We start from the raw sequence: 124,226 nt of genomic DNA, 5'->3' as shown, positions 1-124,226 counted from the left end.
CTGCATACAAGGTATCATTTGGCAAATTTCTGACCAAGAGCTGCATTTCCTTTCTAATCATATTAGTATCAACTGTTATACAAATCTGATAATAGTCATATTCATTTTTTGAACCATTTGTCACATTTTTTTCTTTTACATACCACTTGTTGTGTTTGTAAGAAAGAAATTGCCTCAGTATTAGTAGTGCATATTAACAAGGAAAATAGTTGTGATTATAATTTAAGACAAAACTACAGAAATAATGTGAAAGGGCTGCTTTTATGAATATTTTTGTACTTATATAAGTGGTAATAATTGTGTTTCTTCTAACTATATAAAAGTCTTGTTGCTATGTTCAGAGAATTTTTATTTCAAATTTGTGTTTTGAAAATGTCTTTATAGTTTTACAGGTCTGTGCTTAAAGACAAGACCCATATGATGTCTTTCTTACATTTTTTGTTTTTATATTCAATTGTCCTGTGTTTATTATCATTTTGGCTGTAGACTACCAGCTTTTAATATGTGTTATTAAGTATTTACTTGATCTCTGTAAAAATTCTCCTTTGAGATACCAGTATAAAAAGTCACAATTTCAGGGTGGGAAATTTCGTCACATCTTTCTTTGTAGTTTATATTAATGGTGTATTAAAAAAATGTAGCATTATAAACACCCACTTTTATATCCAGACTGTTGTTTTTATGCTGTGTTCTTTAAATTTCTAATTTATGGATGTTAAAAGATTGTCTTAACAGCAAAAATTTAGCATTTATACTTTTTGTTGCACATCACTGGTTCTGACTTAATCAAGTTCTCCTCAAACCATAATGATGATTGAAGTAGGAAATAGTTACATAAAACAAAAATTGACGTCTTCAATGAGAATATGTAATTTATAACAACACATTTATCAAATGTGTACATTAATATATTACTCATAGTGACCCATTTATCAGATGCATTACATTCAGAGGCCAGCTTGCTTCCTCTCAGAAATATTCTGTGTGACAACTTCTGGTTACACAGTCATCCAAGTAACATAATGTCATAAAAAATTGCCCCGTACAACTGCAAAATAGTAAGTTATGAAAGTAATAACTTTCATGGTTGTAAGTTAACTACAAAAGTACCATATATGTATCTGCCATAACTAAGCAAGGATAAAAATATGGCTTAACAAGCTTAAATCTTTTTTGCAGCTTAATTTATCTTGTTATTAATATCTTTATGTCTTCACTGACATCCACTTCCAGCTCTCTAAGGTGCATTTTTCACAATATGGTTACCAACAAGTAGCAATATCAGCAATGAAGCTATGGTGTACCATTTCATGTTGAGTACATAGGTCAACATAGCAAATGCATTTTCTGTGATGAAGCATATCTTTAAAAAAGTACAGCACTTACTTCCCAACAACAATTAGTATCACAGTTATGCTGCAAACATTGTCTGTTAATAACATAAATGATTGATACTGCCATAGTTCTTAATCAAATATTGACATAACTATGTCTAGTCCTAGACTCCACACCAACCCTGTTCATATAATCTCAAAAAGGTGTGGTTTATTCTGAAGATGTTTGTTCTCCTACCCATTTAAATAACCTGTACAAATCCTGTTGTGTGACTGTCTGGGTGGATTTGCTAAGTGTATGCATGAATGTGCACGCAAGTGTGGAGGGGTGGGAAGGAAGGTGGGGTGGCAGCACACAATGTGAGTCTTAACAGAAAAACAGAATGTTGATGACAATAATGTGCTTGAACATTCACTAAAAATTAACTGCCTGTCAGACCTTGGCCTGAGCCAAGATCCTATTCTTTTGCTTGCAATGAACTAACAATCACACCATTCAAGCTTGCCTCATGGACTGACTCTTAAGTTTCAAACTAATACCAGTTCTTCTCTGCACATTCCAAACTCTACAGCGACCTTCCTTGGAGAGAACTTGCAGCAAGTTGAGGCTTTGAGTAAGTCTGCAAGATGTTTCTCAGAGGGTGCAGCTAGTAGTAAACTGCTCTTGAAAAGCAGGAATCCTGGTTAGAGCCCCTATTTGCACACCCTTATAATCTCACAAAAGTACTGTGTACTTGCTACAGAATAAAAAGATTTCATCTCAATTATGAAATGCTATTCATCCATTGAGCACTTGTCTGCTACAGAACACACAAATTACACTTCATTTAATACTTTTACTGAGAGAAAAAGTAATAGAGACTGTATTTATGTCTGTTAAATTCCTAAGTAAACTACTCTAACCTGAAAATAATTCGAAATAGGAAGCAATTGCAAGTAAAGAGAGAATATTCTTCTTCAAGTATGTTAAGTGCCAACAGTATTTTTACGCCTGTATTGAAGTTCAGTAAATAATACTGTACACGATTTTGTTCTTTTACAGGTAGGGAGGGGAAAAATAATTTTGCAGTGATACTGTTGTTTTCCATAATTTAATGTAAGCCATTGAGTAGCAGCTTATGTATACATTGTTGCTTGTAAATAATATTTAACTTAAGAATATGGGCTTTGTTGTTATGTGAACACACACATAATAATAGGAACAAACACAATCAATATCAGAAATTAGTTCCAAAAATGAATTTATTTTCAGGTTATTAAAAGATCAGTAATATAACTTGGGAAATACAAAGAATAATTAAATACGAATGAAAATAATCAGTATATGCTCAATATCAGACCAAAAATACAATAAATTGAGTTCATAATATGTAAAATATGTATCACAAGTAACCCAAAGTGACTGCATGATGGCATACTTTGTATGAAGTTTCACACTACCTAAAAGTAATTTAAATGGTTGTACTTAATCAAAATGTAAGTTGTTATATGACTAATCACAATATGAGGAAATTAACTTTCCTGTTTGAAATTTCATAATTTTTCTGAACAGTTATGGATAAATACGAAGCACAGAAATATGCAGTTTCATCACATACACTATTGGCTCAAAAAAGAATTACCTGAGGCATAACATAGGATCAAACTTAGTTACAAAAGTAAATATGTAACACATTATCAATTCAGAGACGCAAAGAGCTGGTTTGCAACAGATGAACGATGTAGATAATATCCAGAGGATGAGCATTGTAGGAGAGCAATTAATTGACAAGTGCAAGATAAATGCATGAAAGAGATGATCATTTGAACAATACATAAGTAAAGTATGGATCTGTAAGGAAACATTCTGAATACAGATCTGAAAATGACAACTCGGGTGTGATTGTGACTGTGTATTTTTGCAAGTTTTTTGTTCTTTTCCTCAATATTTGCTCATTTCTCCATGTCCCTTGCATGTGTATTTCATTTTGAGGATTGTACTCATTTTTATTTGTTCTTCACTTATTTTAGAAAACATGTTCAGGTTTAATTATAATCACTGTGACTACTTGGTGGCTTCTTTCCAGCAGTGTGGTGTTACCTTCACAGAACATTGAATTTAATCTGTTTTACAGCACTGTTTGAATTCTCAAGAATATCTTCTGTATTCTCTTTCATTATGTAAGCTACATTAAATTATTTTCTTCTTACCATTCATATGCTTATAGTCTCAATAATAAACCACCTCTTTTGAAAACATTTGTGACAAGAGATGAATATCTACTTACCATGAACAACTGGTCCAGGGTCGAAGGGTACAATACTGAAAAAAGTTGTTAGAACTATGGTTACTTTACAAAATAAAGAAAGCAAGAGATTTGCTGTATTTTTGAATTACTGTGCTTCCCAGTCCTGAGAACATATATTGGCAGTTGGCAAGTAAATGCTCCACTTCTGTTTGCAAAATCATTAACATTTATTTTTAGCTTCTCTTCTTGAGATCTGACATCAGTTTTGTTACTTTTTCATTGTTTTTATTGATCTCAGCCCTACAAAAAACTTCAGTAGTCAGTTGTAACTTTCACTGTTGAGTGTATTTTAAGTTTTAGTCATTATTTTATTAGATAGTCTTCCTAATACTCTTTTCATAAATTGTTGATATATGTTAAAGGAATGTGTAAATGACATGGTTGTTTATAAAGAAAACTTTTTAAGATGTGCATGTTGTTCTTAACTATGTGCATTTCTGATGGATTCCTTCTGCAATTGAAAATTTGCTTCACAGAGTTCTTGACACATCAGAGGTGTATTCAGTCTCAAATGTCTTGCAGTTTCCTCCTCCTCCTCCTTCTCCTCATCATCATCATCAGGAGATTTTGTTAGTCCATTAAGTAATTTATTTAATTTGTCAAATTATGTCATGGAGAGGTCATGAAATTTCCATAAGCTATTAGAGATTATGTTGATGCCTATGACTGAAGAATACTGGTAGTTATGATGATTTCATTTGATGATAGACGACTCAACATATTTCTCTGCTGCCTTTCAGTAGCAGTTACACTGATCAGTCAGTACAAATGATTTCAGTGTACTGTCCAGAGCACTGATGCCACATTTCGACAAATCTGCTGTGGCCAAATACATCCTCATGAACATACATATGAATATGATTGATAAAATGGGAATATTATTCCATGCATCTACCTACCGGGATTCTATTATTAAAGAAGCAATTGAGATCAGAATGTGCAACAAAAACTTTAACCAGGACAGTGGCTACAGCATTAGTACTGCTTGGGAATAGATGCTTAATACTGAAAGCCAACAGAAAAATAAACAGAGTCATCCACTATCTAGCAAAATCAGCATTGGTAACAATGTTCTTCAGTCACAAATACAGACATAATCTCTTGTAGCATATGAAAGTTCTGTGACTTCATAATGCCTCCTGCACATAATCTGGTCAACTATATAAAGTACCTAGCACACTACTGAAATCTCCTCATGATCATGATGATGGAGGAAGTTGCTGAAAGATTGAGACTGAATACAAATCTGATGTGACAAGAGCACTGTAAAGCTTTTATTTAAGAATGTTGTAATGAAAAACTACACTGTTGTATTCTTTCTCCAGTGCTTAACCTAAAGTGTTTGTGTGTTTCTCTTCACTTTCAAGTGACTGGTACTCACATACAATTAATCGTGTCTTCATTCTTCACTAATGATAGAAGAGAGGACACAGGCCAACACAAGTCATAATAATGTTTTAGACATTATTTCTGCTTATATGGCTATATGTTTAATACATTCCAAATCCAATAAACTGGATGAATGAACAGTGCTGTATATTAAGAGAGAAAAATTAAAAACTAAGAACTGATGTAAATGTGAATGATCTCTTTTAAATGTCCAATAATGGAAAAATAACTAAATTTTCATGTTAAGTTACACAAGTACTTAAGTTTCATTTGTGGAGAGTATTATATGTCTGCAAACCTGAAAATAAAAATATTTTTTATTCAAATGTTAGTCTTAAGAGCCATAATTTCTGTTTTATTCCAAAATATAGTTTTTAAGACATCCTTTGTTTACAAAAATCAAGAAAATGAAGAGAATAAAATATTATACTATATTGTATGAAACAGCTAAAATATGTTTTGTTTGACATTACATAATTTTAAATAAGAAACTCTTCTATTTATGTGTGATGTTATATAAATAGTGTGCCATATTTCACGTATCCTGCACCTGAAAGTGTATCATACTACTATTATATACAACTATTTCAATATATGGATGTTGACCTAAAACCTTTGTTTTTACTCAAATAACAAGTACATTTGAAACATCATGTTATGAAACTGCAACAACACTTATTACATAACTGATGAGTCTTTATATATTGTTTCATCTACGGTACACATGGATCCAAACAGTAATGAGCTCACTCTGTATATATGACATCTCAAGATAATGGCTGCAAACATCTAGTTGCACATCTAATTTAAACAAAACCAAGCACACAACAAATATCAATAGAACTCTACTGTACAAAGCTCTTTCTAAAAGTAAAGAACCTTTTTTCCACTTACTTTGATTCAAGATAATGACAGAAAACTTATTTTACAACATATTTTGGTATCTTAGCTGTTTTTCTACATAGGCATCATTCAAACTTAAAAATTTATCATAAAGCTCTGTAAGGAAAAAAAATCTTCAGTTTGGCAGAAAGATCATAATTACTTGGAACGAAGTTCAGAAGCTTCCCACTCAAAATGAAAAAGAAAATATTTTGTCTATGCTGCACAATGTGGTTGTGCATTATTCTGAAGAAGGGCAACACTGGTAGACAACAATCCCCACCATTTGTTTTGAATAGAATAATGTAGTCAGTGAAAGTTCTGATAGTAGGCCACTGCATTTATGGTGACTCTTCTAGGCGTGAACTCAAGGAGTAGGATCACAGAACACTAAAATATAAGCAGTGCACTGTCTATGTTACAGTATGGAAGCAGAGAATGGCAGCAGCTCTCCTAATGGCCTGGCAGTGACATTTGAATAAGAGAAAATATGGTACAAAAATCTGAATTTTTAATTTGAAACACTCAATTTAGATCACAATATTTTTCATTTATACATTAGGCATGGAGTCTAGTATCAAAGTGTGTGTCCAGAAACCAAAAAGTTTTTGTGACCTTGCAAAATCAAAAATTAAGATCAACTTCTTGTTGCCTGTGTTCGCAGCCATGTAAAATTTTTTCAGTGACATCATGATCATATTTTGACTGTAAAATTATTTATTTTTAAAATCCAATATCACAATTTCAACCACGTGGTCATTATCAACTGGAAATTTTTGTACTTTTGCACATGTCTAAACCTAAAAACCATCTAACATGACATGACACAGAATCTGGTTTCATCACATTGTGTATCTGATTGACTTCTTGTTTGTATTGCACTCTTTGAACAGAATTGTGAACATGTTGCTTGTGTTCTGCTTTATTTTTGCATGCATCCGTAAATGATTCCATATTTGTTTTTGTTTCACATAAAACAAAAACTTGGTTCACTGCATCGTTGTGTGTGAACTGCTCAGTTTAAATGCACTGATATATATAATTTGTACTCTTTTTGTATTTAACGGACAACTCCATGTCAGCAGCTTTACACAGAATTGGTATTCAACTTGACTACGTCTTGTCATGGAATGAGTATATACTTCTGCTTTGAGTGGTGTCCCATCTTGCCAATGAGTATGCTTGGTAGTCTTAGTGATTAAGGCATTCTTCTTTGCAAATGCTAAAACTGCAATAGTAGTTGTGCAAATGTGTTCATATTTTATTAATCTTGTTGTTGTGGTCTTCAGTCCTGAGACTGGTTAGATGCAGCTCTCCATGCTACTCTATCCTGTGCAAGCTTCATCATCTCCCAGTACCTACTGCACCCTACATCCTTCTGAATCTGCTTAGTGTATTCATCTCTTCGTCTCCCTCTACGATTTTTCTCCACGCTGCCCTCCAATACTAAATTGGTGATACCTCGATGTCTCAGAACACGTCCTACCAACCGATCCCTTCTTCTAGTCAAGTTGTGCCACAAGCTCCTCTTCTCCCCAATTCTATTCAAAACCTCCTCATTAGTTATGTGATCTACCCATCTAATCTTCAGCATTCTTCTGTAGCACCACATTTCGAAAGCTATTCTCTTCTTGTGTATGCTATTTATCGTCCACGTTTTACTTCCATACATGACTACACTCCATACAAATACTTTCAGAAACGACTTCCTGATATTTAAATCTATACTCAATGTTAACAAATTTTTCTTCTTCACAAATGCTTTCCTTGCCATTTCCAGTCTACATTTTATATCCTCTCTACTTCGACCATCATCAGTTATTTTGCTTCCCAAATAGCAAAACTCATTTACTACTTAAAGCGTCTCATTTCCTAATCTAATACCCTCAGCATCACCTGATTTAATTCGACTACATTCCATTATCCTTGTTTTGCTTTTGTTGATGTTCATCTTATATCCTCCTTTCAAGACACTGTCCGTTCCGTTCAACTGCTCTTCCAAGCCCTTTGCTGTCTCTGACAGAATTACAATGTCATTGGCGAACCTCAAAGTTTTTATTTGTTCTCCATTGATTTTAATTCCTACTCGGAATTTTTCTTTCTTTCCTTTACTGCTTGCTCAATATAAAGATTGGATAACATCGGGGATAGGCTACAACCCTGTCTCACTCCCTTCCCAACCACTGCTTCCCTTTCATGCCCCTTGACTCTTATAACTGCCATCTGCTTTCTGTACAAATTGTAAATAGCCTTTTGCTCTCTGTATTTTACCCCTGCCACCTTCAGAATTTGAAAGAGAGTATTCCAATCAACATTGTCAAAAGCTTTCTCTAAGTCTACAAATGCCAGAAACATAGGTTTTCCTTTCCTTAATCTATTTTCTAAGATAAGTCGTAGGGTCAGTATTGCCTCACGTATTCCAACATTTCTATGGAATCCAAACTGATCTTCCCCGAGGAAAGCTTCTATCAGTTTTTCCATTCGTCTGTAAAGAATTCGCATTAATATTTTGCAGCTGTGACTTATTAAACTGATAGTTTGGTAATTTTCACATCTGTTAACACCTGCTTTCTTTGGGATTGTGATTATTATATTATTCTTGAAGTCTGAGGGTATTTTGCTTGTCTCATACATCTTGCTCACCAGATGGTAGAGTTTTGTCAGGACTGGCTCTCCCAAGGCTGTCAGTAGTTCTAATGGAATGTTGTCTACTCCGGGGCCTTGTTTCGACTCAGGTGTTTCAGTGCTCTGTCAAACTCTTCACGCAATATCATATCTCCCATTTCATCTTATTCTACATCCTCTTCCATTTCCATAACATTGTCCTCAAGTACATCGCCCTTGTATAGACCCTCTATATACTCCTTCCACCTTTCTGCTTTCCCTTCTTTGCTTAGAACTGTGTTTCCATCAAAGCTCTTGGTATTCATGCAAGTGATTCTCCTTTCTCCAAAGGTCTCTTTAATTTTCCTGTAGGCAGTATCTATCTTACCCCTAGTGAGATAGGCCTCTACATCCTTACATCTGTCCTATAATTTGTCCTATAGCCATCCCTGCTTAGCCATTTTGCACTTCCTGTCAATATCATTTTTGAGACGTTTTTATTCCTTTTTGCTTGCTTCATTTACTGCATTTTTATATTTTCTCCTTTCACCAATTAAATTCAATATTTCTTCTGCTACCCAAGGGTTTCTACTAGACCTCGTCTTTTTACCTATTTGATCCTCTGCTGCCTTCACTATTTCATCCCTCAAAGCTACCCTTTCTTCTTCTACTGTATTTCTTTCCCCCACTCCTTTCAATTGTTCCCTTATGCTCTTCCTGAAACTCTGTACAACCTCTGGTTCTTTCAGTTTATCCAGGTCCCATCTACTTAAATTCCCACCTTTTTGCAGTTTCTTCAGTTTTAATCTACAGTTCATAACCAATAGATTGTGGTCAGAGTCCACATCTGCCCCCTGGAAATGTCTTACAATTTAAAACCTGGTTCCTACATCTCTGTCTTACCATTATATAATCTATCTGATACCTTTTAGTATCTCCAGGCCTCTTCCATGTATACAACCTTCTTTCATGATTCTTGAACCAAGTGTTAGCTATGATTAAGTTATGCTCTGTGCAAAATTCTACCAGGCGGCTTCCTCTTTTATTTCTTATCCCCAATCCATATTCACCTACTATGTTTTCTTCTCTCCCTTTTCCTACTCTTGAGTTCCAGTCACCCATGACTATAAAATTTTCGTATCCCTTCACTATCTGAATAATTTCTTTTATCTCATCATACATTTCATCAATTTCTTCGTCATCTGCAGAGCTAGTTGGCATATAAACTTGTACTACTGTGGTAGGCGTGGGCTTCGTGTCTATCTTGGCCACAATAATGCATTCACTATGCTGTTAGTAGTAGCTTACCCATACACCTATTTTTTATTCATTATTAAACCTACTCCTGTATTACCCCTATTTGATTTTGTATTTATAACCCTGTACCATATTTACTCGAATCTAAGCCGCACTCGAATCTAAGCCGCACCTGAAAAATGAGACTCGAGATCAAGGAGGGGGGGGGGGGGGGGATCCCCGAATCTAAGCTGCACCTGAAATTTGAGACTCTAAATTCAAGGGGAGAGAAAAATTATAGGCCGCATCTCCAAATCGAAACAAAGTAGGTCCATTGTAATATGAGACAATTTGGATCGAATGAATGACGATACAGCTACAGGAGTTTGGTTCGAGTCGTAAGCTTAGCAGTTAAGCTTTACCAGGTAGCCATTGCTATGCGTCAGGCGCTCCGTCCGTATTTATATGGGTACCCTTCCTTTTCCACGTGCTTCGTCTGCTTTGAATTGATTGCTTATTTTTCTTTGATCTGATATGCGCAGTTTTCTTTGTTATAGGTTTTTAAGTCACCTTAAGCTGTAAATGCATTACTGTACTGTGTCGTGCATTGTTTGTCGCATTCTGATAGTGCGTGTTTACGGCCTGTTGCCGCTCGTGGCATGGCTTGCTTTTGTGCGCGCTACCGCCGCTTACAATTTAAAAAAAAAAAAAAAAAAAGGGAGAGGAATCGTCTCATTAGCGAAACAATGGTAAGAAACTGCTATTTGTTGTTACTTACACTGCTGCTTTCTTTGATAATGATCAACAAGAACCAAATAATAGACTGCGTATGATAGAAGATGTTCTGAAAGAGAGTTTAGCGAAAATTTTTCTCCGTTTGAAAATCTTTGCAGGCGCCTCTTTAGTACATTACATTCTATCCAGAAATTAGAGTCATCTTAGATTTAAAAATCTAGTCAATTGCCATGCTTCATTTCTGACTGTATCACTATTAAGCATAAGAATAATACAAATATAAACATATAAATATGTATATTCTTTCGCGTTTGCTGCTGTCTCACTCTAGTTTTGTAATTCATTAGGCAGACAGGATTTAAATGAGATAGCAGCAAACATGAAACAATACATGGCAAAATAGAATATGCCTATTATTCTTATGGTGACGGGAATATTGCATGTGATTCACAATTTATAAAAGTTCCTATTAGCAACCATCTCTTCTCACAGATAGGAAAAAATTCAGAATGTAGAGTTGGCCATAATGACAAACATCCCAAACAGTCTTGCCAGTCGGATTTTCGTAGTACATTGAAATGCTACTACATTCGAAGATGAACAATACGGAATTTGTATTTACTTCATTGGATAATGTATGAAAATGCAGTGGTCGAAACTCAGGGTGGAGAAAACAGCTCGTCTTCCACCTTTTTTTGTTTTTAATTTATTTACTGACGCAGAGGTTTTGGCGCCAGTATTTATCTTTGTGCCTACAAAGCATGCCTGTGTAGCGCTACATATATTCGATGGCAGAAGTAAGTTGTGGCGGCACCCACCAACTTTTTTCAGAATTTCCGCTTGCTTTGCACTCGATTCTAAGCCGCAGGCGATTTTTTGGATTACATAAACCAGAAAAAAAGTGCGGCTTAGATTTGAGTAAATACGGTATTCACCTGACTAAAAGTCTTGTTCCTCCTGCCACCGAACGTCACTAATTCCCACTATATCTAACTTTAACCTATCCATTTCCCTTTGTAAATTTTCTAACCTACCTGCCCGATTAAGGGATCTGACATTCCACGCTCCAATCCATAGAACACCAGTTTTCTTTCTCCTGATAACGACGTCCTCTTGAGTAGTCCCCGCCCGGAGATCCGAATGGGGGACTATTTTACCTCTGGAATCTTTTACCCAAGAGGACACCATCATCATTTAATCATACAGTAAAGCTGCATGCCCTCGGGAAAAATTACGGCTGTAGTTTCCCCTTGCTTTCAGCCGTTCGCAGTACCAGAACAGCAAGGCCATTTTGGTTAGTGTTACAAGGCCAGATCAGTTAATCATCCAGACTGTTGCCCCTGCAACTACTGAAAAGGCTGCTGCCCCTCTTCAGGAACCACATGTTTGTCTGGCCTCTCAACAAATACCCCTCCATTGTGGTTGCACCTACGGTACGGCTATCTGTATCATTGAGGCACGCAAGCCTCCCCACCAACGGCAAGGTCCATGGTTCATGGGGGGGATTTTATTAATAGGTATTACAAATAATACACTTTTACAGAAATCAGTGTGCTACAATCACCCTCTGACTCCAATGAAAATTTAAAATCAAATGATATAGACTCTTATGCTTCCATCATTGGGTCTAGCATTGAATTCTGTATAACTAAATTAGAGTTCACTAAATGCAGTAGGTCTGCCACTCGTGGTCTCGAGGTAGCATTCTCGCTTCTCGAGCACAGGTTCACAGGTTTGATTCCCGGCAGGGTCAGGGATTTTCACCTGCCGCGAGATGACTGAGTGTTGTGTTGTCTTCATCATCATTATTCTACGGCAAACCATCTCCACTAGGACCTTGCCTAGTACAGCGGTGCGGGTCTCCTGTGTCATTCGCCTGTGCTCTGTCAAGAAGCATGGGACTTCATTTCCATTTTCCACATGTTGTAGCATTCAGTATGGTGAAAGTACATCCAACTATACCATACAGACCCATGTACAAAAATGCAGTTTAAGGCAGAATATTTATACAGCATAATAGTACTTGGCACAATAACTATGTACTCCGCCACTAATACTACATGCATACTCTGTGAAAAGAAGCATAAGTATGTACTCATTCCATGACAAGATATAATAAAGCTGAATATCAATTCTGTCAAAAGCTGCTAGCACAGAAATCTCCATTAAAGATGAGAAAATATGGAAAATGGATATGAAAAAATATAAAGTGGCATACACGCATTATACTTACAATCCATTTAAATCAAACAGTTTGCATGTGAATTAGTGCGCAGGAAGAAATGTCTACAGAATGATATGTGATGAAACCAGCTTTTGTTTTATATGAAACAAAACAAATATGGAACCATTTACTCCACCAAATAATAAGGATGTGAATGAATGTCGAGCAGAATGTGAGCAACATATTCACAATGCAATTCAAAGATGACAATACATGCATGAAAGCGTAAACAGGAACACAGTGCTATAAACCAGCTTCTGTTTTGAATGAAACCAAAACAAATATGGAATCACCCAATAAGAAACAGAGATGATGGATTTATAAACTTGCAGTGCACTGAGTGGCCTGGCAGCAAACCCAGGTCATGTTACTGGATGTTCTATATTAGTTTCACCCCACTGAGTAGGATGCCATTTCAACTCCAAAACAAAGTGACCATAACCTTTTTGGCACTCAAAATTTGGCTTTTTTTGGTTTTGACACGGATTATGAATGACACCATACCACTTACTAGCACTCTGTTTCTGGACTTTTATGCAAAACCCAGGTTTGGTCACCACTAACAATGTAGTTAAGAATCTCCTTGATGTGCTCATTGTACCGAATGAGAGAAGTGGGTGCAGCTCTCACTCGACGCATTTTGTATTCATCATCAAAAATCGAGAAACCCTCCTACCACACACTTTTCTGTAGCCCAAATCACCATTAACAATTGCATTAAGAACTAATTATAAGTTTCAGAAAAGCAAAAGCTCAGACCATCAACAGTAAAATATCTAACCTGCTGAATTTTTTCCTCAGTCCTCGATTTAAGTTTGCCAGACACAACTAAAAATTGACCTGATTGATCCTCATCATGCATCATCTGCCATTAAACATGATGCATCATTTTCAAAGTGAAACTTCATATATCGCATTTACATAAACTTTGGCTATCTGCCTGTAAATTTCGATAGGGCAGACTTTCTTTGCATTCAGAAACTGTATTACACTACAAACCAGATGCATGGTGTGATCATTTATTTTGTAATAGAGTTTAAAATTGCACAAACTAACAGTATACACTATTGGCATAGCATCAAACTGGCACAATGATTACGAAGTTTATTTGGACAGAGGCAGGGGTGGGAGGTAGAAAATTCTGCAGCTAAAACATTCTTTACTTTTAGAATGATCCTTGTATCGTGTCAAATGAAATAATAATAAATTATTATTATATTCTTTTATAATAGTTGGAATATTAACTAGAGATCAACAGACCGAATATAAGTGGTACTGCTGGGCTGCTACCACCAATACCATACAGACAGAATGATTAAATGGTAATAAATTGTATGAATATAACATTTTAAAATTGTGGGTGTGTTTAAGGTATTAATTGCATTCACAAACTCACCAATGGGCAGAAATACAAAACCCATAAAAACTGACATAATATCTTTTAAAAAGTATTCCTGCTTCTTAAACAAGTAATATGTGTCAGCATTATTGCTGACTCAAGAACTTACACACATATTAAGACAAAACAGAAAATAAAATCAGATTTCTGATAAATGTCATTTGAGGTATCAAATATGCTAATAAAAGACTGAAAGCGGGATGCTATGTCAGCTCATTGTTAACTAACAAGTCACACTGATGTAGCTGTAATTGGAAACTCTCTATTATCAATGTAGTACACTTACCACATTCCTAAAATCAAATTTTAAACTTTTATGTAAACTATTGGTTGCTATTTACAATATCCTGAAGACACATCAGGAAGTAAGGGTCTTACATCAACAGCTTCCGTTTCCTCCTCCCCCCCCCCCCCCCCCCTCTCAGTTAGTCAGGATTACTTTTCCTTTACTTAATTTTGTAATCAAATTCTGAGTCAGTGTGAAAAAAAAGGTCAACATTCAGTGGTTGCGCCCATAAGAACACCATTGCTTTTGCATGCAGCTGTACTTTTAAATCTTGGAATGTACAAATAAGTTTTCTGTTTCCACTTCATTGTAATGTTTACACTAAATGACTAAAGCAAAAATTACTATCACTACTATACCTTTAAAATATGGAAATTATGCAGAAATCTTAACCTCAGGAAGTCAACACTCAAAATCGCATTATTTTTTGGAATACTTAGCATTATTACTAATGTTACTGTGCTACTTTCATACTAATAAGTGATTAAAAGAAATTTCTGTAGACTAGAATGAAATACCTATCACAATGTTTAAGAACATTTTGCCACTTCATAAAGTATTTATTTAGTTATTTGAATAAGGAGTCCATTTCTTTGCTGTAGCTCTAACTGTTCACATACGGAAAAAAATGATTCAAGGCCTGTGCTGTTAAATGGACATAAGTAGAATAAGAGCAGTTACACTTAACAGTAGTTATTGAAGCTCTTGTGTAGTGGTGGGGGAAGCATTTGAGCCCAATATAAAAACACCTTTCAACTTTCATGACTGTTATATCATCTGCTATGACAAGAGTGTCAGTAGGGTGTTTCCAAGGGCAAATTGGTTGTTGTGAGTGACCATGGGGGTATTATGCATCTGCACATTTTCAAGGCCTGTGGAAAACAGATTTACATTCATAGATGGTACAGATTTTTGTAACACAGCACATGAGGTGAAAGTATGTGCTGGTTTTGAGAAGATGTGGTATGTACGAGGGGCGTTCAGAAAGTAAGCTCCGATCGGTCGCGAAATGGAAACGACTATGAAAATCCGATAAAGCTTTGCACAGATGTGTTGGGTAGTGTCTCTAGTATAACCCCAGTTAGCATCACGTCGCTCTTCTCATTTCTGAGCTTGCAGTGAGTGCGTAAAGATGTCTAGAAAATAGTGTCTGCCGCCAAGTACGAGGGCCTGAAGCTATGCAGCTAACATTACATAACTGTCGTGCTGTTTCGTCTTCAAGACAATTCTCAGCCGCATTCTGCAGGGGCAATGAAGATGCTCCTGCATCGTTTTCAAATGGAAATGTGAGATTACCCACAATACAGTCCGCAATTGTCTCCCCCTGAGTTTCATCTCTGGTCACATGAACCGCTGTCTTTGAAGACAACATTTTGACACAGACAACGAGGTGTAGGCCAGCGTGGAGAATTGGCGGAAAGCACTGGCGGCTGCCTTCTATGATGAGGCTATTGAAAAGTTGGTACAACGCTATGACAAAAGTCTAAGTCAGAACGGCGACTACGTAGAGAAGTAGCTGAAAGGTGTAGCTAATTGTTACAAGTAAAACATTTCTGATGTTCACTGTGGTTTCAATTTGGCAATCAATCGGAGCTGACTTTCTGAACAGGCCTCGTAGTAACAACTGCCTGTGTAGTATAGATATTGCGTATTAACAAAAAATTGGCTGTGAAACATTGTAGAATTGCTTTTTATCACTTCAAAACTAAATGAATAAGGACAATTTAATACTAGAGTTGGGTAAAAAGAAACATTGCCATACCATGAAGGATGTGCATCCAGTGGCATGCATGCCATCTGTATCCGATAGCAGGAGGTCAGTTGAAGTAATGCAATGAGTTACAATGGCTGTGTCTGCAATGTGTACTGTCTGGAAGTGGGGGAGGCTAGTTGAAGTGCCCTTACAGTATCTTTAGAAAACACTAACAACATGCATGGATCAAGATTGAGGTGGTTGGTGGTCAGTATGCACAACTATGTTTCTAGGGAGTGTTAGAGGCATGTAGTGATGCAACATTGCTGTACTATATGGTGCCGTGATAGGTGAAAGTGTTTTGACATGGCAAGGATACCATTCAAGATTGTACCTGTTCGGGATGTCCCCCCTCCCCCCAGTTCCCCATGGACAACAGGACAATTGAGCTCCTTGCCTCCCTGTTATATGTGGATTGCAAATGGACTCCATGCCATAATCTTTCATGACAATGCCAAATGCCACAGAGCTAACCCCATGCAGGAGTTCCTGTGTATGTGGGGATGGGAGATAGTGGAACATCCACCATATTCAACTGATATGAGTCCGTGCAGTTACAATCTATTCACCAAAATGAAGGAAACTCTTTGCAGCATGAGCTACAATGCAAGAGACGGCTTCATCCAAGCCATAGTCCTTGTGAGACGCTGATAGAGAAGAATGCCCTGACAGTGTACAACACCTTCCATCTGTATGGTGGTAGGTGATAGACATGTGGGGCGATTATATTGAGGGCATGTAGTACAGTGAACGTCTGTCAGTAAAGTCTGGTAGAATAATAACAATGTTGCCACCACTTTTTATCCAACACCTGTATCAAATAGATGTACCATTCTAATGCAATTTTAACTAACTACAAAAATATAACAACAAGGAAAATTCCAGGATGGAGCAATATGTAAAATAAGAGAAAGGCAACCACTCACCTACAGTGGATTGATGCATGGAACACAGAAACGCGTAACAGAATGCCGCATTCACACTACCTTTCAAGCACTAACTATTTTTCTAATTAAAGTACATACATTCACACACACAACCACACAATATACCCAAATGTACACTTCTGTACCCATGGGAGTATACGTTTCGGTGTCTGTATGGTTGTGTGTGTGAATGTGTTTAGTTCTGCTAGAGAAAAAGTTAGTGTTCGAAAGCTAGTGTGATAACACTTTCCTGTTGTGTGTTTCTGTGCTCCATGCATCAATCCACCATAGGTGAGTGGCTGCCTCTCCCTCATTTTACGTACAACTACAAAAATATGTTCTCCTGCAGCTGGTGACTTTATTCAGTTTGGAACTATTTCATTATACAGTAACAATCTGTGAAATTATTTGCATGATCAAACAGAAAACTATGTCAGAAATGCATGAATGATAATACTGTTTGTTGTTATTGCAAAGGGCAAAAATGTAATCAGGACAGTTTAGCTCACAAAGACAAATTTAATACAATTTCAAACAAGTTGGTGCCAGTGCCCATGAGGCAGCTGTAACAACAATGGTTACCAAAGTAAAAAGGACAACTAAATCAAGTAGGAAGATTTGTACATTCAGTAACTAGATAAAGAGGCAGTAACGTCATATCTCAATGAGGAACTTGAACTAATCAGATCTGGGTAGTAGCATGTAGAGGAACTGTGGCTCAGGTTTAAAAGAATAATTGACCAGGTACTGGAGAAATGAGAATTTAGTCATATGTAATGGCTGTCAGTGGTGCCAACATCAGTATTCAGACACTTATAGATGACAAGGGAAATTAAACTGAGAATAGCAAAGGAAAGGCAGCTCTTCTTAACTCCGTATTTAAGTATATCTTTGGAAAGGAGCACCTATAAGTACTACCTTAGTTTAATTTTAGCACTCCTTGTGAGGTTCTCTTTTTGTTTTCTCACTTCACTGATAATTACTCGTTTCCTAACAAATGATGGATTTTTTCACTTTTATTGCTATTTGATGATTGCTTGGTTGGAGTTAATTAAGAACAGTGAATTGAGGTACAACTATTAGTTTATTACATCCTTTGTCAAAAGATATTATTGAATTATAGTAACAATATTATGCCACGAGATTTGAATGAAACTTCAACTATTAAGTATGCATCAACCTCGGAAAACATAAATTACTTGCAAATTACTGATCAATGTTTTTTCGACAAGTGATCATAAAACTCAGTACACTACACACACTGGCAGTGAAAACTCTGCACATGTTCGAAAATTCAAACAAAGTGCACTGTCAAACGACCATAAGGCACAGAAATCAGTGTACTCACCTCGCCAAAACATATCAGAAAACATTACAACATCTGACAAGTTGTAGATTGTGTAGCAGACTACCTACCAACATAAGTACCCAATAGCTTCATGTAAGCAAGAAAATAAAATAACCCACTGATGATAGCACAAAAAGTGCTGAAACATGACTGGGTAAAACTAAACTGGAAAGGTTTCTTACGTAAGGTGGAATTCCTCATCCTATTTTCATAGCAAGCACAGACATAAGAAGAACTGCAAAACCACAAGATGATTCCTGCTTGGATTTGTTTTGAATACTTCCTCTGACCAAGTGTTGCTGGTGCTTGCTTAAAAGCAGGCCCACCACAGAACTCATTGTTGAACCAACCAAATATACATTAACAATGTCTTTGTATCTTGCGATTGCTAATCTCTCATGAACAGAAAATGTTAACTGCTGTACAAGAATCTCTATGAATTCTGTGTCTTTGACAGGCTTATCCAAATTATGTTACAATCATAATATCTCACCAAAGATTCATGAATGGTACAATTACTGTAGCTGTACAGCGATGGCGTCAAATTTATTTACTCGACTGATCACTGTTTGTTCGACAGACCAAAATTTATTCAAAAAGCAGCATAAAAATCACTGAAATTATGGTAGCTATAAGGCTCTCACATGACTGACATGCGTACACAATCTTACAAACTGCCCATGCAGAGATCTATTTTTTCGTTCCTCAGAGTGCAGTGTTAAGAAAGCATGTTCGAACTGATGCATGAAAGCAATGGGATGCAACCCTTGAGCCAGTTTGCACTCTCAAAATTTTTGTGTACCAATACTAATATAAAAAATCATGTTTGGCATTGCAAGGAGGATATCACAATATTTATCTTGTACTAAACAATGGAAAGTCCGGGATGGATTTTGTTGTTATACAATACTGATTTTTTCTTCTGGCATAAGATTGTCTAAAGTGAGTTGCTGCATGTGTTCAAATTTAGCAGCCAGACCATGCATTGTTCTTGTAAGATAGTCACCATTTTAATGAGTAACTTTTTACACTCAGAACAATCACTCTTTACCACTATGCTCTCTGCACTGTGATCATTGAATTCATCTTCCTCTTGATCAAGTGTGATTTTGTGGTGCATACAATCTTTGTCTTGCTTAGATTTTAATACTTAAACTTCTGATTTGAGATTAAACTGTAACTTTGTTATGTAATTCATCCTGTCTTCCCATGAACATACTGATGAGCTACTTACAGAAATGTCCTAATGCTTCCAAAATTCTAGTGCATTCTTTTTCACTTGACCCCCACTTGATGTAATTCTCATTTGAAATCATCAGTTTGCTGTTGAAGATCCTTACTTATTGCTTTGAAACACTCAAGCAACTGGCTTAGTCCAAACATTACTGGTCATAACTAACCGTTGGTGTGCTAGTCCATAGCTGAAGTGAATTCCAGTTTGCAAAACCTTTTACTATCACAATTTAAATTACTGTTTTAACAAAATTCCCTAATCATTTTCAGAATCAATATTCTCAGTTATACTGTCCTGGTTACTAATACCTATTGCACTCACAGCAATGTCTTCATTGTTAGCCTTCGTTGTTATGCATATGGCCTATTGTTTCTAAAAGTCACATCTATTCACAGTTTATAGGTGACTAATCATCACTCCTTTCCAGCACAGTGTTTAGGAAATCAACGCACCACTATGCTGGAATACTGTGCACTTACCATTTACTGTAGTTCTGCTGTACCGGCGATCTCCGAAGTTGTCAGCTGACACACGTATCGTCAGTTTTGCAGTCCTATTTTCATTGTCTCTCTTCATTAATAATTACTCATTTTGTTGTCAATGATGGAGTGTTTCATAATTAGTATGACTTGGTGACCAGCTTGGTGTAGTTCATATGACACAATGGATTGATGATGATGATGATGATCATGAAATGATAAGGACAACATGAACACCCAGTCACTGGGCAGAGAAAATCCCCAACCCGGCTGGGAATTAAACCCAGGACCCTGTGATCCAGAGACAACAGTGCTAGCCACTAGACCATGAGCCACACACAACGGGTTGAGAGGATACTATTAGCACCTTACAGCCTTTGTCAAATGGTATTATTGAATTACAAATGAAATTATGCCACAAGATAAGAATAAAACTTCAGCTTTCAGGATTGCTTCAATCTTGGATGATGTTCCCTATCTGCTAACTACTGTTCTATATCCTTCCTATCCATAACCATAAAATTCAGTAAACTACTTAGATTTCTTTCAAATAACTCCTCCGAATGACTGTTCATGACTGACCTCATCTATGGACTCTCATGGCTGCAGTGCTGGTGTACACTGAAAAACATGCCACCATAAAATTAATTGTTGTGCCCAGAGACGCTAAACAGTTGACTGTTGCACATCACAGAAGTTATTTGTTCTCCTATCAATCGAGATGCAGCAGTGGTGACATCACACACTGTAAAGATGAGTTACAGAGATGTCAATGGCACTGAGAAACAGTTAAAATTTATAAAATTGAACAGGGGACCAGGTTCTAATGGAATCTCCATCATCTTCTATACAGAAACGTAGGCTGAGTTAGGACCTCTTTTAATCATAATATTACCATGAGCTGTACTGCATGAAGTGTGGCATAGCAGTTAGCACCAATTGCTGGTGTGCTGTGTGTTGCCATTTGAAACCTGACCACCAGCAGTTAGTTATTTAGTATTTATCATTCTGGAAGGTTCTCGAGAGTTTTTATGTATTAAACGTTTATATATTTGGGAATATTTTGTATTTATATTTAGAAATAGCAGCACTCTCTGTCCAGGAATTCAGTTCTGTTCTGCTCTGCTGGCTGTATATTGGTGTTTGTAATATACATATTTTCAGTATTTGTTTCACTGATGATCCTACTTTTGGATTTGGACTCTATTCTGGTTATGGGATGGCAATAAACCACAGATACATGACCTAAAACTGTGTACACTGTAGTTGAAAGAAGGCACCAGCCATATTTGTCAACAAGACTGATAGCAGGAGTCCAGAAAAATTACCATCCAATATAACTGACATCCACATGTTGTGGATATATTATGAACTAAAATGTAATGAGGCATCTCAAATAGAATATTCTCCCTGCAGAAAGTTGCACTGATTCCAAGAACACTGGTCATGCCACACCCAATTAATGCTTTTCTCACGCAACATCCTTAAGGCTACAGATTATGGCAATCAGGTACATGGAGTATTTATTGAGTTCAAAAAGCATTTGACTCACTGCCAAAACAACACTAATTAATGAAAGTACAGCTGTACGGAAGGAAGATAGCATGTTATCCAGGGTAGTGTCATTGACAAAAGAAGAAGAAGAAGAAGAAGAAGAAGAAGTAGTAGTAGTAGTAGCTGTTGTTTCAGACATGCCCCAGGGCCGTGTACTGGGACTCTCACATGTTGTGTATTAATGACCTGATGAGTGATATTCACAGTAATCTCAGACATTTTGCAGATGATGTAGTTATCTGTAATTAAAGTACTTCCCCATAAAAGTTGCATAAATAAGATACAAAATGGTGAAAGCTTGACTACTTGCTTTAAGTATTTAAAAATGTACTTCAAAAATCTCTGAAGCATAGTATCCTATGATTACAATTTTCATGGTCCACAACTGAAATCAGTCAACTCGTAAAAATATCTGGCTGTAACAATTTGTGAGGATGTGAAATAGAATGACCACATAGACTCACTCACGAGTAAAGCAGGTGGCAGACTTCAGTTCACTGGCCAGATACTGGGAAAATTAAATCAGTCTACACAGGAGATTCATTAAGAAACTCCCTTATGGCCAATTCTAGAATACTGTACTATTCCAGTGTGAGACACACAACCAAACAGGACTGACAGAGAATATTGAACATATACAAAGAATTGCTGCATAAACGGACAAAGGTTTGTTCCACTTAGATTTGAGCTCCCAGAAATGTTAAAAAATCTGAATTGGTTGACACCTGAAGAGAACTGCCAGTTACCTCATGAAAGCCTACTTAAAGTTTCAAGAAGCAGTATTCAGTGAGGAACCTAGATATATTCTTCATCTCCTTATGTATCACCGCAGTACGGGCAAGACAAGACTAATTACAGTACAGACAAAGGTATTTAAGCAATCATTTTTCCTGCACTTCACAAGTGATTGGAAATGGAAATAACTGAAACATTTAGTACTATGCTGGAAACATTCCCCCACATCATACACTTAACAGTGGTTTGCAGAGTACGTATGTACATACAAGTGGCGTTTGAAAAGTCCATGCAAAATCCGAGAGATGGCACCAATGGCACTTATTGAGGTCATGTTCAGTTAGTAACATCTTTGGAAAGAACGTGCACCAAGTTTCAGTCATATTAGTCTATTTCTTTGTGTTTGTCATTCGTGTGAATCAAGGAAGTCGAGTGATTGTCAAAAAACGGACTAAGAAGAATTTCGTGTGATGATTAAACATTACTTTATGAAAGGCAAAACACCTCGGGAGACTAAAGAGAAGCTTGATAAACATTACGGTGACTCTGCACCTTCGATTAGAATAGTTTATATGTGGTTTCAAAATGTTTGGAGTGGCCATATGGGTGCAAGTGATGCTCAACGTTCTGGACACCCTGTAGAGATTACAACTCCAGAAATCATTGATAAAATCCGTGCTATGGTGATGGATGACAGAAGAGTTAAGGTGCGCGAGATTGCTAGTGCTGTGGGCATCTCGAATGAATGTGTCCATAATATTTTACATAAACATTTGGACATGAGAAAGCTATCTGCAAGAAGGGTTCCGCGATTGCTCAAGCTTGACCAAAAACAGGATCGTGTGAAGCGTTGCAAGGATGGTTTGCAGCTGTTCAGGAAGAATTCACAGGACTTTAAGCATCATTTCGTCACTGTGGATGAAACATGGACACATCACTATACTCCTGAGACCAAACAACAATCTAAACAATGGGTTACCAAAGGAGAACCAGCACTAAAAAAGGCGAAGACCAATTCTTCGGCCAGAAAAGTTATGGCAACTGTCTTTTGGGATTCGCAAGGGATAATCCTCATTGACTATCTGGAAAAGGGTAAAACTATTACAGGTGCATATTATACATCATTATTGGACTGTTTGAAAAACCAAGCTGCAAGAAAAACACTGGTGATTGGACCACAAAAAAATGCTTTTCCATCACAACAGGGCACAAACACACACCTCAGCAGTTGTGGTCGCAAAATTAATGGAAATAGGATTCCATCTCTTTTCACATCCTCCTATTCTCCAGACTTGGCTCCCTCAGACTACTATTTGTTACCAAATTTGAAGAACTGGCTGGTGGGACAAAGATCTTATTCAAACGTGGAGGTGATTGCAGCAACTAAAAGCTATTTTGCAGACTTGGACAATTCCTATTATTTGGAAGGGATCAACAAATTAGAACAGCATTGGATGAAGTGTATAAGTCTAAAAGGAGACTATGTCGAAAAATAAAAAAGGTTTACTCTAAATACGTAAGTAGTTTTTATTTTTGCATGGACTTTTCAAACGCCCCTCGTATGATTAGACGGCTGTATGATACAGAAATTTTATATGTAGTGTTTCCTCTAGTTATGATAGTTAACGTCTATTTCTGGGACACAGATCATTTTTAATTGCTTGAAATAATTTGGGTCTCTGTTGGAGCAAAACAAACATATTGCTGAAAACAATCTGTAGGTCTATTCAGCTATCCTGTGGTGAAGTTTGTTGAGGAGGCCCGATACTTTCCATTATGAATATAGAACATCATCTCTTCAAAAGGAATATCTTTACAGTCATAATATTTTACTTTCTCTCCCAGACTTTTATAGTCCTCTGTATCAATAGGTTCAACAAGGTCACAAAATATACCAAGATAATTTTCTTGATCAGCTCTGACAGGACTTCTTTGTTAGGTTGAATTATGCTTCCGGTATTGTGATGCCTTTACGAAAAGCAAATTGAGAGGCAGTTAACAAACTCTGCACTGAAAATTTAGTATTCAATTATTAATTAGTAATTTTCCATGGAATACTTTCACAATATATTGCAACAGTATGGAACGAGTCCATATACAGTAATTCAATCACTATATGGCTGTATGCTGACATTCACAGATGATTTCATGCAACAGGATATAATGTACCAGCTATGCTCCAAAAATTCTGGAACTTCGTCCACAAAGTTTTTCTATGCTTACCTTTTACTTACTGCTCATGTTCTGCTTCAAAATACTCTGCTCCACTATTGATACACCACTCCGTTTCCATTTCCGGAAGCACTCTTGGTATGGCTCTTGCTGAACCACGCAAAGTGCAATCTGCAAATTTTCTTTTATTTCACCTGTTGTTCCAAATCTTCAACATTTTGACAGGGTTTTCAACTTTAGAAATAAAAAAAAAGTCTGCCGGGGCCAGGTCCGGAGAGTACAGAGGATGAGGCAGCACAGAGATTTAATTTTTTTGTGCAATAATCACCCACCAACAGGGATGAAAGTGTGGGTGCATTATTGTGCTGCAAGAGCCAAGAATTGTCTTACCGCATTTCAGGTCATTTCCTTCTCACATTTCTTGCATGCACTGCAACATACCTTGATAGTACCATCGATTAATGATTTGTCCCTGTGGTATGAATTAATGATGAACAAATCTTTCAAAGTCAAAGAAAATTATCAGTATCGCTTTGATATTTGACCTGACCCGATGAGCTTTTTTTGGTCTGTGAAGACTGAACCTTGTTCTCAGCATCTTAACCATAGACTCAAGTCTCATCACCAGTTATGATTGTCTTAAGGAACATCTCATTCTCATTTGCATGATCCTAAAGCTCTTCACAGACTGTTAGGTGAAGGTCTTTGTGGTCTTGACTCATGAGCTGTGGGACGAACTTGGCAGCAACACGATGCATTTCAAGATGCTGTCTCAGCATTTTTTGACCTGATCCAACTGAAATTTTACATTCTTTTGCTATCTCTTGGACAGTCAGTCTTCCATTGGCGTGCAGAATTTCATTATGTTCCTGACATGAGCGTCATTGGCAGACATTTAAGGAGGTCCTGAATGAGGGCCATTTTTAACTTCAGTCTGATAACCGTGTGAACCATTCTTAACCAAGTAAGGCTTAAGTACTCATCACCATAGGCTTCCTGCATCATTTGGTGTGCATCTGTATACGTTTTCTTGAATTTCGTGCAAAATTTAATAAAGACACGTTGCTCCTCTAACTCTGCCATCTTGAAATTCACAAACTGTGCAACAGAACATTCTACGCAATACAGCACTGAACAGTAACTAACAGACATATGACAATCAAGCTTACAGCAGTTACATGTTAAATACAGGCATGCGCAGGGATGCCAACCGAATTTCACTCCAATGCACCACTGGCACAAAATTATGAATGTTCCAGAATTTTTTGAGCAGACCTCTTATAGCCTAATAACGCAGGTAGCTACATAATACCTTTGCCCTAAATAAGTTTGAACATAAAAATTCTCTTATGGGTAGAAGTTGTCATCCAGAATGAACATTATTTGCTTAATTTGAAATATAGTTTTGCTATCTGTCAGGCATTTAATGTCATTGGGGAAGTGATCAAAGACTTTGATAGCAGCATTACTCACTCCTTCCTGAATTAGTCAATTTTAACCCACTAGTCCCCAGCATTACATTAATGGTAAATATGACAGGACTGGCCTTTTACTGATTATATGGCAACAATGAACTCCTCTCATATTGCAATGGAACATCCAGGATGGAATAACAATTATATTATGAAAAGGATAGAGTACTACTCACCACATATATGGGATACTGAATCATAGACAGGTACAATGAAAAGACTGCTGTACATTTTAGCTTTCTGTGAAAAGGACTTCTTCTTAAGTAGAAAGTGCACACACATTTATTCAAGTACAACTCACATACATATGACCACCATCTCTGGCCGCTGTGACCAGAGATGGTGGTCACGTGTGTGAGTTGTGCTTTCATGAATGTGTGTGTGCTTCCTACTTCCAAAGAAGGCCTTTTGGCTGAAAGCTAAAATGTACAGCAGAGTTTTTCTTGTGGCTATTTGCGACACGTCATCTCTTATATATGATGAGTAGCAATCTATCCTTCTATACTCTCATTATTCTTATTTAAGAGTTGTTTGACATCTGTTCCTTCATTCCTGTATTGGGGTTCTGAGAAGAATTTCACTACTGGGAGCATTTAGTAACTGAATTTAAAAGTATCTTTTTACAGCCTGAATCTCATCACATCATGGGTTTAGAGTTAGTACAACAAATAAAATAATTTTTTCATTCCAGATCAAAAAATGCAAAAAGTTCATTAATAAACCAAAAATCACATCATTTATATAAATTTATGCAACAATAGTTTTATCACAGACACACATGCTAATTTTACAGTGTTACATAAAAGTAATGCTAGGCACTAACAACATCACTTTCATAATTTTTGTGTGTTACTCTATTATGACTAGTGCTACTGTAATTTTTCTTAGACAGCAAGGTTTTGAGGGCAAAGGGACTATGAAGGAAAATTGTACACCCAAAACTGTCCTCTTCCAAAGAAGGACATAGAGAAAAATGAAAGAGGCACTTTTCATTCCGCCATACACAAAGAAAATTGGCTATTTCTGTGTAAATGGGATTACAACTTCGTTTTTTCCGCAGAATTAAATACAACTTGTGTAAGCCCAGTATCTAATGTTAAAGACAATTCATTGACTGTCTATCCTTTTTGCTTTCAACCGTACGGCTAGGGGCCCCCGTCGGGCACACCGTTCACCAGGTGCCGGTCTTTCAATTTGACACCACTTCGGCGACCTGCAGTCGATGAGGATGATGATGATGACAGCACAACACCCAGTCCCTGGGCAGAGAAAATTCCCCGACCCAGCTGGGAATCCCATCTGGGCCCAGAGGACTGACAATCCGTCATGCTGACTTTCAGCTACCGGGGTCGGACTCCCTCTATCCTGACAAATTACAACAATCACATATGCGGAACTGACCGAATGGATCAAAATGTGAATCAACACAGGATAAATATCCATAACAGGAAATAGTACTGGGCTATTTTCCGTTGTATATTGAATGTCAACGGTATACAGTGCCTGGATACTATACTGTAAAAATTGAAATGCAAAAACTCATGTAGATTTTTGAAGAGTAATTGTGCAGGTAACTTGAGGCGGCAAGTGCTGCCACCGAAAGGACCTGAACAAATCCAGCACTTTGGTACTGTGGCAAATTAGCTCTACTTTGATGGAATGAAGTATCTGATCTTGAAAATGCAGCAGCTCACAATAAGATAACGTGTTGGAATGAACTGTACAACATTAGCATGTGTAGAGTGCAAGAAATGTGATGTGGGACTGTGTGTTGAGTGTTTTTCTGATTTCATACAAAGTAATGTGTTGTGGATATAGTTGTTGTTGTTGTTGTTGTTCTTCTTCTTCTTCTTCTTTTGTAATTTTTCTTATGTTCGATTTGTTTCTTCCCTCAACAAAAATGCATAACCTTTTATTTTATCCATTCTGGTTGGAGAGCACTGAAGCAGTTTTTGCAAATTTGTCTGTAGGAAATACTGCATACAGCCACAAATTTTCTTGAAATGATTTTATTATACCATTACTAGTTTCGGGCCTGAGCCCATCAACAGATGGTTGTGCCGACTTCTTGAAAGTTTTCCATTTGTGTCTTCCTGAATAGCCCTCCTTTACATATTGTAAGACATAGGCTTGGTTTTCTTTTACAATCCATACTGATCCATGAAATGAACTAAAAACAAGTATTAGTTCAGTTCTTGGCTCAATACAGATTGTAAAAGAAAACCAAGCTCTGGTACTGAGTGCCGTGAGTTTCGAATCGCGACAGACGGCATTGAACTCGATGACCACTAGAGGTCTCTGCAGCAGTTGCACCGTTAACCATTGCTGCACGCGCTCCTGGCCCCAAGTCTAACGTGAGGGCACCACTGTGGAGCACGTGGTCCCAGCAGCCAATAGCAACATATCCTGTCATGTATTCAGGTGGCTGCCTCTCACTCAGCGAGGAAGTCTGGTATTCGCATTGAGTCAGCTGATATCTCGCTTACAGAACTGCTAAGGTCATCAGTCCCTAAGCTTACACACTACTTAACCTAAATTATCCTGAGGACAAAGACACACATTTCATGGCCGGGGGAGGACTCGAACCTCTCGTTTACAAGTGGACGTTGTTTTGATTTTGTAAGGTTATCTCTTGTGACCCTATTGCTTAATACTTTGTTGTTGCTCTTGGTATCTTGCTCGCTTGTCTGACATTGTGCTTGTCCTTCCATTCCTGTTCGTCTGTCTTGTTTGTTCATGGGCTGCTCCTGTTCAATCCCGCCGCGTTTTTGTTAGCGGCAACCCCGCAACCGTTCTTGTTGCGGTTACAACATAAACCTGTCTTACAATATGTAAAGCAGGGCATTTCACAAAGACATAAATGTAAAACTTGTGAGAAGACAACACTACCATCTGACAATGATATCAGGACCGAAACTATGGTATAACAAAATTATTTCAAGAAAACATGTGGCTGGTTACAGTATTTCATATAGTCATCAGTGTTCTGCCAAAAGGCAGGTTTTCACATGGTAGTTCTCCAGGCTGTCCGGTCTTCTGCCATCCTCTTCAGGTCTGCATAATTTCCTCTTCCCTTTATGTCGTCTATCATCTTGTATCTCCTTCTTCCTCTCAGTCTCCTCCCACAAACCAATCTTTCCAAAGTATCTGCTAGTAAGCACTCCCTTCTCAATGCCCCAACCAGTTCCTTTTCCTTTCTCTTACAACCTTCAGCAGACATCATCTCTCACCAACCCTTTCCAATACTCTTTCATTACTCACTCTTTCCATCCAGCTTATTCTCTCCATTCTCCTCCACATCCACATTGCAAATGGTTTTCATCCTCTCGTCTCAGTGTCCATGTTTTTGGCCCATATAGTGCCACACTCCAGATAAAACATTTGCCAAGCCTTTTCCTTAGACTTTTATCTAATTTGCCACATAAGAGTATTCTCTTTCTGTTGAATGCCTCCTTCGCTATGGCAATTCGAGTTTTCACCTCCTGATGTCATCTCAAGTCTTCAGTTATTGTGCTTCCAAGATATTTAAATGCACTTACTTGGCTAATGGTAGATTGTCCTATTTTAATAGTGGACAGTTGGTGTCTTGTACTGATGACCGTTTGTTTTTGCTGTGTTTATTTGTATCCCATATTCCACACAAGCTTCATTCAGATCTTTCAGCATGTTATTCACTGTCCACTCACTTTCTGCCACTAATACCATGTCATCAGCAAATCTCATACATTCTATTCTCTTTCCACCAATACATGTTCCTCTTTTCCCATCTAAGCCTCTCGTAATAATCTCTTCAAGGAATGCATTAAACAACAGTGGGGAAAGGCAACAACCTCGTCTAACACCTTGTCCAATGCTGCTTCCTTCTGACATTTTATTTCCAATCCTTATCCTTACTTTCTGGTGTAAATATAGATTCTGTATTACGGTAGTTGTCTCTCTTTCCAATCTACTCCTTTCCTCTTCAAAATATCCATCAGCTTGTTCCACGGAACTCTGTCAAAAGCCTTTTCTAAATCTATAAAAACAGCAAAGATTTCTCTACCTTTTTCCATGTATCTTTCCCCTATAGTTCTTAACAGTCCAATAGCATCTCTTGTTCCCTTTCCTCTTCTAAATCCGAACTGCTCCTCTGCAATCCCTCTATCCAGCTTGGCATATAGCCTTCTATTCAACGCTCTCAGCAAGACTACCTGCATGAGAAATTAAGACTGATAGTCCTATGCTCTTCACATTTTTTAGTGTTTCTCTTTTTCTCTATTGGTATCATAACTGCTGCAAGGAAGTCCTCAGGACACTCTCCTTTGTCATAAATCTCATTACAGAGGTAGACTGTATCTTTTCTAGCCTTGTTTCCCAGTCTCTTCAACAGTTCTGCTGGCAAATCATGAATTCCACATGCCTTCCTATTCTTCATCTCCTTCAGCACCTTTTCTACTTCTGCTTCCAAGATGGTGAATCCCTTTCCATCTTCTGGCACATATTGCTCCTCTTCAACCTTAATTGCACTTTGTGTTTCATCCCCCTTATACACACATTCAATATCTTGAAACTTCCTGGCAGATTAAAACTGTGTGCCCGACCGAGACTCGAACTCGGGACCTTTGCCTTTCGCGGGCAAGTGCTCTACCATCTGAGCTACCGAAGCACGACTCACGCCCGGTCCTCACAGCTTTACTTCTGCCAGTATCTCGTCTCCTACCTTCCAAACTTTACAGAAGCTCTCCTGCGAACCATGCAGAACTAGCACTCCTGAAAGAAAGGATATTGTGGAGACATGGCTTAGCCACAGCCTGGGGGATGTTTCCAGAATGAGATTTTCACTCTGCAGCGGAGTGTGCGCTGATATGAAACTTCCTGGCAGATTAAAACTGTGTGCCCGACCGAGACTCGAACTCGGGACCTTTGCCTTTTGCGGGCAAGTGCTCTACCATCTGAGCTACCGAAGCACGACTCACGCCCGGTACTCACAGCTTTACTTCTGCCAGTATCTCGTCTCCTACCTTCCAAACTTTACAGAAGCTCTCCTGCGAACCATGCAGAACTAGCACTCCTGAAAGAAAGGATATTGTGGAGACATGGCTTAGCCACAGCCTGGGGGATGTTTCCAGAATGAGATTTTCACTCTGCAGCGGAGTGTGCGCTGATATGAAACTTCCTGGCAGATTAAAACTGTGTGCCCGACCGAGACTCGAACTCGGGACCTTTGCCTTTCGCGGGCAAGTGCTCTACCATCTGAGCTACCGAAGCACGACTCACGCCCGGTCCTCACAGCTTTACTTCTGCCAGGTAGGAGACGAGATACTGGTAGAAGTAAAGCTGTGAGGACCGGGCGTGAGTCGTGCTTTGGTAGCTCAGATGGTAGAGCACTTGCCCGCGAAAGGCAAAGGTCCCGAGTTCGAGTCTCGGTCGGGCACACAGTTTTAATCTGCCAGGAAGTTTCATATCAGCGCACACTCCGCTGCAGAGTGAAAATCTCATTCTGGATTCAATATCTTATTGCCATCTGTTAAAAACCTCCTGTGGTTTTGCTAGAGTACCATCCACTCTTTCTATTTCCATGTTATTCCTCTTTCTTTTATGTTCAAAAACTAGCCAGTCTATACATAATTTCATACTTTCCCTCTTTCCCCATTTCCTCTATTTCGTCGCATTTCTGTTTCATTCATTTTTCCCTTGATTCCTCAGTTTCCTGTACCTCTATTTGCCTCTTTCAGTTTCTACATTTATCCACTTTCTCCACTCTTCCATCTTTTTCAACATGTTTTCTGTTATCCATTCTTTCCTGGTACTTTGGGATACTCTAATTCCTAGAACTTCTTTGGCAGAGTCCATGAATCCTTCCCTCATTTTTATTAACACTTTCATCAACACTACCTCTTTCCCATTTTTCCATAAATCTGTTTTCCAAATCTGATGCCTTCCTACCTTTGAGTCTTTCTGTGTTTAGTCTTTCTTTTGCTTTACCTCTCCAGACTTTTTTCACCTTCACTAGTATTTCTACCACTACTAGGTTGTGGTCTGAATTTATATCCGCTCCTGGATAAGCTTTGGCATTCTTCAATCAGTTCCTAAACCTTTTTTGTATCAGGATGTAGTCCAACTGATTCTATCGCTTGAGCCTTGTCCCGCAGGGTCAGCCATCGATAATCAGATTTGGCATGTTAATGTTTAAGGGGCGCCCTTCCTGCCGCCACTCTGTAGCCCCAACTGTCTGCGTCGAGTGTTATCCATGGAATAGTGCGAATGTGTCCAAACGTCTGCGAGCCGTGTAACTGAGGCGGAACATGGGGACCAGCCCGGTATTCACCTAGCAGGACGTGGAAAACCGCCTAGAAACCACATCCAGGCTGGCCGGCACATCGGCCAATATCGTTAATTCTCCGGGCGGATTCGAGTCCAGGAAGCAGCATGTTAGCGCTCTCTGATACCCTGGCAGGTGATATAGTCCAACTGAAATATTTCCCTATTCAAATCTGATATCCATGTGTAACATCTCCTTTTGTGGTGTTCAAATAATATGTTACCCACTGCTAATGAATTTTCTTTAGAGAAACTAATTAGTCATTCACCTCTCTCATTTCTTATTCCTAATCCAAATTTTCTTACTGTATCTTCATCTCTTCCTTCACCCACCACTGCATTCCAGACCCCATGATGATAATGCAGGCATTCCTATTTTCTTTCTCGATGAGTTCTTGTGTTTTCTCATAATATTCTTCCAATTCCTCATCTCTATGCTGGCTGGCTGGCATATATACCTGTACTATCACCAAATCATTTGAACTGCCTTTCAGTTATATCATCATCAGTCTTCCATCAATATATTGTACCTTCATTACCTTATTTTTCAGCTTTTACCCTATCGATATTCCTACTACGTTTTCACCACTCGATTTCCCCTGAGTAAAAGAGCTTATAATCTCCACTTCCTATCTCCCCATCTCATTGCACACAAACCGAGGGCATCTAATTTGTTCCTTTTCATGTCCTGTTTTGCATTCTCTACCTTTCCTGCTTGCAGTAGTGTCCTCACATTCCATTTTCCAATCCTTATCTTTCCTTCCTTCACTGTCCCTTTCTTCCTTTCATATATGTCTACTCTGAGTGTGTTTCCCTTCCAGAGATCCGAATGAGGGGAAGTTTTAACTCCAGAATCTTTCACATGGAGAGACATACCATGTACTGCTTGGGAATGTAATGTGGTAGTTTCCCGTTACTTTCCACATAGGCAGTAGGTTGCCCATCCTAAAATCAGCTGCTCACTATGAGTCAGACGCTGTCTGTAGCCAATACTCTGGGATACAGTTGCTACTTGTACTCTTTTGTACCCAAAGAGAAATTTTTGTACCCATAGAGAATCATATGAAGATTAGTTTTGTTCTCAACAGTGATGGGCATTACATGTATGGCATGAGAGAATACATTAGAACTGGAAACAAAAATCACATTTTCACTTTAAATGCATCTTTTTCAATGTAACAAAACGAGGTCAAAATAATAAATGCAAAAATAAATAAATAAAAATAGAAAATAAAAATAAAGAAAATAAAATAAAAAAAATTAACAAAGAATAACTCATGCACTTAATTTTTTTTCTTACACTTGGCGTTATTATTTCTTCAGAACTTTAAGAGGTTACTTTAAAGAAAGCTATGAGTGAAAAATGTATTGTGTTGCTGCAGTTAAAATACTGACTTATTTAAACAACTTCCTGCAAGATGATATTGGTGAGCGATAATCATTCTTGTGGTGCACTTATGAGCAATGAAAATTTACTTTCCTCACAATTAGATACGTTGTCTGCAGAATGAGGTATCATGCAGAAGCCGGTACCTCAAGACTGCACCACAAATAAAGACACTTACTGCCAAATGCAGCAATGGATCAGACACATCAAGTAGAGGTGCCCCCTAGGGCTTCCTTATGCTGCCACAGCCAGATGTCTGGTCGCAGTGCCACTCAACCCAATGATCAATTGTAATTATTATTTACGACAAAATTACCATTATAGTGCAAATCTGTCTCTGTGTGGATAGAACATTTATTCTGAACTTTAAATCCAGTTAAAGACTATTGTTCTCTGTTGTGAAACTATCATTCTGTAATGAAGTGCTAAATGTAATAAGTGTCAATGACAGCATCAGTTTCATGTCGCGTGTTTCCAAAGCTAAGTATTTACCATGTTCAAGTTTTAATAAACAACTAATAATTTGTGAACTAGATTTGCTACAAGACACCACATTAGATACTCCAGAACACTGTTCTACAGGAAATTGTCAAATGAAATTAAGTAAATGTTATGTGACTGATCAGTTTCTCTTCAAGACTTTAATGACATGAAATGCATAAATGGATAAACTGAACTGTTTAAGTTTGAAAATGCCCCCCCCCCCCCCCCCCAATTTAAATTCTCATCAATATGTACACACAGAAATTTTGAACCTTTTGCTTGATCACTATTCCTGCATCTACAATTTTACTCTACAAGCCATCTTATGGTGTGTGGCGAAAGGTTGTCTGATACCGCTATCTTTTTTCCCCCCTTTCTTGCTCCATTCGCAAATGATATGTAGGAATAATGATTGTTGGTAAACTTCTGAATGAGCTCTAGTCTCTCTGATTTTCTTATCGTAATCATTTTGCAACACACATGTGGGTGGGGGTGGGGGGGGGGGGGGGGGGTAATACCTTACCTGACTCTCGGAATTTCAGCAGTAATCTTCTCTCTGTTTCATAATGTCTCTATTGCAGGGTCTGCCTCTGGTGTTTATTGAGCATCTCCACAACATTCTCATGCCTACTAAATAAACTTGTTCTTAGTTGGTTCTTTTCAATTTATCCAGCTTGGTAAGAGTTCCAGACAAACCCACAATACTCAAGAGTCAGACAAATCAGTGTTTTGTAACCATTTCCTTCATAGATGAATTACATGTCCTAAAGATTCTCCTGAAGAATCTCAGTATGACATCTGCTTTTCCTACAACTTCTTTGGTCATTCCACTACAGATCACTCCAGATGGTTACATTTGTGTATTTTATGGTAGTTACTTTTACCTTTAACTCTGTCAATTTTGTTCCATTGAGGATGACGTGCTGAGTTCTATCTGCAATGAAGCCTGAACCCAATACAAATCTAGTTCAATACTCGATGTGTTTGTATTTTGTCCACTAAATGATAGCAGAAAACAGTATTGAAAGTCAAGGCATATGCCATTAACCTAGATGCTACAGAGTATGGCACTCTGTATCTCATGGACAAATGGAGCTGAGTTTCACAAGATTTCTGTCTGCAAACTCCATTTGGTTTTTATAGAGGAGATTTTTTATTTTCAAAAACTTTATGCATTAGCATAAAACATGTTTTGTAATTCTACAACAAACTGATATCAGGGATATAGGCCTACAATTGTGCGCATCTGTCTGATGACTCTTCTTGAAAATGGGTATGAGCTACACTTTTTTTCAAATTGCTGGATTCCCTCATTAGCTCTAGTGACCCACGATAAACTGTTGCTAGAAGTGGAGTAAGTTCTTTTGCATAATCTCACAGGTATCCCACCTGGCCAGATGCCATTCCAATGTTAACTGATTAGTCAATTTTCTATTCTGCTATCACATACCTCAATATCTCCCATTTAGGCATTCAAGCAACAACTGAAAGGAGCAATCTCATTATGATCTTCTGCAGTGAAACAGTTTTGAAAAATCAAATTCAGTATTTCGGCCTTCTCTTAGTCATCTTCCTTTTTAGTGCAAGTATGGCCACTGAGTGACTGTGCAGATGATTTTGATACACTTACTGACTTTTTATAACACAAAAACTACTACGACTTTTCAATCAAATCTATTGCCAAAATTTTACTTTGAATTCAGAGAATTCTTCTTGCATTAATCTCCTGCTCATTTTGCCTTTGTTCCGCTTTTCTCTGTCAACTAGGCTTTGACTTTGTTTATGTCCATGATGAAGTGTTCTTTGTTATCATAACAACTCTCTAAGAGTATTATAGAATTGTTGCGGGCCTTTTCCATCCCTCACAAAAGCGGCCAGATGTATTGCAGAATGCTGCTGAATTTTATCCATGTGTGTTCCACAACTTCGTCCTCAGATCTGAGTATTTGCTGTTGACTACTCTTATACTGTGTAGTCTGTATCCTGTCACTTTTGCTAATTAAAATATTTTCATGTCTTTCTTAATACTCCTTATGGCATCTGTAATTACTGATGATATCACAATTTGTCTGATACCATCTTCTACAGTACTGATTCAAAATGTTTTGTATTGTTAGTTACTGGGACGTTTAAGGCACTGGGCCCTCTGGTCAGTTTCTTAATTATCTACACGAAGTGCAGAGTTGAATGTACTGTATTTTTTCCCATTTAAGAGACTATTTGCATGACCAGTCAATAAATACAGCATAGTATTTACAATTTCCCTAGTGCTATATGTGTTTAGGGATTGATTAAAATACTTGTGTCACCTGCAAAACAAACCGGTGTCACTATATATGTATTAAATTAAATTGATAAACAAGAGAAACACATTCAATAATGAATATTGTGGAACTCTATTAATGGTTACCCCACGCCCACCCCCACCCTGACTGCAATCGTTGCATTATGCGGCAAAACTCCCTGCATTATTTTTGTTAAGTGCGATGCAAGACATTCATTAGCAACATGATTAAATCCAAAAAGAAACCTTCATTTTTTTAACGTTTTGCAATTTAGACAGTTTAGGGTACAGAAAATACAGTGATCTTACTGCTGAGCTCTTTGACTCTATGTATCTACAACATTTTAAGATATGATTATTAAAAATACATGCTATCTCTGAATGATCATTTACACTCCCGGAAATGGAAAAAAGAACACATTGACACCGGTGTGTCAGACCCACCATACTTGCTCCGGACACTGCGAGAGGGCTGTACAAGCAATGATCACACGCACGGCACAGCGGACACACCAGGAACCGCGGTGTTGGCCGTCGAATGGCGCTAGCTGCGCAGCATTTGTGCACCGCCGCCGTCAGTGTCAGCCAGTTTGCCGTGGCATACGGAGCTCCATTGCAGTCTTTAACACTGGTAGCATGCCGCGACAGCGTGGACGTGAACCGTATGTGCAGTTGACGGACTTGAGCGAGGGCGTATAGTGTGCATGCGGGAGGCCGGGTGGACGTACCGCCGAATTGCTCAACACGTGGGGCGTGAGGTCTCCACAGTACATCGATGTTGTCGCCAGTGGTCGGCGGAAGGTGCACGTGCCCGTCGACCTGGGACCGGACCGCAGCGACGCACGGATGCACGCCAAGACCGTAGGATCCTACGCAGTGCCGTAGGGGACCGCACCGCCACTTCCCAGCAAATTAGGGACACTGTTGCTCCTGGGGTATCGGCGAGGACCATTCGCAACCGTCTCCATGAAGCTGGGCTATGGTCCCGCTCACCGTTAGGCCGTCTTCCGCTCACGCCCCAACATCGTGCAGCCCGCCTCCAGTGGTGTCGCGACAGGCGTGAATGGAGGGACGAATGGAGACGTGTCGTCTTCAGCGATGAGAGTCGCTTCTGCCTTGGTGCCAATGATGGTCGTATGCGTGTTTGGCGCCGTGCAGGTGAGCGCCACAATCAGGACTGCATACGACCGAGGCACACAGGGCCAACACCCGGCATCATGGTGTGGGGAGCGATCTCCTACACTGGCCGTACACCACTGGTGATCGTCGAGGGGACACTGAATAGTGCACGGTACATCCAAACTGTCATCGAACCCATCGTTCTACCATTCCTAGACCGGCAAGGGAACTTGCTGTTCCAACAGGACAATGCACGTCCGCATGTATCCCGTGCCACCCAACGTGCTCTAGAAGGTGTAAGTCAACTACCCTGGCCAGCAAGATCTCCGGATCTGTCCCCCATTGAGCATGTTTGGGACTGGATGAAGCGTCGTCTCACGCGGTCTGCACGTCCAGCACGAACGCTGGTCCAACTGAGGCGCTAGGTGGAAATGGCATGCAAGCCGTTCCACACGACTACATCCAGCATCTCTACGATCGTCTCCATGGGAGAATAGCAGCCTGCATTGCTGCGAAAGGTGGATATACACTGTACTAGTGCCGACATTGTGCATGCTCTGTTGCCTGTGTCTATGTGCCTGTGGTTCTGTCAGTGTGATCATGTGATGTATCTGACCCCAGGAGTGTGTCAATAAAGTTTCCCCTTCCTGGGACAATGAATTCACGGTGTTCTTATTTCAATTTCCAGGAGTGTATAATCCTTTGATTCAAATCACAAAGTTACCTTCTTCTGTCATATATTTTTCTGTCTTTTGCTTCACTATGACTGTCATTTTGAAACATTTAATGAACTTGTGGCAAGTGGTTCACCTTCTGGAGCTATTACTCAGTCTCCTGTTATTACATTATCAACATACTCTTACATATGTCGTGGAACCACCAACATTATCAGTGCAGATCAAGCAATAGTGTATGCCTTCAGTTGACAACCAGACTTATCGGTAATAAGTTCCTTACATACACTCACAGTGGGCAATAACCTGCACTTCTTTCTTCATTCACATCTGCTATACAATGATGTTCTCTGTGCTTGTCAGGAACTCACTGTTAGTGTATCTACAACAAAGAACTGTATTTGTGTCAGTTTCAGCATAAGGTAGAGGTGATAAAAAATTCTGCTAAACTGGCAAAGCTGCCTGCCCATCAGGTGCTAAGACCGTGTCTCCGGAGATACACACAATACTGTCTCCTTTCAAAGAAAATGACCATACAAATGACAGCAATATTTTGCCAATAAATAAACATTTATACTCAAGACGGGTAATATAAAATCTTTAATCTACTTCATCCACAGACATTAAGTCTGAATAATTGTACATGGAATGCGGCACTCTCACACAAGGGTCATAAGTCCATTTTGGAAACACACGTTTATACAAATTCATGAGAACAGTGTCCTGTGATTTAAGCTGGCCATCGAAGACACACTTCATATGTCCGTGAGTACCTGGAAATAACAAAAAGCTCGATTATCAAATAATATCTATTGTTTATAATATTTATGAAGACAAAAAACACTTTAAATTTAATATTCTTCATCAGATACTAAATGGAGGTGGTACGCATGGAGGATATAGAAAAATTTAAGTATTTACTCTTTGCTTGTGGGCTCTAATTGACATTTTCCAGCTGAAGTATTGGGTGCATCAAACAATTTTATAAGCAAATAGGTTAAACAACATAATTTCTACATTATAATTTATCATTTTATAATACTGAGGCCCAGTTACAATAATTATCACTAAAATGTGTGGCTTTGGTCATCTAAAAGCAGCTGTGCACACAGCTCATGTCTCTTGTCATGGGATTTTGGGGTCTACCCTGCGAGAGGACGACCACATGTCCTCAACATTGTAATCATCAAGGGAATCAGACACAATATTGTGGTCAGCATGCATGCAGCACTCTCCCCGGCCCATGTGCCAGTCATCTTGACCACAAACACTTACATCCTGCCAGCAAATCACTGTGGCCTAGATCTCTGAGGAAATGGACATGTTCATGGCCAATTTCACACCAGTGGACGATCCCACTGACAATGACCATGTGAGGCTTGTGGCAGAATGTCTCACTGCTTTCCTCAGCCATCGCACAGAAGACAACGCAATAAAGCCCAATACCATTGAGGAAGTGCAGCTTCAACATCGCTGCTGTAATAGCAAGAAAGCATATGGACCAGCCATCACCACTAACCAACTGCTGAAACAACTAACAGCCGACCATCTGACTGCAGTCTTAAATCAGGTGCTGCTTCCCAGTGAATTTCCAACATGCTGGAAACACGCTGAGATAGTTGCACTTCCAAAGCCAGGCAAAGACACCAGCCTGGCAAGGAATTACTACACCATCAGCCTACTACCAACACTGTCGAAAATCTGTGAGCAGCTATACCTGATGCACCTGCTGGCTCACCTAGAAGCAGAAGCCGTACTCCCTGACGAGGAGTTTCGTTTTCATCGGCAATACTCATCGACAGACCAGCTGCTGTGCCTAACAGAGTAAGTGTTCACAGCAGTTGACCGACATGAGTATTTGATGATCTTCTGCTCAATGTTTCACGTGCCTTTGATTGATTGTGGCCTGAAGGTCTCCTGTACAAGCTACTCGTGCCGGGAATACCTGTCACACACATGAGTCTCCTCCAGAGTTATCTTGAAGGAAAGTCATTTCACGCACAAGCGGGCAGGGAATTTTCCATGGAGTGGTGAATACTTACAGGAGTATCTCAAGGGTTGGTCATCGGCTCAGCACTTTACTCCCTGTACACAAGCCGTGACTCTCTTACAACTTGGGCCGTGAAGTGGAGGCTGGCTTATGACGACGAGAAGAGTCAGGTGCTGATCACTGCTCGTTGGCACATCAGTCCAAACATGCCCACAGATTGGGTGAAGGGTGACCCCTGTACCATGAGGTGCTACAGCAAAGTAATTTGGCGTCACATTAGACAGGAAGCTAAAGTGGCGACAACATGTTGAGAACATCACAGGAAAAACACTGGGCAGAATGAGGTTGCTCTACCCAGTGCAAGCCCCACCACCATGCTGCCAGAACATGTCGGTCTCATGCTGTACAAAGTCACCATACGACCACTACTAGAATATGTGGCAGTTGTATGGAGCAATACAAGTGACAGCAACCACAAGAGACTTCGAACTTTCCAGAATAGAGCACTCCAGATGGCACTCTATCTTCCAAGGGACTTCCCCACTGAGAAGCTGCATCACATCACTGATATCAAGATGTTGAGAGACAGGAGCTACGATGTGGCAACCACCTCCTACAAAAGCACTGAGACATATGGGAGCTCAACGGCAAACCACACTGGCACACATCACCTTGACGGCCAGACATGCTGTGCAGATGATTCACCACAGCACAGCCGAATAAGTAACAGTTCCATGAAGCAGGAACAGTAAACACAATCAGTAGCTTCCACACTAACAAATAGCAACAACCAATAGGAACAAAAGCAAAAGGCTTTTATAAACCACAACGATTGCAAGAGGAAACAGCCTGACAGTTTCTTCCAACATAGTGAGAGAGAGAGAGAGAGAGAGAGAGAGAGATATGGTAATGTGTCATGCACATAATGAATTGTGCATGACTTAAGAGATCCGACTCTTCTTTCCCTCTTCCTCTTTTCTCTCCTCTGCACCCCTACATTTTTCCTATTCTGTTATCAGCTACAATGAAGAAAATTATATCCAGACATTATTTTACAAAGCTTGACACATTACCCGTAACGACTGTTTCACTAATTGGGAACCAACAGCTTTCAATGTCTGTTGACATTTCATATTTCTGAAAGATGCTGATCAACAAATATGATACTGACGTTTCTTGTTTTGGAAGAACAGAATGACAAAAGATTAAGGTTCAATGTCACGGGCAAAATATGATAATTAGTAACAGAACGCAAATGTGGATCACACTGATGGGCAGAAATGTGACCAGACTTTTTCAAAATGTAACATCCTGTCATTTCGCTTAAGCAATCTACGGATATCAATGAATCTTTGATGGTCAGATAGGTGGCGGGATTTTAACTTTGCTTCTCAAATACAAGTGCTGTGAGAAACAATGAACCCCTACCTCAGTGCTGAATTGAATTTTTATAAGGGAAAGGAATATTATACTAATGAATTTTTCAGAATGGAGACAAATAAGGAATGTGGTAACTATCTGGAAATGAACCCCCCCCCCCCCCCCCCTTTCCACATACACACAACAGTCACTGAAAGGATATGAAGAAAGAAAAGTTCTAAAGATGAAGCTTGAACAGCATTGAAATTCTGTAACTTTCTTATTTCACAGGTAGGTGTGACAGAATACAAGCATTTCAGTCCTAGTATATGTTTAATGTGCCACACTCACCTTAGACTAATATGTCATTTACAAATTATTTTTCGTTTTCAGACTTACCTAGAGGCTCTTTGATATGTCCTCGCCGTCCATATTTTGTATGAAGCTCAACAGGCTTAAACCAGTTTATATCTTCTCTGTTAAAAAACATATACCTCACAACTGCAGACCGCTTGTTCACCTTGATTGGATGTCCACTAAGGACAATTCTTTTCACAACAATCCTATCGGGATTTATGGACAACACACTACCAATTCCAACAAGCATCTGAAAAATAGAATTACACATACACTGAAACAAATAATCAGATACAAGTTTACTGTGTTTTCATATCCATATTTGTTAATGTGAGGGTGTACTTTTGCATAAGTATCTATGGAGCTAACTAACACTTGGTTCAGGAATCATAAAAGGAGGTTGTATACATAGAAGCAGCCTAGAGATACTGGAAAGTGTCAGATATATTATATAATGGTAAGACAGAGATTTAGGAACCAGGTTTTAAATTGTAAGACATTTCCAGGGGGCAGATGTGGACTCTGACCACAATCTATTGGTTATGAACTGTTGATTAAAACTGAAAAAAACTGCAAAAACGTGGGACTTTAAGGAGATGGGACCTGGATAAACTGAAAGTACCAGAGGTTGTAGAGAGTTTCAAGGAGAGCATTAGGGAACGATTGACAAGAATGGGGGAAAGAAATACAGTAGAAGAAGAATGGGTAGCTTCGAGAGATTAAATAGTGAAAGCAGCAGAGGATGAAGTATTTAAAAAGACGAGGGCTAATAGAAATCCTTGGGTAACCGAAGACATATTGAATTTAACTGATGAAAGGAGAAAATATAAAAATGCAGTAAATGAAGCAAGCAAAAAGGAATACAAATGTCTCAAAAATGAGATCAACAGGAAGTGCAAAATGGCTAAGCAGGGTTGTCTAGAGGACAAACGTAAGGATGTAGAAGCATATATCACTAGAGGTAAGATAGATACTGCCTACAGGAAAATTAAAGAGACCTTTGGAGAAAAAAGAACCACTTGAATGAATATCAAGAGCTCAGATGGAAACCCAGTCCTAAGCAAAGAAGGGAAAGCAGAAAGGTGGAAGGAGTATATAGAGGGTCTATACAAGGGCGATGTTCTTGAGGACAATATTATGGAAATGGAAGAGGAGGTAGAATAAGATGATATGGGAGGTATGATACTGCATGAAGAGTTTGACAGAGCACTGAAAGACCTGAGTCGAAACAAGGCCACGGGAGTAGACAACATTCCATTAGAACTACTGATAGCCTTGAGAGAGCTAGCCGTGACAAAACTCTACCATCTCGTGAGCAAGATGTACGAGACAGGCCAAATAACCTCAGATTTCAAGAAGAATATAATTCCAATCCCAAAGAAAGCAGGTGCTGACAGATATGAAAATTACCCAACTATCAGTTTAATAAGCCACGGCAGCAAAATACTAACATGAATTCTTTACAGACGAATAGAAAAACTGGTAGAAGCTGACCGCAGTGAAAATCAGTTTGGATTTCGTAGAAATGTTCGAACATGTGAGGCAATACTGACCCTACGACTTACCTTAGAGAATAGATTAAGGAAAGGCAAGCCTATGTTTCTAGCATTTGTAAACTTAGAGCAAGCTTTTGACAATGTTGATTGGAATACTCTCTTTCATATTCTTAAGGTGGCAGGGGTAAGAACAGGGAGCAAAAGGCTACTTACAATTTGTACAGAAACCAGATGGCAGTTATAAGAGTCGAGGGACATGAAAGGGAAGCAGTGGTTGGGAAGGGAGTGAGACAGGATTGTAGCCTATCCTCGATGTTATTCTATCTGTATACTGAGCAAGCAGTAAAGGAAACAAAAGAAATATTCCGAGTAGGTATTAAAATCCATGGAGAAGAAATAAAAACTTTGAGATTCGCCGATGACATTGTAATTCTGTCAGAGACAGCAAAGAACCTGGAAGAGCAGTAGAACGGAATGGACAGTGTCTTGAAAGGATGAAATAAGATGAACATCAACAAAAGCAAAACGAGGATAATGGAATGTAGTCAAATTAAGTCGGGCGATTCTGAGGGAATTAGATTAGGAAATGAGACACTTATAGTAGTAAATGAGTTTTGCTATTTGGGGAGCAAAATAATAACTGATGATGGTCGAAGTAGAGAGGATATAAAATGTAGACTGGCAATGAAAAGGAAAGCGTTTCTAAAGAAGAGAAATTTGTTAATATCGAGTATAGATTTAAGTGTCAGGAAGTCATTTCTGAAAGTACTTGTATGGAGTGTAGCCACGTATGGAAGTGAAACGTGGACGATAAATAGTTTAGACAAGAGAATAGAAGCTTTTGAAATGTGGTGCTACAGAAGAATGCTGAAGATTAGATGGGTAGATCACATAACTAATGAGGAGGTATTGAACAAAATTGGGGAGAAGAGAAATTTGTGGCACAACTTGACTAGAAGAAGGGATCGTTGGTACGACATATTCTGAGGCATCAAGGGATCACCAATTTAGTACTGGAGGGCAGAGTGGAGGGTAAAAATCGTAGAGGGAGACCAAGAGATGAATACACTGAACAGATTCTGAAGGATGTAGGTTTCAGTAGGTACTGGGAGATGAAGAAGCTCGCACAGGATAGAGTAGCATGGGGAGCTGCATCAAACCAGTCTCTGGACTGAAGACCACAACAACAACAACCTATGGAGACCGATTTTAATTTATTACACATTATACTCAAATTTCAAGTATAAAGCAATGGAAACAAAAGAAACTTATTTTCAATAGTATAACACACATTTAAATAAAACAATGAAAAGAACAATGCTATTCATATCAGTACAAGTACATAATATTAACATCCCATCTAAGAAAAGAAACAAGAACAATAAAACACCGCATCTAAGAATAGAAACAAGAACAATCTCCATGGATTGAGCATTGTAAGTAGACTTCATTTTAGGACATCGCTTCAGAAACTGGCCGATATGTATATAAGGCTAGGAAGCATTGAATGGGAAAGAAATACTTTAAAAATTAGTGATATTGAGGCCAGTTGATACGAACTGCTTTGAGGATGGCTGTGTGTTCACGGAATAAATCAGCATTTGTAAATATGTTCGCCACATACCACAAAACTGGATGAGGAGAGGGGAAGGTGAAATGCTGGAAGTTGGAATCTGATCCACTTGTTATGTTTTCGGCACTCAAGAATAACTAACATTTTCACTCTTTCATTCTATATCTAATGCAGATGCATTCGTAATAGGTAATGTGTACACGAGCGTAAAATTGATATTTGCATTAAGTATCATTTAAACTTATAGTTATTTGTTTATATTTGTCTACCTGATTACAATGATGCACTTGATTTTACTAGCAGCCTGAGTTATTAAAAATTACAGCTAACCGAAGTTACGACAATGTCATACAACGGCAAAATACTGTGAGCAAAAAAACCATACAGGACGTATTGTTACCAATCATTCAAAAGCCAACATTCCTGGCTTTCCAAGAACATATTTGGATTTATCTGAAATCAATTAACTTATGCAATAATTGACATAAAGAAATCAGGATCCTCAAAATTTTAAACACCTATTTTGCTTAAATAAGTGTAGTATTGGCACTATAACTTTGCTGATGCATTTTTTTCTGAATCAGACAATACCTCTTACTAATTAATTCAGTAATTAAGATTTGAAATAATTTAGGCTCATACAATACTTATTTAGAAATGGATGCCAACTAAACAGGGGATTTCAGATGACACGAAATAATAATGTTCCATGTGGTTTTGTGAATTACTTACCTGAAACATTTTTCATAAACCAAATGTGCAATATAGTAAAATCTAAACTAGCCAAATTTCAAAGCATTAAGTATTTTCACAAATCACATGTTCTTACACTTGTCTTTACATAGCCACCCTTCGCCAAAATTGGCAGTCTGCACCTGGAGGTCATACCAATAATACATTATGTCAGTTCATGAAAAAGTCGGCGAATGGCCAGCACACTGATAACATCATTATGTCGTTCCATGTAAAACTCTGCTGCCACTATTTTTATGTGCAACAGATATGTTGTCTAATGTAATGTGTCTGCAATTGTGAAGTATCTTTGCTCTGTAACACCTTGTGTGAAACAGTGAATGCAATTTCAGAGTGCATATATCACATCACTATTAACTGGACAGTATTATTAATGCTAATGATCTTACTACAAATTATTTGTGTGCACTGTTACTTTCAAGTGCCCATCTCTGTACATTATGCCATTGTGAACTTTAACCAATACTGTGATACTGTTTAATGATTGCGTGATTCCTCTTCTGCATGTATATGCAAAGGAAGAGATATGTGTCCCTTTACCTGTATAAATTGTGTATTGTAAAGCTGGAACTGGCCATCAACTATGGCATAGTGGCAAATAAAATACAATGAACCACCTTTAAAAGTTATTTTTGGCCAATTTACATTTCTTGGCGTTCTCCCTAAAAACATCCATTTCCAGGATTTTTTTAATTTTTTTTTTTTTTTTTTTTTGTTCAGTACAGGATGATATGAAAATTCAAGTTTCATCAAAGTTGGGCACAACATCAAACAATAGGTAAGCATTCTGTCAGAGAGATGCCACAGCATGTGTCACAGTAATGTTAACACTCCCAGATTCTTTCACTCTGTTGTAATCTGTCCACAGTTATGACACGTCAGAACTCAAACCTGGTCACTGTTATGTAGTTATCTATTAGTGAACCAATTATCAACTTAGAGAAATGTGGCATAAATTTTACTTATAAAAATGAATTCCTAAGTCATGGATCTAGATGAGGAAAACAGATCATGAAGCCAGAACAGATGAAGTGCTGAATGTTCATTTACTCCAGCATATGTACTCTAAGTGAACCAATGGAAAATGTTGGCGGTACAGGTTACACCCCCAATCTCCTTGCATGTCTGCCTCTCCATGATGAAAGGCACTGCTGACTGAAATGAGAATAGATGTTTATTTTGCCCTCAGATGACTGATCAAGTATTCAGCAGCAAACAAACCAGATACGTGGAGAATGTTGTTGAAGAGAGAAAAAAATGGTTCAAATGGCTCTGAGCACTATGGGACTTAACATCTGTGGTCATCAGTCCCCTAGAACTTAGAACTACTTAAACCTAACTAACCTAAGGACATCACACACATCCATGCCCGAGGCAGGATTCGAACCTGCGACCGTAGCAGTTGCGCGGCTCCGGACTGAGCGCCTAGAACCGTGAGACCACCGCGGCCGGCGTTGAAGAGAGAGATGGTGTCAATGGTGACTAGCAAGCCATGTGCTGGGCTTCAGACAGGACAAGGACTAAATGAGCCACAAAATGGTTTGTGTACCTCACACACAGATGAAACTTTTGAGCAACTGGATGCAGATAATAATCAAGCAAAATAGAGAATATTCAGTGGGTGCTTAGAAGAAACCAACAACTGCATACTTACGATTGTTAAGGTTATGGATACTTAAACTATGATAACAATCTGGAGTATTTTGTCTACTTTTATTGTGATAGTTATGCTCTATGTACATTACCAGAAACATTGCAGTCATTATCAGTGCAGCAATTGTAACACATGAGTGTGAAAAATGGCAATTATTTTAGAAACAGCTTCTCTTGGTCTTTTAGAATATTATAAGTTGACTTTGGTTCCTAGAGTACTGAAATCTGAAACCTAACACTACATAATGAAGGAATTATCCGAATGGGATGGGAGCTGGTAGACGTGAAATGATTACAACTCCACAAAAACTGGATGATTTATTCAAGAGAAAGAGCTCACAAATTCGGCAAGTCAATAACACACTGGTCAACGTCTGGCCCTTATGCAAGCAGTTATTCATCTTAGCATCAGTTGATAAAGTTTTTGGGTATCCTCCTGATGGATACCATGCCAAATTCTGTCCAATTGGCACATCTGGGCATCAAAATCCCGAGCTTGTTGGAGGGCCCTGCCCATAATGTTCCAAATGTTCTCAGTTGTGGAGCACTCTGGTGACCTTGGTGGTCAAACTAGGCTTTGGCAACCATTAAGACAAGCAGCACAAACTCTCATTGTGTGCAGACAGGCATTACCTTGCTGAAATGTAAGCTCAGAACGGCTTGTCATGACAATCAATAAAATGGGGAGTGGAATATTGTTGATGCAATGCTGTGCTGTAAACGAGTCGCAGATGACAACCAACGGGATCCCACTATGAAAAGAAATGCCACCCCAGACTTCTCATTGTCAGGTCATATGGTGGGCAGCTGTCAGGTTTGTACCCCAAAGCTATCTTTAGTGTCTCCAGACACATCTTTGCTGGTCACTGGGGACCAATTTGAAGCAGAACTCATCACTGAAGACAATTCCTCTCCAGCCAATGATATTCCCAGCTGAAGATATGCCTGGAGATGCCCCAGACAGTGGTGGGGCATGTATCTGACTGCTGCTCACTGTACAACCTGACAACCAGGAGTGATGGTCTAGGATGCCATTTCATTCCATTTCACAGCATCACCCCTTTTGCTGTCATTCATACCACCCTTGCAGCACAGCAGTATATCGACAATATTCTATTCCCCATTTTGTTGTCTTTTTATATTTCAGCAAGACAATGCCCACCTGAACATAACGAGTTTCTACTGTTTGTCTTCATGCCAAACCCTACCTTGGCCATAATGGTCATCAGATCTCTTCCCAATTGAGAACATTTGGAGTGTTATGGGCAGCAAACTCCAACTATCTCAGGATTTTTATGATCTAATGCACTAGTTGGACAGAATTTGGCATGGTATCTCTCAGGAGAACACCCAACAAATCTATCAATTAATGCCCAGTCAAATAACTGCTTACATAAGGACCAGAGGTGGACCAACACATTATGGACTTCATCAATTTTTGAAGCTCTTTCTCTTGAATAAATCATCCCATTTTTCGGAAAGTGTACTCGTTTGTCTGTCTGTTACATATACATCATATCTCCCAATTTCCATCCAACTTGGATAACTCCTTCGTAGTGCATCATTTTTATATCTTCGGGTGTACATTTCTATAATAAAAAAAATTATTAAAATAAAAGTGTGAAATTTCAAGGTCTAAAATTATTAAACTGGTATTCAACATAAAAATCAAGATTAAGAACATTGTGTCCAGAGCTTTGGTACCTTCATGTGAAATGCAAGACGTATGGAATCATCTATCATAAAAAAGATCAACATTTTTCACTATACAATAGTTAATGAGTCTGTAACTGTGGGTGATACAATTCCTAACATCATACGTGGCATATTACCACAGGAAGTTTCAGTTATCAACAAATGGGCTCCAAAAATCTAAAGCATGATATAGTTCACTGAAGTTCAGTAACCCCCAACAAAACAATTATGATTAATGATACAATACTTAATTTCAAGTTGAAAAAATATGTTCATACAGTGCGAACCTGAACTCCATCAACAGAACCTGAACTCCATCAACCAAATTTCGGAGGTTGTTGAGGGATATTTTCTGACTCTTTTAGTATAACGGAGCTGTGGCCTCCAGGTATTGCTCAGAAAACATCTGCCCAACAGGCCAAATGTCAACAGTATATGGTGTGTTTCTTATCTAGAAACAAACTTCTACCTTTTACTCACAGCATTTGCTATTGATGTATTTGGAGCCTATACCAAAAAATACATATGAGTTACTCAAACCATTGTTTCCCATTCGTGATAGATGGCACTATAATCGACAAATATCAAGTGTGCTTGTTTTTGTAATTACAAACCGAACATTTGATTCTACATTTCATTTATGTTGTAAATGTAAACCTTTGTGTTCTAATAGTTGATTTTTATGTTTGAAATTTACTTTAGTGTTGCAAATTTGACTGTACAATCCAGTATGGTGAGTCATTTTAATGTCTGTTTCGAAACACAGTTTAGTGTGATCCAGGAAAAATGACGTGGATATAATAGTTTTCTGTTCCCATAATGATGCATGATACTGATGATTCCCCTTGTCTTTCACCATATGGATGTTTGATTTTGTTGAGTCAATTTACATTGCTGTTCCTGGTCACACTAAATGTAATTTCTAACCAATCTCTGAAACAGCTAACCGTACTGTATAATCAAATTTGCAGCACTGAAGTAAATTTCAAACATAAACATTAACCATTAGAACACAAAGTTTATGTCTGCATTGTAAATGAAATGTAGAATAAAATGTGTCTGTTTGTAATAGTAAAAATTGGCACACTCGATATTTGTTGATTACTATGTGATCTACCACGAATGGGAAACAATGTTTTGAGTAAACTGTATATATTTTCTGATGTAGAATTCGAATATGCTATAAAAATAGGCAACACACCTGGCCCTGCCCACGAAGGAGGGGTATTAGGAGGTGGACAGTTGTAGCACATACAGATGTCCTCTTTACTAACACTGTTGTTGTTGTTGTTGTGGTCTTCAGTCCTGAGACTGGTTTGATGCAGCTCTCCATGCTACTCTATCCTGTGCAAGCTTCTTCATCTCCCAGTACCTACTGCAACCTACATCCTTCTGAATCTGCTTAGTGTATGCATCTCTTGGTCTCCCTCTACGATTTTTACCCTCCACGCTGCCCTCCAATACTAAATTGGTGATCCCTTGATGCCTCAGAACATGTCCTACCAACTGATCCCTTCTTCTGGTCAAGTTGTGCCACAAACTCCTCTTCTCCCCAATCCTGTTCAGTACCTCCTCATTAGTTATGTGATCTACCCATCTAATCTTCAGCATTCTTCTGTAGCACCACATTTCGAAAGCTTCTATTCTCTTCTTGTCCAAACTATTTATCGTCCATGTTTCACTTCCATACATGGCTACACTCCATACAAATACTTTCAGAAAAGACTTCCTGACACTTAAATCTATACTCGATGTTAACAAATCTCTCCTCTTCAGAAACGCCTTCCTTGCCATTGCCAGTCTACATTTTATATCCTCTCTACTTCGACCATCATCAGTTATTTTGCTCCCCAAATAGCAAAACTCCTTTACTACTTTAAGTGTCTCATTTCCTAATCTAATACCCTCAACATCACCCGACTTAATTTGACTACATTCCATTATCCTCGTTTTGCTTTTGTTGATGTTCATCTTATATCCTCCCTTCAAGACACCATCCATTCCATTCAACTGCTCTTCCAAGTCCTTTGCTGTCTCTGACAGAATTACAATGTCATCGGCGAACCTCAAAGTTTTTATTTCTTCTCCATGGATTTTAATACCTACTCCGAATTTTTCTTTTGTTTCCTTTACTGCTTGCTCAATATACAGATTGAATAACATCGGGGAGAGGCTACAACCCTGTCTTACTCCCTTTCCAACCACTGCTTCCCTTTCATGTCCCTCGACTCTTATAACTGCCATCTGGTTTCTGTACAAATTGTAAATAGCCTTTCGCTCCCTGTATTTTACCCCTGCCACCTTTAGAATTTGAAAGAGAGTATTCCAGTCAACATTGTCAAAAGCTTTCTCTAAGTCTACAAATGCTAGAAACGTAGGTTTGCCTTTCCTTAATCTTTCTTCTAAGATAAGTCGTAAGGTCAGTATTGCCTCACGTGTCCCAGTATTTCTACGGAATCCAAACTGATCTTCCCCGAGGTCGGCTTCTACTAGTTTTTCCATTCGTCTGTAAAGAATTCGTGTTAGTATTTTGCAGCTGTGACTTATTAAACTGATAGTTCGGTAATTCTCACATCTGTCAACACCTGCTTTCTTTGGGATTGGAATTATTATATTCTTCTTGAAGTCTGAGGGTATTTCGCCTGTTTCATACATCTTGCTCACCAGATGGTAGAGTTTTGTCAGGACTGGCTCTCCCAAGGCCGTCAGTAGTTCCAATGGAATGTTGTCTACTCCGGGGGCCTTGTTTCGACTCAGGTCTTTCAGTGCTCTGTCAAACTCTTCATGCAGTATCGTATCTCCCATTTCATCTTCATCTACATCCTCTTCCATTTCCATAATATTGTCCTAACACTAACTTTTCATTTATAAATTTTTTTGTATGATGCATCGTTTTTGAGATATTTAGTTGTCTCAAGTTAAAACAAACACTAAAGTGTTACACTGTTGTTTCTTTCTTATAATTTCAATGTTGTTCTTTGTTACAAGGCATGAAAATTCAAAACTGTTGAGAGACCAATGTTGTTGTTATGCTCTTTAGTACGAAGAATGGTTTGATGCAGCTCTCCATGCTACTCTATCCTGTGGAGGCCTCATCATCTCTGAGTAATTTACTGCAACTTACAACCTTCTGAATCTGCTTACCGTATTCATCTCTCGGTCTCCCTCTATGATTTTTACCCTCCATACTTTCCTCCAGTACTAAATTGGTGATCCCTCCATGTCTCAGAAGGTGTCCTACCTAGCAATCCCTTCTTCTAGTCAGGCTGTGTAACAAAGTTCTTTTCTCCCAATTCTATTCAGTAGCTTCTCATCAGATGGGTAGATCAGGTAACTAATCTCCGGTATTATTCTGTAGCACCACGTTTCAAAAGCTTCTAATCTCTTCTTTCCTAAATTGTTTATCATCCATGTTTCACTTCCATACATGGCTACCTTCAGAAAAGACTTCCTGACACCTAAATCTATACTTGATGTTAATAAATTTCTCTTCTTAGAAATGCTTTTCTTGAAATTGCCATATCCTCTCTACTTCATCCACCATCAATCACTTTGCTCCCCAAATAGCAAAACTCATTTCCTAATATAACTCCCTGAGCATCACCTGATTAATTCAACTTCATTCCATTATCCTCATTTTTGCTTTTGTTGATGTTCATCTCATATCCTCCTTTCAAGACACTGTGCATTCCGTTCAACTGCTCTTCCAAGTCCTTTGCTGTCTCTGACAGAATTACAATGTCACTGGCAGACCTTGATGTTTTTACTTCTTCTCCCTGGATTTTAATTCCTACTCCTAATTTTTCTTTTGTTTCTTTTACTGCTTGCTCAGTATACAGATTGAATAACATCCAGGACAACCTACAAGCGTATTTCACTCCCTTCTCAACCACTGCTTCCCTTACATGCCTCTCGGCTCTTACGACTGCCAACTGGTTTCTGCATGAACTGTAAACAGCCTTTCATTCCCTGTATTTTACCCCTGCCACCTGCAGAATTTGAATGAAAGTATCCCAGTCAACATTGTCAAAAGCTTTCTCCAAGTCTACAAATGCTCTAAAAGTAAGTTTGCCTTTCCTTAATGTATCTTCTAAGATAAGTTATAGGTCAGTATTGCCTCTCATGTTCCTACTTTTCTCCAGAATGCAAACTGATCTTCACCAATGCCTGCTTCCACCAGTTTTTCCATTCTTCTGTAAATAATTCATGTCAGTATTTTGCAACTGTCCCTTATTTAATTGAAAGTTTGGTAATTTTCACATCTGTCAGCACCAGCTTTCTTTGGTATTGGAATTATTATACTCTTCTTGAACTCTGAGGGTATTTCACCATCTCATACATCTTTCTCACCAGATGGAAGACTTTTGTCATGGCTAGCTCTCCTAAGGCGATCAGTAGTTCTAACGAATGTTGTCTACTCCTGGGGCCTTGTTTCAACTTAGATCTTCCAGTGCTTTGTCAAACTCCTCACACAGTATCATACCTCCCCATCTCCATCGACGTCCTCTTCCATTTCCATAAAGTTGCCCCCAAGTACATCTCTCTTGTATAGACCCTCTATATACTCCTTCAACATTTTTGCTTTCCCTTCTTTGTTTAGGACTGTAATTTTCTTTTTTTCCAAATGTCTCTTTAATTTTCCCGTAGGCAGTGTCTATCTTACCACTAGTTATATATGCTTCTAAATCCTTATATTTGTTCTCTAGCCATTCCTGCTTAGCCATTTTGCACTTCCTGTCAATCTCATTTTTTAGACATTTGTATTTCCTTTCGCCTGCATTATTTGCTGCATTTTTATATTTTCTCCTTTTATCAATTAAATTCGATATCTCCTGTGTTACCCAAGGATTTCTACTAGCTCTTGTCTGCTTACCTGGTGATCCTCTGCTGACTTCACTATTTCATCTGTCAAAGCTACCCATTCTTCTTCTACTGTATTCCTTTCCCCTGTCCTTGTCAATTGTCCCCTAACACTTCCTCTGAAACACTCTACAACCTTTGGTTCGTTCAGTTTCTAGAGGTCCCACCTACTTAATTCCCACCTTTTTGCAGTTTCTTCAGTTTTAATTTACAGTTCATAAACAATTAATTGTGGTCACAGTCCACATCCGCTCCTGGAAATGTAGTACAATTTCCGCCAATATCCGAACAAAATTTAATAAGTAGTTTAATTCAAAGTAAAATGTGACACATTTTCTTAAACTTTATGATAGCATGCAAGGTACCTTCCACAGTTACTTATATACTTACTTGAGTTCCCTGTTTTGTTTCCTTAAAAGCAAGTACAGGACATGGCGGAAATATGATGGGTGCGTACATACTCGCAACCACAGTTGTATCTGGTTGGAAGAAGCGCTCATACTGGAACACGACAGAATATTACAAATATATGTGAATTTTAATGTATTTATTTTATGTGTAATGATGAGAGCCATAATGTCTTCTCTTGCATTTAATCAGACATCTTTCATAATAATCTCTATGCTTAAAAGTACTACACAGCACACAAGACTATAAACTATCTGATAAGTGAGCAGTAAATGTTCAGCTCTGGGGAAGAGAACATGAGGGATATCCAGTACAAATTCAGATGTATTGTACGGCATGTGTTGGAGGGACTGGTGCCACAGAAGACACTGACTGGGAAGAACCCATCAAGGTTCAATAACAATATTAGGATGCTACTGCGCTACGAAAGCAGAGAGAGAGCTGGCAAATAAAAGTTGAACAGAGTAAACACAAATGTAAGGACAATTATGTGAGATTTCTGCAATGATTGCAACAACAAGATCTTACTTGCTCAGTTGTCAAAAACCCCTGAAAAGATTTGGTTCTACGAAAACACAGCAAAGGGAACAATATCACTTATCAAAATGCTTACTGATGGTGCTGAAATGGAAGATGATAAAATGAAGAGTGGAATATTAAATTCTGTCTTCTAAAACTATTTTAATAATTAACTGCACACTGCATTTCTTACATTCGACTATTGAAAAAAGGCAAAAATTACAGTACAGAAACAAGTGAGGAGGTTGTGGCTTCTATTGTGTCTCTCTCCTAAGAGTAATCAACTGTCCTCCAGTGTTTTGGTGGACACTGATAATTTCAGTTTTGCAATGAGTACATGGAGCCAGCCCAAACAAATACAGTTTATTACACATTTCATGCAACTCCCAGTGCCAAGGAAAAATGTCAATTTGTTTCTCACTACAAACACAATGTTTTCTGAAGTAGCATCTCATTGGCCCATTCAACAGAACGACTCCAAAATAGTCTAGTTGAGCAGAATCTGTTTAGGGTGACTCCACCTACAAAATACAAAAACAAAACAGTAAAACACTGACATAAATTTCTTATAATATTATGGAACATCCATTGTGCTTGTATACAATGACTATAGTGGTGGCAGAACAACTCATATGTAGGAATTAACATGGTCTAGAATATATCTTTCACTAGGCAGCAAAATATTTGCTGGTTTGAATCTTTCTGGTAGATTAAAACTCTTTGAGAAGCCAGGACACAAATCCAGAACTTTGGCTTCCGGGGGAAATGCTCCTACAAACTGGTCACTACTCATGATCCACCCTCACAGCTTCAATTCCACGACTACCTCTCTCCTACATTCCAAGCTTCAAAACTGTGCACACTCCACTGCTGAGTGGAAGAGTCATTTACGAAGCCTATGCTATCCTGTCTTCTGGGAGTGCTGGTCCAGCAAAGTATGCAGAAGTGTTTCTGTTAAGTTCTGAAAATACAAGAGAGGTACTGGCAGAATTGAACCTATGACAATGGGTGTTGGATTTTCGCTAGGTAGCCCAGATGCCAAGAGCATTCACTGTATAAGGCTAGGTCCCAGGTTAGTATACCTGGACCAGCACACCATTTTAACTTGCCAGAAAGCTTCAATCAGCACGAAATCATTTTAAGCACATTCTGCGCATTTGTGCTGCCACATTTGTTGATACTTTAAGGTGTATGTAAATTATTATCTCATCTGCTGTTTTAAAGCATGCTTTATTTTTCACGACCAATAGCGTTAACTGAATATCATTGAGTGCAAGTGCCTTGGAACATGTTGCATTAAACTGGAGAGAGGAGATTAGTGTCTAACATCCTGTTGACACTGACGTTGTTAGAGATGGAACAAAAGCTCGGATTGGGGAAGGGTGAAGAAGGAACGCAGCCATACCTTTTCAAAGGAACCATTCCTGTATTTGCTTTTAGCGATTTAGAGAAATAACATAAAACCTAAATCAGGATGGCCAGATACGGGTTTGAACCATTGTCCTCCTCAATGCCAGTGTGCTAACCACTGAGCTGTTTTGATGTGTGTCAAAACACTTCACGAGGTCCCAGGCATTCGTCACTAGTGATATTCAAATGAACACAACCAGCAGTCAAAATTAGAGCATTTCTTAAAGCAGTGGCTGAGGTGGTGTAACGTAAAAACTCAGGCAACATCATTTCTGTAAGTACCTAACAATTTAATCTGTTCATTCATGAGATCCAGAAGGCAGCAGGTAGCAAAACTCAAATTGAAGACATGTTCCTTGATTGTCAGAAAGCCTCAGATACTGTTCCATACCACTGCCTCATAAACAAAATACAGTGAAACCCCACTTTTAATCTTTTCAGGGGACTTTAAAAAAATGGTGTGAAATGCGGGAAAATGTAAAATGTGGGAAATAACATTTTAAGCTGTAAAAGCTACGTATAGGATACCCACCTTGCACTTTATGTATGTGTGAGTAATAGGCATCTAAATACTGTTGTCAGGCACTTGTTTACTAATACAGGCTTATGATCTAATAAAAACTGCTGATATAATGGGAACTGATAAGTGGGAAGCAGAAACGTTTAATTCAATATCATACGTCACAACCGATGTTTTTGGAATGCCTGCAGCTGTCATTCAGTATTGAAATAATGAAACACTGCAACACTTGCATATTTTTTCATGCTTAGCACAGTGTGTTTCGAGAATTTTTTCTCGATATCAAGTCCAAATATTTACATAAGTATTTTTTGTGGTGTTTTCATGTGTGTTGTCCTGTGTCTCTTGAACTGTAGTTGTCTTTCTGAGATTGCCCGGTACTGTGCCGCCTCAGTTATGTAGAAAACCACACACATCAAACTATCACTCACATTGTTTTTCTGTGTAACATCACAAAAAACACATTCGTAAATATTGCCCTTAACAATGGGAATAAATTCTTGAAACATGTTTTGCTCAGCATGAAAATATATGTAATTCGTGCTGTGTTTAAACCGAAAACATTTGAGCAATGCAAGCTGAATGAAGGTGTCAACATGAGCTACAAGGGGCCAAAAGATGAAGCTTGCTAAATATGGTTTGACAGAGGTGTGATGATGATTGCAACAAGCACAAAACTGTGCATGCACTGTAGAGAGAGTTTGGAAATGGTTGTGATTGGTCATGATATCTTTATTCGAACAAACAATTACTCCTATCAGCCACCACACAGAGTAGAGTTTGGAAGCAGTGCCAGTTTAAATCCGCTGAGTAGAGCAACCTGGTGTCAAGAAACTTGGCCATATAATGTTTGTAAACACTAGTTGATGTCCAACATCACGCCAACGACATTTTATGTCAATTTTTTCTCCACAAACATTTTTTCATAAACTGTAAATCATGGGAAAATTATGTATTTGTTGATACAAAATTGGGTGCGAATTAACACTGTGGACACATGAAATTTGATGGGAGCAATAAAAATGTCATTAACGGCATCATCATCATCAGTTATCTGCTATATTAGCAGGTCCTTTGCCTTTCCATTTTCTGCAATCCATTGCTTCCTTCTTAAGGCTGCTGTATGTTGTACTGTCCATCTTGTCATCCAGTATCTGGAATCACTTCCTTCCTCGCTTGCTTTTCCCTCCTAAAATTGTTTTTATCAGTCCGTCATTCTTTCTTAATATATGCCCAATCCAATTTTTTTCCTTCTCTTTATTACATCTAGTAACTGTCTTTTCTCTCCCACTCTTCTCAGTACCTTTTCATTTTTTACTCTGTCCATCCAAATTATTCTTTCCATCCTCCGCCATGTCCGGATCTCAAAAGCCTCTAGCCTTTCTTCCTCATAGTCCATGTTTCAGCGCCATATAGAAGAACCCTCCATACAAGACATTTTAGGAGCCTCTTCCTGAGTTCTCTGTCCAGACCGCTGCAGAAAATTCTCCTTTTTTTATAAAACGCCTCTTTTACCATTGCTATCCTTGTTTTAATTTCTGTGGTGCACTACCAGTCGATGTCTATCCTGCTTCCAAGACACTTAAAATTTTGCATCTGTTCTAGTACTTCTCCATTCAGCATAAGTTTTATTTCCTCCTAGTGCCAGTACTTTTGTTTTATTTGTGTTAATTTTCATTCCATATTTTTTTCCATTAGTTTCAATGGTGTCCACCAAATCCTGTAATTCTTTTTCCCCTGTGGCTAGAAGGACCATGTCATCAGCAAACCTCAAACACCCTACTCTTCTTCCTCCAATTTCTACGTCTTTGTCATCTAATGAGCATTGGTCAATCATATTTTCCAAGTAGAGGTTGAAAAGAGTAGGTGATAGACAGCATCTTTGTCTTACTCTTTTTCCTAGTCCGATCCAGTTTGTACTTTCTCCTTTCACTTTAATTGAAACGTTTTGATTAAGATATAATGAGTTTACAAGTCTTCTGGTTTTCCAGTTCACTCTCTCTTCCCTCATTATAGTCGCCAGCCTGTCCCAAAGCATATTATCAAATGCCTTTTCTAGATCAATGAAGCACATATATAGGTCTCTTCCTTTTTCAATAAACCTTTCTACCAAGATTCGTAGGAGCCCTATTGCATCTCCGGTGCCCGTATTCCATCTAAAGCCAAACTGCTCCTCACCAAGATTCTCCTCCATTACTTTTTCAAGTCTTTTATTAATTATTCATAACATCACTTTGGCTGCATGTGAAATGAGGCTGATTGTCCTGTGCTCACTGCATTTCTTGGTTCCTTGTTTTTTCGGTAATGGGATCATTACTGTTGTCAGAAAGTCCTCAGGCCTTTCACCACTCTCATATATTTTATTACATAATCTCAATATTTCTCTTATTCTATCTTGGTTCAAGCATTTTAATATTTCTCCCGGTATCATATCTGTACCTACCGCTTCGCCATTTTTCAATGCAGCTATGGCAGACTTTACTTCTTCCATTACGATGGTTGGTCCTTTCTCGTCATCACTTACACTATTGTGTGATTCAAGTTCTAGAGTTTCTGGTTTGCTATTTGTGTCATATAGCTCTTTTAGATATTCTTCCCATCTCTGGAGGACATCGTCACGATCTTTGTACACTACCTCTTCGTCTTTACTCAAAATTTCCATAGTAGCACTTCCTGCTCTGTTTTGTTCCCATGTCATAGTCTTTACTCTGTTGTATAGTAAGTCGTATCTTCCCTTCCTGTTCAGTTCTTCAATTTCATCACATTCCTCATTTAGCCATTTTTTCCTAGACTGCTGTTTCTCTTTGCAGTTCATTATTTATCCTTGGGTAAATCTTTCTTGCATCTTCAGTGCTCTTGTTTTTCAATTTTCTTCTCTCCTCCATCTTGGAAATTATTTCTTGTGTGACCCATGGTTTTTTTGACCTTTTTCCTTTTACATATCTTATATTTTGCTGTCCTGCTTTAATGATTCCTTCTTTCAGCATATTCCAGTACTCGTTGGCATTATCAGGTGGTTCTTTGTCTCGTAACGTTTTTAGAAACTCCCGAGACAGCAATTCTGTAATTTGTCCTTTGTTGAATCTTATCTTCTCTAGATCCCACTTCTTCACCATGGTCACCTTCTACAGTTTTTCATTCTTATTTCTATTTCTGCCATAAGTAAGTTGTAGCCACTATTAATATATGCACCTGGTAATGTGTGCACCTTCTTGATTCCATTCCTGTATCTTTCTTCTACCAGTATAAAATCGATTTGGTTTCTGTATTTATCCCCTGGTGATTTCCAAGTGTAGAGCCTCCTCTTGTGGTTCTTGAACCATATGTTTGCCACTATCAGCTGCCTTTCCCTGCAGAAGTCAATTAGCCATTCACCTCTATCATTTCTCTTTCCAAGACCATGACTGCCTACTATGTTTCCCTCTTTCCCTTTTCCCACAATGGCATTCCAGTCTCCCATTACTATTTTGCAACATTTTTTTTTTATTTTTGTCCATTATTCTCTCTATTACATTGTACATTTCATCTACAATTTGGTCATCATGTTCTGAAGTTGGCATATACACCTGGACAATCAGTAAATCTTTTTGTGCTCCTTTCAGCCTTACACCAATAACCCGGTCATTTGCATAGTCTACACATTCCACACATTTAGCCAATTCCTTTGTCATAATCATTCCTACTCCATTCATTCCTTTTACTTCTCCTCCTGAGTAGTACAGCACACATTCATCTGACTGCAACTCTCCATGTCCATTCCATCTTACCTCAGCAACTCCTAAGAGGTCCATATGATTCTTTTCCATCTCTTTTTTAAGGTTTTCTAGTTTTCCTGCTGCAGCAGAGTTCTAACTTTCCAGGTAACATTTCTCATTTTGATTTTTTGCCTCCTTTCAAGTTCCCCCCCCCCCCCCCCCCCCCTCCGGAGATCAGAATGGGGGACTATTTTACCTCCGGACACTGATTTAACATGAGAGAAGCCATTTTTGTGCATAAAATGGAGACTGCATTGTGCAGGGAAGATAATCTGTGTTGGTATTCTGTTGCTTTCGCAGTTCTGGAGGCCGCCCCTAACATGAGATTCAGACGCCTTTTGCAGGTGCCTGCTCCGGGTCAGACACTGCATGAGAAGTATAGGTTGGAAAATGAAAGACCCCCTAGCCCTCGAAACCTAATAGTGTCAAGGTCGGAAAAGAACAAGAGCTGGCCGAGGGTGGCCAGATAGGAAAGATAAAAATGAGGAGCCTGGCATAAGTAAGTGGAAGCAATGCCAGGACTCAGTTCAGGGTCCCGTGGTCGCCAGCCACGTAATCACTAGGTGTGACTCCCTGAGGCAGCAAAACATTAATTCCGAGAACGTAAAAGTGGAGTTATACTGTATGTACACATGTTATCTCAACGGATACGTGACTGCGATGATGATCTCACAGCAAACAGAATTCAATTTGAGATAACCAAGAGACTGGTTCTGTATTGGATTTATGATATGATGAAGAGAAAATTGTTTAATGCCAGAGTGTGTAAGTACCAAACTGCAACTGCCAGAGCCAAAGTGTCACATCCAGTCCGTCCTAGGATTTTTCTGGAGTTAATATGAGAGCCAACTCTTCTAAAGTATGTGACAGAAATGATACAGTAAAGAGTTTGGCAGCCACGATGAGGTCTTAGGTAACATTTCTCTGCTCTGTAGCAGAGTACACTCTGTAATCTAGTGTGTGTTTTCCTAAAACTAAGTGCAATACAGAGACTCAGATCCAGACATCCGCCTTTTGCAAGAAGAGCACTATAAACTGAGATATTAGTACACTCTTGGAATTTCAACTTGTCGCTTGTTACCGTACAAACCATACAATGTGTAGCTTGGCAGGTATGGAGGGAAACAAAGCATGGACAGCATAATTCATGGTATACAAGTAGTGAGAGCTAGAGACCAAGTTTCAAGTCCCATTCCAGCACACAATATTAATGTGCCACAAATATTCAGGAATGAACCTTTTTTTCGTTCAACTGAAGAAGATCAAGCACGATAAAGCCTGACGATGAAGTTCAGTGTTGAGCAGGGTGCTGAATATTTACTACTCATTCCCCATTGCCAGATGCACCTACACAACATTAAATCAAATCCAGCAACTGTGAAGACTATTACATTCTTTTCTGCAATTTAAAATTTCTTTATATGTGTAATTTTAGTCATCCTAAAATGAACAAAACTGACACAAAACATAACAGCACTTACTTTTACAGCTGTTCGGAGCAAATTATTTCATGCATGAAATAACACAACTTATTACTCCAAAAATCTCACCTTGTGCTTGGAACCATTAGTGTGTTGGCTGAATATCGGACATGCTTTGAAACGGCGATAGCCACAATGGATTATGAGTTGCTCCTTTGATTTTATAGGTAACTGGCCACCCAGAGTATTTGGTCGTTTTAACACTACATTTAACAACGACATTTTTTGTTCATGTGGCAACAATCCAAAAATAGTCAATGGGTCAGATGATTTATGGGATTCAACGAAATGCCGTGGAACATTCTTCACATGTACAGTTATGTACCATCCAACCTTCAACAGAAAGGAAATATGTTTAAATATTTCTCAATATGATCCTTTTTGCAAAAATACAAGAGAATATATATGACAGAATTCTTGCACTGGTACGTTTTCATTTGCTGAATGGCTATAGAACCATTTCTGAAATAGGATTTATTTGCAAATATAAATATCTAAGACAGAAGCTATAATTGTGCATAAGGAGGGCTACATCATAATATATTTTAAATTATTTGAATTATGTGAAATTGATTAGAAAATTTGAATCAATGAAGAACTTACCATTGATATAATACTTCATGTAGCTGGAGAGATTTTACAATTTTGTGCTGGTTTGGATTAACAACTGTAGATGAGCAAATTACAGTAAACCTTACGAATAGTGCAGCAAGATTCATACTGAATTATTTTACACAGAAATGTTATCATCATCTCTCCCTACTTCACACTTTATTGCCCATGGAAACTAGATTACATTATTGTATGGACAAGTTCACTTCCTGAATTTTCCAAAATCAAGCAAATTCTGGAAGTAGTTAATTCCAGTTCAGTTTAAAAAAAGTAAATAATTACGATTAATGCCAACAATATGATTGTGTTATCAATGCCTGGAATTGTTTATAATAATATTTAGTTTAGTTAGTCAGTTGTGTATTCCGTAGATTATATTCACAATAAATGTTGTGATGTGGAACATATTAACTGAACATAGACTTTTAAAAGAAAGAAAAATATTTACATGGCTATATGCTTTCTGTATAAATGAATTATTATGAATATTAATGAATTAATATATTGCATAAAAGTAGCACTTTGACAGATTGTCTAAGAGTTTTAAAACTCCATATTTCATCTTATTCAGTGATAAAGTTCCATTCCCTAAATGGTAAGCACACGATTTTTCTTTTTAGTGTTGTTCTCCAAAAAATCTTTATTACTTTCAAACTCAGATGTATTGTTGACAATTTCCCATAAGACATAATGAAAATATGCAAAATATGTTAGCTTATCAATTTCCATATCCACAAAGTTGGTGCTTATTTTACGGCAAAAGTAACCAAACCTTAGGATTCAGTATGTTTACTATATGCTTTTTCCAGTTTAAGTTATCATCACTATGCACACTTAAGAATTTAGAACTTTGCAGCCTTTTAATATTTCTTGTTGGTATACTCCATTAATAGTAGGTGGGATATTTTAAAAAATACAAAAGCTGATATATTCAACTATAATTACTATTAAAAACAGTCTTGATCACGATTTATTTAACAAGGTGACCGGTTTCGACCACTACTGTGGTCATCTTCAGACCATTGAGTAGGAACCTCTTTCTGTTGGAGATTCTCCAACAGAAAGAAACCTCTTTCTGTTGGAGATTCTCCAACAGAAAGAGGTTCCTACTCAATGGTCTGAAGATGACCACAGTAGTGGTCAAAAGCGGTCACCTTGTTAAATAAATCGTGATCAAGACTGTTTTTAATAGTAATTATTTATAAGACATTGATCACTGCTGTTCCCATAATGTATTCAAAAGTTATTCAACTATAATTTAAAATTGTGTGCCTAGTAACATATTACAGAACCATCTCATCATTTTAGTTTGTGTAATATGACAGTCTGCAAAATTTCATACAAATGCTATCATCGTTTTATGCACTTGCAACAGCATGATCAAATGCTGAAACAATAAATACGCCTTACAGCAAAGCACCATATTTTTAATGTCAGTGAACTAATCATTTTGAGTTTCTAGACGAAATTATATAATTATACTAAATGTATCTTCCTCATTTTCATTCACCTTCTGTTTTAAAAAAATGCAACAAGTGAAGTAACCTTCTTATTAATCTTTTGTCTTGTGACTGTCTTCATGTAACAGGGTATATATGTGGACATGAAAAAGAATTTCCAGATTTTCCTGTTTAAAAATACACTTTTTCCCAGGTGTAAATACATCATACCCCTGGTGAAAGTACATTTTTTCCATGTTAGTTAACAGTACACGGACCCTGGAAGCTGTAAAACTTATCAGTCCTTTGAAAGGTGAAGGTTCTATACCCAGCACTTTAGGAAATGAAACCCAGAAAAAAAAAAACAATGTATTTTGGAAAGAGCTTTGAAGCATGGCAAAACTTAAACTGCACATTTTTATATTACGGAAGTATAAACTGAAGTTTCATCAAATGATATCGCAGGCTAATGACAGCAGATATTCAGAGCACAGTGTACTGAATGATTTTTTTTTTCATTCTTTTCTTTTCTTATATTTAAGCTACATGTACAGTGAACGAGTTATATACGTCGCCAAAGGTAAATTAACGAGTTGTTTTATGGTAAGGATAATGTTTTGATGCATTATTAAATACCTGTATGACACAAAGTAAGAAAGACACTCTTCAGATTATTAATTCCTGTATCTTCACTCCTTTTGTTTCGGGAAGTGGTAGAGTATGGACGTATGCTTGGATCCATCGTCCCATCATTGTTAAAAACGTGAATTTCAACCGTTCATTAAAAGTATTATAAAAAGAAATTGTAAAAGCAATATTTATTCGCATGGTTAAGAGTTCAACTCCTATCTGTTCATCTTTTCACTCACCACCAAGATCCTGCATCAAGAGGTTCGGTGCAGACAAGAAGAATTTGTGCAGCATCCGGAGGAGCGTTCCTTGACCTTGACTATATTGATATTAATTACATTTCCCAAATTTCCTAATTTACTTATGCATCTGTCACATCTTGCAATGTAAGAAAGATCATTTTCTGCATGAAAGAAGGTCCCAGCAGACAAATGCACAAGCCAAAGCCGGAAGTCCCCAAAGAGAAGCTTGGTTTGCCTTCAGTGCAGCTCTTTTCATATAAGCAGAATTGCTGATCTTTAAGGGAAATGAAATCTGTTATGAGAGAAAGGCTTCGGCCTATAGCACCAGCCTGACCCTGGCACTTCACCCTAAATTGAGAAGCAGCCCGCTGAGAAAACTCTTTTACAAATGAACAAACTATAGAATGTGCTGTCATCACATACCTCTTCCGCTCTCCACAAATCCCTCCCCATCCTTCTGTATTGGAATTGGTTTTCACAACTGAGTTACCACCTGTGATCAGATTGGATGATATTTTGCAATATAAATGCAACCATGGCCATTTGGGTGATACTTTGTCGCCCAATGCGATTTTTGGGTAACGCAGACAAATCCAAGAGTACTTTTATACACTAATTTTAATTTAATGTTATCTGTAATTTTATTGCTCTGCTGCTAGTGAAATACTGAAACATTGCAGCCCCAAAGTCCTACCAGCCTCCAATTAATGACTCCAGTGCTCACATTGTTGTTGTTGTGGTCTATGTTTGATGCAGCTCTCCATGCTACTCTATCCTGTGCAAGCTTCTTCATCTCCCAATACGTACTGCAGCCTACATCCTTCTGAATCTGTTTAGTGTACTCATCCCTCGGTCTCCCTCTATGATTTTTACCCTCCACGCTGCCCTCCAATACTAAATTAGTGATCTCTTGATGCCTCAGAACATGTCCTACCAACCGATCCCTTCTTCTTGTCAAGTTGTGCCACAAACTCCTCTTCTCCCCAATCCTATTCAATACTTCCTCATTAGTCACGTGATCTACCCATCTAATCTTCAGCATTCTTTTGTAGCACCACATTTCAAAGGCTTCTATTCTCTTCTTGTCCAAACTATTTATCGTCCATGTTTCACTTCCATACATGGCTACACTCCATACAAATACTTTCAGAAACGACTTCCTGACATTTAAATCTATACTCGATGTTAACAAAATTTTTCTTCTTCAGAAACGCTTTCCTTGCCATTGCCAGTTTACATTTTATATCCTCTCTACTTCGACCATCATCAGTTACTTTGCTCCGCAAATAGCAAAACTCCTTTACTGCTTTAAGTGTCTCATTTCCTAATCTAATTCCCTCAGCATCACCCGACTTAATTCGCCTACATTCCATTGTCCTTGTTTTGCTTTTGTTGATGTTCATCTTATATCCTCCTTTCAAGACACTGTCCATTCAGTTCAACTGCCCCTCCAAGTCCTTTGCTGTCTCTGACAGAATTACAATGTCATCGGCGAACCTTAAAGTTTTTATTTCTTCTCCAAGGATTTTAATACCTACTCCAAAATTTTCTTTTGTTTCCTTTACCGCTTGCTCAATATACATATTGAATAGCATCGGGGAGAGGCTACGACCATGTCTCACTCCCTTCCCAACCATTGCTTCCCTTTCATGTCCCTCGACTCTTATAACTGCCATCTGGTTTCTGTACAAATTGTAAATAGCCTTTCGCTCCCTGTATTTTACCCCTGCCACCTTCAGAATTTGAAAGAGATTATTCCAGTCAACATTGTCAAAAGCTTTCTCCAAGTCTACAAATGCTAGAAATGTAGGTTTGCCTTTCCTTAATCTAGCTTCTAAGATAAGTCGTAGGGTCAGTATTGCTTCACGTGTTCCCATATTTCTACGGAATCCAAACTGATCTTCCCCGAGGTCAGCTTCTACCAGTTTTTCCATTTGTCTGTACAGAATTCGCGTTAGTGTTTTGTAGCCGTGACTAATTACACTGATAGTTCGGTAATTTTCACGTCTGTCAACGCCTGCTTTCTTTAGGTTCGGAATTATTATATTCTTCTTGAAGTCTGAGGGTATTTCGCCTGTCTCATACATTTTGCTCACCAGATGGTAGAGTATTGTCAGGACTGGCTCTCCCAAGGCTGTCAGTAGTTCTAATGAAATGTTGTCTACTCCCGGGGCCTTGTTTCGACTTAGGTCTTTCAGTGCTCTATCAAATTCTTCACGCAGTATCATATCTCCAATTGCATCGTCATCTACATACTCTTCCATTTCCATAATATTGTCCTCAAGAACATCGCCCTCATATAGTCCCTCTATATACTCCTTCCACCTTTCTGCTTTCCCTTCTTTGCTTAGAACTGGGTTTCCATCTGAGCCCTTGATGCTCACATTAAACTGCTATAACTAGGTAATTAGGCTATTACAGTAGTGCATACATATTTTTAACTTGCCAAAGTCAGTCTCTCTCTTCTTTCTTGGTAAAAACTTATGCATAAATTATCGCTTAAATCTCTAGCTGGCCTTGCTGACTAATGGTAGCGTGTATCCCATTTCCATTGTATGATTGAAAATCAAAATATCCATCTATGTCACTACAAGCAACCAGCTCATGTGTAATTTCATTTAGGTTTTTTTGGGGGTGGGGTGGGGGTCTAAACCCACTGAAAGCCCCCCCCCCCCCCCCCCCCATCCTTGTCTTGTTACACTTCTGCCTTTGTCTTCATGGAATTAAAATTACACTTTTTCCTGGATGACAATAAACCATACCCCTTGCGAAAGTACATTTATCCATGTGACAATACACTTTCCATCGGAGCTGTAAAATTTACCAATCCTCTGAATGTTTAAGGTTTTGACACCAGCACAGAATTTTCTAGCACTTTAGGAAACGAAATCCATAAAGAAACAATACACTTTGGAAAGATCTTTGCTGTGGTGCAACATTTACAGTGAATATTTTCATGTTACGAAAGTATACAGGAGTCACACCAAATACAGCAATAGGAACTCCTTCCAATACAGCACGGTAAAAGCACCATGTATCCACATTCTGCTAAGCAATTCGGCTTTCAGAGTGTAGACGTGAACAAATTCCCGGATATTTCCCAGATTTCTTCGTTAAAAGCACACTTTTTCTCAGATGAAAATGCACTTTTTCCTCGTTAAATTTTGTCTTGGAGCTGTAAAACTTATCAATTCTTTGAATGGTAAAGGTTTTACACAGTGAAGCAGAACTTTTTGGAACGTTAGGAAATGAAACACAGAAGGGGAAAAAGTGTTTTGGAAAGATCTTTGATGCATGGCAACATTTACACTGCATATTTTTATATTATGAACGTGTAAATATGAATTGCACCTAATACAGCACGGCAGGATTGAAATTGAGATTGCACTGCGCAATGTGCTTTTGTCATTCAGTAAGTCATAGCTCAAAACATGTGACCTTGCCAGGCTATGACAGCACATAATCAGAACATAGAATACAAAATTAATGGTTTAAATTAATATACACAATTGTATAGCTACAAGGAAAGCTAAGCTTTCACATGTAATATTGGTCTTTTTTGCGTGTATTCCCTTTCACATACATCAAACACAAATATGCCAGCAAAATTTTAAATAATGACATAAATGGCTGGTCTTATGGCCCCAAAATTTTTTCTAAGTAGCTGGTCCTCAGCATTAAGTTTTGAATGAAAGTCTAATGCTGAGTGTGATTTAAAAAACACATCACAGTTTCTTACGCGTAACACAATTCATCTTGCGTAAACGGAAATTTACTTTGAAAGTAAAACTCAAACCTCCATTCGCAATATTTTCCTGTGAGCTGTTAGAAATATTAATAGTTGGGACATCAAGATCATCAAAACAAGGCCCATGAGAAAGATGCATCAAAAAGAGTTCCTTGTTACTAAGTACTGCACAGTCTTTGACACATTTTGCTGTCAACAGACACTTGTGTGTGCACTGTGATTCATTTTTTGTTTTATTGCTGCAGTATTATTCTGCAGAAGTGGCTAGAGTAAAATTCTTTGTTGGAGTATCAGCTTCTACCAATCCAAATTACAAAAATTTAACTGAAAACTATAAAACTATGAACAATTTCAGGAATTGTAAAAAATTCCTGGATTTTTCCCAGATTTCCCAGTTGTCTCAGGCTGTATGCACCCTGAGTAAGGATGCATTTCCTTGTCCTCTATAATTTTAGTTATAATAATGATTCTATTTTTGTTCATTTATATTTTTATTTAGAGCCAACTGGTCCATATTCCTTTACTAATTACGTATACAGAGTTTGTTTACCTTTCAGCTATTTTACTACACTGGAAAGTGACTGGTTTGGTAATGTGTCAATTGTGCACCATCAGTACGCTATTATATACACATTTGCATTAGTAAGCCGAGCCTTGCAATCTAAATTTCTTATTATATAGTCCAATTACTGTTTTTGCATAATGCAAAGCATTTGCTGCATCATACTTTATATCGTCATGGTCTGCCGTCACCAACGTTTTCGCTCTCCAATGACGACTCTGTTCCTGACTCAAAGACATCCAAAAATAGGAGGTAATGGAGCCATCTTCAGCCTAGCAGGAGTTTTAATACCAGTTAACATTAAAATTGTATTTATTTAAGCTTTTTAATGTGCTCCTGCTGAGGTCATTGTGATGTGTTCCGAATCCTAACAGTTAGCTTTTGGAACATTAAAGTTCAGTCATTTTATTATTATACATTCATTCTTTGAGGGATATATTACAGCTGCGCAAAGTCAGATAAAAAGCTATGGGTATGGTAAACTTTCTGATAAATGAAGATACCTTACTTAAGATCAATAATATCTTATCAATATTTAGGAAAAATCATACATTAACCGAGGAAAAATGCTATGACATCACTACCATGAAGTAATTTATTTCAGTAGTATCTTTTCAACTTACCAAAGCTCCCTCCATATCATCTTCCTTCAAAAGCCTTTTTCGCATTCTTTCAAAATTTTCAAATTGGAAAATACGAGCATAGTCCTGAGGTAAATTCTCTTTTGGATCCCATGGTGATGTCCGAAATGACTGCAGGCCTCGATACTTTTGAAATCGTGTTCTCGCTGGTATGTCCTGCGGAGTGTCACGTTCATCAGGGAAAATTTTATCTTCTCGGGCTTCTAAAATTTTATGAAATGGATACGTATAAATTTTAAGCTAAAAGTCATAGCTGCGTTATACACTGATAAAGCAAGATTTAAAAAAAATGGGGTGTGGGGGGAGGAGACAGGGGATGGATGGCAGTATTTATGTGAAACCAGAACTTTAGTTGCCATATAAAATACAATGAAATTCATTATGAAAAAATGTCACATAGTAAATTGTGTTTGTAAATTATATTGATCACATCTGTGGTTTACACCATTATAGCCCTTGTCTAATGGTTGTGTTGCATCTGGTGACATAACATGGATACTATTTTCTCATCCTACTTTCATTAGTTTTTGAATAAAGGAGAGGTGTTATTTCCAACTCTAATTTCTGATATATTCTGCTAAATTTGCAATCTCTTAGTTAATTTATCAAGTGTTACATAAGAAAAACGTTATTTACATTTACATTGTTTCTTTGAGTTACAGATTGAGAAATATTAAGATAGTGACTTTTAACACTTTGGCTGACGGCCATGTAAACTGTGCCATTTCTTAGAATGCCAGCATTTTTTGCTAATATTGTACATTTGTTTTACAGAAAACTAGCCAACATTTTGTTGTGGTACTAACTTCTTATGAAAGCCAGCATCATCATCTTCCAGAAAATGTATATACAGCTCCTTTGATCGTTTAGTTTTTTTTCCTTATATTTTTAATGATTGTAAGGTTTTACAAAATATACACAAGTTTACAGAAATGAAGAACATGTTTTACTGACATTTTACTCCTCATAATCTGCGGTAGCAAGGAGAGCTGCATCAAACCAGTCTCAGGACTGAAGACCACAACAACAACAACAATCTGCGGTTTTACATCCATTAACAGAAATCTGGTATCCCAAGTCCATAAATATTCACGCAAAATTTCGTCATATGTAAGAGAGCGTGAAGCCATGCCCATTTACTTACGTACTCAACGAGCAGACGCTACTTTCTACCTGCGTGGGTTCATAGAGCGAATGCGATCTATCGGCCGTTTGAGGAACTAAATGTACGCGATCTGTCAGCTGTTTTGGACACTACATGTACTAAGTACGGCAATGAAGGCCAATCGAGCCTGTCAATAAACGTGATTTCGTATTTAAAAGCAGGAGAAAGCAGATGACGTCAAATCTGAATTGGTAAAGAACAGCAAACAACTTTGAAAATATTTTTCTCTAACCAAACTTCAGGCTTAACGTGTATGTGAAATGGAGAATCAAGTTCCTGAATAAATTAACTCTATACAACATGCCTATGTAGTTATTTGGTACAATCTGCTTTCTACAGTAAGACATCTTCACTCTGACCACTTCCTATTTGTCACCATACCACATATCACCGAAACTGCTTTCTAACTACCACTTTGTATGAGTTATCTATTCAGCTCTCCTGTCACAAGCACTGTTACCCACTTGCCATATACAGAATAAATAATTCCCAACTGTTTGGAATCACATTCTGTCACACACACTACTTAATTACTTTATGTTTTTCATGACATGCATCTCAACAAAGTCAATTAACTAAAGACTTCTATCTCACTTCTAGTTTCATGTTTTTATTACATAAATATAGCTCTAAAAACACTGTAGCAGGATATTATCAAGGGTTTTCATGAAAAAATTGCTGTAGAATTGCAATGATGGCAGGCAGAGGAGACAGCACAGTAAATGTAGTTGCACTGCACAATAATAATTACAGCTGAATAAAGTAAAGAAACACACACCTTTTAATTTTTTTAATGTTTCATTTTCTTCCTCCATGTCCATTTTTTCATCATATTTTTCAGCATCCTCTCCTGCTTCAGACACTGATACTGTTTCATACTCGTCTTCATTTTCTTCATAATCATTCTCTGAACTCATTTCTGATTGAGCATCCACTGCTGGATTCTCACTGATATCACTTTCATCATCACTGTCAACTTCTGTAATTTAGGACCCCAAAATGGTTTACAGTTTGGATTATTCACAAAAACATTACAAACAGATAATAACAAATAACACAGTGAAAGGATACATTTGGGATGTCAAAAGGAAAAAGTGGAAGAATATCACACCTGCATCACAGTCGGGAATCCAAGCAGCTTGATAGTCAGACATGCCTTTTGGCACTCTCTTAACCAACCGCTGGGCCTTTTGCTCCTTCTCAGCTTCCGCTATTTCTTCTGCAGTGGGCCATGTTTGTTCTGCATCCATTGGATCTATAGGATTTTCACTCAGTAGTGACTCCTACAGTGTTATCGAAGATGTCAGAAACAGAGTGACAAGGAATTGTAAAAACTAAAACTATCATTGAACAATGAAGCAAACTTAGCAACAAACAAAACTTAGAACCTAGTTCTCACTAAATTATTTTGTAGAAATACTGATAACTGCACCATCTATTTATGAAACATATTTGTTTAACATCCATCCAATTTAACCACAAAATGCACATAAATAACAAAAATGGCAGAAGAAGGGAAAAACTCTTTTCTACACAAATTGTAAAGAGTTCTCACAGCAAAAAATTCATCAGTTCGTAACTGAGTATTGTGTGCTGCTACTGTGCCTGCCCCATTTGTGCTGGAAAACATGACACTTCTCTCTCTGGGCACAGCTCCCAATTTTAATCTTTTGGTTTTATAACAAAGAAAGATGGGGTCTGGTTTATTTGGTATATTTCATTATCAGAATATGCGGTTCTGCCCCCCCCCCCCCTCTTTTTTTTTTCTTGTCACCTTCAGATCCACAAATGAAACTCCTGCACTTTGCAGAACAGTATGGATCTGAGGATGACCTTATTCTAACAAAACATACCACGTGACCCAAGCCATTGCCTTTCTCCAAGTGTTCTCTGAGGTATAATATCATTAACATGAAATTATGATTTTATGCAGACAAATAACAGATTCGTCTTCACGTTCTCAAAGCAGTGGTCACTGCCTTTATTCCAGTGACATTGTGCTGCTGTTTAAGGCGAGGCTCCTGTAGGTATATTCTGTGACCTTTCAAGATCTTTGGTTATGTGAACCATCTATAGTCCTACGTGGCTAAATCCAAACAGTCCCAGAATTATGTTGTGTATCTAACAGCTTCTTTGAGTAACAAAAATTTAAATTTCAGTGTTTCATATACTTAGCAACAGAACTTAAAAATTTAAAATGCTGTCATACTCTAGTCACTGAGAGAGATAATCTAATGCTAAAGGTTTTTACCCATCCACACTATGTTCATCCAATATTTGAAATTGAGAGCACTTTGTGACTTCCAATAAACTTACACATAATTTCAAACCTTTTTGATACTTTCTCTCATTGGCACCACCACAAAATAACGAAAGGAATAAGTTTATTGCTTACTACCTTGGCATCAAGCAGTACATTTTGCTTTTGTATTTCTTCACTATTAACTCTATTTGCAACACTTTTGTGAACAGTACCCACATACACTGAGTTGACAAAAATCATGGGATACCCCCTAATATCATGTCAGACCTCCTTTTGCACAGCGTAATGCAGCACCTCGACATGGCAGGGGCTCAACGAGTTGTTGAAAGTCCCCTGCAGAAACAGTGGGCTATGCTGCCTCCGTAGCTGTCCACAATTGTGAAGGTGTTGCGAGTGCAGGATTTTGTGTGCGAACTGACCTCTTGATTACATCCCATAAATGTTCGATTCGATTCATTTTGGAAAATCTGAGTTGCCAAATTGTTTGTAAGAACTGTCCAGAATATTCTTGAAACCAATTGTGCTCTGTTGACATGTTGCATTCTCATCCACAAAAATTCCATCACTGTTCGGGAACACGAAGTCCATGAATGGCTGCAAATGGTCTCCAAGTAACCGAACATAATGGTTTCAAGTCAATGATAGGTTCAGGTGGACCAGAGGACCCAGTTCATTCCATTTAGACACAGCCCACACACCACCAACTTGCACACTGCCTTATAGACAACTTGGAACTATGGCTTTGTGGGGACTGTGCCACACTCAGACCCTACCATTAGCTCTTACCAACTGAAATCAAGAAATGTCTGACCAGGCCATGTTTTCCAGTCATGTGGCACCCAACCGATATGGTCATGAGCCCAGGAGAGGTGCTGCAGGCTATGTTGTGCTGTTAGCAAGGGCACTTTTGTCAGCCTTCGGGACTTCAATTCTACTTGAAACTGGAATTTCTTGTGATTTCTACTATTCAGCAATCAGACCAACAGACTCATCCATAGACTTTGCTAACTGCTGTAGCAGTGGCAATACTAGCCCAGTCACTGAAGTTACATATATTTCTGTTTCTGTCTTCTTTTGTGGAGGAATAAACTGTGCTGCTTACTCACGCCTTCTGTTATCTATTGTACCTCCATTCATGGATACAATAAATTACTGGTGGCATAGGCCGGTTGCTGTATTGTCTTCTATTTTCTGGCATTACTTCACTGCTATCTCCACAACTGTATTGCCAGATCAGAAGTGGCACCCTCTAATTTTCCAGTACTGTGTCTGATCACCTCCGATGGGGGACTGCCATTCAATCTTTATTTATTTATTTTTTCCCTGTTTCAGGAGTGAACAGTGCTTAGCTTTAAGTTTGAGGGAGCTCTTCTTTGGTGGTTATTCTTGTCATAACTTGTTGCTTATTCTTTTCTGGGCTTGGCCATTCCACATGAGAAACCTGTATCATTATGTGAGCTTCTTAAGTTTCAGTCGATGCAATTCGCACAACTGATGGACAAGGTGACATTGTTATTGGAGGACTGACAGCTCCTGCAGCAAGCCCTTCTTCAATGCATCATCCAGGCTGACGACAATGGCAGCAGACACTGATCGATTCCACCATTCCACAAGTTTGACGCTGCTGCACAGGAACAGGTCAAATACAAACTGCAGCTGTTTCAACACTTTGTACCCTACAACATTTCAGGTGATACAACAAAACAAATCCTAAAAATAGACATAAATTGCCATATCCTCAATGAGAATTCCTTGTGGAATTTATTTCTGAAAAGCAATTGATGGCCTCCACAACTTAAACAGATTAGAGACATTATACATCAAACACACAAATAGATCACTAATAATTGCCGATTATTATAACATACATTTTCTTCTGTCTTTAATAAAGAATAAGAAACAATATTATACAAAAATGTAGCAATTTATACATATACCTGCTTAGATGGATCTGCTTCTTCCAACAAACGTGTTTCTGCCTCTGAATGTTTCTTATGGGTTACAGAAATGGGGTATGGGTCTGATGGAGCCTCAATTTTTTCCATCTGGAAGTCACCCCAATTGGGAATATGAAGCAAACCATTTACTGACAGGTCATGACCACGTAGATATCCTGACACCTTCAATATGCCATGGTCCCCCTCCTGAAATGGGGAGCACAATCACATAAAATTCATCTGTTTGTATTAATATGTTACTGAACTCAGGTAATGATCAAACTTTTATTGAACTTATGGAACAAAAAGGAAGAAGTTAAGCTTTAATACAATAGATCATGACAGAAGTATGAAGTTTGGGGAAATGGATTATCAGTTTGCAGTAAATACTCATTAATGTCCATGATTTTAAACCTTTTCAATAACTTCCAAAATATTTTTCATTCTGGTTTTCATGGATGAAAATAAACTTTTAGAATGGTTGCAAACTAATAATAGATTTTTTTACCAATGGCATAAACAAACACATTCAAAAGCATTTCCTGCTTACTTTTATTTTTTTTTCTGTAAATTACAGAGATATTATGTGGATGAATGGGTGTATAAAGTTTCTCGCTTTAGATTCCTATGAGGCTTCATGTAACCAAATTACTCTTTTTGTTTCTAAGATTAGAATAATTATGATCCTGATTTAATGAAATTTGGACAACCCATATACTAAAAAGAAACATGCAGCAAAGATTACTATCTTAACAAAGGCATATGATTATTTAAATTACTTGTGTTCTATCTATGCTTGTATAACTGTAGTTAATTTAGAACACGGCTATAAGCTGAAATCAGTCCACTAATATACACCACATTTAATATGAACCACAATAATGATACAATTATGCCAAAAACTGGTATACATATACAGGTGTACCGATCCACATGAAAGAACCAGACATATGGCAATGAATACATGAAAATAAACTGAGACGAGTTGTTACCTGTGAATCTGCAACAAATTCTATTTCTTCCACCAGCATATGTGGCCGACGGTCACGATAAGTAACTGAACGAAGCTTCTGGCTCCCAGCACGGCGTAATACGTTCAGTGCCTCGTCACACTTATCTAGTGCCATTATTTTCATATCTGGCAGCCAACGAGAGAAGATCTTTTGCAGCTGATTCTTCTTATCATGCTGTTTCTGAAGCACACCAGGAAAATATCTCAGAACAATTATTTAAACAACTATCTGCTAAACTGTATGTTTTAAAAATAAGTATAACAACAATGAAATGTAAAAATTGCACTATATTTGGAAACCATGACTGTAATAAATAATATATTTATGGACTTTAAGCTGAACTACTTTTCTCAAACTGATTTTTTGTGGAAATTTCTAACTTTGTTAGATCCCAAGTTGCATGCAATATGTGAATATGTATTTATTAGTGTTTTCTTTAGTGTAAAGGCAAACCAGTCTCTTTGTTCACAGCATAATTTAATGTAAGAGATAAGAATTTGCAAGTGAGGGACAGGAAAACAAGGAGACACTTCTGTTATAAGCTACAGACTAGAAACAGTAAACAAAGAAGGAGAAGATGATGATAACATGTACGTCAGTAAATAAGAAGTATGAAGGTCTTACTGAATATATACCTAAGAAGAAAGAAAGGTAAAGTGGCATGTCAAGAGGCGTTATGGTCTCAAATCTCACCTTCAGTGTCACAGATGTTACCTACATAATCATAACTCTTTTGGGTGTTGAACAACGTATGTGTGCACAAAAAACTATCTGCAAATTTTGAAACTGAAACGTTGAGAATGTTACTATTATAAGCGCACTCAGACATGTGCTTTCAAGATCTACCCTCTTACATAACAGACTAAGCATTTACGCTACAGTCTCTTCACTATTCCTGTCCCTTAACCAACTGGTGCACTACATGTCACTGCCAATGCTAATTCCCTCTACACTAACATCCCCAAAGCCTATGGCCTTTCCACCAATGAACACCACCTTCCCAATGCCCAACTGACTCCAAAATTACAACCTCTTTCCTGCTCACCGTGACCACCTATATCTTCACCCATACTTACTTCTATCTGAAGGCAGCACCAACAAACAGATCTGTGGTACAGGCATTGTCACCTGCATGGCACTATCTTATGCTAACCTATTCATGAGCCATCTAAAAGAATCCTTCCTAGAAACCCAGAATCCCAAAACATTGACCTAGTTCAGATTCACTGATGACATTTTTATGATCTGGATTGAGAATTAGGAACACCTATTCAAATTAACATCCACCTCATGGATGGCTTCATAAGTACCACCATCCACATCAAACCTATCACTAATGAACAATACTTCCACTGTGATAACAGCTGCCCATTCCATACCAACAAGTGCCTTCCACACAGTGTTGCCACCCATAGTTGCTGCATCTGCAGGGACGAGCAGCCCCTTCCCAATTATGCTGAGAGCTTTATTGAGGTCCTCACAGACTGAAATTACTCTCCACTTATTGTCCATAAACATATCTCTGGTGCCTTGTGTCTCCATCACCTACCATCCCTTACATACCTAATGACCAGTGACAACGGGAGGTACTCCATGACTCATAACCACCCAGGAATAGGCCAACTGAATCATGTTCTCCACCAAGTTATCGATTACCTCTTGTTATATCCTGAAATGAGTCATATCATCCCAACACCTCCCAAAGCAGATGCAAGATCTGTTCCATACATTCACCCACTAGAATTGCTTCATTCCTGTCAATGCATTTCCTTTCCCATCAAAGGCAGAGTCACCTGTAAATTCAACTGTGTAGTCTACCAACTTAGCAGTATTCTACATGGGCATGACCACTAAAAAGTTACCTGTCTGCATGAATACCCATCACCAAGCTGTGGTCAAGAAACAGCTGGACCATCCAGTTGCCAAGCATGCCATGGTGTGCTTGACTTCAAAAACTACTTTGCAGCCTGGTGCATCTGGATTCTCCCATCGAAATGAGCTTTATGCATTGCACAGTTAGGAGCTCTCCCTCATTCATGTAACCTTCCTGGTCTTAACCTTCCCTAGTCCCTGTCCCTAACCTATGCCCTCCTGCTCCCACTCCAGACTCTCACAATCCTCCTATCTCCCCCCCCCCCCCCCCCACCTCATTTCACCTGTATAGTTTTTTCCTTCTCTACTACAATCTTCCCCCTTTTTTCCCTCAAACACAGCCTCACGAAGTTACATCTAGCACCCCTCCCACCTGCCCACTCTCAAAAGGCAGCATTGCAGCTTCTTCCACACACATACCCTGCTAACCGACTCCCTCACCATACCACACCATTCCTGTATCCTCATTATCAACTCCAGCTGATCTCACAACAGTCGGGCCATAACACCCAGACATCAGGGATAACAGAGGCTGTCGCCTTTTTTTTCTCTCTCTTTCTTTTTTTAAAACAAAAAACTGCAGTCTTCCTTTAAATGTGCCTGCCTGCAGCTCAGCATTGCCTTTCTGTAGCGAGTGGCACTATCTGAATTCAACTGTTATTCCATACTATATTTTATGTAGTTTATTTGGAACATTTCATAGAAATGATTGAAGCATAAACCTCACTGCTCGCAACTGCTACAAATATTTCTGCTTGACAAGAAAATGAGTTGCTCTGACTTTTCTAAATGAAAACAATAGTGTATGGAACAGGATGGTTCTCATAATAAACTTGTCCTTAGTGGTGATGCAACATTTTTGTGAATAGTACAATGCACAGACATAATATGTGAATTTATGGCACAGACATTTGTGGAAATTAATGCATTATTTGTAAGCTCACAACAGGAACTAATGAACTGAGAAACACCAATGTATTATGAACCATATGTTAGCCAAGCATGAGTTATTGAATATGTTACTTTTTCTGAAATAAAGAATGGATACTATATTTCAGAGTACTGGTTGTTATAAAGTTGATGAATGTAGAAGTAAATGAGTGTTTATTAATTCAAACTGAAATCAGAAAATATAATTTTTCATATTGTATGTGCTCAATAATAATACTGTGATAATACACACTTCATCTCATGTCATCATCTCTTCCTTTCCCTGGTTGCTATATGTCTTATGGCAATGGTAGTCACAGTTGGTGGCTGCGGGCCCTTCCTCACGACCCCCCCCCCCCCCCCCTCCCAGGACTGAATCGGTGTACCCCATCTGTCTGTGTCTAGAGTAATATCACATTCAAGTTTGAGAATGTTTGTCATGAAATACTGTATGTTTTATGCAGAAAGTTTTGTTTAGCAAAACTAAATTTCACGAAGACAACACTTATTAAATACAGTGTCGTACGTGTGTGTGTGTGTGGAGGGCGTGGGGGGTGGGGGGGGGGTGGAGGATAGTTCATCTGGAAAGATGACTTCAATTTCGATCCCGTGGTGGCATATGCCACCTGGGGGACAGTAGACTCCTTTAACAGGGAATGCTCACAGTCAGAAGGCTCAGTGTGGTGCAAATGTGTGCAGCAAGCACGCAACCATGCCACGGGGATGCACTCGTGCTTCCTGCAGCCTACTGCGAGTTTGATGGCGGCCAAACTGTGGCCTTCTGAGTGGCAGGATGGTCCTTTCAAGAGAATTGTGACACATGATGGACATGATGCATCATGCTGTCCAACAATGCTGGTAGCAGTGGACACGAGAACATTCTCGTGTCCATAGGCAAGGCTTTGGACATCCACCCAGCACAGACACCTGAAAGGATCGTCATATTGTAAGGACAATGGTGGCAAATTGTACAGCTAGCACAGATAAGAGTGCTTGTGAACCCAGAAGTGTCAACACAGACTGTTGCGCACCACTTAGGTGCAGCGGGACTACAGGCATGCAAACTTGTAGCTCACTTTCCAATCACTCGACAGCATTTACATGCACGGTTTGAATGGTGCCATCAGAGAATCACTTGGAAGATGGAATGCTGCACCACGGTCTTTAGGGATAAAATCAGATTCTGCCTGCACGCAAGTGACGTTCATTTGCACGTACAACATAGAGTGCAGTTGTCCACAACATACTGACCGCATCCCAAGTTTTATGGTTTGGTGTACAATAAGACACAGCTTATGATCTGGAATGCAATAAGATACAACATTCATTCACCTTCGGTGTCTCTGGAGGGGATGCTAACTAGTGATCGGTCAGTGCAGAATGTTTTTAAGCCTTTTCTTTTGCCATCCTTGCAACAGGTAGGTGCAATGTTGTTCGAACAGGATAATGCTCATCCACACCCTTCCTGTGACACTCAACATGATCTGCACAATGAGCAGCAAGTTCCCTGGCCAGTAAGATTTCTGACTTGTCTCCAATCGAACATATGTGGGATAGATGGGAAGAGAAGTGACTCGTCAACCAACAACTCTTACAGGACTGCGGTGAACGTGTCCAGTAGATGTCAAATAGCACATCCCACGATGGAATTCACCGCACATATACAGATGGCAGAAGTATTGCGTGCACAAGACAGAAAAGGGCAAGGGATTGGCAGAGCTGTCATTTGTACTCGGGTGATTCACGGGAAAAGGTTTTCGGTGTGATTATGGCTGAATGACAGGAATTAACAGACTCTGAACGCAGAATGATAGTTGGCCCTGGATGCATGGGACATTCAATTTCAGAAATAAGGGAATTCAATATTCCAAAATCCACAGTGTCAAGAGTGTGCCAAGAATACCAAATTTCAGACATTACCTCTACCACAGACAACACAATGGCTGACGGACTTCACTTAACGACCAAGAGCAGCAGCAGTTGCATAGGGTTGTCAATGCTAATAGACAAGTAATACTGCATGAAATGGCCACAAAAATCAATGTGGAATGTATGACAAACATGTCTGGTAGGACAGTGTGGCAAAATTTGACATTACTGAGCTATGGCAGCAGATGACCTATGCGAGTGGCTTTGCTAACAGCCTGACATCGCCTACAGCACCTCTCTTGGGCTTGTGATAATACAGGTTGGACTCTACGTGACTGGAAAAATGTGGCCTCATTGGCTGAGTTCAGATTTCAATCAGTAAGAGGCGATGGCAGGAATTAAGTGTGGTGCAGACCCCATGAAGCCATGCAACCACGTTGTCAAGAAGGCCCTGTGGCACTGTGCAAGTTGGTAGTGGCTCCCTAATAGTGTGGGCTGTGATTATGTGGAACAGACTTGGTCATCTGATCCAAATGAACTGATCATTGATTGGAAATGGTTATGTTCGCCTACTTGGAGATCAATTGCAGCCATTCATGAATTTCATGTTCCCAAACAACAATGGATTTTTTAAGGATGACAATGTGCTATGTCACCAGGCCACATTTGTTCACAATGGGTTTGAAGAACATTCTGGACAATTTGAAGGATTTGTCCACCCAGATCACCCAACATGAATCACATTGAACATTTATGGGACGTAATAGAGGGGTCAGTTCATGCATAAAATCCTGCACTGGCAAAACTTTCTCAAATATGGATGGTTATATAGGTAGTATGGCTCAATATTACTGCTGGAGACTTCCAATGACTCATTGAGTCCATGCCATGTTGAGTTGCTGCACTACACTGGGAAAAAGTATTTATAGAAGATTATAACATTGGACAAGGAATTCTGCCCTATGCAAGACACCTTTTCAGTATCATTTTACCCAGACATGCTTCAGCACTTTTTGTGCTTTCTTCAATGGGTTATTTTATTTTCTTGCTGTAAAATTGTTGTTACATATTAACGCTTAGAGAAACCTTTGGTACAAAATATTTACAATTGTGAATGAATAATTGTTGTAAAATATTATACATCATTTGTTTACAGTTCGCAGATGTGATGTGTATTAACAACCTGATGCACTATATGTTGTTTATTACATTATTTCTAAAGTTCTAGTTATAGCTTAATTGGCAAAAGAGTGGATGTAACGTTAGTTTATATACCTTACTTGAAGCTATTGGGTATTTATGTTGGTAGCTAGTCTGCCACACAGTCTACAACTTGTCATGTGCAAACAGCGAAGCATAATTTTTATGTGTGTGTGTGTGTGTGTGTGTGTGTGTGTGTGTTCAGGGCTATTTTATCTACTCTCTTTGCATCATACCCATTCTCCTACTCTCTTTGCATCATACCCATTCTCCTGTGCAATTTGTTTTATTGTGTTCAGTTCTTGTGTGTAATCGTGTCTGTTCATGGGTGTTTTTGTTCAGTCTGAGTAGTAAATGTCTGAAGCTTGCTTCTTTGTGAGTCATGCGGTCATTGGATTGGATATGAATAATGGTGCTGGTGATTGTGGGTTTCCTGCAGATTGTGAATTCATGTTTGTTGTTTCTCTTCTGTATGGCAAGATCTAAGAAATTAAACTTCTGTTTGTGTTTCAGTGGTGAACTGTATTTGTGGGTGGATGGAGTTTATGTTGTCATGAAGTTCTTTTATGCAGGTCTGTGGTTTGTCTATTAAGCAAACTAAGTGATCTACATATCTCTAGTACCAATATATTATTTTGTACTGTTTTGGTATAACTATTTTGTCAAAGATTTGTTTTTCTATCTGACTGAGGAAAATGTCAGCTATAAGGCCACTGATTGGGGATCCCATAGGTAGTCCATCTTGTTGAGAGAAAAATTTATTGTTGAATGTGAAGTAGTTTTGCTCTGTGATGAGCCTGAGTATGGCTGATATTTCTTGTATGTTGGAGGTTTCTTTGTATGATGTTGATGGTTTCTTCTGTTGGAATGTGTGTACATGGAAATTATGTCAAGTGAAATTAATGTTGCTGTGTTTGGTATGTATTCATTTCTTATTTTTTCTATTAAGTCACTTGAGTTCTTTAGACTTCTGTTTTCTCTGTATTTGTATATTGTCTACAGCAGAGTGTGTGCGTGTTTGGCTAAGTAGTATGTTGGAGCTTTGGTAAAGTTTATCAATTGACGTATAGGTCTTCCAGGTTTGTGAACTTGAGACAATGATTTTAGGGCGGGGGGCCTTGGAATTTTTCTGTATAATCCTTTTAATCTGTGTTTCTGCAAAAATCATTTCTATGTTTTACAGAGTGTTCTGTAAGTTACTTAGCTATTAGTTTGTTCGGTCACTTCTTAATTCTGTGATGTTGTTGCTTTGAATGAATTCTAATGTTTTGTCAATGTATTCCTGTTTGTTTATCACTACGATCAAATTACCCTTGTCGGATTTTGTGATAATGGCTTTTTCCTGTGTCAATTTGTTCTGTAGTTTTCTGTAGGTTTTTTCTTCAGCAGTCCTTGTGTTTTCTTTCATCTCACCATACACAAGAGAAACAACAAACATGAATTCACAATCTACAGTAAACCCACAATCACCAGCACCATTTTATTCATGACCAATCCAATCACCCCATAACTCACAAAGAAGCTAGCTTCAGATATTTACTACACAGACTGAACAAACCACCCATGAACAGACATGATTGCACACAAGAGCTGAACACAATAAAACAAATTGCACTGGAGAATGGGGAATGATGCAAAGAGAGTAGATAAAATAAAACACAAAATACACAAAACAACACACAACCATGAAACACAAACACAACCAAATGCAACACAACAAATCCTCAGATAGTAAACAACAAATGGCACATAATGACTTACAACAGCAAAGACACACAGAGGTTGGGTAATATACTAAAGAAACAAGGACTCAACATAGCATATAGAACCAATAACACAATACAAAGCAGGCTTGGAAGAAATACCACCAACACTGACAAATACAGCCAGTCCAGTAAATACCAACTTACTTGCAACTGCTGTCAGTCTCTACATGTGGGTCAAACATGCAGGAATTTCAGAACCAGGTATACAGAACATCTCAGAGCACTGAAAAGCAACAGCTCACACCCAACTTTCGCAGATCATCTGATAGCACTCAAACACAACCTAACAAACACTGACACTAACTTACAGATCCTTAAAACTGATAGCAGGTCATACAAAAAATTAACTATAGAAAAAAACTATCACATCCAAAAATCAATAGCCCAAGGAAAGAAAGTATTAAATGAATACACATCACTGTGCAATAAAACCCTAAGCAAATGCCACAGTGGTGCACTGGGTCGAGTAAACGAAATGCTGAGGGTGCCACCGAACCATAAACCACACTCCCACAGTCAAGGCGGGATTGAACAAGGGCTCTGTAGAGTTGCAGCAGCGTAGAGCGATCTGCACCCCAGTTGGTGATGCTCAGGCAGCGGAGGGCACTGAGGTGCTGCCAGCACTTCTACTTAAGCTGACTGAGGTGGGGAAGGCAAGTCAATCGGGTGTCAAAAACCTTTTCCTAAGAATCGATATATCTCCACTATGGTGAGTGGATGGTCATTAAGGTAAAGTTCTGGTTCTGGATGAATGATACGACACTGACAGAAGTGCATAACACACGACTTTGCAAATGAAAACTGGAAACCATGGGCTAGAGCCCATGACTGCACCTTGTGGATGGCTCCCTGTAGGCACTGCTCAGGAACACCGGTACTGGTAAAGCAGTATGAAATGCAGAGAAGTCGTCTGCATACAGAGAAGCTGAGACGGACGCCCCTACAGCTGCTGCTAGACCATTAATGGCCACTAAAAATAGAGATACACTAAATAAAGAGCCCTGCAGGACCCCATTCTCCTGGAAATGGGGGGAACTATGGGAGGCACCAACTTGGACACGGAAAGTACGAAGTGACAGGAAATTATGGATAAAAATTGGGAGCGAGCCGCGGAGATACCTCTTGTATAATGTGGCAAAGATATGACGTCGCCAGGTGGTGTCATACAGTTTTCGTAAATCAAAAAATACGGTAACCAGGTGTTGGTGTCTGGAAAAGGCTGTTCAGATGGCAGACTCGAGGGACACAAGATTATCAGTAGTAGAGCGACCCAGGCGAAAGCCACCCTGACATGGAGCCAGTAGGCCACCTGACTCTAGAACCCAATCCAACCGCCGACACACCATACGTTCCAGTAGCTTACAAAGAACATTGGTGAGGCTAATGGGCTGATAGCTATACACATCAAGTGGGTTTTTTCCGGGTTTACCACCGGAATGATGGTACTCTCCTGTCATTGTGATGGAAAGACACCATCACGCCAGATCCGGTTGAAGTTTATGAGGAGATGTCGCTTGTCATCAGACGAGAGATGTTAAATCATCTGACTGTGGATACGATCTGGCCAAGGAGCTGTGTCGGGCAATGTGCAAGGGCACTGAGGAGCTCCCACTCTTTAAATGGAGCATTATAGGGTTCACTGTGGCATGTAGCGAACGAGAGGACTTTCCTTTCCAACCGCCGTTTGAGGGTGCAAAAGGCTGGGGGGTAATTCTCCAATGCAGAGGCTCGAGCATAATGCTCAGCAATCATGTTTGCGTCGGTAGATAACATGCCGTTGAAGTTAATGTCAGGGACACCTGTTGCGGTCTGGTACCCAAAAAGACGTCTGATCTTCGTCCAGACTTGGGACGACCCAATGGTCGAGACATATCTCTCCCAACACTCCTGCTTTCATCTTTTGATAAGCTGGCGAATGAGGGCATGGAGCCACTTAAAGGCTATGAGGTGCTCCAGGGAAGGGTGCCGCTTATGGCGCTGTAGAGCTCGCTGGCACTCCTTAATTGCCTCAGCAACTTCCGGTGACCACCAAGGGACTGCCATTCGCTGGGGCACCCTGAAGAGGGAGGGATCACGTTTTCCACCACATATCGATTGTTGTAGTCACCTACTCAACCATCACATCAATGTTACCATGTGGGGGAGAGTCAACGGTGACTGCAGATGTGAAAGTATCCCAGTTTGCCTTGTTTAAAGCCCATCTGGATAGGCATTTGTGGGCCTGATGCCGGGGCAGTGACAGGAAGATGGGGAAGTGGTCACTACCACACAGGTCATCATGCGCTCTCTAGTGGATAGATGGGAGTATTCTTGGGCTGCAAATGTATAAATCAATGGCGGAGTAATTACCACGAGCCACACTAAAATGTGTGGCATCCCCAGTACTTAAGAGCCAGTTCGACATCTCTGCATTGGCCAGTAAGCACGGTGTCACTCCTCAAGGGGTTATGGGCGTCAAAATCTCCCAAAAGTAGGAAAGGTTTAGGGAGTTGATCAATCAGTGCAGCTAATACATTCAGGGGTACTGCACCATCCGGAGGAAGATATATATTGCAGACAGACATTTCCTGTGTCATCCTTATTCTGACAGCCGCAGCTTCAAGAGGGGTTTGAAGGGGCACAGTTTCATTAGAGGCTGAGTTTAGGACATACACCTGACACTTGTTTATAGTCGCTATGGTTCCTGTTATATCCCATATAGCCGCGGAGAGCAGGGGTCCGCATTGCCAGGAACTAGGTTTCCTGGAGGGCAATACAGAGAGCAGGTGTAAAGCTTAACAGTTGCTGTAGCTCAGCCAGGAGGTGGAAAAAAATGCCACAATTCCACTGGAGGATGACCTCATCATGAGAATGGGAAGACATGGACATTCAATGGAGTAGTTTATACCCCTGAGTCACCTGCTGCCACCAACGTATTGTCTGAGCAGTTTATAACCAATGTGTTTGAGGGTCTGGTGAGATCTAGGTCCTCAGCAGATGCCAAAATCTCCACCCCATCCTCAGACACAGAGCTTGTAGGTAGCAGTGGTGTGGGTGCCACTACGATTACCTTGGTCTTAGGGGTTTTCTTTTTGGATTTCTCTCGCTGTTCCTTGGGTTTCCCTGGCTGGGAGGACTTCACTGTCTCAGTATCCGGGACTGAGGATGATCGTGAAGCCCTACGACCAGCTGCTTTTGGGCTCTTCAGCCACTGACGGGTGTCAACTTTCCCACTAGCAGAACCCAGGGAAGGGAATGACCCAAGGGACCCCTTCCTAGCGAGAGAAGCCAAAGAAGACTTATGCTTCTCTGGCTTAGAAGGGGGGACGAACGTCGCCAATGGTTGGGGCGGTGTTGCTCCCGAAGTAGGTGGTGCAGGAGCTACAGGGAGAGAAATGCCCCCCACCATCAAGGGGGCAGGTGTAGTCTTCCGGCTCTGAGGGGTGACTGGGGTTGGCAGAGCTGATGGTGCCAGAATTGTTGTAGCAGCAGTGTAAGATGATGTCATACGCACAAGATGCAGGCGTTCAAATTTTCTCTTAGCCTCAGTGTAGGTTAGTCGGTCCAGAGTTTTGTACTCCATGACTTTCCTTTGTTTCTGGAGAATCCTGCAGACTGGCAAGCAAGGCAAATGGTGCTATCTGCAGTTGACACAGATGGGAGGCGGGGCACATGGACTATCGGGATGTGATGGGCATCCACAATCTCGACATGTGATGCTGGAAGTACAGCGGGAATACGTATGACTGAACTTCCAGCACTTAAAGCACCGCATCGGGGGAGGGATATAGTGCTTTACATCATAGCCGTAGACCATCATCCTGACATTCTTGGGCAATGTATCACTCTTGTAGGCCAAGATGAAGGCACCGGTGGCAACCTGACTATCCCTCAGACCCCAGTGAACACGCTGGACGAAATATACACCTTGCCACTCTAAATTGGCATGCAGCTCATTGTCAGACTGCAAAAGAAGGTCCCTGTGAAATATGATACCCTGGCCCATATTTAAGCTCTTATGGGGCATGATGGTTACAGAAACAGCCCCCGGTTTGTCACAAGTGAGTAACGCCCGTGACTGGACAGAGGATGCTGTTTTGATGAAGACTGACCCCGATCTCATCTTGGACAAGCCCTCCATCTCCCCAAACTTCTCCTCTAAATGATCAACAAAAAACTGAGGTTTCATCGTCATGAAAGATTCCCCCCCAACAGCTCTTGAACATACAAGGTATCGGGGCGAATAAGATCCGCTGCCATCCCTAGCCTGATGTTCCTCCCATGGTGTGGCCAGGGAGGGGAACAATTTGGAGTCATACTTCTGTGCGTTGAATTGAGCTCGTGAATGCTTAAGAGTGCTGGTGTTTCACCACCAGCAAAGAGATGATGGAATATGCTTCATCACGTGTGATCGGCCCTGATGCCACCCACTCCGACCAATGGCCCTCCCCACGGGCGCAACCCAATCGCAGCAAAGGCCACCTGGCAGGATGGCCGTTGCTGGGAGTCCCGATGCCCCAGGGGGATGGGCATCTACCCCTTGACATACATGGGGAGTTAACAGTGCAGGCATCAGCAGGGCGATCCCTGTGTAGTCAGGGGGCTACAACCAACAGGGTACATGGTGGCCCCACCACAATGGACTGGCTACTATGCTGGATATCGGGTGCAAAGAAGTCCATGGTCATCATTGCATAGTTAATAGTCGAAACACACCCCGGGAGGTGTCCTCACTCAAGAGATGGAGAATGAGCAAGACTGCAATGCGACGGAGAGAAAGTGGGCTAAAGATATCAATGCACGATGGCCACAATGCGCCATGTAAGGCGCCGTTCCCCAATTGGTTCACTCTTCGGGAAAATTTTTAAGAATGGAGGTCAAACCCTACAGGGGACCATCACAAAGACCGAAACATGTGAAACTCCTTTTAGTCGCCTCTTACAACAGTCAGAAATACCTCGGGCGTATTCTTACCCCAGGACCCGCAGGTGGACAGCATGTTAGTCACGACAAAAATGCAAATGAGCTTTTTCTTTTCTATGGCAAAAAAACCCAGATCTCCACACATGAGAAGAGTTCACAAAATTTCATTGGACTGTTCTTCTTCATCCACCCTATAACCTGGATCTCACACCTGATTTCCAACTGTTTGGACAATGAAGAAAGCAATCTGCAGGCAGTAAGTGGATGGTGACGTATGGCTGTCAAATTGAACAGACTATGTTGAAAAACAGGTCTTGAAGCCAAAAGATTGGGGAATAATAAGATGTATCAGAATCTGGAATAAATCCAACCTGTTTTTAGAAAAAAAAAAAAAAAAAATTGCCTGCATTACTTACTGAACATCTCTCATAATATTTTTAACTTTTTTGACCATGAAGCAATGACAGGGTGTCTACGCAGACAAGGAAAAAAAATTCCCGGATTATTCCCGGATTCCCCAGCTAAAAATACAGTTTATCCTGGATGAAAACAGACTTTTTCCGTTTCATTGACAGTATATTTTCCCTCGGATCTGTGAAACTTATCAATCCTTTTGAATGGTGTTTTTATACACAGGCAAAGAATTTCTCGGCACTTTAGAAAATGAAACTCAGGGAAGAAAACCTCTTTTGGAAAGTTCTTTGATGTGCAGGAACATGTACGCTGTATATTTACGTATTACAAAAGTATAAATTCGAATTTCACCGAACACCGCATGTTACTTTCCGAACCACTGTAATTGATATTGTGATGTGCTTTTGTAAGCCAGTCATAGCTCATGTCACGTGATCTCGCCAGTCCATGACAGCGGATATTCAGATCCCAGCACACATGATGTAGTCAGCTAATAACAACAACATTGTTAAATAGCGCGGAAAGAGGGAAAGTTAATGTTTTAAATTAATATACATAGTGTTGCTACAAGAAAAGCAAAGCTTTCACATATAACATTGGTCTCTAAGGTTAATGAGCTGCAAGAGAAGCTAAGTTTTCACATATAATGTCGATCTTTTCTGCGCGTGTTACACTTTAAGATATATCACACAAATGTGCCAGTAAAATTTTTAGCCGAGTGCAATGAATTGTCCTTAAAGTTTTCCACAAATAAATTAGCTACCGCAGAGGAGATTCCCATAGCACTACATCAATTTGCTCATAATAACGACATGAATGTCTGATCTTCTGGGCTCGAAATACTTCTAAATGGCTCGTCATCAAACGCTCTGTGATTTAAGAAGTTCACCGTACATTTTCGCACATAGTTCACCTTGCGTAAAAGGAAATTTACTTTTTTCAAACCATCATTCGCAATATTTTCCTGCGATCTGTTAGAAATAGGTTCGTTTCAGTATTTGTCAGAGAGAGTCAGATAACAGGCGCCACCGCACTTTGGCAGCTGCTATGACGCAGGAAGCCCGTATGTTCGTACGTGTAAAACATTAAAAGAGCTTACATTATGTCATAAAAGAAAAAAAAGACATCAGAGGATCCCCCAAAAGCATCGGAATTTCATGAACCATACTAAAATGGCACATTTAAAGTGTATACTTAAGGAGCACATTCGTATATCCAGATTCCCAATGAAGTAGGCCTCAACCTGATATTAAGCTTTTCAGTATGGGTTTCGTCATGTAAATTTTCTTGGAGTACCAGTACTGTATTAACTCATTTTTGATTCTTTATTATGGCGTAATGCCACATGTGCTAGAAGATGAAAACGTGCACTTGAAATGGAGCTAGCAGTTGAAATTAGCCAATAGTGTGGAACTAAACACTTCGTTTCAAACACATTGACTGCCTCAGCGTAAAAGGTTAATAAAAACCAAATTTCTTTAGCAAACAGACAAAAATAACTACATTGTTCTACAAGGCGATTAATGCATGACTGTCAGAAAAGTGGAAAAAATAAATAAAATCTGAAACTAATAACATATATCAGCCTTCCGTAATTATGTGAATGTATTTTAATTCACTTGATAGCTCCCGGCCACAGAAATCCGTTTTGTTTTCATTTGACGTAAGAGCAGTAAACGAAGATGAAAGAGCAAAATCACTAAATGTAAACACGGGTCACGTGGAGACTACACACTTCTCCACTGTAACTCCAACTGCTCTGCGCATCAGCCCCCGATCTATGATATTTCCGAACCGGGGCAATACTAAGACCCCCGCCCCCCTCCCTCGAGCATTTGAGATACGACGTCGGAACTTTAAAAAAATTGAATTTTCAAAAATATGCTCATTTTGTAGCGAACATCTTTCTGAAGAGTCTGATACATATGTCCGAGGAAATATAAGACATGTTATTTGCTCTTAAGTGTGCCAGAGTGCAGTGCCACCTCTCTTCACACAGCATTCTTCTATCGCACGTCACTGTATTTCGCTCCCTGGAATTGAAGCATGTATGTTTATATTTTGTACTGGATGCCATCAAACTATAATCAGGACAGTGGAAATTAAAATGTCCTGTGGTGCCTCTCCTGCTCCCAGTCGCCCGGTTTGACATCCTGCCCTTCTTTTTTTAAAAAAAAAGAAGAAGAAGAAGAAGAAAGAAAGAAAAACCTTGCGATTAATACTGGATGGAATTATTTGTAATCGGGAGAACAAGAACTCCAGAAAATTTGCACTCTTTATTGCCTGCTAGCTAAGAACTTTCTGTTTTAAGTGACATAAAATTAAATATAGGATACATAAAACCAGTGAAGACAAGAGAGGAGCACGACATTACACATTTATTCAATCCTTAGCTCCCAGCATTGTTTTCTCTCTAATATTGCAACAGCTTTACATGGCGTGCTTTCCTTTCTGCAAAAGAATCTATTACCTCATCAAAGTTAGTCAAACATTTTGCTACATGAAAAATTGAAATATCATTCTCTAATACTGAGTAAGCTATTAACACAAATAGTATCCAAGACTGGTGTGGTTTCTCGATCTGATTACACCTATTTTGTCAGTGTATGCTTTATAAAACAAAATAGGCCTTTCTAACACTGCAGAAATTGTAACACACACCAAATAAACGAGACTGTTTTTGTAACATGACAGAATATAATTCATGAAGACCAGCATAAAATGCCTATTAGGCCTACTACAAGCAAAAAGCTTTATATTAGAAAATAGTTTCACATTTCATGCATACGCTCCAGTTTTTCGAGCATGAGATCAAAAAGCAGTAGTACGACATTTTTATGTAAATTTGGAATCGTCATTATCTTCCCTAATTTGTGTGACGTCCCTGTTTCGTCTCCTTCCTCTTTCTAATAAACAATTTTGTCATGACTAATTCTGGAACTATTCTTGCCTTTGTCAAAGCTTATATGCCAATTAACTTCACTAACCGTGCCAGAATCACCGGTTCAGTTATCCCTGATCCGGTTAGGCATTTATATTTTCGTACAAACCTACTTCCAGAATAGAACTTAAGCAGCTGCTAGACGGGGACCGTACAACTGGCCTTTACTAGTGTAGCGATCTGGCCAAAAATTTTCTGACAAAATTTTATTTTCTTGGATACACCGAGAAGATAGTACGTAATCTTTCTTACCTGTTATTCCTGTTAGTCGTTTATTTCCACTCTGGTAGTGTGACTAAGGATTTCGCTAGTAATTATAACAACGCTTATCATTTGCAAACCCAATCAACAATATAATCAGACAGCAATTGACGTTCACTCGTTCGGCTTTACTCCGCTCAGCTCGTATAGCCCGGTCCCCTTTTGCCTGCAGGAAAGTTTAGTTCTAGATGCGAGGAGGATTCCCCTGTCAGACATCACGTACACTATGCACGCATTAAAAAATCAGCTTATGATTCATTCAGAAATCAACGTACAGAGGGTGTTCAGAAACCAACAGGGATGAGTTTCAAAATCATATGAGTAATCGATAGTCCAATGTGGGCTGGATGCTAGGCGCTTTGTGAAACAAGGTTTTTTCTCCCGAAGAATACGAATTTGGCACTCCCCCCTCCCCCCACAATTGTCTCCCGGGGGTCAGATACCTCGGTTAGCCAATACCCCCCCCCCCCCCTTCCTCTCAGAGATCCGTGCCTGATGCGCGCATGCTGCATGAATCTGGCAGCTTGGGTGCAGCAGTAAAATTTTTCCCGATTGCATCTAGCTGCTTGCTGCGACTCCTTACACAGCCAACAGCCACATTTCTGTAGCCAGAAGGGGGAGAAGGTACAACTGTACCTCATACGCCACTCAACTGCGCATGGATACAAGCCCGCTCGTAACTGCTAAAACACATTTAATGTAGACAGTTGTGGCGTCACGCTCATCGGAAGCAATTTGTTGTTATGAAGCATTACATAGTCTTCCTAAAGCCTTTGTCGCATTTTGCTGTTAGCAAACAGCTCGTACGGGCACTGTGTTTTGTTTTTGTATATGGCACATTTCCTTTGCAATTTATGTTTTATTTTCATACTTTTTCTCATTCTCATTTTATTGTTGCAGTACTATTCTGCAGTAGCAGGATACAGTAATATCCTTTGTTAGAGTATCGATTCTTACCAGTCAAAATTAAAAAAAAATTAACTAAAAACAAACAACGTAAATTCCCGGAATTCTAAAAAATTCCCGGGTTTTCCAGGTTTTCTCCCGGATGAATAAATTCCCATGTTTTTCCCGGATCTCCTGGTTGTCCCGGGTAGTATACACCCTGAATGAAGGAACAGGATGAAAATTTCAAAATAGAAACAAAGGTGCAAGGGCAACATATACTGGTATTATGGTTCCCATAACACACTGCATTTCTACTCAAAACTAAGCAAACCATATGACAAATATTAAATGGAATGTAGAACTAGCTGGCACCGATTTTGGGTTACAGATAGTGAAAATTATGAAAGTGAATAAAATAGCAGAAAGGAGAATAATGACTTCTTACATATCAGACTTAGAAATAACTTATAAGAAAGGAAACAATTTTTTTTAATCTTTAAGATGGAAGGTTACACAGGACAGACAAAAGAAGGGAGACATCAACAATAAATTGGTGCAGGCGAAGAAAACTTTCTTTAAAAAAGTGGATCTGTTGGCATCATCAGATATTGACACAAAATTAAAGAATAAGTTTCTAGAACAAAATGCCAAAAGTATTGTCTTGTATGGGTGTGAAACATAGACTGTGGGAAAAATCATAAAAAAATGAAACTGGAAATATTTGGAATGTGGAAGTACAGAGGGATTTTAACAATTAAATTGATGGATAATGAAATGAAATTGTACTAAAAATAATAAATGAAGGGAGCTGCCTATGGGAAACAATTACCAGAAGAGCAGAAGGGCTAGCGAGAAAAATCTTCTAACCAATCCAGAAAGAGTGGTCATGGTGCTAAAACGAGCAGTCAAGGGGACAATTTATAGAGACAGAAAAACAATTTTATGTATTGATTTCATCAAAATTTCTATGAAAATTATTCAGTACAGTATCAGTAAATACCTTAATTGGTACATTGTCTAGATGTGTTACAGCAACAACTGGTGTGGGCAATCCTTGAGCCATTGCAGCTGTGAGTAGTACTTCTCCTGTTGTATCTAAGCCTTCAGCTTCATCAGCTGATAGGAGAAACAATACTGTGTCCGATACTTTCAAGGCATCCAATACACCATACAAGTCACCATGTCTTGGGCATACTATAGTAAACCGCTGTTTCAGTCGAGGAATGCTAGAGACAGGACAAAAACAATACAATTACTTTTTTTTATGTATGTCACTTGAACTTTTCTAGCAGTAGTGACAATAATTGTACACTATTCTGGGACAAAAAGGTGTGTACAGCTGCAACACTTGATACAAGATGTAGATACTGACATAAAACACTTAAATAACTATTAAAACAAAAAAAATATTAATATTTGCTGGGCATCAAGAGGTGGCAGGAAATACTGCTAGTGCCACAACCATCTACATTAATAAAAGTGAGATAAGCTATTGCCTTTATTGAGGAATCATTTCAGTATTCAGGATGCAAAATGAAAGAAGGAAAAACAGAGTTTCATATTCTGTCGACAAGGCCATTAGAGAGTGAGGAAAAGCTTGGGTTTGACAAAGATGGATAACACCTTCATCCGTGTTCTGTCAAGGGAGCCCATCTCACCATTCAACATTAACAAATTTATGACAATCATGATAAACCTCTTGATACTTGGCTGGAGATTTGAACACTCCTCATCTGAATGAAAGTCTGAGTGCCTTCAACATCACACCACCTAACTTGGTCATGTAACGCAGTTTGACAAAACTGTGGGGAAAAAATGCTACCTAAATCAGGCTTCAAACATATTATGGACAAATTTTAGGGTAATCACACTAGATATTCTGATTCAACCTTAAGGTAATATTGTATTTGGGAAAATTAAGTACAGCCACTATCATCACAAGAAGTGGAATGAAGCTGTCTCATGTAACTTGAGATGTCATCTAGACAGATATCTATAAATGGAGCATGTTTATTGGAATCTGTGGTGGAGTGAGACACTGGCAAGATACAGGTCTGGACAAAAATGTGGAACCACCATAAACACAACATATTAACATGCCTAATATGGCATAGGAAAAACATTGACATTCAAAACAACTCCCAGTCATCTTGGAATGGATAAATACAGATCCTATATGTAAAAGGTGATTATTCAGGTTTATGACAGATGATCACATTAATGGGAATGGACAGTGCATGTTCCCTTTGAGAAAGGTGAAGGAAGATCGCCATGCAATTGTGGATTGTTTTATGGTATGTAGCTTGTTCATAACGGCCATAGTGAGCCATTTCTTGTTCCAATCCTCCCAAAAAGCACTCCGTCTTCAGGCCACAAGTGGCCCATCGGGACCATCCGACTGCCGTGTCATCCTCAGTTGAGGATGCGGATAGGAGGGGCGTGTGGTCAGCACACCGCTCTCCCGGTCGTTACGATGGTTTCCTTTGACCGGAGCCGCTACTATTCGGTCGAGTAGCTCCTCAATTGGCATCACGAGGCTGAGTGCACCCCAAAAAATGGCAACAGCACATGGTAGCCCAGATGGTCACCCATCCAAGTGCCGGTTACGCCCGACAGCGCTTAACTTCGGTGATCTGACAGGAACCGGTGTATCCCAAAGCTAGACATTAATTCATAGCAATTTCAGTTAATGAGGAATGTGGATAGTAATAAGTCACCCCTCTCTCCAATGTAGACCACAAATGCTCAACAATACTGATACCTGGTGACTGGTGGCCAGAGGAGATGCAAAAACTCATCCTTGTGCTCACACAACCAGTCCTGGACAATGCAAGCTATGTGAACAAGGGCCATATCTTGGAAAGCAGCATTGCCACTGGAGAGAAAATATTATACTATGGGATGGATATTATCAGCCAAAATGGCCACATAATCCTTGGCGGTAATGTATCTTCAGAGTATCCATGGGACCCATGGAATACCACAATATGGCCACCCAAATCATCAACCAATCCCCACCATGGTTCACTCCTGGGGCAAATGTGGTCAGAAGCTGGAAACAGTGTGCAATAAGACTCATCCAAACAAATTACTTTCTTCCATTGCTCCACAGACCAGACTTAAAGTCTTTCAGAAGCATGTTTTCCAGTTACGGTCATTTGCACCACTGACGAGTGCTTTTGGGATTCCAGCTCAATTTGCAAACCCCTGCTTAATAGTCTCTCTTTATTTTTTTTATGCTGAAGGTGTTTGTGAGTGTGACATTCACTTCTGCAGTGACTTTGGCAGCTGTTGTCCTCTATTTTTTTTGTAACAATGCTTTTCAATGACTGTCTGTCATGATTGTTCAACACACAATTTCGTCCATGTTGTGACATAGAAGATGATTATTTTTTCCACTTTCTCTGTACGCAATATAAACCTTCAATATGGTGTCTCTTGAAACTCCAAACACATTAGCTACTTTGGTTATGGAAGCACCTACCATGTGAGCACCAACAAATTACCCACATCTGAAGTCACATAGCTCTGACATAATATACTCATAACTACACAAGGCACTGTTCTGACCGTGTCTAACTCTTGCAACTTATTGAGGACATTGCATAGCTACCATTCATGATCAAATATAACAGCACAATCTGCAGGCTTGGCTAGCATCCACATTTGTGTTCAACCATACATTTCTCATGGTGTTCCCGAATTTGTCTCCAATCCCTGTAACTTCCATTAACCAAAACGGAAACACAGCTGATATCGTACATTACCTCAATAACACACTTGTACAGCGTCACTTTCAAGATAAACATTGGTTTGGATTTGTCAGACTATTGCACAATGTGGCCCCACCTCAGGATAACAACCGAACAAACAGCAAAGGATACAAAGCTAAGTGACAACTGCCAGTCACTAAGCACACATTATAATGTCAGATAAAATATACCTTTTAAACAACTACATACTCTCGGTTCAAAATAATTTGGTTCCGTAGCTTGACGTGTTGTTTATGACCACCATACCCTTCAAAGTGTTCATTTCATGAGATAGTTGACACATAATTAGTGATGAAGCTTACCCACATGATACAAGAATAAACACTATTTCCTCAACTGCTACTATATGAGTAATTGTTTACTGAGATATCTGTCCGGCTCTCTGTAGCTTGAATGACTCATTTTCTCATATGTTTCTACTCTACAGTGGTAAATTTCTTCAAATTAGGTTGATGCGTGTTATACACCCTTTCTCCCTATATTTGTTCAGCTTTCCTGGCACTACATCCTGTTGCACAATACAGTAGCATATGTAAATACTTGCATGTCTAAAAGTTCATTTCATGAGCAAAATGCTCCATCTATTACTACATGTTAAAGGTGTTGAACTCCACCATGGGCACATAAAATTCATCATGTATTTATTTTCAAGGAGGAACCACCAGTATTGATGTGGCAGGAAGTTGTTTGCTATAAAACATGAGCACTTTGTAAACAAATAGCCCACATGCCCCGCTCATAATACCAAAAATACTCATTTGTGACCATATGTTTCTTACAGCTATAAGGTCACTATTAGCTGTATGATGTAACTCTATAGGTTTAGGATATACTTTATACAGATTTCATCTTTGCACTGGTTATATTATTATTAGTTGTGTGATTTAAAGTAATTATAAGTATCAATAACAAATTGATTAAAATTTCAGTAACACCAGTCGAATATAGCAATACCATGGCCCTCTAAAAGTCAGTACTGGTTTTTTATGTGTCTATAATTGTAGTACTAAGAGAAAAGCATCAGAGTAGCTTTATACTTTGATTTACATATAAGTATCCCATATAATTTAACCAAAAGTATTTGTAGTGAGATATTTTTTTCTCTGTGAGTAAGTTATTTCTAAAGCTTAAAACATGGTAGTCAGCTGGAAGAAATTTGTGTACACAGTACATGAGGCAGAGTCTCACCGTACAAAACCAAAATTTCTGCACTATTATGCTTGACATACAGGATTTGATGGTGTTTTAAAGCAGTAAAATGTACCCCTGGCAATCACTAGGTCATTGTGACATACTTTCAGGTCTCCAGCAATGTCTAGCAGTTATGAAGTGTACTGGAATGAATTTTTCATTATGTCTTTAATTTGTCTACAGATGTAATGTTTACAGGAGATGCATCAGTGCATTCATGGGGAACTCATTTATATAGCTTCTTGGTGTCTTAGGAATGTGTAATAACACACTTAATTGTATTAACAGTAAAATTTAATCGAGAATACTATTTAATAATGTAACAGAATTGTTCGCCTGTAATTCCTTTTACGATGGGAAATATTTAGTACTGCCAACAGACACATAGCTACCTTATTCTGATCACAGGTGGTTTCATCCTGGGGTCTTAGTGACCTGTCCTTCCTTTTTAATCTTCCCCACTCTGTTCTTCTCTCCTTCCTTAATAGTTCCAAAAGTAGGATAGAGTTGCGTACTTTAATTTTTATTATAACTATCATACTCACAAGGTCACCTCTATCTCTCTTGAGTGACTTGAACCATTACTGCTCACAGACTACTGTTGTCAATGGAAGCTAATGTGCATACACTCACTCCATTCACTTAAGAAATATACCTGATCAAACACAGTTCAGTCACATAACTGTGACCGCCGCCTGTTTGACAACAACATGCAATAACCACTCACAGACAGCTGCTGGCAGTCCTAGCAGTGAAGAGTACATAAAATGTGTTGGGGTATGTGGAAAAAAGTAAAGTCATTGTTGTAATGTGGAAATGGAGTGATTTATTTGACGTCCAAAAGGGCATATTATTGGGTTTCGGGCCAAGGGTGAAAAAATTTCCAAAAGAGGTAAGTTCGTAAGCTATTCACATGCCACCGTGGTTGAAGTATATCATTCATGGCACAATGGCGTTATCCAAAACTGGCTATGAGGCAACTGTTGTGCACAACGGGGCATAGATGACACGGGGGAACAACAGCTGCAGTGATGTGAACAGGCAAATAGACATGCGACTGTTGAGCAACTGACTGCCAAGACAAACCAGGAGGATACCAACAGTCTCTTCTCCTCAATGACTACTCGGCGAATGTTGCTACGTACAGGCCTCCCCAGCAGGCACCTGGTTCATGCACTCACGCTGACTGCTGTTCACTGGTGATGAAGGCTGGTATTTGCATGCCAGTACCAAAACTGGACGTCTATTGAGTGGTTGGGTTAGAGTTGATTTTAGGAAAGAGGCCGAACAGCGAGGTCATTGGTCTCATCGGATTAGGGAAGGATGGGCAAGGAAGCTGGCCATGCCCAGACAATGAACCATCCCAGCATTTGCCTGAAGTGATTTAGTAAAATCATGGAAAACCTAAATCAGGCTGACCGAACATGGGATTGAACCGTCGTCCTCCTGAATGTGAGTCCACTGTACCACCTCACTCGGTCCATTGAGTAGTGACACGTCTTTTCAGTTTACAAGGTCAGTTCAAAAAATTCCAGAACATTTGTAGTTTCGTGCCAATGATGTGTTGGAGCGAAATGCGGTTGGCATCCATGCACACACCTGTATTTTACATGAAACTGCCAGAAATTTCATTGCTTTATGTTTATATAATGTAAATGTAAAGATAAAAAAATCTACTGACAAAGCGGTGGCCGAACACACACACACACACACACACACACACACACACACACACACACACAAATAAGGTTATATCAGGCAAGCTTTTAGAGCAAGTGGCTCCTTCTTCAGGCAGAAAGATTGAAGGGGAAGGAAGAGGGATGCAAGAAAATGACTAGTGAGGTCTAGGAAAAGGAGTAGATTTCAGAACCACACAACAGGGAGACTTTCAGACAAGATGGGAAGGAAAGACTGGTTATTGGGGACTGCACTGGACAAGATTTGAAAACTTGAGAGCTTAAACGTGGAAGACGGGTTAATATGCAGGACAGAGATTACTGCTAAAACATCGTGAATGAGTAAATAAGAGTGAAAAGCTGAGTCCATTGTACATAACAGAGTTGGGGGAGGGGGTGGTGGGGTGGGAAGAGAGAGAGAGAGAGAGAGAGAGAGAGAGAGAGAGAGAGAGAGAGAGAGAGAGGGAGGGAGAGGGAGGGAGAGGTAAATTAAGGCTAGGTGGGTGGTAAGAACCAAGAACATGTTGTAGCGGAGTTCTGAGAACTGGTGTCTGGGGGAAGAATCCCGATGGTGCGTGTGGCGAAAACAGGTACCGAGGTCATGATTGTCATGTTGTAGAGCATGTTCTGCAACAGGATATTGTGTGTTACCAGCATACACCCTCTGCCTATGCCCATTCATCCTAACTTCATCCTAACTCATTTTGATGTAAAAGGCCAAACAGTGTTTACATAACAGATGGTATACGACATCTGTCCTTTCACAAGCGGCTCTCTCTTTGATAGTATACATTTTGCCAGTTACAGGACTCGTATAGTTGGTAGTAGGAGAGTGCATAGAGCAAGTCTTGCAGTGGGGGGACGGTCTCAGTAGGAGATGAGTGTAAAGGAGCATAGCATCTGACAAGAATATTGCGGAGAGTGGGAGGGTGACGAAAAGCTATTCTAGGTGGGGTGGGCAAAATCTCAGACAGAATGGACCTCATTTCAGGGCACGATTTTAGGAAGTAATGACCTTGTTGGAGTAACTGGCCAGGATAATACTGAGTGACCAGTGATGTGCTCCGAAGTTGTTTTTGGGAGGGGTCAGCAACACCAGGACTGAATGTGATGGCCAGCAAAATCTTGCTTTTGAACTAGGCTGATAGGGTAATTATATCCAGTGAAGGCTGAGATGAGAGTAGTGGTGTACTGCTGTAAAGAGTCGTCATCCGAACAAATACGTTTGCCTCAAATGCCAAGGCTGTATGGGAGGGAATGCTTGACATCACTTGGTGAGTGGATTTTTATCCATCCAATTAAATTATACTGACAAAGATTGGTTGTTTTCATTGTTGTATGTCTGTTAGTTATTGTTTAGTGCTGTGTTGAGTAGAACATTGTGTCACACATTTTGCGAATTTCGAGATGGCAGAGTTAGAGGAGCAATGTGTCTGCATTAAATTTTGCATGAAACTCAAGGAAACCTTCACAGAGACACACCGAATGCTGCAGGAAGCCAACAGTGATGAGTGTTTAAGGCATACTTGGTGTTACAAATTTTTCACACGGTTTAAAAATGACTGGATGCAAGTTAAAAGATGAATCCTTGTTCAGGACACCCCTCGAAGTCTACTGACAACGCTCATGTCGGAAACATCAACAAATTTGTGCACACCAATGAAATACTGGCTGTCCAAGCGATTGCAGAAGAATGTAACATTTCAGTTGGATCATATCATGAAATCCTGACACAGCATCTTGGAATGCATCGTGTTGCTCCCAAGACCTTTGCCTTGTAATCTGTGAAGAGCTTTTGGATCACACAAATGAGAACGAGATGTTCATTAAGATAATCATAACTGGTGATGAGACATGGGTCTAAGGTTATGACGTAGAGACCAAGGTTCAATCTCCACACTGGGTCGGGGAAGGTTCTCCAAGACAAAAAAGCAGCTTGTCAGGTCAGGTCAAATGTCAATGCCGTGCTGATAATTGTCAGTTGATGGTACTATTGGGACATGTTGCAATGGTTGCAAGAAAATGTGGAGAGACCATTCATGGCTTTTGCATCAGGATAAGGCACTTGCACACTCATCCCTGTTGGTGCACAACTATTGCACAAAAAACAAAATCACTGTCTGTCTCATCCTTCATACGCACCAGACCTCATCCCGGTAGACTTCTTTTTCATTTCCAAAGTATAAAACTCCGTTGAAAGGACAAAGATTTGCAATGATAGATGAGATAAAAGAAAATCTCCAGACGGAACTTTGCACCAGCCAGCAAGAGAGGTACCAAGACTGCTTCCAGAAATGGAAACGGCGTTGGGAGTGCTGTATCAATTGTGGAGGGGAGTATTTCAAAGGACGCCATGAACAATAAGTGAATAGTAAGAGGAGAAAAGTTTTGTGGAAAAAGTTCTGGAATTTTCTGAATAGACCTCCTATGCTCCATCAGGCAGATGGCCGTGGGCGTGTAGTGTGAAATGTCTAAAAGCAAACACCCTGTGTGCATGAGGGTTTGGGGAATGTTTTTGTGGTGTTGCTTGAGCAATCTGGTCATTGTGGAATGCTCAATGGATCAACACAACTATGAATCTATCTTTAGGGACTATGTCCTCATCCCGGTAGACTTCTTTTTCATTTCCAAAGTATAAAACTCCGTTGAAAGGACAAAGATTTGCAATGATAGATGAGATAAAAGAAAATCTCCAGACGGAACTTTGCACCAGCCAGCAAGAGAGGTACCAAGACTGCTTCCAGAAATGGAAACGGCGTTGGGAGTGCTGTATCAGTTGTGGAGGGGAGTATTTCAAAGGACGCCATGAACAATAAGTGAATAGTAAGAGGAGAAAAGTTTTGTGGAAAAAGTTCTGGAATTTTCTGAATAGACCTCCTATGCTCCATCAGGCAGATGGCCGTGGGCGTGTAGTGTGAAATGTCTAAAAGCAAACACCCTGTGTGCATGAGGGTTTGGGGAATGTTTTTGTGGTGTTGCTTGAGCAATCTGGTCATTGTGGAATGCTCAATGGATCAACACAACTATGAATCTATCTTTAGGGACTATGTCCTTTTGTTTTTCCTCTGCACGATGGTATCTACCAGCAAGACAACGTGATATGTCACACAGCTTGCAGTGTATTTGTGTGGTTTGAAAAGCACCAGGCTGGGTTTACCATACTCCCCTAGCCACCAAACTCCCCGAATTTAAACCCAAATGAGAATCTGTGGAGCCCCCTCGATCAGACTGTTCACGGCATGGATCCTCAACTGTGAAAGCTTGCACAGGTGGCCACAACACTGGAGTCGGCAGGGCTACACGTCCCTGTTGGTACCTACCAGAACCTCACTGAGTCTCTTCCTGCAAGTCCTGCAATGGTCCGCACTCCCAAAGGTTTTCGCCGGGTGGTCACATTAATTTCACTGAATAGTGTCCTTTCCTGAACGAGTATTGTGTAGTTGGATCCTTTACCAAAACAAATGCATGTAGGTGACACCATAAACATGTTTGCTTATCTATGGTGCATTATGGTGTTCCTAAAATAATTATAAATAGCAATGGAATCTATATTTCACTATGTAATCAAATTTGAAGAATTTAACAAAAAGTGGTTAACCTAACAAACAACAACTGTAGAAAGAATTGGAATGAGGATACACTCAATCTGACGGTCATTGTGCTATTCTGTTTCTGACAAGTCTTATCAGACCAATTTATACACATGCACACACACTCATATTAACTACTTAAAAGATCTATGCAACATAAAACCAACCTTATATGAACATTGCCTGTGGAACTGTTGTTGATCACAGCATCAGAATCAGCTTGCTTAAGAAGCTCAAGCACACCTAATGGATCAATTTTTTCTGATAAAGGCACGACTGATAGTAGAAGAGGGTGATTATTGCCGACACCAGATGAAAAACGTTTTTTAAGAAGCATTTCTTCACGTTTCTTTTGCCGTAATTGCATGGCTTGATTGCGTCTTTCTTCTCTGTGCAATTCACGTGAAACTTTTTTAGTGGTTGCTTTTGCAGAGACACGTCCTGTAAATATACAGAATTACACAGAGTTTAAATGGCAGTATTTATTAAAAATACGAGAGGATGACTACTGATACTGAAGTGTTCCCATTTTATGGTAAATTAAACAAATGCACATTTTTATCATGTCACATATTTAACAGCTCCTATTATTGAAACAAATGGTGTAGAAAACCACTACATAAGTATCAGAGTGCACAAAAAAACACAAATATGGGAGGCCCTTTAAAAAGTGCTGTATTTGAAACCAGGTGTCCACCTTCCCCCCCCCCCCCCCCCCCCCCCCTCACCAGTAGAGGGGAGAAAAAAAAGTACTGTGATGACTTGTGTGGCACATTATTTCTACATAAATGAAAGCTACATTATTGTAAGGAAACACATGACAGAGAGACCATAAAAAAACAACCTTCACATTTTAGTATTTTTGTGGTTAAGTATTTCACACAAGTACAACATAACCGATAGCCAAATCAGAGCCAGGAAATAATTATAAGAAAATAGAAATAAAAAAAAAGTGCAGTTGTGTCAAGCACGTTTCATTTAATGATGCAAGTAGTGAATTGGAGATAATTTACCATGAACAAACTCTTGAGACGAGGCATGGAAAGATGGAGACATGACACATATCTTAGAAACAACAAACAATACTAAAATGAAAAAGAATACTTTATATCATTTCCAACAGGTATTATGTCCACATTACCTGAAACTTCAGAAACCTTGAAAGTCAGAAAGTCTGGTTACATCAGAGGCCGACGAGACTACAACAGAAGTGAGAATGTGCACTAACTGTAGAAAGAGCACCATTAGCTATGGCAAAATGTGTTCTGCCAGTTGAGACAACAAAAGAAATTAGAGGAAGATGAGTGAGACAGTAAAAAGCTGTATTGCCTTAGAGACCACGGCTTCTGGTCTACATCTATATCTGTACTCTACAAGCCATGGGGAAGTGCATGAGAGAGGGTATGTCCCACTGTACCAGTTATTTGGGTTTCTTCCTTTTCCATTCATAGATGCAGTGTGGGAAGAATAATTGTTTAAATGACTCTGTGTGTGCTGTAATTAGTATAATCTTGTCCTTGTGATCCATATGTGAGCAATACATAGAAGGTTGTAGTATATTCCTAGAGTCATCAATTAAAGCCAGTTCTGGAAATTTTGCATGTAGACTTTCTCGGGATAGTTTACACCTATTTTCAAGAGTCTGCCAGTTCAGTTTCTTCAGAATCTCTGTGACTTTCTCTCATGGATCAAATAAACCTGTGAACATTTGTACTGCCCTTCACTGCATGTGTTCAGTAACCCCAGTTAGTCGTAATTGGGGTGGGTCCCACAACCCTGAGCAATATTCTATAATAGGTCGCATGAGTGATTTGTATTGATCTCCTTCGTAGACTGACGGCATTTCTCCAGTATTCTACCAATAAACTGAAGTCTTCAACCCATTTTACATACAACTGAACCTATGTGGTCTTTCCACTTCACGTATTTGTGATTAGGCTGATTCCAACTTTTTTAGGACAATTTCACATTTATGATCATTTAAAGCAAGTTCCCAATCTTTGCACGACTTTGAATTCTTATCAAGATCTGACTCAATATTTATGCAGCTTTTTTTGGTCAGTAATCCATTACAGATAACTGCATCATTTGCAAAAAATCAGGGGTGCTATTAATATTGTCCACAAGGTAATTAATATACAACATGACAATATGAACAGCAAGGGTCACACCTGAAGTTACTTCTACATCTGACAACGTCTTTCCATCCAAGATAACCTGTGTGTCCTCCCTGCAAAAAAAAAAAAAAAAAAAAAAAAAAAAAAAAAAAAAAAAAAAAAAAAAAAAATCCTCAACCCACTCACAAATTTTGACTGATACACCATATGGTAGTACTTCTGACAATAAGTGTGGATATGGTATTGAGTTAAAATGCTTTTTGGATATAAAGAAATAATGCATCTACCTGACTGCCTTGATCCAAAGTTTTCATTATGTCATGATCACTTCTACCATTATTCTTGTAAATGGGTGTGACATGAGAGAGGCCTACAACAGATTATGGTTTGAAGAGGAACTAACTCATCTGCAAATTCACTATAGAATCTGACAGGCTTTCACTGGGCCCCGAGCTTTGTTCAATTTTAATTAGTTTAGCTGTTTCTCAACACCACTGAAGACTAATACTTATTTCATTCATCTTTCCAGTTTATGAGGATTAAATTGGGACAATTCTGAAAGATTTTCCTTTTTAAAGGAACGTTTGAAAATAGAGGTCAGCATTTCCCCTATGATTAAGGAATTTTAAAACAGTTAACAGAATTGTCAATGTTTATTACTATAAATTATGAATAAAGGTTTGATATGTATTAAGGCAAACACAGAGAACTCAGTTATTGTTAGTGACTTCGTTGCTAAAAATATTTACTATGGTTATTTATTTATTTATTTGTGTGGTTCACATGCAGTTTAAATTACAGATATACGACATTAGTAATATTATAGTTGATTGGTTGGTTTAAAAGGGGGGAAAGGGACCAAACTGCAAGGTCATCAGTCCCTTGTTCCCAGTAACGCAATTTTCAGAGAGAAGGAAGAAAACAAAGAACACATACAGCACAATAACAGCAGAAAGGAAGAACCAGAAGAATGACAGAAGGATAACAAACACTACAATGGACAAAACAGGACAAGAAAACTACAGAGAGATGGAAGAAACAGGAACAGATTACCATGGCTGGCTGACCATGGGAATAAAAAAGGAGACGCCAAGGACACAGAGGGACAAAGGACATGCACTAAAACTCAGATCACCCTCACAAATAAAACGTAAAACTAAAGCTACGGTTGAGGCATTGTCAACCAACACTGAAGGTAGGGTGCTGTGAAAGTTAAAAATCTGTCACAGAGTGTCTAAAAGTGGGTAGTCCAGCAAGAGGTGGACGACTGTCATTTGGGAGCCACCGCGATACTGAGGTGGGTCCTCAGGACGGAGGAGGTAACCATGCGTGAGCCACATATGGCCAATGCGGAGGCAACAAAGGACAACTGATTCACTGCGAGAAGCCTGCAGGGAAGACTTCCACACATTCACCGTCTATTTAATGACATACAGTTTGTTGTGCATACTGTTATGTCACTCCATCTCCCAAAGCAGAAAAACCTTGCGGCTTAAGACAGAATGCAGGTCAGTTTCGGAGATGCCCATCTCCAGGGGCAGTTTCCGCGTAGCCTGTTGGGCCAGACTGTCAGCAAGTTCATTGCCGGGGATCCCGACGTGTCCTAGGGTCCACACAAACACCACTGAACGACTGGACCATTCCAGGGCAGAGATGGACTCCCGAATATTTGCTACCAAAGGATGGCGAGGGTAGCACTGGTCAATACCTTGTACTCAGCAGAAAAGGAACGGTTGTACTGAAGTGCACGAGATATGGCCTCAAGCTCTGCAGTGAATACACTGCAGCCAGTGGGCAAGGAATGCTGTTCAATATGGCCTCTGCGGACGTAGGCAAAGCCATCGAGCTGTTGGTGTAAACAACTTCAGAGCCCCGGAACATGTCAAGAATCGAGAGGAAGTGACAGCCGAGTGCAGTGGGGATAATGTAGTCCTTAGGGCCATGCAAAAGGTCCAGACAAAGCTTCGGCCAGTGTACACCATGGAGGTGTATGGGAATGGACCTCAAGTAGAGGTTGTAAAGGGAAGGACTCCAGTTCGGAGAGAAGGGATCGCACGCAAACCGCAATCATGAGCCCTGACCCGGGCTGCCGATGCGGGAGATGAACGGTCACGGGTGGGAAAAGAGATGGTAATTTGGATGCTCAGGTGAAGTACAAATGGGTGCAACATAATTGGCAAGCAGTTGTGCATGTTGGATCCGCAATGGAGAGACTCCGGCCTCCACCAGGACACTGGTCACTGAACTTGTTCTAAAAGCTCCTGTCCCTGGGTGAACGCCACAGTGGTGAACTGGGTCGAGTAAACGTAACACTGAGGGCGCCGCTGGACCATAAACCAGACTCCCATAGTCAAGGTGGGATTGAACAAGAGCTCTGTAGAACTGCAGCAGCAAGAGTGATCTGCGCCCCCGTTGGTGTTCCTCAGGCAGAAGAGAGCACTGAGGTGCTGCCAGCACTCCCACTTAAACTGACGAAGGTGAGGTAGCCAAGTCAATCTGACGTTGGAAACCAGTCCTAAGAATGAATATGTCTCCAGTACAGTGAGTGGATCATCATTAAGATAAAGTTCAGGTTCCGGATGAATGGTATGATGCTGACAGAAGAGCATGACACACGACTTCACAGCTGAAAACTGGAAGCCGTGGGCTAGAGCCCATGACTGTGCCTTGTGAATAGCTCCCTGTAGGCGCCGCACAGCAACACCAGTACTGGAGGAGCAATATGAAATGCAGAAGTCATCTGCATACAAAGAAGGGGAGACGCTCTTTGATAGCCTCTGCGACTTCCTGTGACCACCAAGGGACTCTCTTTCGCAGGGGGCATCCTAGAGAACGAGGGATCGCTTTTTCTGCCGAAGAAATTATTGTTGTAGTGACCTGCTCAATCAAAACATCGATGGCACCACGTGGGGGAGATTCAAAGGTGACAACAGAGGTGAAGGCTACCCAGTCTGCCTTTTTTAAAGCCCATCTGGGTAGGCGTCCATGGGCATGATGCCAGGGGAGTGACAGAAAGATGGGGAAGTAGTCACTGCCATACACACCATCACGTGTTCTCCAGTGGATAGACAGGAGTCCTGGGCTGCAAAACGATAAATCAATGGCTGAGTAACTACCATGAGCCACACTGAAGTGTATGGCAGACCCAGTATTTAAGAGGCAGAGGTTGAGGTTGAGTTGGGATGTCATTAAATTTTCGACATCTCTGCCATGGCCACTAAGCATGGTGCTAAACCACAAGAGGTTATGGCTGTTAAAATCTCCCAAAAGTAGGAAAGGTTTATGGAGTTGATCAATCAGTACAGCCAATACATTCAGGGGTACCGCACCATCTGGAGAGAGATATATGCTGCAGTCAGTTATTTCCTGCGTCGTCCATATCCTGTCAGCCACAGCGTCAAGAGGCACCTAACACTCTATTACAGTTGCTACGGTTCTTGTAACATCCCCTGTAGCTGCGAAGGGCAGGGGTTTGCACTGCCGGGAACCAGCTTTCCTGGAGAACAATGCAGAAAGCAGGCGTAAAGCTTAACAGTTGCCGTAGCTCAGCCAGGTGGAGGAAAATACTGCCGCAAATCCACTGGAGGATGATGTGATCGTGAGACTGGGAAGGCATGAAACACTCAATGAGGCAGTCTAAGCCTCGGCGTCAACTGCTACCACTGACTTATTTCCTGAACAGGCTATGTTCATTGTGTCTGAGGGTATGGCGAGATCTAGGTCCTCAACAGACGCCATAATCTTCATCTCATCCTCAGAGCTTGTAGGTAGTGGTGGTGAGGGTGCCACCGAAATTCCCTTGGTCTTGAGGGGTCTTCTTTCAGGATTTCTCTCGTTGATCCTTGGGTTTCTCTGGCTGGATGGACTTCACTGATTCAGTCTCTGGGACTGAGGATGATGATGAAGCCCTGTAACCAGCTGCTTTTGGGCTCTTCAGTCACTTCCAGGTGTCATCTTTCTCACTAGCAGAAACCTGGGAAGGTAGGGACCCATGGGACCCATTCATAGCGAGAGGAGCTGAAGACGACTTACACTTCTCCGGCTGAGAAGTGGGGACTGGTGACCCCGATGGTTGGGGTGACAGTGCTCCTGAGGTAGGTGGTGCGGGAGCATCAGGGAGGCAAGGAACCCCCCCCCCCCCATAAACGGGGCAGGTGTAGTCTTCCGGTTCTGAGAGCCAACTGGAACTCGTGGAACTGATGGGGCTACAAGTGTTCTTGTAGCGACGGAATAAGAGGAGATCATAGCCACGGGATATAGGCACTCAGTGTAGGTTACTCGGTCCAAGGTCTTGTATTCCATGATTTTGCTTTCTCACTGTAAAGTCCTGCAAGTATGGTGAGCAAGGGGAATGATGTTCTCTGCAATTGACACAGATGGGAGGTGGGGCACATGGAGTATTGGGATGGAATGGACGTCCACAATCTTGACATGTGATGCTGGAAGTGCAGTGGGAAGGTATATGGCCAAACTTCCAGCACTTAAAGCACCGCATTGGGGGAGGGATATATGGCTTGACATCACAGCGTTAGACCATCATCTTGACCTTCTTGGGTAATGTGTCACCCTCGAAAGTCAAGATGAATGCACCGGTGGCAACCTGATTATCCCTTGGACCCCGATGGACGCGCCGGATGAAATGAATTCCTCATCGCTCTACGTTGGCGCGCAGCTCGTCATCAGACTGCAAAAGAAGGCCCCTGTGGAAGATAATACTCTGGACCATATGAGGCGTGATGGTAATGGAATCATCCCTCAACTTGTCAAAAGCAAGTAATGCCTGTGACTGGGCAGAGGATGCCGTTTTTATCAAGATTGACCCTGACCGCATTTTGGACAAGCCCTCCAGCTCCCCAAACTTGTCCTCTAAATGCTCTACAAAAAACTGAGGCTTCACCAAGATAAAGGAGTCCCCATCAGCTCTCATACTTACGAGGTACAGAGGCAAATAAGGTTCGCTGGCATCCTTAGCCTGGCATTCCTCCCATGGTGTGGCCAGGGAGGGGAACGATTTAGGATCATACTTCCTTGCATTGTACCGAGACTTGGAACGCTTAGAGACTGCTGGCATTTGAGCACCAGCACCAGTGGCCCTCCCAACCAGTGCCACCCAGCCGCGGCAAAGGCCACCTGGCACGATGGACATTGCTGGGAGTACCGATGCCCCAGGGTGACAGGCATCTACTCCTTGACATACATAGTGAGTTAATGGCGCAGGCACCAGCAGAGTGATCCCTGTGTAGTCAGGGGGCTCCAACCAACACGGTACATGGCAGCCCCACAACGGACTGGCTACCATGCTGAATATGAGGTGCAAAGAATTCTATGTTCATCGTTGACGCAGAAAATGACATTGCATAGTGGGTGGAGGAAAAAGCACTCACGAAGGTGTCCTCGCTCAAGAGATGGAGGATGAGCGGGACTGCAATGTCACGACAAGAAAGTGGGAGGAGGAGGAGGAGGAGGAGATTAGTGTTTAACGTCCCGTCGACAACGAGGTCATTAGAGACGGAGCACAAGCTCGGGTTATGGAAGGATGGGGAAGGAAATTGGCCGTGCCCTTTCAAAGGAACCATCCCGGCATTTGCCTGAAGTGATCTAGGGAAATCATGGAAAACCTAAATCAGGATGGCCGGACGCGGGATTGAACCGTCGTCCTTCCGAATGCGAGTCCAGTGTGCTAACCACTGAAGAAAGTGGGCTAAAGATCTGTATGCACAATGGACACGATGCAATTTTGAAAAATGGAGGTCAAACCCTACAGGGACATCACTTAAAGGCCAAAAGGTGTGAGACTCCTTTTAGTCACCTCTTACAAAAGGCAGGAATACCTCGGGTCTATTCTAACCCTTGGGCCCACAAGGGGAGTAATACTATGTATAACAGGAATATGAAAATACAAAACTACATATAAAACTAACTAAATGTCAATATCTAGCTTCCTAATCCATATAAGAGTTGTATCATCATTTTTCACGAGGTTGCTCCAACTCCTTAGTAGGAACGCAAGGGGCATTCATTTCTAATATGCTTGACTGACTGGCACAGAGCCCCACAGTCACAAACCGGAGACTCTGTAGCACCCCATTTGTAAAAGAGAATCTGCACATCGGCCATGCCCAGTGCGGGCTCTTGTCAATCTGACCCAGTTTCCTGTTGATTTCTATGCCAGCAGTACCACAGTTATACTTTCAAAATCACTCACTTGGTAGCACTATTTTCAAGATGTTTTTATATGAAAGTGTAATCTTCAGGATTTTCAGTAAGTTGACAGCTCTGGTCCCACAGGTCTCTCACTCTAGTATTACCGGCATCTAGCCATTCTTCTTGTTGTAACGGTGGGTTTCATCGTAAACTTGGTATGTTTTCCTGTGCGAATAATCCAGATTCTCCTGGAGCTTGCAGTATTCCCTAAGCAACGCCTCGCTTCTGTGGATTGTGGGTGGATAGATGTTGCTCAGTAGAGGAAGCCAATAAATTGGTGTTGGACAGATTGCCCCAGTTATTAACCACATAGTGTGGTTCAACTGGATGTCAAGTTGGTGTGGCAGCTGTTTAGCCACAACGGGGCACAATACTTGGCTGCTGAGAAGACCAGCGCAATGGATGATATACGCAAGGTAGCTGCTGAAGCTCTCCGTCATTCCACACAATTTTTGAATAATATTGTTAAGAGTTTTTATCTTGGCAGCACTATTTTCAAATGTTTTTTTTTTTTTTTTTTTTTTTGAAAGTGTGTGGTCAAAGGTGACATCAAGGTATTTAGGGTACTTGTTATGGCAAAGAGTGTTTCCACTAAGTTTTAGTCTGACCTCCACAATAGATTGTTTGTCAGATATATGTACATACTTCAGTTTTATTCATACTGGGTTTATGTCGCCACTTTCTAAAATAGGTGCTCACAATGGCCAGATCTTATATGAGAATTGTCTCCGCTCATTCAAGATCCAAGCAACGGCAATATTGTCCTCAGAGCAGAATTTTGTTGACCTGGTATTGGGAGAACAGAGATGTGTAGTTTGAATAATGGAGGGTCTGATACGGAGCACTGTGGTAGACCATTACTTAATTTCCTCTCCTTGTTCACATTTTCTCTCAAGTAAACACAGAAAAATCTATTGTTTATCATGGTGTTGATGAGAGTTCCAGCTTTTCAGCATCGGATTGTTTTTAGTAATTTGTACATCATCCCTTCTCTCTAGACTGTGTCATATGGCGCGGTTGGATCTATGAATGTAACAGATGTTTTCATGTTTTCTTGGAAACCAGCCTCCCTGAAAGTTGTTAGGGCCAGTACCTGGTCACGGCAAATTCTCTGTGGCCTGAAACCTGCTTGCTCAGCTGGGATAACTTCCAGAATGAATCCGCTAATTCTATTACGAGGGCTATACCGAAAGTTTTTAGCAGCCCATAAACTGTAAGGCGGAGGACAATGGGGTTGTTTTCATTTGAAAGAGCAATGTTTTTCGACCATGGGACATGGGCGCACAGCCCCTGGCTAGCGGTGATCCCCCCACAGCACGGTAAGAAAGCACAGGCAGTGCCGAGTCAGAGACGGTGCAGGATGGAGCTGTCACGCTGCGACTTTCGTGCCCTGATTTTTTTGCGATTATAAAAAGTGTTTAAGTGCCAAAGAATGCCATTCTTCTTTACTGCATGTATTGGGTGAAGCTTCCCCTTGTAGGGTCACAGTTGGAAATTGATTTTGTGAGTTTTCAAGGGGTCAGCAGTCAATTGAAGATGAACCTCGTCCCAGTCGGCCAGCAACAGCTGTGACTCCTGAAAACACTGATACTGTGAGGAAAATGATCAAAGAAGATCCACATCTTACATTTTGCGACATTGAAGGGACCCTAAATATTGGATCAACAGCAGCACAGACCATCGTTCATAGTCACTTCGGCCTTACTAAGAGATGTGCCCGTTGGGTGCCACATTCCCCGACAGAAAGCCAAAAGGAGGTGAGAGTGGACTGGTGTCGTTTCATGCTCGAAAAATTCAATGGAGGGAAGTCCCAATACACCTACAATATCATCACAGGTGATGAAACGTGGGTCTACCATTATGACCATGAAACGGAGAGACAGTCTTCTGTGTGGTGCTTTCCAGGGGAGGAACCACCCACAAAAGTTCGACGAAGTCGGAGCTCTGGAAAAAAGATGGTGGCAACTTTCTTCACAAAAATCGGGCATCTCACCTCTGTGACCTTGGACACACGTCCTACACTCAATGCTGAATGGTACGTGAACAATTGTCTTCCAAAAGTCATTGCCACATGGAAGTCACAGCATCCAAAGTCCAAGAGTGGGCACCTTCTGCTGCATCACGACAATGCATCTGCGCACAGCGCTGGCAGAATGAAGGACTTTCTGGAGAAGGAAAAAGTGCAAGTGTTATCCCATCCCCACTATTCACCTGACCTGGCCCCTGTGACTTCTTTCTGTTCCCTAAGACTAAGGAAAAAATTCAAGGGCAGCGGTTTTCATCAGATGCACGAGAGTGCACTAAGTGACATCCCAAAAGAAGCTTGGACTGACACATTTTATAAGTGGTTTCAGAGAATGGAAAAATGTATACATGCTAATGGAGAGTATTTTGAAAAGTTGTAAACATTTTTTTGCAAATAATTTTTTTTCACACATTCTGCTAAAACCTTTTGGTAAAGCCCTCGTATAGATGAGCCTCTCTTAGAGTTTATAAGTGCAGTTCTAAAGGGAAATCGGTCTGAAACTGTGAGGATGTCAGCTGGTTTACCTGGTTTCAAAATTGTCAGTATATTTGTTCTCGTTAGCTCGTTGGCAGTGATCCACTATCTAGGATGTTGGAGAATAAGCGGACCAGCCATTTTTTCCCACCATTACCCATGTTTATCAGAAATTCCACGTGTATATTATCCAGACCAGGTACTTTACCATGTTTAATTTGTTTCAAGGCCTCGTCCATTTCAGTCAATGTCAATGGAGAAAATAAATTTGATTCGTTTGGGCACTGAGCTTTTAGAGGTGTGAGTTGTTCTTTTATTCTGGAGGTATGTTGTTTGTCACGGAATGATCTAGATGTTGCAACTATATGGTCAGGGATTTGGCTACCTGAAATACCAGGTTTCTGCCCGGATTTATTGGATGCTCCACCAAGGTTATGCAGAAGACTGCATGCCTTTCTACTCGAATCTCTGAAGTTTATTTACATTTTCTACCACCTCACACCATCATATTCAGTTAGCAGCATCAAGACTTTGGAGGAGGTCATCTGCAATATTGCTGTCACTAGTTTTGTTATACTCTTCATAAAGTTGTTCACAATGCCCATTCCAGTCTGGTATTTATTCCTTTCTGTATCCACGAGGGATCAACTACTTAGCAGTAGTAAGAACAGCCCTGACGAATCAAGGGTAGTTTTTAGGTCCTGGTGGAATAAAACAGATATATTCATCTAGGTGGTCAGCAAAACTCTGCCAATCAGTCCTGTGGAAGTTCCATCTGGGTTGTGGTACAGATCTCGCAATGGTAGGACATCCTGTCAAAGCAAAATGATGTGTTGAGTGCTATTGACACGCGATTTCAAATTGATTCCATATTTCTAAGTTTCCAAAAGGCTTTTGACACTGTATCACACAAGCGACTTGTAGTGAAATTGTGTTCTTATGGAATATTGTCTCAGTTATGTGACTGGATTCATGATTTCCTGCCAGAGAGATCACAGTTCGTAGTAACTGATGGACAGTCATCGAGTAAAATAGAACTGATTTCTGTCTTTCCCCAAGGTAGTGTTATAGACCCTCTGCTGCCCTTATCTGTATAAACGATTTAGGAGACAATATGAGCAGCTGTCTTAGGTTGTTTGTAAATGATGTCATTTATCGTCTAGTAAATTCATTAGAAGATGAAAACAAATTGCAAAATAATTTATAAAAGATATCTGAATGGTGCAAAAATTGGCAATTGACCCTAAATAATGAAAAGTGTGAGGTCATCCACATGAGTGCTACAAGGAGTCCATTAAATTTCAGTTACACGACTAATCAGTCTAATCTAAAGGCGAAAAATTCAGCTAAATACCTAGGAATTACAATTACAAACAATTTAAATCGCAAATAACATGTAGAATATGTTGTTGGGAAGGCAAAACACAGACTGCATATTGTGGCAGAACACTCAGAAAAAGTAACAGATCTACTACAGAGACTTTATGAATGCATGGTGTCTGCCCCTTTGAAAAACAGACACCATACAGATCCCACAGCTGTGAAACACTATATGTAAATCGAAGGGAGATCACTGCTTTCAGATGCAGCGGGACATTAAGCAGAATCAGCAGCGCCAAGTGAAAATGTGTACCGGACTGGGATTCGAACCCGTTATCTCTTGCTTACTAGACAGGTGCGATAACCACTGCACCATCTGGGACACAGTTTTATTGCAATTGCACAGAATATCTCAGTATGCCTCATGGCTAATCCACACTCCCACCAAACGCCACACTTCACAAAATTACTCAACAAGCAGACACAGAACAATGAGTTAGCATGGAACAATAACACTCTAGAAAACTAACTGAACTTCATGGTCTGGAAACCAATGTTGCTACCACATTGATTGGCTGACACTACCAGACTCCACCTTGTAACTTGTCAGAAATGGCTGCGAACAGGCACGAGGATGAACACAAACAAGTCTTCAGTTAATCCATCCACCTCATGCAGCCATGAGTTTGTGTGTTTCCGTCTTCACATAATGTCCAGGCACGATAGCGGCAAGCATAGCAATGACCAGAGGCCCAGTGATGCGAGTTGCTCATACAGTGGTATGCTGACTTGGCACTGTTATTTGATGGCATCATTGTGGTATCCGGAAGGGCAGCAACATCTTATACTTTGTTGCAGGTTGTGGCATCCCAGTGACGTGGCGATGGTGTTGGCCAGACTCAAAGTCTGGACCACTGCTGAAGAGCAGGAGTGAGCCGCTGGTGATGTGGCTGCTCAGGCTGTACTGATATGCGGAGGTTTATGCATTATGGCCCAGTGGCATCTGAGTTATAGTGAAGACTCCATGCTTGCAGAAGCAGACTCACAGCAATGATCGACACGCAGCAGGTGTCGAGTGTGGCCATGCCATGCCATGCCAATCATGACGTACTCTGCTGGTCCGGGGTAAAATGCAGCACTGACTTCGTGGAAGGGTGGCATCTGTGTGTGCTACTGCAGAGAAGTCTGGAATATAGGTCGATGAGCAGCATCTATCTGTTGACAGGCTGATGTCTGTCAAACTGCAGAAGCTTCCTGGAGGCCAATCAACATCCCAGGTCATCAGCATGTGGAAGTGTGATGACAAGAGAAGTGGGCACACGGAAAGAGGGTTCTTCAGTCAGCAGGACACTGGCCACAGCTGCTGGTGTTCAGATATGGCACATTCATTGGCTGTGGCTTAAGCTGTTACAGTTCACTGTAGAAGCAAATTATGTTGAAAAGTAGACAGCAATTATAGCGTGACTCAACGGACCTAAGTTCTGGTGCACCACATAGGCTTTTTTATTTGTAGTCTACTCTTGCTATTCGAGTTCACATATTGTAATTTTGCAATTTGGAGATAGTGAGTGACTCTGTGGACACTAGAAAATGGAGTGCCAAGTGGAGAAATTGGAACATTTCTGACATATTCTTCTGCTTGAGGTCAATCGAGAGGCGAGAGCAATGGAGTCCGCCAAAAACATTTGCGCCGTGTGTGGGGAGAATGCCTTTGGACAGAGCGCAACAACAAAATGGTTTTGACATTAGCGACTCTCCACGTTTAGGAAGACCTTCAGGGTCTGATGGAGATGATTTAAATAGGTATCTGAACTACAGAATAAGAAAATTTGATGAATTGTGATTATTCCACTATCATGAGACATTTGCATGCAATGGGAAAGATTAAAAAATCTGGTATATGGGGACCACATGCTCCAAGCTAAAACCACAAAAATCAGCGATAGGCCATACATGCAACTCTGCTTGTCATCAATTAGCTCGTGAATAAGATCGGGCATTCCCATCCTATATAGTTACTGGTGACGAGAAACGGTGTCTTTATGCTAACATAAGGAATAGAAAGGAATGGTTGATCCCAAACAAAGCAGCAACTACCCGTGCTAAGACTTGCGCGCATCCACAAAAGATAATGTTATGCGTCTGGTGAAACACGGATGGTGTGGTGTAGTATGAATTGATTTCCCAAGTTGTAACAATCAACACTGACATTCAATGCCAATAACTGAGACGTCTTGCAGACACAGTCCAGATCAACAACCAGGAAGACTATGTGAGGTGACGCTTTTCCTCGATAACGCCCAACCACATTCTGCTAGACTTATAAATATCACTATACAGGAGTTTGGTTCCGATGACCTTTTGCACCTACCCTATTCATCTGATCTTTGGCTCTCAGTTTTTCACCTTTTCCACTCTCTATCCAACAGCCTTCAGGGAACTTCTTTCCAGATGATTGCTCCAAATATGGCACAATGAGTTCTTCTCCTCAAAACCACAAGATTTCTAGTCACAGAATCGAAAAGTTATCCCAGCATTGGTAGATTATTGTAAATATTGAAGGAGAATATACTACTGATGATTTAAGTCTCTGTTATGTGTATATGTGTGTTCTGTTTAGTAAACCTATGAAAAAACACTATGAACTTATGCACCAACCCAATACAACAAGATGATATTACATGTGTAACTATGCTACTATACAAAAACACAGTCTTCTGTACACAGTACATAGTGGAAAATACTTCCTGCCAAGGAGACTAATGTAAACCTAAAGGTGGATTTCAATATCATAATTACAGTGGAAACGGCACCAGGTTTTAACAAAAGTAGAAAGACCTTCCGACATTTTTACAAACTGCAGTGATGCTGATCAAATTTTGTACAAATAAGGCATATGGTTTAAAAACGGATACTTGTTCTACAGTCCCATAGCTAACAGGCTCATCTGACTTTGTCAAGTTGAATGTGAAATGTTGACTGTCTAGTGAGGCAAAGCAATTGTCTGCATATGAAGAATAACTGTGAAGGATCTACATCAAATGGTACTAGTACAGAAGTGTCAAAACAGAATGATGAAGTAGTTCTTGGATTCAACAATACTATGGGTGAAGAGGACCCTCACTCACCACATTTTCCCCTGCCGAGGAGCTCTTGCAGTTATTATGAGATACCAAGGTAGTTTAAGTCATCTGCTAACTGGATACTCAGCAAATACAACTGTACCTCTTAACCCATCAAAATGACATTTTTCCACTGTTCACGATGCCTATGACCTGACAAGTCTGTGAACAATGAGCAACTGCCAGTGTGACAATGAAGGATGTAGCCCAACAGTCACTGTGGTGTCAGCAATATAACAAATTTTATAGAATCTTCATCTATCATCATATATACAACACTAAAACAGATAACTGTTCATTCACATTTCTTAAAGTTTGGGGAGAAGAAATAAGAACCTAGAGGTTTGCTGATGAGATTGTAATTCTGTCAGAGGCAGCAAAACACTTGGAAGAGCAGTTGCACAGATTGGACAGCATGTTGAAAGTGTGACAAAAAGAGCTGGGATATTTTTACTCCCCCTCTTGTTTTGCCACCTGCCTACTTGAAATTCTTTTTTTTTTTCACTTTTAACTAATTACCATTAACACACATGAATATAATCTGCTTATTCATAAAAGAGAAAGTTTGGACCTCAGTTTTAAAGAATATAACACCAGATCTAATTTTGTGCTTAGTTTTATGTATGTAATTGATTTTCTAATTATTCATTTTGACTATTCCTAGTTAGTATCTTTCATTATAGGGCGAAATCGGCAACTGTTCCATAACTTAAATTCTACTGTTGACATATAAACAAATATAAATTCTATAGGCTACTAATTATAAACATTTGGAAGATGAATTACTAGTAATCTTTAAGTATTTATTTGTCTCTATTTGAAAACACGTTAGCAAAGGCAGCCCTTAATTAATTACAAAGTAATTAACAGTTTTATCAAAAGTATTGCTTGCGTAAATACATATGAGGGTAATCCCAAAAGAAAGGTCTCCTCTTTTTCTTTTATAAGTACATAGACCTGTTTATTTCTACAATGGTTTACATCAGTTTACAGTATGAGCATTTAGCTATTTTTCAACATAATTAACATTTCTGTTGGTGCATTTTTGTAGGCTCTGTGGCAGTTTTTGTCTGCCCATGTCATACCAGCTCGCCGCCATGCTGTTCAGAAAGTTATGAACCTCTTCTTTCACCTCGTCATTGGAGCTGAATCGCTGGGACCACAATTAACGCTGACAAGTACTGTGAGACTCTGAGAAAACTCAAACGGGCAATTCAGAACCGGAGAAGAGGAATGTTGAGCAAGGGCATACACATTTTCTATGACAACGCTCACCCACACATCGCTCGGCAAACTGTTGCCCTCCTGCAACAGTTTCAGTGTTACATAATGACCCACCCACCATATAGTCCTGTCTTGGCGCCCAGTGACTATCACCTGTTCCCTCGGTTAAAAGAACATTTGGCCAGAAAGTGGTTCTGCTTTGACGTCGAGGTGAAAGAAGAGGTTCATAACTTTCTCAACAGCATGGCGGTGAGCTGGTATGACATGGGCATGCAAAAACTACCAAAGCATCTCCAAAAATGCATCGACAGAAATGGTGATTATGTCGAAAAATAGCTAAATATTCAAGCTGTAAACAGATGTAAACCATTGTAGAAATAAACAGGTCTATGTACTTATAAAGAATAGGAGACCTTACTTTTGGGATTACCCTCGTATGTTAATTTCATCATTTAAACAAATAATTCAGCCTAAACCTTGCAGTAGAAGAAACTGTTTAAAAAAGAAGTGAATTTTTTGATGCATTCAGTTAATCTAATGAGTTAAGTTTTAATTATAATTTCTGTAAATTAAACTTTGAACAATGTGTAGTTTCAGCACCTATTATTGTGAGGATGTACAAGGGCCAGATTTTTGGTCCCGAGACAGTCAGTCCACGGCCGAGTTTTGGACGAGAAACTTGTGTTGATTAGAACAACAATGCTTCAACTAACTGTTAAATAAGTGTTACACAATTAGGCCATGTGTTAAAACAATGACAGTGTCTGATCCATACTTATGTTTCTATTCTTCAAGAACTGTGAACTTTGTGGTTAGGTTTTTACTGCTCGTAGATGTTCAATAGTAAACTATTGTAGCAGTGTGCGGATGTGCGCCTGAAACCTATTAATGAGGCTTATCAAAGGTTAAAGCAATAGTCACTGGCCACATTTAACTGTGTAATATTGGGGGGGGGGGGGGGGGGGTGAACAGTGAAAGTAAAAGACTGTGAAACGCAACTGTGCATCTGTCAGCTACATCATTTGCAGTAGACAGTAATGCACTTCCATTCCCTGTTTTTTCAGCCAGGACGTTGACACCGAGGACAACAAATGAAGAAATAAAAGAAAGCACAGGGAACGTCGTCACCAAAGGAGGAGACAAGATGAACATCAATAAAAGTGACACAAAGATAATGGAATGTAGTCAAATTAAATCAGGCTATACTAGATGAGTTTTGCTATTTTCGCAGCAAAATAACTCATGATGGCCGAAGTAGTGACAATATAAAATGTAGAACAAGCAATGGCACTTCTAAAGAAGGGAAATTTACTAACATCGAATACAGACTTAAGTGTTAGATAGCCTTTTCCGAAGGTATTTGTATGAAATGTGGCCATATGTGGAGGTGAAACATGTACAATAAACAGTTTAGACAAGAAGAGAATAGAAGCTTTTGATTCTGTGACATCAAGGGATCAAGGAATCACCAATTTAGTATTGTAGTTGCAGGAGAGAGAGAGAGAGAGAGAGAGAGAGAGAGAGAGAGAGAGAGTGTGTGTGTGTGTGTGTGTGTGTGTGTGTGTGGAGGGGATAAAAATTGTAGAGGGTGACCAAGAGATGAATAAGGGAAGCAGATTCAGAAGGATGTAGTTTGCAGTAATTATTCGGAGATGAAGAGTCTTGCACAGGATAGAGTAGCACCAAATCAGTCTTAATATAAAATAGATTTTTTGTCCACTCTTAAATGTATGATGCCCCCTGGAGCCGGGGCATCATCCTTTACATCCCATGCCATGACCTCATTTTCCTGCAGGTAGGTGCACCTATGATATTTGATGTACATAATAAGAGAGACGATCTGGGAAACCTATGTCATTGTGTTAACAGTCAGATCATACTTTGTGTTACCCCATGGCTACAACTCTGTCACACTACTGCATGCATAGAAACAAGCGTTTCCTAAGTGTATAGTTTCACGATTTTTACTAAGATTAATACTTGGAGGAAAAAAAATCAGAAATTTGATACTTATTGTTTCTTTCATTCACTAATTCGAAAATTATGCACGAGTTGATTGGAAATAATATGCATCATTACTAACAACCAATGATATATTGTATGTAAGGACGTCAGTTATTTATGATTTTAAAAATATTCATTTCTCACATGGAGCCTATTTATCTATAAGTTGTAGAACACTGCAAAAAATCATTTAGATTCATATGTTCTAATAATAGTCTACTGTGTTGTATAATTCTGTGTTTACATGACGTACTGTAGTTATTGCCAAGAGCTGATCATGCTATGAACTTCTTTTGTAAAGCATTCACTACATCGATACGAGAAACCTTACTGTAGTTCTGATTCCAAATGTAAACCAATGAATACCATACGCTGGAATAATAGTGGCACACTAGTACCCTCAATTACAATGTCACGCTCACATTTTGCTCAGTACAAATCCATTATGCAAGGCGTTTCATTATCTTGCTGTAGTACGAAAACATTTACCTACCCTTAAGAGCATCGTGAATAGCTCCTTTACTCCGATGACGACCATGTTTATGGGATTTATTTTGTTGCTTAAGTACACCAGGTCGATGACGCTCTTGAACGGAATTCATTTTAACTTTGTTCCACACACAAATTTCCTTCTGCTATTTCACCACGATGCAACACTAACAACTGCTCATCACTAACAAATAAACAAACCCACGTGCTCAACCCTGTTCAAAGATGTCAGATTAACTACCAAGTTACATCACATCTGCGCAGACAATTCGTTGCGTGTGGACCAACCCGAGGTGTGTGCAAGCCTGGAAGTTGGAGGTTTGAGCGAAACTTCTCAAATCTTTGGGTTCAAACCACATCTGCGTAGACAAGTTGGAACGTGTGAACAGGAGCTCGCCGCAAATCTGGCGCGAAACAGCTGTTTGCTCAGTCTAACGTTTGTATTTGTGCGCACAGGGCATTAAAATGGCTTATACTCGTCAGTGTTCTCGAGAGTTGTTAGTGAATTCATCGAAATATATAGAAACTACCCATGTTTGTGGAATATTAAAAGTAAAGAATATAGTAGCCAAGACAAAATGACAGCACCATACAATGCTCTAATTGAAAAATTGCGGACAGTTGACGCCTCGGCAAACAGAGAAACAGTAATAAAAGAAAAACAAAAAAATTCGTTGCGAACTGTTTACCGAAAAGAGTTATCCAAAGTTCAGAAATCTAGATCTGGTGTAGGAGTAGATCAAGTATACCGACCAATGTTATGGTATTTTGATCTGCTTGGCTTTCTTAAGGTTCGCCCTGCAAATCTCGCAGTAAATTTACGTGAGAAAACTGCTTTCGCTTTAGCAGCCACTGTGTACACCATTTTGACTGCTTTCTCTGTTTCCTGCGGTTGGTCTGAATGTTTTTTGCAGCACAAGTTGCGAACACAGACCACAACAGAACTTCCTCCATTTCTATATTTCAAAATAGCTGAATAAAATTTTTGACGTTTACGGGGAGCGTAGTCGCTTGCCACTGATATTTCTTTTGATCTTTTCTACACCGACAGATGGCGGGCGAGTAGTATATTGGGGTTGGTGTCGTGCGAACACAACATATTTGCAGCGATCTTTTGCATGTGCCATGTACAGACATCTGCGCCGATAGATCGTTGGGTGTGGACTGGGCTTAATTTATTAATCAAAATGTAGGATAACAGCTAGTGAGGAAGGTAGATTTATCACAGGTAAAGATAGTATTGATAATTTTTTTCGGCTACAAAACGAATAATTTTTACAGCGGAATATTCGCTCGATTTGTGTTGCACAGTCTATGGATTTACGTCAGTCTAATCTTTGATTGCTCGTAAAGCGCTCGTATTTCAAACACAGGCTGGGGAGAACTTCTTGTTGCCCCTGTTTTGTGTTGCGCATTTTGCGTTCCAAAAGGTAAAGTAGATTTTGCTTCGTCCAGTCATCTGGCGCTGAAAAATTTATGTGTTTGAAGAAATAGTGTAATATTCCTGCAGTCATTAATTCAAAATGCAATGTCTTTGCCAGTTTCTTGTTGGTTCAATAGAAATTATTTCGAGAAGCTTGAAATAGTTTTTACCC

At 39.7% G+C, this 124,226-nt stretch overlaps 1 protein-coding gene across 1 annotated transcript; it reads right to left on the bottom strand.

Annotated features, from left to right (window-relative positions):
* Positions 1-38,878: 38,878 nt before the first annotated feature.
* Positions 38,879-122,915, bottom strand: LOC126252765 (pre-rRNA-processing protein TSR1 homolog). Its single transcript, XM_049953690.1, has 12 exons — positions 122,636-122,915; positions 103,819-104,092; positions 94,422-94,647; positions 76,358-76,558; positions 75,366-75,572; positions 72,277-72,448; positions 71,944-72,144; positions 69,983-70,203; positions 62,196-62,459; positions 54,424-54,534; positions 42,046-42,253; positions 38,879-39,070 (listed from the first exon to the last, which is right to left on the bottom strand). Exons 1-12 carry the CDS (start codon positions 122,742-122,744, stop codon positions 38,898-38,900), a joined length of 2,367 nt encoding a protein of 788 aa, XP_049809647.1. The 5' UTR covers positions 122,745-122,915; the 3' UTR covers positions 38,879-38,897.
* Positions 122,916-124,226: the final 1,311 nt, after the last annotated feature.

Source organism: Schistocerca nitens, chromosome 4 (genome assembly GCF_023898315.1).
Source record: "Schistocerca nitens isolate TAMUIC-IGC-003100 chromosome 4, iqSchNite1.1, whole genome shotgun sequence".
Taxonomy (NCBI): Eukaryota; Metazoa; Arthropoda; class Insecta; order Orthoptera; family Acrididae; genus Schistocerca; species Schistocerca nitens.
Note: the sequence above shows the minus strand (reverse complement) of the source record. Positions and strands in the feature narration are given on the sequence as shown.

Coding starts and splice junctions, on each gene's coding strand:
- LOC126252765 (XM_049953690.1), bottom strand. CDS start 122,744: ATGAATTCCGTTCAAGAGCGTCATCGACCTGGTGTACTTAAGCAACAA. Junction 104,093..122,635: donor TATTCACGATGCTCTTAAGG/GTAGGTAAATGT, acceptor GTATATTTACAG/GACGTGTCTCTGCAAAAGCA. Junction 72,449..75,365: donor AAGCAGATCCATCTAAGCAG/GTATATGTATAA, acceptor ATAACACTGTAG/GAGTCACTACTGAGTGAAAA.